The sequence below is a fragment of the Euphorbia lathyris genome, chromosome 3 (assembly GCF_963576675.1).
Source record: "Euphorbia lathyris chromosome 3, ddEupLath1.1, whole genome shotgun sequence".
Classification (NCBI taxonomy): Eukaryota; Viridiplantae; Streptophyta; class Magnoliopsida; order Malpighiales; family Euphorbiaceae; genus Euphorbia; species Euphorbia lathyris.
The window spans coordinates 96,855,929-97,000,107 of NC_088912.1; the positions used below are offsets into that span (position 1 = coordinate 96,855,929).

Here is a 144,179-nt window from a genome sequence, read left to right on the forward strand (position 1 = left end):
TCGAGTACACGTCTTGACTAGCGTATAGCTGACGTGATGGAGACGCATAGGACATTCCACGATATGGAAGATAGGATGGGGTAAGGACGTATGGGATACGTCACGGCCCAAATGGTATGCCTTTTGTCTAACGTATATAACATGGTGAACCAGCACCTGATATGCCCTGACATATGGGGCATGCAACTTATGCCCCTTGCTTGGCGCAAGGAATGAGGCTAAGATGTACATGATGCGTTATGACACACCTGGTACCCCTTCTGACCGATGTGTAATGATGTGGTAGAGGCACAAGGAATGGATCATAATATACGAGGCACAACAGGGAAAATACATGTGGTATACGTCATAGCATAACAGGTACGCCCCTTGATCGGTGTCTGAATGATTAATGGAAAATTCATGGGGGTGCGTTACATCCCCAGGGGTACGACAAAGTAAAAATGTAAGGAATACGTCACCACATGACAGGTGGGACTTCTGACGGGTGGACACGTGATGATACGACGCAGCAAGGATATAGCGGGCACGCCACCAGAGAATGGTACGCCTAATGACAGGGTAAGGATGTATTGGAGGTGTCGTGACATACGGGGTATGCCAAAACAAAGGCGTATGGGACACGCCATGACATAAGGGTTGTACCTTCCGACTAGTGCCTGGGATATGAGAGAAATGTACGAGGTAAGCTACCATACATACAGTATGCTAAGGCAAAGACGGATGGGATACGTCACAACATAATGGACATGCCTCCTAGCTAGCATACAAACGACACGGTGAAGATGCACGAGACGTGCTAAGGACACATAGGATGCATCCCAGCACCTAGGTATGACAAGGCAAAGACGTATAGGATACGTCACGACATAACTAGTATGCCTCCAGAATGACACGCGACGTTGGGGTCGACTCTTTCTCACATTCCTAATAAATATGTCCTAAGTCTATGAAACCTAATATAGCTGCACACAATTTGGTCAGCATGCAACGCTCTATATGGTACGACTGCAATGATTTGTTAAGCATAGGATGCATTATGACTTAAATCTGACTCGATTGATGTACAAACAGATAGAAATCCATACGAACAAACTAGTTAGCGAAAATCGTACATAACGCGTAATTAGATTGCAATAAGAAAACGTTAGATAATAATCACAATCATCACATCATCTCTCTTCCATCCTTATTCCTCCACACACTCACTGGTCCAAGTCTCTTTCCTAGGATTTTGGTATGGGCTCACATCATGGTCCAGAGGACACGTGATACCATCGATTATTGCAAAAAAATAAATCACTCATCAGACAATACAGTTCGTTTTGATGTACCACGTTCAGTGACTAAGAAACCGACCAAGTTGGATTGTTCTTTCGGAATAACTCGTCTTTTGTCCTTTCGTGAGACGCATTAGTTCGGGTTTTGACTCCCTTTGAGCGCATCTCAGTTTTTTAGACGTGGTTCGAGTTATTCTTCTAGTCCAATCGTTCGTTATTATCAATGATTCGTTCCCTTTTGTTCGCGTGGGTTCGTGTCTCGATTTTTGGATTACAACGGGATCTTTTAGATCTATCGAGAGACGTAACCACGTGTTTATTTAGTGATGGAATCACTTTTGGATTTTATTTTAGGGAACGGACTCATTGCGTAACGCGTTTGTTCTTAGCATCGAGGATCCGTTTGCTCATTTTAGCTACGTGAAAAGACGGCGAGTCTTATTTTGAGCGCATGGTAACCTTTCGGCTAGCAACAGTTCGTTGTTCTTCTCAATCCTACGGGATATATCATCTTAGTGTGGTTATAGAAAACCCACCTTTCGTTAAATCGCGTGTTTGTTCGAAGCGAGGATACCACCGTTTTCTTTCCTTTAGGCACGAATTTAAGCAAACACGTATATCGGGCCATATTTCTTGCAGTTTTGGTAACGGTCGAAATGATCGAGTCGTTAGTCAAAACCCGCAGTCTCGTCCATATGGCGCAATTATATGGTTTGGCTTAATTCGGCTTCGAGATTTTAAACGGGGTATACACTCGTTCGAGGCAGGTATTTAACGACATTGATTTATTTTCTTTAACTACCCTCGGGATTGATATATATCGTAGTCTTGGAATGATTTTGGTCGATTAGTTCATTTTTCTTTTCTTTTATTTTCTTAGTCACCTTTGCGGACACATCCATTTCTCTTAAGAACGACACGAGGCATAACGTAAAAGCTCGTCTTTTATTCGGAAGGGACGGACTACTTGTGTGAAACTTTTCACGTTACGACAGGGTCGTTCAAGACAGAAATGTTCTTCATTTTCGTTTCGTCGTGATCTCATTTTATCCCAATTTATCTAAAGAATGTGAATAACGGCTACTGTTAATATAGTCTTTTGTATCGAAATGTAACTATCCTTAACACCGAACCGATTCATACTAATACGTGCTTACGTCATAACGCATTTCCTGAACACGTGCCTTCGTCGGGTCACTGAAAGGGGCAAGGCGGGTCGCACATGTTCATTCATACGAGATAACTAAGTCGTCTTTAGTTCAAATCGTTTCGATGTTTTAGGGTAATTCGTATGTCGATTCATGAGTATATATTAACGCATCGTCTCATTTTCTTTACATACTTTAGGATTAGACACGTATCATGGCGGTTTGAAAACATGAACTGATTCATTTATCACATCAAAAATAGTAACGGGTAATCCTATGGAAACTTCTAAGGCTACTATATGCTGACACGGCTGACCGCGGGACCTCACAGGACCGCACAGATTCGCCCCTAACGAATGGATGGGGACCCTCTGGCGCCTTACTGTAAGGGGGAACTTACACTAGCCTCTTTCGAGCGACGAATGGACTCTCGCTAGAGGTTTCGCGGAAATTACCCAAAGGGTTTGCAATAATGCACATGAATGCATACGAAAAGAAGTAAAACGATCCGTCCCCGTTAAGGGCTTAATACACGCCTTCCAGAATCAAATTTCTCGCTTCCCCAGCAGAGTCGCCACTTATTAGATGAGGTGCCGCGGCCTAATCTCCCGGGCGGACCGGGGGGTGGACAACCTCATGGCGACGTAAGCGGTGATTGGCGCCGAAAGCAACCAATCATGGAATCAAGCTGCTCGGCAGGACCGGAGCTCGGAGATATGGAAGAGTCGCCACCCACGAATGGGAAAATGAACACCGATCCCTTGCGGGAGACCGGTGTGGGTTCGGGAAACTTAGGTACGAGCCGAGAAGGCTAGTTCCTTTCCGGAGAAAGGCTACTAGGCACCCCGACATCGCCCGGTTATGAACCACCGGCCTCCTACTCAGCATGTTAGGCGATAACGGACTAATCGTATACTTCTTTAAGTTTAAAATTCATTTGAAACCATTTTCTTTCTCTTTTTAGAAACCGTTTTGAGCATATGATATTGAAAAGCCACATCAGTAAAGAATCACCCATTTATGTTTATACATACACAGAGAGGGGGAAGAAAGAAGTGGTTTATTTACAACCGTAATAAATATTATGTCGTGTGCTTATTCTACATTAACTTATTTTCCCAAAACGGATTTATTTACATGGTTCGCACCTTAATCGCCGTTTGAACGATTAGGGTGCGTTTCAAAACCCCGTTTGGTGAAGTTCACTCGAATCGCCGTTGGAACGACTCGAACATTTGAAAACGTTTGAGATAAAAACCTTTAATGAGAAAACGTGGTTAAACATACAAGTCACTTTCATTTTGTACAAATCCTTTAAGAAAACGATTCAAAACTCCTTATTTACAACGAAAACGATTTTAATTACAATGATCCTTTAATCCGCCTTTGGAACGGATTAAGGTTTTAAAACGTGGTGTTTTGAAGATGATTTGAAATATTAACAAGAATGACTCTATTTACATTAGAAATCTAAAAAACTCATTAATTTAAATAGTTCAATTGAAAACTCTCTTTTTGTGATTTATTTTCCCCTTTTTATTTAATGTACTCTTTACCCATTGTAATTATAATAATAACCACATTTAAGCCCAAAATTAATTTTTCAAAGTGAAGCCCATTAGAAACATGGACTCATAAATGGCCAAAAGAGATAAAGAGAATAATATAGATATATATTTACACATTTTAGCCCAAAAGACATAAAATAAGAGTAAAAGAAAGTATACTATCTAATACATATATAAGAAAGAGTAATGAAAATAATATATTTATACTTTAAATATATGAAAATAGTAGATGAAATTCATAAATAAGAAAATAGCATTTATCACTCAAAATAACTCTATTTATCAATAATTAACATAACCCAAATATACTCCGAAACTATATATATATACATAACTAATATAATCTTAATGTCAAAAAGACTATATGTTTATCCCCTAATATCTACTAATTGTCTCACAAAATACCCAAGTAAATAACGTTTAAAATAGATTTTAATGTGACTTAAACAAATAATAATAAAAAAAGAGAAGATAATACATACATATATAAAAATAAAATGGAACACCACTCTTCTAAAATAATTATATATGTTAAAATTCTAAAACAATTTGAGAATCATATATTACATAATTATATATATATATATATATATACTAAGGATTAAAAGTCTAAAAGTTAAGAAAAGGGGACTGAAATGGCATTTTTTACATTTTGGCAGATTTACCGACGGAATCCGTCGGTAAACAGCCTTTACTGACAGAATTGGCAAATTACAGCAGCGCTCCAACATTTTCCAGATTTGTTCAAAAGCATTAAATTAAATTTAATTCAATCGTTTTGGACTTCCGAACTACCAAAGATGGATCATAGTCGAAAACGGAAGCTCCTAAAACGATGTTTTTATTTTAAAACGTTATTTGGAAACCTCTTTTAAATAAAAAAACTTATAATTACAACATTTTCGATACCCGAACTACCTTTTTATCGGATCACGGTTCGTATTGGGATATCCAAAACGAGGTTTTTATTTTAAAACAAAACCGAATTTATTTAACACGAAACGAAAATTAAATAAATACGCTAACTAAATAAAACGTGACAAAATAAATAAATGACTAAAGGAATAAAAACTATAGCATAAAAAAATAAATAGAAGGAGAGAAATAAATTAAATAAAATAAAGAGTCCAGTCCTCGGATAATACCTTTGATTCGGTATCTGACAGTCGAAGCCGATTGATTCCACAAACCGCGAGCTCCCGATTTTAATAAAAATTTAGTAAAAATTGAACTTAGGAAATTTGGAATTTTTGAGAAAAAAATATTTTTCTCAAAAAAAATCCACTATCTCTCTCTCTAAAAATGTTTAGAGTGAGAAAGTTTTCCCAAAAAAGGCCCCCCTCCCCTTTTTCACCTTGGGATCCGTGCCCTTATATAGGGAAACGGATCCCGGAACAATGGGCGACGCCCAAAAAAAATTGGGCGTCGCCCATTGTGGTTGGGCGGCCGCCCAACCTAGTGTTGGGCTACCGCCCAACCTTGTTGGGCGGCCGCCCAACAATGTTGGGCGATCGCCCAACTTTCGTTGGGCGAGCGCCCAACGCGAGGTTGGGCGCCCACGCCCAATCCTCGTCGGGCGTCCGCCCGAAGCGTTGGGCGTTCGCCCGACGTGGTTGGGTGCCCGCCCGGCGACCCTCGGGGCATGCCCGCGCCGTCGGACGCGTGCATTCCGTGACCGCCGAGCGCGCGTTCCGCGCAGCCAGACGCTCGCACGTCGCGGCCGCCGAACGCGCGCCTCACGCTGCCAGGCACGTGCGCTCAACGGCCCACGAGGGCGCGCACCGCCAGCGGTCCCAAGCGTTGCTCGGACGTCGAGAGCGTGCCACTCGCGGTGCGTCCGATGGACGCCGCGCGCACGTCTCGAGCCGTCAAGCGGGCGTTCGACCATCGTCGTCCGCGTGCGGGATGCCGTTGCGTGCCCACGTCGTGCCGTTAATTTTCCTCCGCTTTTTATTCTTTATATATTTTTCAAAACTTCCGGAATCAATCGCTTCGACCGTCTTGTTTTCAGGTTTTCGTCACAGGTCCTCCGACTCGGTGTCTACAACATGGAAGCTTGAAAGGAGCGGAAGCTACTCGGTCAGAAGTGGGTATCGTTTCTTACAGTACAGTGAAGTTGGCATTCCAGTGGTTGATATGAATGATGTTTGGAATTATATCTGGAATTCCCATGTCCCCCCTAAAGTTAGACACCTACTATGGAGAGCAACAGCTCGTTGGTTACCAACTCGGGTGGAGTTGTCTAAAAAACATATAGAAACTGATCTGATCTGCCCACGGTGTAATGCTGACGAAGAAACTATTTTTTATGCTCTGGTGGTATGCCCAGAAGCTCGACAGGTATGGAATTTTTTAGATCATGGTGTCCTGTGCAGTAACACAACTAATATAAACGAGTTCTGGTGTTTCATCAAGAAAAGCTTTGATAAAAACACACTTGAGCTCGCTGCGATGGTGTGCTGGGCGATATGGAATGATAGGAATTCTATTGTTTGGGAAGGAAAAAGAAAGCCGCCGGCTATTACCTTCAGTAGCGCAGCAGCCTTCTTGTCGAAATGGCAGATCGCACAAACTGCAGCAAAAACCGGCTCTACGATGGATGCAAGACAGGTCTGGATATGTCCGGCACAAGGTAGTGTAAAGCTGAATGTGGATGCAGCGTTATTCTCAGCATCAGGGAAAGCATGATATGGCTTCGTATTAAGAAATGAAGGGGGCGAATTCATTGCAGCAAGTAATGGACAGCTCGGTATCTGCCATGACCCGCTGATTGCGAAGGGAATGAGCTGACAGGAAGCGCTCAGCTGGTTGAAGAAGGAAGTGATGCAAAATGTTCATCTGGAAACAGATTCACAGCTCCTGGTAATGGCTATCTCTGGAACCAACGAGATTATTTCCCTTTTTGACATTATCATTGACGATTGTAAAGCTCTAATTAACGAGCTAAATGTTTTATCGATTTCTTTTGTGAGGAGGTCAGCGAATAAGGTAGCTCACTTGTTAGTCAGAGCTTCGGATTCCGAGTCTGATACTGGGATATGGAAACATAATCCCCCTGAGTTTATCTGTAATGCTTTAATTTCTGATATTCAATAAAGAGGCTTACTTTTGATGTCCAAAAAAAAAAAATTCCAACGGTTTAGTGTGCAAACTCATAAAATATAATTTTATTATTTATTAAAATATTAATAACAACATAAAAATTTAATTATATTCTTTTTTTTGATGGAAATATCAAAAAATCTTATTAAGCGCAAAAAAACTTTTACAATGACCAAAGGACAACTCATACATCTAGGTCCACCTGTTCCACAACAAGCTGGAAGATTGAGATTTACATAATCTCATTTTTACATTTAAAGACACTTGCCTAACAATTTGATCCTTACAAAAAAGACCATTATCAAAAGCATTTCTATTCCTAGTCAACCACACCCAATACAGAGTTGCTGCAAAAGCGACTCTTCTAATAGACGATTTAAGAGATTTTCCTGCAGCATTCCTTGACAACCAACTTATAAGCCTTCTCCATGGTAGATTATTTGGTACATCACACTTACCACTAATCTCAATCCAAACACCCCCACTAACGGAACAATAAAAAAATAGATGGGGCACTGTCTCCTCCTCCTAACCGCATAAACAACACAATTGATTTGTCAAGTTTGCCCAGACAGCAATCCGAGTTTTAATGTTCAACCGATTTTTTAGCGCGAGCCATAAGATGAAACTGTGTCTTGGGATATATTGATGTCCCCAAACAACCTTCCACCAACCCACAATACCTTGAGTAGGCATTAAAGCCTTATACGCATTAGCCACAGTAAAATGGCCCTTGTTATTACCCTTCCAGACAATCCTATCCCTCTCATTAGGATAAATTTGTATTTGTTTCACCACATGCCAAGCTTGCTCAGTGAGTTCATCACTTGGGTCTGGTAGACGCCACCCTTGCCTCCCAACAAGATCAGCAACCTTTATATCTCTAGCAACATCTGTATCAGAAATATCCAATCTAGGAAAAAGCTCCCTTAAACTCTTATTATTAATCCAAGGATCATCCCAAAAATTAAAACTCTTCCCATCCCCCAATTTATAAGAAAAGAAAGGCTTAAAGATATGTTTAATTTTGTGCATACCTGTCCAACTCCAACTTGCATCAAATGGCCTAACAATTCCCTAGAAACTAAGTTTCTTCAATTTATTAGCATGAATCCACACAGCCCAAAGAGAACTTTTTTGAGACAACAACTCCCAAATGAGCTTCCCAACTGCAGAATAATTCCAAACATTCAAATCTCTAATTCCCAGGCCCCCACATCTTTTCGGAGAACAAACATCAGCCCACGCCACTAAAGCCCCAACATGATTATCACTTTTTCCTTTCCAAAGAAAATTCCTACATTTATTATCAATGCTACGAATCACTGACTTTGGGAGCAAAAACACAGAACACCAATAAACCTGTATGCTACGAAGGACAGATAAAATAAGTTGAAGACGGCCAGCATAAGATAAAAAACGAGAATTCCAGCCATCAATGCGGGCTGTGATTCTATTTACCAAGGAAAGACAGTGCTGCTTAGAAAGTTTGGAAGAGATTAGTGGTAACCCCAAATACTTAACTGGAAGTTGCCCCTCAGAAAAAGGAATTCTGCTTAAAATATCACTTTTAACTTCATTAATCATGCCGCTAAAAAAGATAGCACTTTTTTGAAAATTGACTCTCAATCCTGAATAATCCCCAAATTTTGTCAAAATAGCACATAACTCCATAATCGAAGCAAGGCGCCCCTTACAAAATAGGAACAAATCATCAATAAAACACAGATGAGTAAGCTTTAAAGCCTTACATCCCCAATGAAACTGAAAGTGATCCGACAGTCGAGAATGAAACATCCGTGATAGGTAGTCCATAATTAACACAAACAACAAGGGGGACATTGGGTCTCCTTGTCTTAATCCATTCTTCCCCTCAAAATAACCATGAATACCTCCATTAATAGACAACACAAACCGAGAAGACCGCACACAAACCATGATCCAATTAACAAATGTTAAAGGAAATCTTAGCCCCAGTAAAACTTCCTCAAGAAAATCCCATTGGACACTATCATACGCCTTCCTCAAATCAATTTTAATAGCACAACTAGATTTTGCCTAACCACGATGATAGTTTCTCACCAACTCATGAGCAAGGAGAACATTTTCAATAATATGTCGTCCAGCAATAAAAGCAGATTGATCCAGAGCAATCAAACCCGGTAAAACCCGACTAAGCCTGGCTGAGATGATCTTTGTAATTACTTTATACATAACAGTACAGCAAGAGATAGGTCTATAGTCATTTAATCCATCGGGGGCCTGATTCTTAGGTATAACAACCAGAACTGTAACATTCAATTGCTTAAGTAATTTACCAGTAAGAAAAGACTCCTGAACAACCTTAGTAAAATCAGCACCAATTATATGCCAGCAAAACTTAAAAAACTTACTGTTAAAACCATCAATCCCTGGGGCCTTACCCTCATCAATAGACCACATTGCCTTTTTTACTTCTTCCTCAGTTACCCTAGCAATAAGACTGTCTCCCTCAGCAGAGGAGACTAACTTGCCAGCCGAAAAAACACTTGGATCACAATGGGTTCTAGCTCGACCCGCCCCTCCCAACATATCTCTAAAAAAAATTGACCATAGCCTCACAAATAGCCCCCTGATCAGTAATACACAACCCATCCTCCATCTTGAGACTAACAATTCTATTCGCCACTCTTCTATTCTTAACATGACTATGGAAAAAGGTTGTATTCATATCCCCTAATTGAACCCACAAAATCCTCGATTTGTGCAAGTGTATCGCTAATTAGTGAATTATCTTATAAACCACACATCATTTGTGCAGGTGTATCGCTATTTAGTGAATTATCTTATACTAATTCTTAAACAAAATAATAAATTTGAAAGAATTTAATAGGCTTTTATGTATTTAAAAAATAACAAATCATCTATAACTTGAATATATATTCATATTGTTTTTCTAAACTATAATAGAAAAACATAGAAGCAAACAATTATGAGCTTTCCACACCATTTTTATTTATGATGCTTCCACAGAAATAAATAATCAGGTACAAACCATTCATAAATTTATTTTTCCTACTTGGTTGGCAATGAATTCTTAAAAAAAAAAAAATCAATTTCCATGAACACGATATGCAATTCCTAAACATGTGTATCTATAATTAAATTCAATAAAAAAAAGATAGGGCATCCTGGAAATATGAATGTATAGTTTAGTCCATTACACTGTAATGAACAATTAATAAAACTTTGCAAAACTCTAAAGAACAAAAGCATTAGAGAATAAAATGAAAAAAAAGGAACTGAACCAATAAAGATACAACAGGAAATAAGGAAACCTGGAAAAATAGGAAATTCAATAATATCATCTATCTTTTCTTTATAAAAATACTGTCTTTACTTAGATTTGAGTTGCAATCGATTTATATCCGAAGATGCAGAGTTTAGCTGGTGATAATGCAAGCACATTAACTTGATCCGCTGTAACTTGTAAGTAGTACTGGTCTACCTGAAGAACAAACTTTCCTAAAAGATATTTTCATCCATTATATGTTATTAAAACCGTATAATATGACACTAATGTTTCAATCTAAACATAAGACCTAATTTGTTATAAAGAAGCAATTTTGTCATCCAACTGTCAACATGGAAACAAATTATAGCCAGCAAGAAAATTGTAGTTACTCTAGCTAAATAATAGAACTTCATTTTTTGGAATCATCACCAGACAAGTATTGTTACCTAATCACTTTTTTCACTGCAGCAACTAAAATGAGCAACACATAAAAGCTACCAAATAACATAATAAACAAAAAAAATCAATTCAAAATCGAGAACGGTTAGGATAACATCTAATTTATTAACATAGTAAGAAAAAGATCAAACAAACATAGTAATAACAATGAATGAAAGCATCAAATAAGAAACTCTACCATAATAAGTGAAATTAAGAAGACACTTATAAACCCCATCCAAAAATAAAATAAAACCTAAAGAGCAAACTTGGGATATCCATTGATGAACTGAAGCTCGTAAATGGTTAAGTAAATCAGTTTCAATACTCATCTTATGTCTGCGTTCTTATCCAACCTTACATGTCAAATCATTCATAGTTCCCCTCAAAAATTAATTCTCCAAATAGTGGTTTTGTATGCAGGCAAAAAGAAAAAAAAAGAGCTGCCCATTCTTACTTTTCCAAGTGAAGGCTTATCTCCATTCCAAAAAATATAAGTCTGAAAATTGAATGTTAGTCAAAAGAAGTGTATATTTACTTTAAAGTTTGGACTTATTATCTCTATAATTCAGAAACCAACTGAAAATGGAGGTTTATCTTATTAAAGATTCATTACCAATTTCTGCAACCCCTCTGCAATGGAAAGAAAATTAACTAAGATAGAGCAACATATAAATTTTTTCAAAATCTAACATAGATGAGCAGTGGTTCTTTAAATACCCAAAGCAACATACAATGACAGAGACTTTGTAAATGGAAATGACGTTAGATAGAAGAAATTAGATTTGAGATGAAGTAACCTGCCCAAACCACTTGTTCAAGACGCTATATGTAATCTGCCCAAACCACCGTGTAGACGTTAAAGACTAGAGAGTTAAGAAAACAGATTATATCAAATTAAGCAATTCTAATTGACCTGCAAATCCTTTCAACAATCAGATATATGAGAAGTTGTTACCTTTATATTGGTTGGAATATTCATGTCGAACCCACAGTTGAGGAAGACAATTTTTGTAATTTGCACAATTTCCCAATTGGTAAATGTTGAGATCTGAACATGCAATTGGGAATTAGAAAACCCGTTGTGAAAAATCAAGCTATTGTAAATGCCATGGTAACTGTAAATCCTCTAAATAATAATATGAATACCTGTAAAAAGCATGATACAGATGGGTAGAACAACGGAGAGACTGAAGGAGGTGTTCCTGATGATCTCCAGTGTGGGATTTGTTTGGGGCGTTGCAGAACGAAATCAGATAAAAGAGGCCACGAACAGTTGAGAGAGGAATCATAGTTAAGATTAAGATTAAGAAGATCTTCAGTGTGGGATTTGTTTGGACGCGTTGAGGGAGTGAGAGTAAAATTAGAAGAAAAATAAATTCTAAAATTTTCCTCAAAATGACACATCAGCTTATTGTCTATAAAAATGACACATCAGCTTATTGTCTATGGATTTAGTATATAGTATAGATAGATAGATAGGTTGTCCCTGAATTTAGGAGGTAAAAAAAAAAAAACAAGTTCTGAGGACTGGCATATGTATTAAGCTCATATAAATTGATATAATATGATTAGTAATGTTTTGCCAATTAGTAAACGGCATAGTTTTAGCGCTACCAGTTGTGGAAACTGGAACCCCTACCTTTCAGTCTTTCCATGAATCTCTCTTCCCTCGTTAGGGTTTTGCTTGCTTCTTCATAGTTTTCTGAATTTCTCTGCTGCAATTCAGATTTTTCTTTCGCCTCTTTAGCATCAGTTATCATGCTTCGTTTTATCTGTAAAACTCTTCTCCATCCTAGAAATGGGCACAATTTTACATCTCATAACCCATCAATGGTGGTTTCGTTACTTTTCAAGTGATGCGGATAGTCCACACTCTTTTACTGTTTCTTACCTCACAAAAACATGTCGATTATCTCCTGAATCGGCGTTATCAGCTTCCAAAAGTGTCCAATTTGAATCCCCTGAGCAGCAGCCAGATTCGGTCCTATCTTCTTTCCAAAACTTTGGATTCTTGGCCGGAGTGTTAAGTTCGTGCCTAAGGCGATTGATGGAATTGGTTGCAAATGAGCCGATTTTGGATAATCTTGGAGATGAGAACTGAATGTGGTTGCAGGTAAGGAACCAAATAGTGCCAGGCTGGGGCGGAGACAGGGGCCTGGGGTCTTTTGAGGGTCGAAGGAACCAAATCCAAAGCTCCTAACGAATTCAATCCATCCGAAGTAAACAAAGAAAGATCTCTGAGAAGCTAATGCCGTCCTATCATGGTGGCTCCGTTATCACTTAGACACTTTTCAAGCCTGGCTGATAATCCATCCTTTTTCACTGTCTCTTACCTCACAAAAAGTGTCCAATTTGAATCTTCTGAGCAGCCTGATTCAGTCTTATCCTGTTTCCAAAAGTTTGGATTTTCAAAAACCCAAATCTCTGAAATGATCAATAAGTTCCCTAAAATGCTACATTGTGATCCGGAGAAGACTATTTCCGCCAAAGTTGAGTTCTTTCTCTCTATAGGAGCTTCAACCCCTGAACTTATAAGAATCTTCACCAACAACCCCCAGATCTTGAAAAGGAGCTTGGAAAATCAATTGGTTTGAACTTTTAAGATAAGATAACGGCTGCAATGGATTTTTATGTCAACAAACTGGGTGTAGAGCCTGCAGTCATCGTGAATTGCCCACTATTACTCGGATTTAGCTTGAAGAAGAGACTCATTCCAAGAGGCGCAGTTATTGAATTTCTGGCATCCAAGGGTCTGTTTAAATTGGATTCAAGCCTAACTACTCTATTCATATGTCCGGAGATGCGGTTCTTGGAAAAATATGTGAAATGTCATGAGGTAGCTCCTCATTTGATTAATTTGTATAACAGGAAGTTAAATCTTTCTGATAAAAGGAAATTTGGAAAAGATGAAGAACGGCAAGTAGATGCATTAGTTAACCTGTATTCGCTCTCGCTGAAGACAACAACTAAAATGTAATTTCAATTATTTATGCCATATGTATCTAATAAAGCTAGCAGATGTTGTGTTGAATGTTAGTGTATAACAGGAAGTTAATTACATTTTTTGTTTTGTTGATCCCATGCATTTTACAGCCTCTGGCTCCGCAACCTATTTTTGTAAATGAATGTTACTATGCATAGGCATATTGCTTCAACTCAAGCTTAATTGAATGCGGATCACAACTTTTGCAAAATCAAGATGCTATGCTGCATACACTAGATTTCTTCTTCCATATCATTTAGTTTATATTTCTATAATTTAATTGTATCAGTTATTCAATGGATTCAGTTTACTACTGTAAGCCTAGTTCAAGAAACACCAAGAAAGATGTTGCAGCTGCTACTGGTGAGTTCTCTTTCTCTCTAAAGTGTTGATTCAAAAGATTGTGCTTAGGACTCTTTGTAAAGGGAACCACTTAATATGTTGATGTTAGGTTGAAAATTACTCTACACTATCTCAACAAACCTTCCTATTTAAGGATTCTTGTTGAAAATTACTCTACACTATCTCAACAAACCTTCCATAAGCTGATGTAGAAATGGGAGATACTGTTAAGATTCTAAACTTTCTAGTTACTGACATCATTGATCTGAAACTAAGTGATTGAATAGTTGGTGTTTCATTGATTATATATGTTTTAGATTTTGCACAATGAACGAATATTATGCACTTTTATATGTTTTCTATTGTATTCATGGACCTTGAAATTGAGCTGAGGATCCATTTCGCTTGTCAAATTCAACACAACATGTACATGATTGATAGAGTCGAAGGTCGAATGAGAATAATAAGCCTCGGGACCTTGACAATGATGGCTGAATCAATCAGGTAAGTTGTTGATTTTCTTTGCAAAAGTAGAGGAGATGGGAAAAATGACGGAGAAAACGTTCTTCAGGTCACCAAATCTTATTACATTTTTGGAGTTTTTTGTTAGCTAATAAATCATATTACAGACTGGGTTGTTGATTACCTAACAACAGAGAAAGACGTTCTTCAGGTTGACTTTTTGCTATTACTTGGTTATTTATCAGCACATTGGCAGTTGGCGGAGCTGATATGATAATGATAGATGCAGATGATATCTGCAGATATGCTGATTCTCTAAGAGCAGACATAGCATTTCTCCATGTCTCCTCAATCATTGGACGACTAGGTTTGTCAAATGCTAGAACCGCGGAGTGGTTTGTCAAATGCTATGGTCCAAGGTATGACACTCTTTCTATACTATAAATTATATTGTTGCCTATGTTCATCAATGACAACTTTACTGTCATGTTTTCTCAGGTGAACCTTTTTGTTTGCCTATATTCTCAAGTAATTGGCCTAGAATGCCTGTGGAGATGCAACTTCGGTAAAAATAAGTCTTCTTTCCGCGGTTCACCATATTTGCTGATTTAACTTGTTAGTTCTGTAGCATACTGTTTTATATGTGATGCATAAGCTAAGATTGCTATGTGTGTTATATTGCTGTGTGAAATTGCCTAGCAAATTTTCGCTATGATAACGTGTGCTTGGTGCTGTGATACTTTGATGTTGAGTGATATCATAAAGTATGAATACAATATGTTGTATTTCTTCATAAGTAATATAGAGCAGTAGTTTAAGCTTATCAAGCATCTATGATAGGGCCATCTAGACTCAGCTTTTTTTGGTATTTGATATTTGAGCTGAGTTGAGGGTCGAATATCTTTGATAATGATTTTTCTTATTGATTTTATGAATTTTTTTATTAGATATTTGAGCCCCAGCTCATTTGTGCTTCTGGTTCCGCCAGTGATAACAAGATTCTTAGGATTGTGGAATGGGTTCGTCATAGGAAGATAACCCTTGGGACCTTGAAAATGATGGCTGAATCAATCTCGTAAATTTTTTGATTTTTGCAAAACTAGAGGAGATGGGAAGTTCAGGTCAGCAAGATGAAGCAAATTTGATATATTTCAGAAAGTGATCAACATTTTTTTTATTGAATTTGGCATATCAGTGAGTGATGGATTATTATGAACATCATTATTGAATTTGGAATGTGGCACATCATTGATATTGATGGATATATCTTTAAGAAGTCATTTTTAAATTTAATTTTCAATTTTCAATTTTGTGAAGGAATTCAATTTAATTCTTTTTTCCTAATTCTCGTTGTTTTTTTTTTTTTGTCGTTGCGGTTCGTAAATGAGCAAACCAACGAGGGATAAAAAGGTTGAGGCTTATAAGAGGTGGGGTTGGTCTGATAAAGATATTACTACAGCCTTCAAGAAGTACCCGCAGTGTATGACATTTTAAGAGGATAATATAATGGCTAAAATGGACTTTTATGTTAATAAATTGGGTTTAGATTCTGCGGTCATTCTGAATCGCCCTAAGCTACTTGGATATAGCTTGAAGAAGAGGCTCATTCCAAGAGCTGCAGTTATTCGGTATCTGTGCTCCAAAGGTCTAGTTAAATGGGATTCAAGAATAACTAACATTTTGGAGCGTACAGAGAATTATTTCTTGGAGAAGTATGTGAATTGTTTGAAGGAAGAAGCCCCTCATTTAATTGAGCTGTACAAGGAGAAGTTAGACGAGGCAATGAGTAAAGGGAAGGGAAACTAAAGTCACCAGGAAGACATTTTTTTTGTTATCTTGTGTTAATTTTTCAGTTTGTTGATCATCAATGGAAGAAGGTGGATGTGCATATGTCTGTTCTTTTATTGTGAATTGAGAACTTGTATTTGAATAAAATTTAATCAGAGATTGCTTTGGGGGAAATTGTTTCACCAAATATTTATATTGAATTATTCATTCCAATTGATTTGATAATTTTTTGTTTAGTTTAGACGAATTGTGTCGAATACTCTTTGAGTTCGAGGAAATAATAGATTTTAGATTGTTCCATATCATCTGTTTTGAAAATGTGAAATTCTGCTTAAGATTATATTAGTCTTTGTCAATTCATTTGAAAATTTGGAATACTATTTCATATGAATTTATATTATCTTTAGAAGTTGTATGAGATATAAATTATATGTTTTGAACCAACAAGTGTTCAATATTATCTATATTTCTTCTTGTATATGTTTTGCATGTTGTATTTGTTGGTCCCTTGTAAGGTTGCAAATATAGTTCCAAGGGGGGTTAGGAACTATTTTACCTTTTTTAAAATAATTTGGGCAGATTTCTTTTCTTTAAGAAAAGTTTATATAACAGCGGCGCTTAGCAGTCAGCAAGACACTGACTTAGTCAACTAGTGACTAGGACAGCTTCGTTGCTTAGGTCAGGAAATAGCACTTAGAGTCTATTCCTGAACCTGCTCGTTGGTAGCGCACAACTCAGCTTGACCTCTTTTACTTAATCAGTTTTAGTTTGTTTTAAGCAAGCAATATAAATAAGGAGTTAAGGTTTAGAAATACTTCACTCAGCATATTTATCCAGGTTCGGCTTCTTCTAAGCCTACGTCCTGTCCCCGGAACACTTCCGAGATTTCAAATCCTCTACTGAGCTCTTTAAAGGTAGAGCCTCAAACCTTTTACAAAATCAGAAGCTGAGTATAACAAGAGTACCTTCCTCTATACCTCTACTCACTTCTATTCTAATTCACCAAGTACTAAAACCGAGTACTCAGCTTCTCCTTTCTACTTCTAGAAATGATAAAGATTTTGTCCTAAACAACAATTGCTAGAACACCTTAGATGATTGAAAAACAATCACTCTAGACTTTTACACAAATGAATAGACTTTGTAGTGTAAGAATTTGCTTTGCTTTTGATGGAGAACTTTTGTATACGTTTGGTCAGCGTAACGGCTTTTGCTCAAAGTTCTGTGTTGAATGTGGATTCTGAATGCTCTATTTATAGAGAGCTGTGAGAGCTTCTGGTTATTTCGAATTTCGAAATAACCGTTGGAGGAAAACGGCTACAGGTCGTTTTCACTCAGTCTGCCAGCAGTTCTCTTAGCCAGTCAGATTCCAGCATCTTCTGTTCTTCGGTCAGTGTGACAGTATGTTCCTCCATTTTGGGTAACGTCAACCAGACAGCTTGCTGTGTCTTCTGATCTTTACTCAAAGAGGAAATACTTTGTCTGGAAGCTGTCTTGTGGTCAGCGGCTGTCTTGTACGTTTTGTCGAGACAGCTCAGCAGCTTCATACCGAAGTTGTCTACGTGGATCTTCTCGATCCTTCTTTGCTCAGCATGCGTTTCATTACTTCAACGGCAGCGTTTTGGAGATACGCGGGCTGAGCAATCTTGGGCTTGTTTGACTTGGGCCTTGACTTCCTTATAGGGCTTGAGACTTATGATCTTTATGTCTTATAACAATTATAAACTCAACATTGAACAAGCACATTAGTAACAATAAATCAAAGCATTTAAACTTAATGTGTTATAGAATATTTAATTTCACTTAATTAATTTTGTCAAATCAAAATCCTGTGGAAATGTGTTTCAACAAACTCCCCCATTTTGATGTTGGCAAAACTAATCAGCAAGGAACTCAGCTTTGAGCTCCCCCATGATAGTTGACCTTTTTAATTAAGTGAACTCTCCCGTAAGGGCTGAACTACTGACTTAGTTTTATTCTAAACATTTTAAGGTTTAACTGAATAAGTCTAAGATCAGTTTTCAGGTATAGGTCAGTTTGTGGGACATATTCTATTTTACTCAGTATTCAGCGGAAGTAATGTATAGTGACAGAGCGCTGAGTAATTTATTTGTTCAATGGTTTATATTTGACAAGTTCAAACATTTATACGCAGCATGCATTTCATATAATACTTAGCATTTGAAGGATGGATAACTAATAGTAATGCAAGTATTCCAAAAGTAACAGAAGTTAGGCATATTGAATTTTTAAAAACAAAACAAAGGATAAGGACAAGGCATAAAAAATTCTTCTTCCTAACTTCTAACTCTCTAGTTTCTAACTTAGAGTTCCTTCTCCTTAGTTGCCACTTTTCTCCCCCGTTTTGCCAGCATCAGCAGTAGGCAAATTGACGGTAGGGGCAGGAGACTTGGCTTGTTCTTGCAGCAGACGAATTTGACCCTCCAATGAATTCATGTGATTGACCATAGTCAACATGAGTGCGGTCATCTTGGACATCTGAGCTTGTGTTGGTTGCTGCGTCTGAACCGAAGAGAAGTGGTTGATCAAGTCATGGATTTCACGCAGAATTTGGTGAGTTACAGGTGGATGAGAGGACTGGTCATGGTTTGGTGGAGGATTAGCTTGTTCTTGAAGCAGATTGTTAGCTGAGGCAATGACATGCCGTCCTGATTCAGTAGCACCTAGGTGTGCAAATTTGGCAGGAGTGGGCTCGCACTGAGTGCCTTGAGTAGCACCAGGACTACGGGGTGTGTTGACTTCAGGTGCTGAGTTGTTATGAGGTGGGAGTTGAGCTTCTTTTGGACTAGCAAGGGTTTTGGCTTGTTTCTCACTTTGAGGAACAGAGGCTTGTTTTTGTGAAGACTTCCCTTGAGTAATGTTGGGCTCAGCGACAGTTTCGTCTTCTGTTCTCATTTTCTTCTGAGCTGACTCAGCTAGGTCCTGATCAGCTTTCTTCTTGTTTCTTTCCATTAGCCTTACCTTTCGTGGGACAGTACGAATATCCTTCGAGCAGGTTCCCTTTTTCTTCTTCTTCTCAGTTTGAGGTTCATCTGTTGGTTCTGTGCCCTCATTAGTTTGAGCAGTTTCAGCCATAACATGAGCTATAGCATCATCCAGATCTGTTAGATTTTCCATTTCTCCAATGGGTTGCTCAGTCTCAGTCATAATATCCTCCTTCTCAGTGCTTCCATTTCCGTCATATCCTTTCAGGGGTTGACTATGTGATAGTCCATTCAGCAGACCTGCAGTAATAACACTTCCTGATGAACTTATTTCACCTACAGTCTCTATATTCTTGTCCTGTATTATCTTGGTGATGAGAGAACCCAAACGGAGCTTCCTTCCACTTCGTTGAAAAGCTCCGACCAAAAAGACAGGAAGATTGAATGGAGTGCTGGTCAGCATGTGCCAGATGAAGCATTGTTCAAAGTTGGAGGCGGATGAGGGTGAGCTGAGTTTAGGAAAGATGAAGTTGGTCAGCATGAAGTGGACCATCTTCTGATTTTTGCCCATGCAGGTGCTGGGTACTTCTCTTTTGTAGTTTCTGGGTTTACAGAACCCCTTCATCTTTTCTGTGATGGCTTTTGGTATTGGCTCCTTTGTTGTCCTGAACTGGATCCCTGTATTTGGTATATCTAGCAGTGTTGCTAGATATTCAGGAGTTATCACTATCTTTTGACCTTTAACTGTGGTCTCTAAGTAGTCAGAGTCATCTGCATCAACGTGCAGGTTGGAGTAGAACTCTCTCACTATCATGGGATAGGTTTGTCCGGAAAGAGAGAAGAGACCTTTCCATTTGTTCTTGTTGATCCATTCACTGAATGGTTTCTCAGAAGAGACGAAGCTAGAAGGAAAGTATCGGCTCCTTAGTACTTCTTGACTCTTGGCCCAAGAGTGTACTTTGATCATCCTTCTTACCATGCTAGTTGAAGGACCAGCCTGATCAGTGGATTTGAGGGTTGGAGAGAAAGTACTTTTGTTTAAGGACATTTTTTGAAGTTCTGAAGCTCTTAAGTGCTAAAGGAAAAATTCTGAAGCTTTCTTAAAGTTCAGTGCGCATGTAAAGAGGGTAGTGGGTTAGTATCCACTATTTATGGATTTTTAGTTTAGGGTGCCGTTTGAATTTAAGCCGGTTTTGCCCTTGGGTTGTCCAATCGGCAGAAACCCTGACACTTATGACGCTTTTAAGACGTATTCACCGCATGCGCAGTACAGGTGTCATTTCGCGTGTGGTGGCATTAAATGCTAATAAGTGCTTTTACTCAGCGTTTGTTGATATAAACGTTTCATATTCTGAGTAGTCAGTTTTGGTTCAATGGATAGTTTTAAGTTCAAGTTCTAAACTAATTTACTCAGTGTGCAAGATTACTCAGTATTGTATATTCAGTCAGTTTCAATGACATACTCAGCAAACAATAAATCATTCAGCATGTAATTCACTCAGCATTCAATATTCATTTAGCGCAGAAGTTTACTGAAGAGGATTAAACATACCGATTGCTTCTCTCAGTATGCTAAATTGCTCTCGTGCTAGAGGCTTTGTAAAGATATCAGCAAGCTGCTCATCTGTTGGCACATGAGTCAGCTTAATTTCTTTCTTGAGTACATGATCTCTGATGAAGTGATGTCTTATGCTGACATGCTTCATCCTGCTGTGCTGGATTGGGTTCTTTGAAAGGTCAATTGCACTTTTGTTGTCGCATTTGACTTCAATTGTCTTTGTTTGAACACCATAATCTTCAAGCTGTTGCTTAATCCATAGGACTTGAGCAACACAGTTTCCAGCAGCAATGTACTCAGCTTCAGTTGTGGACAGGGCTACCGACGCCTGCTTCTTGCTGAACCAAGATACAAGACAGCTTCCTAGGAAATGGCATCCTCCAGAGGTGCTTTTTCTTTCCAGCTTGTCTCGGCCATAGTCAGCGTCAGTGTATCTAATGAGTGTAAAGTCATGAGTATTTGGATACCACAAACCTGCATTTACTGAGCTTTGCAAATATCTAAGGATCCTTTTTACAGCTATGTAATGGGATTCCTTAGGGTTAGCTTGATATCTAGCGCAATAACATACTGAGAACTGAATGTCTGGCCTACTTGCTGTTAAGTAAAGTAAAGAGCCAATCATACCTCGGTATAACTTGCTGTCTACTGACTTACCATTTTCGTCAGCACAAAGGACAGTGTCAGTGCCCATAGGAGTGGATATTGGCTTACAATGTTCTAGTTCATATTTCTTCAATATCTCCTTGGCATATTTAGCTTGACTGATGAATATGCCATTCTTTCCTTGCTTAATTTGAAGTCCGAGGAAGAAGTTGAGTTCTCCCATCATTGACATTTCGAATTCAGTCTGCATTTGTTTGCTAAATTCCTTGCACATAGATTCATTAGTAGCACCAAATATAATGTCATCTACATATATTTGTGCCAGCAGGGTATCTTTACCCTTTCTCTTAATGAATAAGGTTGTATCAGCTTGACCCCTGACGTAATCTCTAGTCAGTAAGAAATTGGTCAGCCTCTCATACCAAGCACGTGGTGCTTGCTTGAGGCCATACAGAGCCTTTTTGAGTTTGTAAACGTGGTTTGGGAACTTAGAATCCTCAAACCCTGGAGGCTGATTGACGTAGACCTCCTAGTTTATTACTCCATTAAGAAATGCACTTTTAACATCCATTTGAAACAGTTTAAAGTTCATATATGATGCATATGCGCATAAAATCCTAATTGCTTCTAGCCTTGCCACTGGGGCAAAGGTCTCACCGTAGTCAATACCTTCTTGCTGACTGTAGCCCTGAGCTACAAGTCTTGCCTTATTTCTGACTACGTTTCCTTGCTCATCTAGCTTGTTCCTGAAGACCCATCTCGTTCCAATGGTCTTTTGGCTCCTAGGATGTGGCACTAGCTCCCATACATTATTCCTCCTGAACTGATTGAGTTCCTCTTGCATGGCATTCATCCAGAATTCGTCATCCTCAGCTTCGGCAAAGTTCTTCGGCTCCAGTACTGAGACAAAAGCTACATTGCCGAGATACTTCCTTAGTTGATTTCTTGTCATCAGCGTATTTCCAACTGAGTCAAGAATTGCATTTTCTGAATGCCCTCTTGGGACTCTTATCTCCTTTGGTAGATTTATGTCTTGTTCTATCTGTGTTTCAACATTCTCTGCAGAAGTAGATGGGTCAGTGAAAGTAATTTTAGGTTCACTCTTACTCTTGGTCAGCCGTTTTATGAAGGACTCAGTAGCTGGTTCTTGATCAGCAGGTGCTGAGTTTGGTTCATCTTCTGTCAGCGGCTGGTATCTTCCTGCAGGGTTAGTTTCATCGAATTGCACATGTATAGATTCTCCTAATACTTGAGTTCTCTTATTAAAAACTCTGTATGCTTTGCTGTTTGTTGAGTAGCCTAGAAAGATAGCCTCATCAGCTTTTGAATCAAATTTGGCTAAGCTATCTTTGGTATTTAAAATAAAACACCTACAGCCAAAGGCACGAAAGTATCCAATGTTGGGCTTTCGTCCTTTCCAAAGTTCATATGGGGTTTTCTTAAGTATAGGTCTAACTAGAGCCCTATTCAGAATATAGCATGCTGTGTTGACAGCTTCTCCCCAAAAATACTTTGGAAGCCTATGCTCATCCAGCATTGTCCTGGCAATCTCAACCAGAGTTCTGTTCTTCCTTTCAACAACCCCATTTTGCTGAGGCGTTCTAGGAGCAGAGAAATTATGGTCAATGCCGCTGGCTTCACAGAATTCAACAAACTTTTGGTTCTTGAATTCTCCACCGTTATCACTACGGATATGAGCTAATTTTAGGTCTTTCTCATTTTCAATTTTTCTAACCAAGTTTGAAAATGTCTCAAAGGTCTCATCCTTACTGGTCAGCAGGATAACCCATGTGTACCGAGAGAAATCATCTACAATAACCAAGGAAAACCTTCTTCCACCCAGACTTAGCGGCTGGACTGGACCAAAGAGATCGAAGTGTAGCATTTCTAACGGACGCTTAGTTGAGACAATGTTTTTACTTTGAAAAGATTGCTTGGTTTGTTTTCCAGCTTGGCAGGCATGGCATAATTGATCTTTTTGAAATTTAAGTTCAGGCAGTCCCTCAACCAATTGCTTTCTTGCTAATTTGGCCAGGAGGTCCATGCTTACATGACCAAGTCTCCTGTGCCATAGCCAGGAATTTTCTTCCTTTGTGACTAAGCATACAGTTTTTGAAAACTTCTTTTCTAGGTTTAGCATGAAGACATTGTCTATCCGAGGGGCAGTTAAGATTAACGCATTTGTTTTTCCCTCATATATTTTACATCCAGTATCGTCAAATATAACTTTTCTCCCATTATCACATAGCTGAGCTACGCTGAGTAAGTTATATTTGAGTCTGCTGACTAGGGAGACATATTCAATAGTGGGATTACCTCCAACGGTGCCTGATCCTACTATCTTACCCTTTTTGTTGTCTCCAAAACTTACGCTTCCTCCTCGTTTACGTTCAAACGTGATGAATTGAGTTTCATCACCCGTCATATGCCTTGAGCATGCGCTGTCAATATACCACATTTTTTACTTCTCGGCACATCTCAGGCTTACCTGCATTGTGATCAGTTTCCTTTAGGTACCCAATTCTTTTTGGGTCCTGACTTGTTAGGTTCAACAGGTAAAGCATCATATTTTATTTTGTGGCGGCATATATTAACAATATGGCCACTTTTTCCACAGAAGTCACAACTGACTTTCTGTTTAGGACTCTTTACTGACTTGTCAGCACCCCAGTGCTGAGCGTGCCAGCACACCTTAGTGGTGTGTCCTAACTTCCCACAAAAGTCACACTGGACTCTTCGCTGGGGATTTCATCTCTGCTGAGTACCTTGATACTGAGTTCTCAGAGGAAAATTGTTTTTGTTTGGAACCTTTAGTTGGTTTTGAATGGTTGTGACATCCTTCCTCAGTTTCTTGGAAACTGACTGGACTTCAACGACAGACTCATGAATGGTTTTCATATTTTCATGCAAAACTGAGTTGTCTTGAAGAAGGTATCTGAGGTCACTTAGTTTGGCCTCTTCCACCTCATCACAACGCCGGCTGAGTGTTTTAATCTTTTTGTTACACTTTTTGACAAGTGTATAAAGATCACTCAGGGCATTAGCCATTTCATTTCTGAGTTGAGAGAGTGACATTACCTCATTTGATTGCTCTTCATTATCTGTCTCATCAGATTGGTCAGCATGTTCGGAAATGCATGGCTCAGCAAGTTCGTCAGCCATGAAACATATCTTTGCTGACTCTGTGGCATCAGCTTCAGTTGATGAAGAATCATCGATGTCACTCCATGTCGCCACCATTGCCTTCTTTTTGTCTTTCCTCAAAGTTGGGCAGCTTGACTTGATGTGTCCGGTTTGATGGCACTCAAAGCATGTAATGGGCTTCGAGTTGTCCTTCTTGAATTTGCTGTCACTTGAGTCAGCCTTATATTTGTCAAATTTTCTATAAGGCTTTTTGGAGTATTTGTCATTCTTTTTGAACAGCCTCTTCATTTTCCTCGTGAACATTGCCATCTCCTCATCGTCAGTTGAGCCATCATCAGTTGAGTCGGCTTTCATGACAAGTGATTTTTGCTTCTTGTCTTTGGATTTTTCCTTCACCTCGAAATTCTTCATGGATATCTCATGGGTCAGCAGTGAGCCGATGAGTTCATCATATTTATAGGTGGTTAAATCCTGAGCTTCTTCAACGGCTGTCTTCTTGGCTTGCCAGTCCTTAGGAAGACTTCTGAGTATCTTCTTGACTTGTTCTTCCTCAGTGAAGATTTTTCCAAGTCTTTTGAGCTCATTTATAATGTTGGTGAATCTTGCATTCATCTCAGAGATCCCCTCATCATTGTTCATTTCGAACAGCTCATACAATCTCATTTGCTGGTTGACCTTGGACTCCTTCACCTTGTTGGTTCCTTCGTAGGTCACCTCCAGCTTCTTCCAGATCTCCTGTGCGGATTCACAACCTGATATTTTGTTGTATTCTGCAGCATCCAGCGCACAGTGAAGCATATTTATAGCCGAAGCATGGTTTTGTAGCTTCTTGAGATCATCCTCTGTCCATTCAACCTCAGCTTTAACAACTGACTGGTCAGCAACAACTTTCACAAGTACAAACGGGCCTTGGACTATAGATAGCCAGGCACTCATGTTTGTAGCTTGAATGAAGTTCTTCATCCTATTCTTCCAAAAGGTATAGTTTGACCCGAAGAATAGGGGAGGCCTGGTAATGGACAGCCCCTCAGGTAATATCTGAGTTGTTTGGTTTCCAGGGAGAAACCGAGTGCTGTTTTCACCCATGGTATGGATCAACTCAAGGTTGTTAGACCTTTAGTAATGAGCTATTAAGCTCTGATACCACTTGTTGGTCCCTTGTAAGGTTGCAAATATAGTTCCAAGGGGGGGTTAGGAACTATTTTACCTTTTTTAAAATAATTTGGGCAGATTTCTTTTCTTTAAGAAAAGTTTATATAACAGCGGCGCTTAGCACTCAGCAAGACACTGACTTAGTCAACTAGTGACCAGGACAGCTTCGTTGCTTAGGCCAGGAAATAGCACTTAGAGTCTATTCCTGAACCTGCTCGTTGGTAGCGCACAACTCAGCTTGACCTCTTTTACTTGGTCAGTTTTAGTTTGTTTTAAGCAAGCAATATAAATAAGGAGTTAAGGTTTAGAAATACTTCACTCAGCAGATTTATCCAGGTTCGGCTTCTTCTAAGCCTACGTCCTGTCCCCGGAACACTTCCGAGATTTCAAATCCTCTACTGAGCTCTTTAAAGGTAGAGCCTCAAACCTTTTACAAAATCAGAAGCTGAGTATAACAAGAGTACCTTCCTCTATACCTCTACTCACTTCTATTCTAATTCACCAAGTACTAAAACCGAGTACTCAGCTTCTCCTTTCTACTTCTAGAAATGATAAAGATTTTGTCCTAAACAACAATTGCTAGAACACCTTAGATGATTGAAAAACAATCACTCTAGACTTTTACACAAATGAATAGACTTTGTAGTGTAAGAATTTGCTTTGCTTTTGATGGAGAACTTTTGTATACGTTTGGTCAGCGTAACGGCTTTTGCTCAAAGTTCTGTGTTGAATGTGGATTCTGAATGCTCTATTTATAGAGAGCTGTGAGAGCTTCTGGTTATTTCGAATTTCGAAATAACCGTTGGAGGGAAACGGCTACAGGTCGTTTTCACTCAGTCTGCCAGCAGTTCTCTTAGCCAGTCAGATTCCAGCATCTTCTGTTCTTCGGTCAGTGTGACAGTATGTTCCTCCATTTTGGGTAACGTCAACCAGACAGCTTGCTGTGTCTTCTGATCTTTACTCAAAGAGAAAATACTTTGTCTGGAAGTTGTCTTGTGGTCAGCGGCTGTCTTGTACGTTTTGTCGAGACAGCTCAGCAGCTTCATACCGAAGTTGTCTACGTGGATCTTCTCGATCCTTCTTTGCTCAGCATGCGTTTCATTACTTCAACGGCAGCGTTTTGGAGATACGCGGGCTGAGCAATCTTGGGCTTGTTTGACTTGGGCCTTGACTTCCTTATAGGGCTTGAGCCTTATGATCTTTATGTCTTATAACAATTATAAACTCAACATTGAACAAGCACATTAGTAACAATAAATCAAAGCATTTAAACTTAATGTGTTATAGAATATTTAATTTCACTTAATTAATTTTGTCAAATCAAAATCCTGTGGAAAGGTGTTTCAACAGTATTTGCATCAGAATCATATCCAAATTATAACTAATCGAAATACTTTCCTCGGGCTGACATCTTATCGGCATCAGTCAGTAGCCGACCAACTTATAAACAGTAGTGTGGATGTTCAATGCTGATATGCTAGGCATCTTTTCTTCAATGTGGGTATGCTAGGCATCTTTCATTCGACACAATCTATATTAGATATTAAAATGTAATTGAATTCGAATTCAATGATCAAGTTTTGGATTGTAACTGAATATTGGAGTATTTTAGTATCTGCATAAATTTTTAGCTCATTATATTCATTTTACAATCTCTGGAAATGGAGCTGGAACAGAGTTCTAGTTAAGGTGAACTTTCTCCTCTTTTTAACACAGTGCTGGTTCATTTGGACTTCAGCGATGTTGAGCGGGCTGAGGCTCAAGCAATCTGTTTAGGGTTGGAATTTGCAGCTGGATACGAGTTTAACTGTCGAATCTGATTCAAATGCCAAGTTAATCAACGGGTGGTAACTCCGTTGCTCATGCGGTATCAAAAATTGCTCTCTCTATGTCTGAGGAGTCTATTGTCATGGAAGATTTTCCTGATAATGTGTCTAATCAAATATGCTGCACTATGTTCTCTTAAATTCAGCATTGCTGTTATTCCCAAGTGGAAGAATGAAATGAAGTTGATTTTACTCAAACTATACACTAAATCACTGCATTATTCAATTAACTACTATAATATAATATAATTCTCCTACCAATTATATAGTTATACATTTCTTTATTAAACACAATAAAAGGGCGGCCCGGTCGCACTACGCGTCCCCGCTAAGCGAGGGTCCGGGGAGGGGTCCCACCACAAGGGTGTACTGGGGGCAAGCCTTCCCTTGCCAATTTATTTGGCAAGAGGCCGCTCCTAAAACTCGAACCCGTGACCTCTTGGTCACACGACAACAACGTTTACCATTTCTTTATTAAACACAATAATAAAAAATAAATCTTGTGATTTGATCGATTTGTAAAGATAGTCTCCGTGGTTTAAAAGTTTGTAAATAAGGTTCTGTGCTTTGTGCATTTTACAAACTCAGTCATTCTCTTAAAAGATTATTATCGTATCTATTTACTTCAAAAGATTATGAATCATCATATCGATTGAGCAATATGGAATTAAGGATCAATTTGGTATCTGAAGTTGGTTAGTATAATAAATTCAGTCCAAAATCAAGTTTGGGTGTAATTTGGCCATTTAACTTGAGATAGGTATAAGGTGATGACACACGTAAAATACATGCCATGCCAATGATATGCTGACATGTGTCATTTTGAATTGATTCGATACTAATACCAAGTTGAAAGGTTAAATCAATATCTAAACTTTAATATTGGACTAATTTGATCCTACTAGCTAATTGAAAGGTCAAATTAATCATTGATTCAAGCAATAAGTCGGCTTATCTAGATTCGAGACGTTCTTTGACTTTGGGATGGATATACCAATAAAAAAGAAGTTAACAAAATACGAGAAGTTGGTTTAAAGTGTCAAGTTCTGTTATTCAATATTAAATTAGTATAATTTCATAAACATTGAAATTAAAATAATGATATTTATTCGTTGGACTTAAATTGACACTTCCTTAAGACTTCACGCCTAGAGAGAGAAGGTCCACCTTCTCTCTAGGTCTCCTCCTCTTGCCGCTCATCTTCTCCCCTCTCCCTTCTGCTTTCTTCTTTCCTCGTTCTTTTTTCTTTTCTCTTCTAGACGTGATTTTTGAAGCTTTAGGCTTAGAACAAAGGAACCATATCTAGTTGGAGGAGGGAGAAGGTTGTCTTCCTTCTCCCTCCTCCCATCTGTGGATTTACTTTCGATTTTCTAGTTTTTTTAGTGTTTTCCTTTTGTTTCAGTTGAAATCCATACCTTTCATTGGATTTTCTCCATCTGATTCGCACATGTTAGCTATAACCTGTCGTTTACGCTTTTTCCGGGTTTAGCAAGAGTGGAAAATATTATTTTATACGTAGATCTACAGATCTACGGGGTTGCACCAGTAAAAAAGATTCAGATCCTGTTAGCCGGAATGGACTAAATGATGACGATTAGTTTGTAGTTGCCTTCATACAGAGTTGGATTCGTGAGAAGTATGAATTTTGTCGTTTTATTGTTTTAGTTGCACCTTTTATGGTTATTTTTGCTCATTGTAGCTTTTTTATTTCTTTTATGAACGTTGTATTAGGCATGAGTCTGTACTTGTATAAGGTTCTCTTACTTTTTTCATGATGTACTTGTACTCTTTTATCTAATGAAATGATTGAGCATTATTATATAAAAAAAATGACACTTCCTTAGAAATTTTGTGGTCATTTTATACCTTATCCATGTATATCACTTTATAGTATAAAGTTGGATCTCAAATTCTACGGTGCAATTGAGAATTGCAATTAACTCTCATTTACTAGATTTCTTTGCAATTTTGCTGCATCCTTTATTTTTCAGGATAAAATGCAAAAATATCTCTAACGTTGATAGACAAGAGTAATTTTATCTCTAATTATAAAATGATGTAATTTTATCCATAATGTTAGTAGTTAAAAGCAAATTTGCCCTTATCGTTTAGAAATATGATTACTTTGAAAAACAACTCATTAAACTGTCTTCACATCCATAAATTTTATTATTTTTATCTACGTTATTTTATCACTAATTGGTCACAGCTATATAACCATAAAAAAATTAATTTTTTTTATTATATTCGGTACAAATTGGACAAAAAAAAATTAAAAATTCAAATATTTTCTAAAATTTAAAAGTATTAATCTCCAATTAATTCTCTCATAAAGATTTAATGAGAAAATTAAAACAAAATATGAATTTTAATTAAACAAAAAAAGTATAAATCTCCAATTAATTCTATTAAAATATTTTTCACATTATCCCTACTTTTACTAATTACAGTTGAGCCTGCCTTTTACTGTCATTCAATCTCGGCTAAACGACGTAGTTTAACTCTCTCTGAATTTTACACAGAATATTGAAAGAGTTTTTGGTGAAATGTTTCTGAATTAGAGAGAGAAAGTTATATAATGAAGAGAGAGTTTTTAACGTTATCATCTTAGATTTGTGGTGCAGTATTAATTTCAATTAAGAAATATTAATGAGAGAGAATAAATGTTAAATTAGTAATCTTAAATTGTATTAATTATGTTTCTTAATCTACGTGCAAAACCCTAAAATGACTTATATTATGAGGTCAGATGAGTAATATAAAACTAAAAATGGTAAATGAAAAATGATAATAGAAAATACGTTTAAATAGGTATTGATATCTATTATAATAGTAAAGATTAGATATGTGTATCTGTTAGGATTTAAATATACAAATATTTAGTGAATGAATAGGAAAGATTAGATGCACGTATCTGTTATACAAAATTATAAATATAATAGAAAATTGGTTTAAATACATGAATATTTAGTGAATGAATAGGAAAGATTAGATATACATATCTCTTATACAAAATTATGAATATAACAGAAAATCGGGTTAAATACATAAATATTTGGTGTATGTTTATTTTCATTTTTAAGAAATGTTAACAGTATAAATAGAGGACGAAAAGTGTTCGGTAAAAATTACAAATCACTTTTAACACAAAAATCAAATAAGTTCTTTAGTCTCTTGGAGATACCAGCAAAACGACATGGTTTCACTCACTCTTCTCTTCACAGGGTTTTGGTTTCTTTGTTCATAGTTTCTGAACTGATGGAATTGGAATTGTAGATATCAATTTCAGCTTTTTCCATCGCTTAGATCAGTTTCACTTCTCATGTTTCTGAACTGATAAAAATGCTTCTCCGTTCTACAATTGGGTACGGTGTCATAGCTCTTAACCCATCAATGGTGGTTTCGTTCTCAGTGATGCCGAGAATTCTACACTCTTTTACTCTTTCTTACCTCATAAAAACATTTGCCCAATCTTCAGAATTGCTCTTTCTCCTTCTAAAAATGTCCAATTCGAATCCTCTTTCTTACCTCATAAAGGGTTTGTTTTGACTGTTAAGAGTAGGTAAGCCCTCTGGTTCTTGGGAAGTTTCCGATACTACTCGGTTAACCGAATGCACTCATGGATATTTTCCGGGGAGACAAAATCAGCAGCAACTTTTGTGCAGGACTGATTGAGGCCAAAAAGAAGAAAGAAAGCTTTAGATCTATGGGATCAAAACGGTGTTGGTGGTGGTGTATGAATAATCATGTTATTGGAAATTGATAGCCTAATAAAGCGTGTCTATGTCGAAAGGTACCTTGAGATTTATAACTTGGTGTGGGCAACCTGCAGGAATAAATACTGCCTCTCCAACATTTTGCTCAAAGGTCCAAGCTTCAACTCCTAAGTGTGACAATATTCAATTGAATGAATCAAAGGTGGTAATTTGTAATGAAAGAAAATGAAAATGAAAAATAAAAACTCAGGTCTGATAAAGATATTACTACTGTATTCAAGAAGCATCCATTGTGTATGCAATCTTAGACGATAAGATAATTTGGGTTAATAAATTGGGTTTAGATTCTTCGATAATTGTGAATCCCCCTGTGCTACTTTGATACAGCTTGAAGAAGAGACTGAGACTGATTCCAAGAGGTGCAGTTACTGAATTTCTGTCATCTAAGGGTAACTAGTGTGTTCAGATGTATAGACAAGTGTTTCTTGGAAAAATATGTGAAAGGGCAAGAGGAAGCTCCTCATTTGATTAATTTGTATAACCAGAAGTTAAATCTTTCTGATAAAAGATGAAGAATGCCTTAGTTAAGCTGTATTCTCTCTTGTTGAATGTAATAAATAAAATGTAATTTCAATTTTTTATGTATCAAATAAAGCTAGCAGATGTTATATTGAATGTGAGTGTGATCTGGATTACATGTTTTTTTACTCTGCAACCTATTTTTGTAAAAGAATGTTACTATGCATACACATATTTTTTATGCCTAAAATTCCTTCGACTCAAGCTTAATTGATTGTGGAACATAACTTTTACACAAGCTTTCTTTTTCCATATCACTTAGTTTATCGTTATTTCTATTTCTACCATATAATTGTATCAGTTATTCAATGGATTCAGTTTAGTCTAAGCCTGTACATAGGACTCTTTATTTTTTTTTATTTTTGTTTTGTCTTAAAATTGTGCATAGGACTTTTTGAAATGGGAACCACTTAATATGTTGATGTTAGGTTGAAAATTACTGTACATTATCTCAACAAACGTTCCTATTTGGGGATCATGTTTGTTGGTGGAGAATGATTCTTGTTAGAAAGGTTGGTCTGTGAACAAAGCTGATGTAGTAGAAATGGGAGATACTGTTAAGATTCTAAACTTTCTAGTTTCTGAGATCATTGATCTGAGACTAAGTGATTGAATAGTTGGTGTTTCATTGATTATATATGTTTTAGATTTTACACAATGAACGAAAATTATGCACTTTTATATGGAAAAATATGTGAAAGGGCAAGAGGAAGCTCCTCATTTGATTAATTTGTATAACCAGAAGTTAAATCTTTCTGATAAAAGATGAAGAATGCCTTAGTTAAGCTGTATTCTCTCTTGTTCAATGTAATAACTAAAATGTTATTTCAATTGTTTTATGCCATATGTATCAAATAAAGCTAGCAGATGTTATATTGAATGTGAGTGTGATCTGGATTACATGTTTTGTTTTGTGATCTGCATTTTACAGCCTCTGACTCTGCAACCTATTTTTGATTAAAATGAATGTTTTTTATGCCTAAACTTCCTTCGACTCAAGCTTAATTGATTGTGGAACATATCGTTGTTTCTATTTCTATAATTTAATTGTATCAGTTATTCAATGGATTCAGTTTACTACTGTAAGCCTAGTTCAAGAAACACCAAGAAAGATGTTGCAGCTGCTACTGGTGCGTTCTCTTTCTCTCTAAAGTATTGATTGAGCAGCTGTCTAGTATCAGATTCAAAAGATAAACATTTTCTTCATAGATTCTATGTATGGATAGTTCACTTGCTAAAAATTATAACAGTATGCCTACTGGATTTTTCATGCTAAATAAATATATATTTTTTATATTGTTTTGTCTAAAAATTGTGCTTAGGACTCTTTGTAAAGGGAACCACTTAATATGTTGATGTTAGGTTGAAAATTACTGTACACTATCTCAACAAACATTCCAATTTAGGGATTGATGTAGAAATGAATGAAAATTGTGAAACTAAGTGATTGATTATATATGTTTTAGATTTTGGACAATGAACGAAAATTATGCACTTTTATATGTTTTCTATTGCATTCATGGACCTTGAAATTGAGCTGAGGATCCAATTTCGCTTGTCAGATTCAACACAACACGTACATGATTGATAGAATGAGAATAATAAGCCTCAGGACCTTGACAATGATGGCTGAATCAATAATGTAAGTTGTTGATTTTCTTTGCAAAAGTAGAGGAGATGGGAAGAATGACGGAGAAAGACGTTCTTCAGGTCACCAAATCTTATTACATTTCTGCAGTTTTTGGTTAGTTAATAAATCATATTACAGACTGAGTTGTTGGTTAGCTAATAACAGAGAAAGACGTTCTTCATGTTGATTTTTTGCTATTATTTGGTTACTGGTCAGCACATTGGCAGTTGGCAGAGCAGATATGATAGATGCGGAGATGCTGATTCTGTAAGAGCAGACGTAATCGCAAAGATCATTGGACACCTAGGTCTTGAGAAAACCATGTTCGAGTCATCGAGTGCTAGAACCGCGGAGTGGTTTGTCAAATGCTATGGTCCAAGGTATAACACTCTTTCTATACTACAAATTATATCATTGCCTATGTTCATCAATGACAGCTTAATGTCATGTTTTCTCATCAGGTGAACCTTTTTGTTGGTCATTCTCAAGTAATTGGCCTAGAATGCCTGCGGGGATGCAACTTCGGTAAAAATAAATCTTCTTTCCACGGTTCACCATATTTGCTGATTTAACTTGTTAGTTCTGTAGCATACTGTTTTATATGTGATGCATAAGCTAAGATTGCTATGTGTGTTATATTGCTTAGCAAATTTTCGCTATGATAACGTGTGCTTGGTGCTGTGATACTTTGATGTTGAGTGATATCATAAAGTGTGAATACAATATGTTGTATTTCTTCATAAGTAATATAGAGCAGTAGTTTAAGCTTATCAATCGTCTATGGCAGGGAAATCTAGACTCTGCATTTTTGGGTATTTGATATACTTTATGGACCTTGTAATTGTATCGGGTCATACATTACAATTGTATCGGGTCATACCATTACAATTGATATACTTCATGGACCTTGCAATTGAGTTGAGGGTCGAATTTGGCTTGTCAGATTGATAGAGTGAACAGTCCAATAAGAATAAGAACAAAGTTGTTAGCTTTGGCTGTTGTTATTTGTTGTATTGCATTATTTGGAGGAACTGAATTGGGTTGATAGTTGTTATCTTTATGTTACATTGGGTTGATGTTTGTCAGATATTAATATAAGATCTATGATTGGGTCTTAATTATCAGTTCGAGCTTTTAGTTCAATCGGTTCCATGACATGGTATCTTAGTCTCTAGGACCAAACGGTCGAGGGTTCGAGTCTTGGCAACCTCATTAATTTGTGGAATTAAAAACACATGGCAGGACCTTGAATTGTAATTTCCTGTCGTGTTTGTGCAAAATTCTATTGTGGATTTCTGTTGTTTGTTATCTAGATGATTTTATCTTCCATTCTTTTTTTCTTCTTCATCTCTTAATGTACAAATCAACAGGACCCATAATATGGCAGTCGATATGGACAAGGATCTACGTAAGGTAATCTCAATGTACACTTGTAAATTTGTGTTTATATTCTACCTTATATCATGAAATAATTAATTAGTCGATAAGCTAATGGTTGTGATGGATTTTTATGTTAACAAACTGGGTTTAGATTCTTCCGACATTGTGAATTGCCCTGTGCTACTTGCATATAGCTTGAAGAAAAGGCTCATTTCCAAGAGCTGCAGTTATTATATTTCTGTCTACCAAGGGTCTAGTTAAATTGGATTCAAGTATATTTGGCCTATCAAATTATTATACAATATTATCAATTCCAGACGTATAACTTAAAATTTTTGTTTCATAAGAATAAGTATTACCCTTCATTGGTTGTTGAAATAGCACTTTCGGATGGTATTGAAATAACAGTTTGTTCTAGAGTCCAGTAGCTTATAAAATTTAGGCATGAGATCATATGGCCAGAATTTCTATTATGAGAAATATCAAGGTAATTTAATTGCTTCAACTTGCAAAGTTCAATTGCAATTTCTCCTTGAAAAACACAAGTCGAGACATATTTCCTATGCACTTTGGTGTTCTTCCAGATATATTGTTATGACTGATATCCAAAATTTATAAGCCAGTGATGTTACATAGGCTATCCGGAATGCTGCCCTTAAACTCATTTCTAGACATACATAATGATCCCACTTTTGGAAAGCATAAGAGATATAGCCATTGAAACAAGGGACAATTACAAAACTAGCACCTTTTTGGGGGTTAGTTTTCATTTCCAACACACTTTCAAAATCTCACCAAAACTAACACATTTCATTAACTAATTTCCAACCTTACCCTCATCTCTAACCTTTTAATAACGTTGTCTTCCCCCCATTTTTCTCTTTTCGTCCCGCGCGCTCTCTCTGTCTCTCTGTCTCTCTCTCTCTCTAAAGAACGGGATCAATTTACAGCTAACGATCAACAATCAATCCAACCCATAGTGTGTGCTTCAAGATTTTATACACAATCATGTAAGTTTTTCATGAATTTACAATATTTAAAGCTTCGTCCTATTCATTGTTGATGTATCGGTTTGTTTCTTTGAAACCCAATGTATATCGTTGTTGTCGTCTATTCATGCTATTACTGTTCGTGCGAAACCCTAAAATCAGTGACATCAATGTAAGATGCATTTGATTTGGAACTTCAATCTGCGATTTTCGCGACAGGGTCGATTATTGTCGATACTGTCGATAATGTCGATATGAATGTCAATACAAGATTCATATCGACATACAGGACTGTGTGATTTTCCATTCTAAATCATAAAATTCAAACACAAAGCACATAAAACATAAAGATAATTTTTATATTATATATATATTAAAAAGAAAGAAAGAAATACATAAAACATTAAAAAACGAAAAAACAAAAAAAAAACAAAAAAAAACACAATTATTGGTACTCAGGACCCATTAACACCTCAGCGTAGTCCTTTTTGGCCTTCGCCAAGTCCCGCTTGAGGCGCCTTACTGTCCTCCTGAACCGCCTGTTTTGGGCCATGACTGACTCCAGAAGGTCAGAGGTCTCTTCTGCAGCCCAAGACATGGTTTGTGCCATGCCCCTCATGAACCTGACGATTTCGTCCGTGTCTCCATCACGGAAGGAGAGGACGAAAGAAGCCATGAGTTCTTCGAACTCAGGCATAGGATGAGGTGGTGGCGGTGGTGGTGGTGGCGACTGTGGTGATCCCGGTGGTGACGCTGCCATTGTTTACAGATAAACTTGAGAACTGAAGAGTTTACTAGAATGAATAATAAAGTATGAACAGGTAATGAGTCTATTTATAGATGAAGGAATTGTAATATGCATGGGGAATCTCAACAGACTATAAAGTGATATTCGAATAAGAGTGACATTCGAAGAAGAGTGAAAGTCAAATTAATCATTACCTGCATTTAATGCTCACTAATAGAGTATTCCAGAAAAACGTCTATTCATATTCCGTCGATATATGTCGATATATAAGCTGTATCAACATTCATATCGACAATACTTTACAGATACGTGCCGATAGGTGTCGAAATCTCTTTTGTATCGGCATATATCGACGTATTTAATGCTTAGCCTGATAGTCAAAGTCATCATTACATGCATTTAAGGCACCGCTTAACAGATCATTCTAGAAAAACGGCTATTCATATTCCGTCGATATACGTCGATATATGAGCCATATCGACGTATATGCGCCGATATGTGTCTTTATGCAAGTTGCATCGACATATATCGGCATATCTCATAGTTTGAAGTGTGAATACCAATACTTATTTCGTTAACTTTCTTCGTTTAGTTACAATAATATACTAATATTATTTACTTATGTATTTATGGTAATGCAGAAATATGTCCACCCCGAATATTTGTCTGTGTATGGTTTCGTGGGATGGAGAATGGAAAAAAGAGGGGCCAATGTACACTATGATATACGTTGGTGGTCAATCTAAGGTGCTCCATTTTTCAACCCCAACTGATTACCAAACTTTGAGAGATAGAATTCACGCTTCCCTGAATGTTGATGCAACCTGTTTTGACATACAAATGGCAATGCACACAACATACGGTCCAAATAAACTTTTTGGACGATTAGCACAAATTGTGGATGACAGTGATATAGCTGGTTTCGTTGAGTTTTGTAGATGGAATAAACCCGATGTGATGCCATTATATGTGACTATGACTTCTCGAATCCGTGTTGCGGAAGTAAGGCGACCAATGGTTGCTGAAGTGAGGCGTCAAAACGTTGCGGAAGTAAAACGACCAATTGGTGCAGAAGTAAGACGACCAACTGTTGGTGAATTCACTCCACAAAATGTTGCTGAAGCAGAGGCAACCAGAATAAGTTATTGTGTGCCTAACATAGAAATTGAGACTCGTGGTCCGGCAAAACATGTCATGAATCCATATACCCAATCTCCTCTTGGGCTAGACGATATTACATTGGATCAAGGATATGGTAATGGATGTGATAACGATGACCATGGATACGATAACGACTACAATGGATTTGACAATGATGATCACGTATATGATAACGATCATCGCCAAAGATCCGTTTCAGAACCATCGATTGATAATGTTCAACCAAGTTTGCATGAGATTGCTGATGATGCAAGAATGAGAAGTAGAACGGATCCATTTCGTTTTGTTCCACAAGTACTAGAGGATGTAGACATTCCGATCAAATGTACAGGATCTTCCGGGGGTGATGGGTTGAAGGCGCATGATATGTTCAAAAGCAAACGAGAACTGCAAGATGCACTTGAGAGATATTCAATTGATAATATGTTCGAATGGAAGGTGCACAGATCAACTAAGTCCTTGTTTGAGGTTCGATGTAAGCATGTTGACACATGCAAGTGGCGGGCTAGAGGTGGAGTCATACTCGGTTCAGATATGTTCATACTTCGGAGAATTGACAGTATGGACAGTCACACTTGTGATAGGGGTGGACAACTATTGCCACATCATAAGCAAGCGGGGAAACGAGTAGCAGGTATCATACTTAGTGAGAAGTTAGACATGGAGAATCGGGTGTACCGTCCAAGTCACATCATTTGGGAGATTGAAAAATTATTTTCAATCAATCTATCTTACATGCAAGCTTGGAGAGCAAGATGTTGGGCGGTAGATAGCACGAGTGGTACACCTGAAGAATCGTACATGTTGTTACCTGATTATTGTGAGACACTGAAATTTGTTAATCCAGGTACGGTGACACATATTGAAACGGACGATGAAGATAATTTCAAATTCTTCTTCATAGCCATTGGTGCTTCAATCCGGGGTTTTAAGGCACATATTCGCCCCGTTATATGTGTAGATGGTACACACTTAAAGGTTAAGTATGGCGGGGTACTATATGTTGCGGTTGGAAAGGATGGTAATAATCAAATTTACCCTCTTGCATTCGGAATTGGGCCAAATGAATGTAATGAATCATGGGCTTATTTCTTCACCAGGTTGAAAGAATGTATTGGTGAAGTTGAAGACCTCGTCATAATATCAGATAGGAACAAGAGCATTGATTATGCAGTCAATATGGTGTATCCAAATGCGGTACATGGAAGTTGTGCTCAGCATTTGAAACAGAATGTGAAGGCTAAGTTTGGGGGCGGGAAAAAGTTAGACATAGCGTATTGGCAAGTTGTAAAAGCATGGCGGACCTCTGATTTCCAGGAAAGATTCGCCAGACTTCGTAGTATAAGTCGGGGGGCAGCGGACTATCTAGAGGAAGCTCGTCGAGAGAAATGGACACGTGCGTACTTCTGCGCACGTCGGTATAACATTATGACGACAAACATATCAGAATCATTCAACGCAAGAATGGGAGATGGTAGACGTCTACCGATCACATTGTTGGTTGAGTATATAAGGACAATCCTCCAAGCATGGTTTCATGAGAGGCGCACAAAAGCAGGTATGATATTTGGACCTCGTCCATGATATAATAGTAATAGTTCTTATGTACTCACATATTCAAAATGTTTTTGCAGGGGAACGGGAGACATATTTGTCCACATTTTATAACGAGAAGATGCATAAACATGTAAATAAGTCCGTTCAGTGTTCATATAAGCCCATTGATGCACACAATTTTGAAATCGGCGATCGAGGTAAGGGTGGGATAGTGAATCTGCGCGCGGGAACATGCACGTGTAGGAAATGGCAATTGTCACAATTTCCATGCAGACATGTATGTAAGATTGCATCCATGCATCGATTAGAGAATGCATATGCGTGGGTGCATCGATACTACAAAAATGAGACTGTACAATTATCGTACCATGAACCCATACATCCACTAGGCCACCAGTCTGAATGGAAAGTTTGTGATCCTCCTAGGCGGGTGCTTCCTCCTAAAAAGGCTGCGCCTAGAGTTGGACGTCCGAGAAATCAAAGCCGAATACCGTCAAGGGGCGAGGAGGTAACTCCGACAAGGTGCACCAGATGCGAGCAAACTGGTCATAATCGAGCGACTTGTACTAGTATGTTACGAGTTCCATCTCGGCTTCCACCAACAATATCGAGTGAAGCAAGCTGTTCTAAAAACTCTGCTGGCAAATAGTATACTATATCTTATGTATTGTTACTTTGTATTCATCATTTGTGTATTGATAATAAGTATTGATAAATTGTGTACTTTTTTCCATATCGGCTATGTCCACGCCTTCAATGATCCCATATGTCCCTACGTAATCACCGATATGTTTCCATATCGACATTGTACACGCCGATATGTTTCCATATCGGCTAAGGCCACGCCTTCAATGATCCCATATGTCCCTACGTAATCGCCGATATGTTTCCATATCGACCTTGTACACGCCGATATGTTTCCATATCGACATTGTACACGCCGATATGTTTCCATATCGGCTAAGGCCACGCCTTCAATGATCCCATATGTCCCTACGTAATCGCCGATATGTTTCCATATCGACATTGTACACGCCGATATGTTTCCATATCGTCTAAGGCCACGCCTTCAATGATCCCATATGTCCCTACGTAATCGCCGATATGTTTCCATATCGACCTTGTACAACAAGAAGATGTCACGCATAATATACATTTATAAGTTACCAACAAACGTTTACATGTTAAAATAGATTACAAGCCAAACAAATTAGGCATTGGAATAAGATCATTCTGGTTCAACAATCTTTGGTTGAAGAGTTCCAAGCACACCCGCAACCTATAGAAACGTCCATCAAACCCAGAGAATCCATAATCCGTACATAATGGCCCTTTTTCAACATAATGCTGAGCAAACAAACATAGGAAGACACCACAATCATTGGATTTGCGCAGCTGTTGTGGGCACCCTCGAGCCCTCTGCCACTTTATCAATTGATTGTCGTTGTCAGGCCGCCCACTTTTCTTCCAAAACTCGGCCTCTTCCATTGCTCTTGTCATGATACGAAACCGGGGTTCAAGCCATTTGTCTATTGATTCGTTGGATGCATTTGACTCCAAACTATCATAGAACTCCATCCTCATTTCTTCCACATAGAACACACCGAGTAACCAGTGTTCTCCTTTATAGTTGATGGGTATTAGCACATGTTTAACATCATACCAGCGCCGACTTTGAAACTCTTTCATCCCAGTGATTCGTTGCACAAACATCTTGGATTGTCCCCATTTGCCGGGTTTGTCATAACTCTGGGTCATATTTGCAAACTCCATAAAGCCAAAGAAATTTGAGTCGATGGCAGTCCAATCCTGACTTTGATTGACGTATTTACCGTTTAATAACCACAAAAATGCATTTACAAGCTGCAACACACATGCACAAACAAGTTCAAACACAACACATACAAAGTGAAGAATATAAACCAATAACTTGGAATGTGACCAATATCTTACTTGACTGTCTATATACTTTCCAGTTATCTCTGCCTCTTCAAACCATGATACAGTCTGACCCCAATCGGTTCCACCTAACGTCCTCAGCTGATCGCGGGGGGTACTCCTCTTCCAGTCGTCATATGATTCTAGAAGGTGTCCTTTTATACGATCGCGACCATCGTGTTGTTCCACGGGGTACTTTGCATCATCATCATCATCAAAGTGATGTCCCATCCGAGGATCAGTGAATGGTGTCTGAACGTCTTTCCCACGTTTCTTTTGTCGCTGGGGTCTTGGTTTCACCTCTTCCTCCTTGATGTTTACATCCCTTCCTCTACCTCTCCCTCTTCCTCCCACTCCATCCCTTCCTCCTGCATCCCTTACCCCCCCCCCCCCCCTCCTCTCCCTCTCCTCCTCTTCCACCTCCTCTTCCTCCTCCTCTTCCTCCTCCTCTTCCACCTCCTCCTCCTCCTCTCATCCTGTTAAAACACCAAATACAGACACAGATTATGTCATTGTGAATTCAGTTAAAAGCACCACCTTAAACGTTAAAAACAAACTTACATCAATCATTATAACAATTTCCCTTTCCTCCTGCTGCTTCTTCTCCCTTTCCTCCTGTTCTTTAGCCCTCTCCTCCTGCTTTTTCTTCTCCATCTCCTCCTGCTGCTTCTTCTCCCTTTCCTCCTGTTCTTTTTTAGCCCTCTCCTCCTGATCTTTATTCTCTTTCTCCTCCTGCTTTTTCTTCTCCATCTCCTCATGCTGCTTCTTCTCCCTTTCCTCCTGTTCTTTTTTAGCCCTTTCCTCTTGATCTTTATTCTCTTTCTCCTCCTGCTTTTTCTTCTCCATCTCCTCCTGCTGCTTCTTCTCCCTTTCCTCCTGTTCTTTTTTAGCCCTCTCCTCCTGATCTTTATTCTCCTTCTCCTCCTGCTTTTTATTCTCCATCTCCTCCTGCCGATTCTTCTCCTTTTCCATCTGTTCTTTCTTAGCCCTCTCCTCCTGCTATTTCTTCTCCTTCTCCTCCTGATCTTTCTTCTCCTTCTCCTCCTGGTCTAACTTCTCCTCATTTTCTCTATTCTCCCTCTCCTCCTGAATAGTTTGGTCATCCAGACCTTGTCCTCCAATCCCCATATCATACATATCAACGTCGCGTTGTGACTTCAGTTCCTGCACATCACGTTCTACAACGGACAATCTATTTACAAGGGCATTCAGTTTCCTATCTTGCTGACCAACGTGTTCAGTTATCATCTTCTCCTGCTCAGCAAACTTGGCATTCATCTTCTTCTCGTGCTCATCAAACATCCTCCTCAGTACTCGTTCAATACTAGAGTGTTTCTTCTTCTGGACAAGTACTCTAGGTGAGACAATGAAGGCATTTTCATCATTATCAGTATCAGATTCACTGCCATCCTCTACATCAACATATCCGCCTTCATATGTACCCAATCCCTCATGTTCCTCCTTTTCCATACCTTCATCCTCTTGTTCCTTTTTCCCCTCTTCTTCCACCTCCTTCCCCTCTTCTTCCACCTCCTTCCCCTTTGCAACCTCTTGCCCTTTTTCCTCCTCTTGCACCTTTTCCAAATCGGCAAAGACATGGTCATAATTACAATGCAGACAATCCACATGGTTTACTAGATGATCATACCATGAGCTTTCTTTCTCGGTGTCTTCAGCTGTAAGTTTTGTGGCATTTGGTTTTACACCCGACTAAAAATACAATACAAATGTACAAATAAACAAACCAGTCAAATGTATAACACAATAGTGACACATGTAGGCACAATGCTTGGTCAACTTACTTCAAAAATGGTTAGGACTTTGGGCAATTGAGCGATAGCGGTCTTTTTCCATCGTAGCCATCGTGGGATGCGATTGCCTTTCTTCTCATACCATATCCGGGTGGCATCCCATACTTCCAACAACCAAGCCTGCAACAAAGGTCCAATTCATTATTTATGCCTATGACCAACATTTCTAGTATAAAGAATATACACACATCATACCTGAAATACGTATGCAAAACCATATAGGTTGTATGAGACACGGTTAATCCTTAAATTCTGCCTATAAGCGATCAATTGATCAATTCGGTCTTTTCCACCATCTATTCCATTAACAAGAGACCTGTAGGTCACATCCCAGCCACAAACACCCCACGAGAACTCGTTAAACAATCTTGGAAATTCAGCAAGTTCCAACACCCAACGAAGAACTTTTTTTTCGCGAGTGTTATCCAACACACAGCAAAATACAACATAGCAAATGAAACTGCATCCTGGTCAGACTGATCCTTCCAAACAGTTTGCAGCATAATTGTTTCCACGTCTTTATAGGATGGTGTAGGGATGCCTGGAAAAAACTTATTCCTAAATCTATATGGCTTCTTTATCCCACTGAACCTTTCCAGAAATGCTTCCATGTCCCCAAACCGTAACCCACGTAGGAGTCCAAACTCCCAATCCCCAAATCTTAACTCAACACCTCTAACTCTGAAGCAAAGCTCCCTGGGTTTGATGTCTTCACGTATGATCTCCCTTGTTAAAACGGTGTGGCATAGGACTCCTGCAAATACTGTATTGGTCATTTCCAAATACTGGCCGAAGCAACTCTTCCTAAAGAGATTTAGTTGGTCTGATGTTAACAAGCCCTTTATCTGTTCTGCTGCTTTTAGGTTACACCTAACCGTGATGACGCTTTCCGTTCCAAATGTTTTTTTGTATTTATATGCAGGTTTCTTCTTGGCTTTCTTCTTCGACGGAGAGGCATGCTCATCTCTCTTCCTCTTGTCTACACGATCATGCTGAAAAATGTTGTAGACATATCATCAGGGAACATAAAATCAAGCTAATTATAACGTGGACCTAGGATGAGCTAGGTCGATATGAATGTTCTATCGGCAATATAACGTCGATATGAATGCTCTATCGGCAATATAACGTCGATATGAAATGTTCTATCGGCAATATACTGTCGATATGAATGTTCTATCGACAAACTGATCGACGATATCAATGTTCTATCGGCAAACTGATCGACGATATTAATGTTATATCGGCAGTATATCGTCGTTATGGATGTTCTATCGGCCATTAGGCTGTCTATGAATATGTACTATCTACAATTAGGTTGCCGATGAACATACACATCGACGAATTTCAACCAAACTGAATGACTTCCTAACAACAGACGAACCCAGGAAAAACCCTAACACCAGAAGCAGTAAACGAAACGAACCGAAACGAAATGTTCGTTCTCAAACACAACAAATGTACGTGCAATAGAAGAGAGAAACGCAAATGTAAAGTCAAGTTATTTACCCTCTTTTTCGTTCTTCCTTCTGAGTTCGATTCGTTGTCTGAGCTTTGTGTTCTCGCCATGTCAACTCCAAGTAACAGAGATTCGCCGGATGAAATGTACAGAATCGGCCAATGAATCGCCGGAAAGTTAGAGAGATGAATAGAGGGGTGTTAGGTTAGAGTTATGGAAGTTCGAATATTGAAGAGCGGGAGCGGACTGTTAGAGATGAGGGTAAGGTTGGAAATTAGTTAATGAAATGTGTTAGTTTTGGTGAGATTTTGAAAGTGTGTTAGAAATGAAAACTAACCCCCAAAAAGGTGCTAGTTTTGTAATTGTCCCTTGAAACAATTATCAGAAATGTCCAAATCGAATTTGGCAAGTTGAAGCAATTAAGTTACCTTGATATTTCTCACAATAGAATTTTTGGTCATATGACCTCATATCTAAATTTTACAAGCTATGGACTCTAGAAAAAGCTGTTATTCCAATACCATCAAAATGTGATATTTCAATAACCTTGAGTTTATAGTGAAGGATAATACGTAGAAGCAAAAATTCAGAGTCATATGTTTCGAATTGATCTATCGTATAATGATTTCTAAGGCCAGATTCCTCTTCAAGTGATGTTCAGAGAAACGTTTCTTGGAAAAGTATGCTGAAGCTCCTCATTTGAAAAAGTTGTACAAGCAGAAGTTGGAGCTGTCCCGATACAAAACAATCTCAAATGTTGAAGACTGATATGAAGATTCATTGATATTGATTTGTTAATTAGTAATTACTGACTTTGATATGTTGTTTATTAAATTAATTGCAAAATTAACATGTGTTTTTTTGGTCATTCTTGAATGAAGTTTGATCAGTACGCAAGTATAATAGAATCTGCATAACTTGTTCATTTTAAATCTCTGATTTTTGTTATTTGATATGTGAAGTTCACTAATTTAGTGAGTCATGTATAATTAAGACAAATTTTTATTCATGAACTTCTCGCAAACTTGTGGGATCAATTTGGCCAAAAAAGATGTTTAGGTATTAATTTCAGTCCATAACTTCATATTTTTTTGTTAGATTACACCAAAAGTGGTACGTGTTAGCATACAAATGGTGATTTTTTAATGTGTCAATTTCTTATGTTGACACATGTCTGATTTGAAAATTGGGAGTTAATGTTTTGTTATTTTGTGTTCATTTTGCATTTTGATCATCATCTGTTTTAGGTTGGAAATTGCAGCTGGATACAGGTTGAACTGTCGAATCTTATTCCGAATGCCTAATTAACCATCTCAAATTTTCCTCTGATGATATTCAAGCACAAGCCAAACCATGCTCTAAAAAAAAAAAAAAGATGTTTCCTGATAATGTGTCTAATTTGTTTAACTTGGATTTTTATGCTGTTGTTTGATATTTTCCTTTATAATAGTAATTATATATCTAACAAAGCAAACAGATGTTTTGTTGAATGTGAATATGATTACGGTATGTGGATAACTCTATAACTTGTTTGCTTTTATTCATTCCAATCATTTTTTAGTTAAGCTGTCCAAAGACAAGTTAGATCTTTTTTATACTTTGCAATCTACAAAAGTTGAAGCTATTGAATTAATTAATTGGATGATATTTTATTTGGTAACTAGTGACTTGAATTTGGTCTAGTTGAAGTTATCTAATTAATTGCTATTGCCTATATGTTTAAATCACTAATTGGTCCCTGATCTATTATTTGGTATCATTTGGCATCCGATTTATCATAAATTGTGAAATTTGACCTAATTTTGATGGAGAATTAACATAAATATTATCCTAACGACATGTGACTATATTTTGACACTTAGACTTGATAAATTTAGTTTTAGAATTTATTTTGATTTAATTTAATTAATTTTTTTCACAAGAAAATTTATATGGAAAATAAATTTTAAGATGTACGATATGTCACGACCATGTATCAAAATATCACCATATCAAGGGATAACAATTTTGTCAAATCTCCATCTAAATTGGATGAAATTATACCCATTAAGATAGTTTAGAACCAAATGTGAATAATAGATAAAAATCAAATGATAAAATTGTGAATAAATCAGAGACTAAATGGTACTTTAATAAAAAAATTCATCTATAGATATAAAAATAACAAACTAGTTACTAAATTGATCCTAAAGTGAAAATGCAAAAGGCAATTTAATTTATTTATGAAATTTCAATCATTATCAGTAAAATAGCCAAAGTTTTATTTTGTGTCATAAATAAATCCAAATCAATATTTTGGCATCGAAATTGCTAGAAAAATTCCCAAACAACTTTAATAAAATAACAATGAAACTTAATTAATTTAAGCATTAAATATTTCCAAATTAAAACTTCAAAATTAATTAAGACCCAAACTATCAAAATCATTAATCAGGTCTTGAATTATTATAATAAAAAAACTGTGACTATTCGATATAAATTGTAATAATCTTCGTGTTGGTTCAAAATGAGTTTATGGAAGATGATCTAATACTTTTGTTTAGAATATGATTTAATTGATGATTGTTGCTTAGTTTAGAGAGTTAGTTGATGATCTTAAGATCCTAATTGACTTTGAAACCTTAGTTTAGGGAGCCAAATGAGTATTATCCATTAATTTAGTAAATTGCTCAATACCGCCCTCAAATTACTGTTACCGCCTTCATTTGGACTTTTTTGCCCTTCTCATAATTTTGATAAAAAAAACTAAAATTTTTTTCTCTAAAATCACAAACTCGAACCATAATAATTGAAATTATGAAAATAATTTATATGCAACAATTCGAATCTCGAAAATGGATGATTATGAGTCGGAAACAATAAAATTTACATTTTTTTTCTCAAAAACATCATGAACATAATGCATATTTTTTTGTGACGATTAGCATTTTTCGTCACAAACAATTAGAGAAATTTCTATTTTCCATCGCTAAAAAGTATATGATTGTGCCTAGGCCCAATTTTGATCTAGGTGGGTGCTAGACCCGCCCAGCCAATGGTTTGGACAGATATACCACCTGCCCAAGCCTTTTGCTGGGCGAATGCGGGATCCGCCCAGACTACTGGCTGGGCGGGTGCTGGATCCGTCCAGCCCATTGGCTGGGCGGATCTAGCACCCACCTAGACCAAAATTAGCGTTTTTTTTTCAAAAATTAATCTTTTTTATTTTTCAAAAGGGTAAAATTGTCCAAATGGATGCGGTATAAAGTAATTTGGGGGGCGATAAGAAGCAACACCCATTATGAGCAAAAATGGACATTAAAACAGTAAACGACGTAGTTCTACTTTGCCTATATCATTTTAGACGCTCTCACTCTTTCGCTGAATCTATATTCTTCTCGTTAGGGTTTTGGTGGCTTGTTCGTAGTATTTGAATTCCATCTTCTGGAATTGCATCGCCTCCAATCAAATTAGAGATTTCTCTCGATTTAAGGTCAGATTTTCTTTCATATCTTCATTGTTTTCATGTTTCGATTTCTCTGTACAACTATTAGAAATGGGTACTCTGCCACACCTCATAACCCATCACTGATCAGATACAACTTTTCAAGTGATGCTGATAATCCACACTCTTTTACTCTGTTATATCTCACTAAAACATGTGGATTATCTCCCAAATCGGCGTTATCAGCTTCTAAAATTGTCCAATTTGAATCCCCTGAGCAGCCTGATTCGGTCCTATCCTCTTTCCAAAACTTTGGATTCTCCAAAACCCATATCTCTGAAATGATCAGAAAGTTCCCACAAATTTTACATTGCCATCCCGAGAAGACCATTTCCCCTAAACTTGAGTTCTTTCTCTCAATAGGAGCTTCAACCCCTGACACTGTAAGAATCTTCACTCTTAACCCCTGGATCTTGAGAAGAAGTTTAGAAGATAGAATGATTAGGACTTTTAATATTTTAATTGAGATCTTCCAATCCAAAGACAAAGCCATTGAAGTTATCAAACGAAACGCTAGGGTTCTAAATAAAAATCCTGAAGCTGGTCTCATTCCTAATATCAACACTTTGAGAGAAAATGGAGTGTCTTCATCAAGTATTTTGTGGCTTATTCGTAAACATTGGCTATCCATTGAATTGAATCCAGTCAAATTTGAAAAGATTGTGGAAGAAGTGAAGGAAATGGGATTCAGTCCTTTGAAGATGCAGTTTGTTGTAGCAACATCAATACTCACAGGAATGAGCAAATCAAAGAGGGATAAGAAGGTTGAGGTTTATAAAAGGTGGAGTTGGTCTGATAAAGATATTCTTACAGCCTTCAAAAAGTACCCGTACACAATGGCAATCTCAGAGGATAAGCTAAATGATGTGATGGATTTTTATGTCAACAAATTGGGTTTCGAGTCCTCCGTCTTTGTGAATTACCCCGTGCTACTTTTATTTAGCTTGAAGAAGAGGCTGATTCCAAGAGGTGTAGTCATTTAATTTCTGTCATCCAAGGGTCTGGTTAAATTGGATTCAAGCATAAAGAACATGTTCTTATGTTCAGAGAGGCTCTTCTTGGAAAAATATGTGAAATGTCACGAGGAAGCTCCTCATTTAATTAAGATCTACAATGAGAAGTTAAACAAGGCAATCAGTGAAGGGAATATAAAGTCATGAATATATGGAAATTGGGGAGTTACAAAGCAATCTGCAAATGTGAAAGGTAGACATGAAGATGCATTGATATTGATTTGATGACAGGGAATTTGGTAAGTAATTACAAAATTTGATGTCCTGTAGATGTAAATAGCAACTGATTCAATTTATTAAATTCAGCCGATTGGATGAGAGTCAATACTGATGGTGCTGCTTTGGGTTCCCGGGGCAGCAGAAGGAGCAGGTGGTATTTTTAGGACTTCAGGAGGCTTTCCCCATGGTTGTTTTGCTTTCCCAATCCCGAGCTCTTTGGCTTTCGTCGCGGAATTGATCTGGCCTGGGAGAAAGGTCGGTGGCAGCTCTGGATAGAATGTGATGCTTTAACTGTTGTTAAACTGCTTCAGCAACGTTCGACAGAGGTTCTCTGGCTGCTTAGGCATGAGTTGCTCGCCTGTTTGCATCAAATGGATTCCATGGATATCATTGTTACTCATATCTATCGCGAGGACAATCAGGCTGCTGATGCTCTGGTTAAGTTTGGGGTTTCTGCTTCGTCCATCATTTGGTCGATTTCGGCACCTTCCTTTTGCTCTCATTTTGTTTTAGCTGACTCCTGTAGGAGCAGTTTCGTTTTGTTAATTTTGGTTCTTTCTCTTGTCTTTCTTCTTATTTCGATAGGGCTCCATTAATTGTCCCATTAGATGGATGGCTTCCATAGTTGATCTTCCCGGCATAAAGCCAAACTGGTTTTCCGAGATCTTCACCGTCCTCCTTAGCCTTTGTTCGATCACTCGCTCCCAAAGTTTCATAGTGTGACTCATTAATTTGATTCCCCGATAGTTGGCACAATCTTGGACATCGCCTTTGTTCTTATACAAAGGGATTAAGATACTTTTCCTCCATTCTGATGGCATCTTATTGTTTCTCCAAATTTTGTTGAAGAACGTCGTCAACCATTCGATTCCTCTTTCTCCCAAACATCTCCAAATCTCAATAGGGATGCCATCAGGTCCTACTGCTTTCTTCAACTTCATCTTACTTAATGCCATTTTGACTTCACCCTTTTGAATTCTCCGCAGGCATTCATGATTTATCATATCGTGATGGATACTTATATCTCCAACATCTTGTCTGCGATCTCCATTAAATAAGTCATCAAAATAGGACCTCCATCGTTCTTTGATATCCTTATCTCCAACTAGGACTTTCTGGTCTACATCCTTCACACATTTAACTTTTCCGAGATCTCGCGTCTTCCTATCTCTCATCCGAGCAATTCTATATATGTCTCTTTCCCCTTCTTTCGTATCCAATCTTGTATACAGATCCCGATTCACCTTTGCTCTAGCATCTCGTATGACCTTCTTTACTTCCCTTTTAGCCTCTTTGTATTTTTCGTAGTTCTCGTCACTCCTACATTTCCCCCAATATTTTATAGGATTCTCGCTTACTCTTGTCGTACTTCTTCTGTCCACCAAGATGTGTCCTTACCCGGTGGCATGCTACCTTTAGATTCCCCTAAAACTTCCTTCGCTACTTCCCTTATACTATGCTCCATCTTAGTCCATATCGAATCTATATCTAAATCCATATTACAAGTCCAAACATCTTTTTTGGTCATCTCATCCACAAATTTTTGTTGATTCTCCCCTTGCAATTTCTACCACTTAATCTTAGTCTCTACTTGTGGTGTTTGTTTTCTTATACATTTCCTACTTCGAAAATCAAGCACCACTACTCTATGTTGGGTTGTCGTACTCTCACCAGGGATCACCTTACAATCAATATAACTCTTTCTCCAAGCACTCCTTACTAAGAAGAAGTCAATTTGGCTCGCATTACCGCCACTCCGATAAGTCACTAAGTGGGATGTTCTCTTCATAAACCATGTGTTCATGATACTCAAGTCATAGGCTGATGCAAATTCAAAAATATCATTTCCTGCTTCATTCTTATCTCCAAAACCATACCCTCCATGAACACTCTCAAACCCATCTCGCCTAGAACCCACGTGTCCATTGAGATCACCCCAGTACCATTTTTTCATCCCTAGGAACCTGTTGCACCACTTCCTCTAAGTCCTCCCACAAAGCTTGTCTTATAGAGACATCTAATCCTATTTGTGGCGCATATGCACTAATGACATTCACAACCTCATCCCCTATCACTAGCTTAACACTCATAATTCTATCACTCTTCCTAGGCACCGCTACTACATCATCAATATACTCCCTATCAATAAGAATACCTACTCCATTTCTACCCTTATCCTTTCCTGAGTACCAAAGCTTATAACCCCAAGGAACTATCTCTCTAGCCTTGGCTCCAACCCACTTGGTTTCTTGTAGGCACATTATATTTATTCTCATCATCTTCATAACATCTACAATTTCAGCTAATCTTCCTGTCAAAGAACCTATGTTCCATGTCCCAAAGCGTAACCTACTATCTTTACCCCTACCATTACCGTGGACTATCTTATTTACCCGCAACCCTTGCATATTTGACACCACCCCCGGGTCCTGGGGTGGCACGCCGCTTCGGGGCGACGACCTAGCAACCCTTGCACATTTATCACTACACCCGGGTCTAGGAAGTGCAGCGCGTCGCTGAGTAGGGAACGCCCCAACGGTATTTATACTATGGTTCATGTCATAAGATGTGGCTAAGTTTTACGCTGGCCGTCACAAACCTACCGCAACCCTCCTCCTTTGTCCGGGCTTGGGACCGGCTGTAAAGGCCACCAAGTGACCCTCACATGCGGAGTTCTTTACCATAAAGATAATAAAATTATAATTATTACTTGCAAATATTGATTCAAACCTCCTAAATTGTTATAAACACATTACATGACTCTCTAACATGATATTAGTGAACTTTTCAATGGTTAGTGTTAACATACTAATCTAAAAACGACATAAAATAATTAAAAATAGTACATTATCTTCTTATATTTTTATAAGTTATCATTAATATATATGCATAATAAAATTACATGTAACCTCAAAACATGATACAAAATCGACACTAACCCAAACAGGTTAACACGAGATGACACGAAAGTTTTTGGGTTTGGTTTGGGTTTACTCTTTTTGGCACGAACCCGAAATCACACGACTCGAACACGATAATTGTCAGGTCTAACAAAACCTATTATGGCCTTGTTTGGTAAAATATTAGAGGTTCGATCTACTTTAGAGGTTTTGACTAGTCAAACCTCTAATAATAATGTTTGATGAAAAGAAGTTTGAAATAGTTTATTGGGTCCAAAAATCTAATTTTGAAAAAATTAGTTTTAGGAGTTTTTTCAATTAACTTATTATTCTATATCTTTTGAAGAACATTTTTACCTCTAATTATTACCATTTAACCCCAAATAAAGGTCATATAATGTATTTATTTGCCACGTTACATAAATAGCTAAGTTTTTAGCTAGACTTAATACGCCTAGACGCTAAATAAAAAATATTTTGAAAAAAAAATATTATTATATAAAATTAATTATCATATTGTCCTCTTTATTTTTGGGTTTTGCCCACCATATTATTAGGTAACTTTATTTTATGTATAAATTCATATATTTTGCCTAGTGTTGGCAATTATCATATTAGTGTCACGTTCATATCATATCAATTATCGAATTAGTTTTATTAGTGTCAAACGAGTCAATTCTCGCCCAATAAAAAAAGATTTATATCATAATTGTATCAACTTAATCAGGTTAGTGTTGATTTCATGTCGTGTTTCAGATTATATGTAAATTCGAATCATGATCGTATCAATTTAATCTGATTAGTAAATTGTCATGAGCTACTTTCCCTGAGAATGGAGTGGCTTAGTCCAACTTCCAAGAGATGCACTTCTTAAGTTATGCCAAAGTTCAATCTCCTCGTTTAATAAATCTTTACAGACAAGTCTATCTATACAAACAACCATTAAAGAATGACAAGGGAAACTCCGACAGCCAGACTGTTAGGAAACTGTTGAAGAATGACGAGAGAAACTCCGGCAGACATCTCCTAGATTCCTCCTTGCCCCTCCTCCGCCTGATGGAGGAGGTCAATCAGCAGCGAAAAAGTGATCTAAATTCAAATTAATGTTGTTGTTGAAGTCTTTATAAATGAAAAGATATGTAAATTTGACATCAAACATTATTTGGCTAACGACCTATATGAAAGGAGATCTAAAATTGCTTAAATTAGAAATATCGAATTCTAGTCTTAATGCACATAATATATTTTGATTAAAATAGGAACCACCTAAACGGTGCGAACAACTCGTGTCGAAACTAGTAAAAAATCAGTTTAGAAGTCCAAATAATATGAGACTAAACTTCTAAACTTCAAATATAAAATACTCCATTAAGATTAACCAAAACTAACAAATTATGCAGCAGATTGTATCATACTTACATTCAACAAAACATTTGATTACTTTGTTTGCTAGATATGCCTCAGCAAACATAATTGAAGAATGACAAACAAAACAGATGATGTCATTCAAGAATGGCAAACAAAACATGTTAATATTGCACTTAATTTAAACTCTGTTTTTTATTACTTAATTTCAGTAACAACAAGTTCAGTAATCAGTTTATTTCAGTAATTTATCATTACTTATTATCATTATAATTATTTTTTATAATTATTTTTTTTCATTATTATTATTATCACTATTATTAGAACTATTATTAATTTTATCAAATTTTTATTTTAATTATTACTATTTTTAAAGGATTATATTATTATTTCAGTATAATTCAGTTCAGTTCAGTTTTTTCAGTCATAAAGAAAAGAGTTGTCATCTACAACACATCAAAGTCAGTAAATCGGTTTACAATATCAAGGAAAAGTATATACCCGTCCACACAATGAATTTTAAATCAATTTACAGGTCACCAAATAAGATTGGTCTAAAGTCGCTCAAACTAGACATCTAGAGTTCGAGTCCCTCTAATTGATAGGAGAGCCATCACCTAAAAGTTGTCCAAACAACCTCAAATCAGACTAGAAAAATCGTAACTAATTACAAAAGAAATAAGTTTACAAGTCCAAATAATGGGACACTAAACTTGTAAAAATCATATATCAAATAACAAAAACCATAGACTTCAAAATGAACCGAAGCTAACAATTTGTGCAGATTCTATCATACTTTGCATTAAAAAAAACATCTGCTTCCTTGTGGCTCATCAAAACTGCAATTAATTTAATAAATTTTTTTTTGAGTGAGACGGGAAGCTAGCAAACGAGGTCAGGACGCCCCAACCAGGTTGGCACCCTACCGCCCCTGAAAACCAGGCCCCAAATATATAAAAGAAAGAAAATAGCATATGGTTTTCATTGACTTGGAGAAAGCATATGATAAGGTACCAAGGGAAGTACTTTGGTGGACCTTGATAAGGAAAGGCATTTCGCGGAAATATATTGACATCATAAAGGACATGTATGAGGGAGCATGCACGAGTGTACGTACTAGTGTTGGGAAGACTGAAGAGTTTCCTATTACGATTGGAGTGCATCAAGGTTCCGCACTAAGCCCATTTTTTTTTTGCCATCGTTATGGATGAACTAACAAGTTCACTTCAAGATGGTATACCATGGTGCATGCTGTTTGCAGATGATATTGTGTTGGTTGATGAGACGAAAGGAGTGGAGAGGAAGTTGGAACTATGAAGACAAAAGCTAGAATCTAGAGGCTTTTAAGTTGAGCCGAAGTAAGACAGAATATTTGGAGTGTAAGTTTAGCGGCCATAAGAGAAGGGAGGCAGGGACAATCACACTAGATGGGAGAGTTGTTCAAGCCTCGGATTGCTTCCGGTATTTAGGATCTATTATCCAAACGGATGGAGAAGTAGATGGAGATGTTGCTCATAGGATTAAAGCTGGTTGGTCGAAGTGGAAGAGTGCTACGGGTTTCCTTTGTGACCCTGACATGCCTAATAGATTGAAGGGAAAATTCTACCGGACGGCAATTAGACCAACATTGTTATATGGTACGGAGTGTTGGGCAGTGAAACACTGCCACACCCATAAGATGTCGGTGGCGGAGATGCGTATGCTGAGATGGATGTGTGGTCATACGAGAAAGGATCGGGTGAGTAATGAAATAATTAGGACAAAAGTAGGGGTCACATCTATTGAGAATAAAATGAGAGAAAACCGACTAAGGTGGTTTGGCCATGTGAGACGTAGAGCGCTTGATGCGCCGGTTAGGAGAACCGAAGAGTGGCAAAGGGATGTAGTGGTGAGGGATAGGGGAACACCTAAGCAAACTTGGAGGAGTGCGATCGAGAGTGATATGAGTTTACTGGGAATTGAGGAAAATATGGTAGTGGATAGGACGGAGTGGAGGGAGCGAATTTGTGTCGCTGACACGACTTGATTTGACGGTTTTATATGATGGTTCATGTTAGATGACCCCGAATCATTTCGAGACTAAGGCTTTGTTGTTGTTGTTGTTGTATCTTTATGGTAAAGGCGATGCTTACTTTGTTTTTTACAAAGTAAGCCTTACTTTGTGTGTTTTCACCATTGAATTAATTTTATACTCCATCATTCAATGGTGAAAACACACCAAGTAATGGTACTTTGTCAAAAACAAAGTAACCATAGAAGGCACCTATCTTTATTAATAAAATAATATAAAAAAACACGAGAGAACATAACAATAATTTTCAATATTTGGATAATTTCGTGTCATTTTTCGGGTTCACATGTCAACCATAATCTAACTCAAAAAATTTGCGTATCAGTTTTATGTCAACCCAAAAATAACACATTAGCTACTAAGCTAAACACAAACACTAAAATTGTATATCGATTTCGTATCGTGCAATCGGGTCGTGTATACTTTTGTCATCTCTTGATGAATAAAGTAAATAAAATAGGTAATTATAATAAAAATGTTTTTACTGCTCCCAATGCCTTTTAATGTCAGTGAGTCGTGGTTGTGGGAATCCCCAACAAACGGCGGCCCTGTTTGGGAATTAGTTGTTAGTTGTTAGCAGTTAGTTGATTACATTAGCTGTTAGCTATTAGCTGATTACATTAGCTGATTTGACTAGCTGTTTGTGTAGACATGTTTAGTAAAAATTAGCTGATTGATAATAGCGGTTTGTGCAAAAAGACGAATAAGGGCATTAATTTTGGCGCAGGAGAAGAGGGAGCCTATCTATTAGGGTTAAAGAAGTTCATTAATTTTAATATTGCAAAACGCTAATTGAAAAAGCTTCTAAAATGAGCCTTTTCTAAATTAGCGTTTTCATCCCAAAAGTCTCTCTCAAAACTCTCTCCACCAAACACTCCAATCAGCGGTTTCGGTGGTCAAACCTCTAAAGTTGGTCAAAACCGCTCTTTTTATCCCAAAACGTTGTTTAGCAAACAGGGCCATAGTTTTAATCTCTTCTCTTTATAGGGTTTTCTGGTTGTGGAAATCCCACCATACTCTCTTTTCTTTATATAGGGTTTTGATTTTCTTCTTCGTTACTTTCTCAACGTCATCTGCTCGAATTATAATTGCTGAATTGCATTTATTCGTGGCTTCTCCCGACTCTCAAAAAAGGTGAGCTTTCTCAATTTCACATCTCGATTTTCAGTTATCATGTTTCATTCTATTTGCAAAACGCTTCTTCATTCTAGAAATCATAACCCATCAATGGTGCTTCCATTAATACTCAGATACTTTTCCATTGATGCTGATAATCGACACTCTTTTACTCTTTCTTACCTCACTAAAACATGCGGCCTATCTCCCAAATCTGCTCTTTCTGCTTCTAAAATTGTCCAATTTAAATCCTCCGAGCAGCCTGATTCTGTATTATCCTCCTTCCAAAAGTTTGGATTCTCCAAAATCCAAATATCTGGAATGATCAGAAAGTTTCCAAATATCCTATGTTGTGATCTAGAGAAGACCATTTCCCCCAAATTTGAGTTCTTCCTCTCTAGAGGAGCTTCAACCCCTGAACTTGTAAAAATCTTCACTGCCAACCCCTGGATCTTGAAAAGCAGCTTAGAAAATCAATTGGTTCATACTTTTAATATTTTAATTGAGTTGTTCCAATCCGAAGACAAAGCCATTGAAGCCGTGAAACAGAATCCTATGGCTCTATGTCTTAATCCTGAAACACGTCTGATACCTAATATCAACACTTTAAGAGAAAATGGAGTGCCTGAATCATATATATTGTGGCTAATTAGTAAACAATGGCAATGCATTGGAGAAATTCCAGTCAAATTCGAAAAGATTGTGGAAGAAGTGAAGGAAATGGGATTCAGTCCTTTGAAGTCGCATTTTGTTGAAGCAATCGTGGTACTGATAAGAGTGAGCAAATCAAAGAGAGATGGCAGGGTTGAGGTTTATAAGAGGTGGGGATGGTCGGATAAAGATATCACTATTGCTTTCAAAAAGTTTCCACGGTGTATGGCAATCTCAGACCATAACATAATGGATACAATGGATTTTTATGTCAACAAATTGAAATTAGAGTCTTCAGTCATTGTGAATTGTCCTAGTCTACTTGGATATAGCTTGAAGAAGAGGCTCATTCCAAGAGGGACAGTTCTTCAGTTTATGTCATCCAAGGGCCTGGTTAAATTAGATTCAAGGGTGAGTAATATGTTCATATGTTCAGAGAGGTGTTTCTTGGAAAAATATGTGAAATGTCACGAGGAAGCTCCTCATTTGATTAAGCTGTACAATCATAACTTAAGTCTTTCTGATACAAGAAAATCTGGAAAAGATGAAGAATAACATGGATATGTTGTTATCAAGCTGTATTCTCTCTCTCTCTCTCTCTCTCTCTCTCTCTATCGATCGAATGTGAGTGTGATCCGCAATACATGTTTCCTTTTTGCATTACATGTTTCCTTTTTGTTATCCCATGCATGTTACGGCCTCTGCCTCTGGAACCTATTTTCGTCAATGAATGTTCCTATGCATGCAGATATTTAATTGTATCAGTTGTTTAATGGATTCAAGTTACTGTAAGCCTAGTTTGGAATAAAGTATCTAACTAGTACAAATCTAGGATCATCCTCGACTCCAAAAACACCAAGAAAGATGTTGCAGCTGAAATGCTAGAATGATAGATTTCTTCTGTTTTGTTTTCTTCATGGCCAGTATCAAAGGCATCTTCTATTGCAGACGATGTGCATAGATATCAAAATGTGATTGATTTCAAATGCTCACATGTGATTGAGTTGTCATATGTCATCTTTTATTGCACAAGTTTTTTACTTTGGCTCATTGAGTCGTCCTGTGCTACTTGGACTGAGCTTGAAGAAGAAGTTGATTTTTGGACTAAGCTTGAAGAAGAGGTGCAGTTATTCAGTATCCATTATCTAAAGGCTTGGTTAAATTGGATTCAAGAATGACTAGATGTTGTACGGAAAAGTGTTGGTTGGAAAGGTTTGAGAATTGTTTCAAGGAAGAAGCCCCTCATTCAATTAATCTGTACAGTCAGAAGTTAAATGAGGCAATGAGTGAAAGGGAAAGTAAAGTCATGAAGCTATGGAAATTGGGAGTTAAAGGATTTGTCTTTGTGCTTAATTCAGTATATGTCATCCAAAGGGTCTTTTATTGTGTAAAGAGATGTGGTTCTTTGGAAAAGTATGCTGAATCTCCTCATTTGAAAAAGCTGTACAAGGAAAAGTTAGAGCTTTCTAATGCAATGCTGAAAATATTGAAGAATTGCATGAAGATGCATTAATATTGATTTGAAGAAAATGAATTTGGTACGTAATTACATACTTTGATGTGCTTTAAATGATGATAGCAACTGATTCAAGTTATTACGTTAATTGTAACATTAACATGTGTTTTTTTTGAGGAGCCATATTTGCACAACTTGTTAATTAGCTTTGGTTCATCTTGTTCATTTCTCTGGTTTATGTTGTTTGATGGGTAGATGACATTCATGCTCCTTGAACTATAACACTATTTGTGCCCTTGAACTTCATTTGTTGACATATTCCGGTAGATACTTATTTTACCTTTATATATAAAAAGATTCAAGGAAAAAGAGAAGAAGAAAAAGTGTAAGTAAGAAATTATATGAGGGTAAAATAGGTTTCGATCATAATTTATGATGACTTGTATTTAAAAAAGTCAATAATGTAGTGTGGTTAAACTTGTCCAGATCATTATTTTGTTAATTTTTTAATGGATTTTTGTTGATTTGGACTTTAATGTTACAATAATACAAAGCTTAAGAAATTTAATGTCAAGAAATGAAGTTCAAAAACCACAAGATTAATAATGTTATAATTTAGGGACCATTGATGTATTTTACCTGTTTTTAATAGGTTAATTATCCTAATATGCGGATTGTGGCGTTTGTAAACTGATTCAAGTTTATGGCTTAATATCCCATTATGTAACATGAATTACTTTACAAATTTAATATCAATGTTTGCTGTTTAGTGGACATGAGACCCATTTTATAGCTGAAAGACACTTATTCTTTTCTTCATGATTTACATTTAAAAGATTTGGAATGAAAAGTTATAGCATAATTGACCAGGTTAGATACTATGTAGATATTATTTGCTTTGCCCAAGTCTCTTCCTTGGGCTCACGGCTTTAAAACGCCCAATCACTTCATCTCCATTTCCAATGTAAGATCAATAGGCTATTTAGATAAGCTGAATCTTATCTTTTGTGTAAATGTCAGATTAGATTGAGTGTTAAAAACCAAATATTTGTAAAGGGTTTTTGTTTAGTTTGTTGTTTCGTTATTAATTCTTAATAAAGTCAGTATTTTCAGCAAAAAAAATAAAAGAAAAAGTTTGATGAGCAATTTATTATGTATCTAATAAAGGTAGCAGATGTTGTGTTAAATATGAGTATAATAGGCATCTTTCATCGCGGAAAATGCGCATAGATATCAAAATATGATTGAATTCATATTGATTGAATGAGATTTGGTATATCACTCGAATGCAATTTATCTAATTAATTGCTATTGCCTATTTGACTATATCTTTTTGGTTATTTGGTATATTTCTATTGAGTTGAACTGAGAAAGTCATGAACCTTTTTATTAGGTTGAGGATCGGATTTGGTGTATCTGTGGTGGATTTTTACATCAACAAACTGGGTTTAGATTCTTAAGTCATTGTGAATTGCCCTTTGCTACTTGGATATAGCTTGTAGAAGAGGCTTATTCCAAGAGGTGCATTTATTATCTTTCTTTCATCCAAGGATCTAGTTAAACTGGATTGAAGTATATATAGCCTGTCAAATCATTATATGATATATCAATTCGCGACATGTAACTCAAAAAAATTTCTTTGTAGGAATATCCCTTCACTGTGAACTTCAAGGTTACTGAAATAGAAGTTTGTTCTAGAGTCCAGCTTGTAAAATTTAGACATGAGATCATATGGTCAAAAATTCTATTGTGAGAAATATCAAGGTAACCTAATTGCTCCAGCTTGCAAAGTTCAATTGGGATTTCCCCTTGCAAATTGTTATAACACAATTTAACAATTTGCAAGAGGAAATCGCAATGGAACTTTGCAAGCTGAAGCAATTAGGTTACCTTGATATTTCTCACAATATGTGGTCATATGATCTCATGTCTAAATTTTGCAAGCTACTGCACTCTAGAACAAACTGTTATTTCAAGAACCTTAGAGTTTACAGTGAAGGGTAATACATATTCCAACGAAACAAAAATTCTGAGTTTATGTCTGGAATTGTTATATCATATAATGATTTGACAGTCCAGATTCCTCTTCAAGTGATGTTCATATGTTTAGAGAGGCGTTTCTTTAAAAAGAATGCTGAAGCTCCTCATTTGAAAAAGTTGTACAAAGAGAAGTTGGAGCTGTCTGATACAAAGCAATCTACAAATGTTGAAGAGTGATATGAGGATTCATTGATATTGATTTGGTAATTATCGACTATGATGTGCTTTTTATTAAATTAATTGCAAAATTAACATGTGTTTTGTTGGCCATTCTTGAATGAAGTTTGATGAGAATGAAAGTATGATAAAATCTGCATAACTTGTTCATTTTAATGTCTTTGGTTCATGTTCTTTGATATGTAAAGTTCCCTAGTTTAGTAAGTTACATACAATTAGGAAATCTTTTGATATGTGAACTTCTCACAAAGGGGTCAAATTGACCCTTAAACTTAAATGTCGGATCAATTTTTTTAGATGTTTTGATATTAATTTTTGTCCATAACTTAGATTAGACCAAAAGCGGTACATGTAAACATATGAATGGTGGTTTTTAATGTGTTAATTTCTTATGTTGACACATGTTTGACTTGAAAATTGGGAGTTATGGATTTGTATTTGCTCTAATTCAATATCTGTTATTGGTTCTTTGAAAAACCTGTACAACGAAAGTTGAAGCTTTCTGATATAACGCCATCTGCAAATGTCATTTCTAAAACATGCCCTTCAAACAAAGATGGACATGGACAAGGAACACAGGCATGCTACTAAAGGCGAGTGTCCGTGCAACATGGATGCCGGGGAACAAAAAACTTAGGATATTGTTGCAAATTCCTCGAACAGTGGAACTGAATACTTGTTTCCTTGCAGATAATATTTTATTTAAGTTCCATTCTCGTTTAGAGTTAGATGTATAATGTTATGAGAAAACTCGTCATTCACGCGCTCTGACTCTGCATCGTATTTCGTCAATAAATGCCTATATGCATAAACATATATCTCACATATTATCCATTGATTAGCTTAATTGATTGTGGATCATAACTTTTGCAAAATCAACATGCTTTGTTGTGTTCTCTTTCTCTGCAACTTAAATTCAGCATTGATGTTTTTACTGCTTGTGCATAGTTTTTGGGTTCGGGAGCTGATACTATTAATGCCCACTTGTTATGCCGAAGTAGAAGAATGAAATGAAGTTAGATTTTACTCAAATTATACAGTAAAATGTTATTGTCGTGACTTAACGATTAAATGGACCGTCTCTTAGCTACTAATTTAAATGTGTTTGGACACGAGAGTGGACTCAATGGTAATGAAACGGAGTTTTTGGCATCTCCACACTGTTGTTTGATTGAGTCCTCATTGATTGAGCAATATGGAATTAAAGATCAATTTGATATCTGAAGTTGGTTAGTATAATAAATTCAGTCCAAAATCAAGTTTGGGTGTTAATTTGGCTATTTAACTTGAGATCAAGTATGATGTAGTGACACACGTAAAATACGTGCCAATGATATGCCGACATGTGTCATTTTTAATTGATTTGATATTAATACCAAATTGAAGGGCTAAATTAATACCTAAAATTTAATATTAGACTAATTTGATCCTACTAACTAACTTGAAAAGCCAAATTAATCATTGATTGAAGCAATAAGTCGGTTTATCTCTAGACTCGAGGCCTTCTTTGATTTTGGGCTGGAGATACCCTTCTATCCCAAAACTTTTTATAATAAAAAAGAAAAAATTAACCAAATAGGAAAAAGTTGGTTTGAGTGATAAGAGTTTCTAATCACTTAAATTAAAAATCTTGAATTTGAATTTTAACACATTATTTAGAGAGTAAGATATCACTTGAATGCGTTCAAACTGATTAGTTATATATATATATATATATATATATATATATATATATATATATATATATATTAGGGATAAGTATCAAAATGATCTCAAGATTTTTGGAAAAGTATCAATTGAGTCTGACTTAAAAAAAATAGTATTATTTTAACCTCAATATTTATAACTTTCGTAGGAATAGAATTTAAGATTTCAAAATTTAAAGAAACTTAGTTTCGTCAAAAAAAAATATGTATATTAAAAAATTAAGGGATCGCAAATATGAAAATAAGAGCTTGTGTTCGTAAAATTTGTAAAAAATGTCGACTGATACGTAGACGGGGACGAATTATAGTAATTTGCTTCAACCCAAGACATAAACAAAGACAAGGATAATCTTTCTAAGCGAGAACACTCTAAAGGATCTGATGAAAAAAAAAGGAATGAGAAAAAAAACTTAGAATGATAATCATGACAAAACATGATTTATAATTGAAATAAATTCCGTTGTAAGTATAATGTTTCATACATCTTTAATTATTTTCTATACGTCTCCTACTTTAATAAACAATATTATGAAAAATTTTAAATTTATTCGTACAAAAAATACATAAAAATAATTCAATCCATATGAGTTAGATAAACCCAAATTAAAAAAAAGGTAGACTTCACCAAGTTTTGAATTTGAAAAATTAATCTAACTGCAATTCAACCTAACAATGGAGTTCATATAAAGCCGAAAATCCAAATTTTAGTTAGAGTTAACAATCGAAACGATTACACCTAACAACTTATACTAAAAAATAATGAAAATATACAAAATCTTTATTTAGTCATTTTGAAAAAAAATAATATAAATATGACAACGAGAGGTGGGGAGCAACAAAATTGAGAATAAAATAACAAATACATATGAAAAAAAATCGAATAATTACCTTTTGAAACATAACGATTTCCTGTCATTTTTGACACATTTTCTTTTCCTGATTTCAGTTGTCTATGCCTCTTCTATTTCCATCGGATTTATTCAATTGGAGATGTCAAAGTCTAAAGTCTCCCAATTCTTGAAAACAATGCTATTAATACAGTTTATCAATGGAAACCGCTCCTAAATAAATCTGAATCTCTTAATGAAGTAAAAACAAATTTATAAGACTGTATTATTTGAAGTAAGAACAAAATTATAAGATTAAGAACAAAACTAAATACATAATCAAAATTAAAGGTCGATGAGGCTTTTGATTTTCGGTGGCCAATGAATATAATGATGAAATACTATATATCATGCTTTATATATCGGTTTATTTGTGATTTTTGGCTTTCCTTCACTTTGTGTTTTTTCATCTTTCTGTAACTCTTATTTTCTTTTATTATTTTAATTAATAGACTAGTAATTGACAAGAAATAATTTGTTAATATAGTACTTATGAGATAGAAATAATTAAAACTCATTAACTCATTTATTATTTTTGCTCCTACGATGCCAACTAAGCCAAAAACCTCTAAAACACTTCTTGTAAATTCTCTCTGCTTCCGCTATTATATATAGTATAGAAGTTGGATCTCAAATTCTACGGTGCAATTGAGAATTGCAATTAACGTCATTTACTAAATTTCTTTGCAATTTTGCTTCATCCCTTATTTTTTGGAATAAAGTGGAAAAATACCCCTAACATTTACAGTCAGGAGTAATTTTACTCATAATATCTATAATGGTGCAATTTTACCCAAAATATTGTCAAGTTCGATCAATTTCAGACATATTATAAAACACATATATTTTGTTCCTTCTTATAAATACGGTGAAATATTTTGAAATATTTTTGTCCAACTCATACAATAGATATTATATTTTTTTTATTTTTTTTAAATTTCATGTTTAATCATATGTTTATGATCTGTTACTAATTATTGATAAAATGACTCACACGTGAAGTGTAAATGACAAGATTCATTACCTAGATGACGCTTTGATGAATTATTTCTCAAATTGATCCAACTTGACAAAGTTAGGAGTAAAATTGCTCGTGGCTGCAAAAGTTATGGATAAAATTGTACAATTTTAGACGTTGAGAATAAAATTGTTCCTAGTTGTAAAGGTTAGAGGTATTTTTTCATCTATCCCTACTTTTGCTGTCAATTTTTTTTATCCTTTTCCCTAACATTACTAAACTAATTTATTATAGCCCAAACTTCTCACAAAAACAACATCGTTTTTTATGGGTAATTTTATCTCATTTAATCAAATCGCTATTTATGAGTCATACTATCTCTCCATGTGGCATTAGTGTTCACATGGACACTAATGATTAAATGAATTTAATCATTTACCGTTAGATCCAGACTGATTAAATATAAGCTTTAGGATGCTTTGAATCTACATCCTAGAGATTTAATCAGTTTGACCTAATGATGAATGATTAAATTCATTTGGTCATCATGGTCCATGTGAATACTACTAGTTTGGTGTGAATTCAATTAATTGTTTTGTTCTTCATGGTCATCCCGTAACTTATTTAAGGTTATTCATTGGTCCTTAAAATTATTTAAAATGACTTAGTAGTCACTAAATTTAGTTAAAATGATACCCTATTACATAATAATAATAATAATAATAATAATAATAATACAAAATTTATCATGTTATATTCATTGTTCGTCACACAGTTTAAATTGGATATTTCAAATTTGAATCTTAATGTATATTGTAAATTTTAATTCGAAAATAAATTGCCTAAAACATTGATCAATCTCAAAAATCGAAACATGACACCATTATGTCAAACTTTCATGTTAACACATTTCATGTTAATTGACCAAAGCTCGTAAACAAATAAACAAGCTGCTCATGAGCAATTCGTTTATCATGTCCATGGACGAGCTCACCTAATAGAATAATACAGTAAAAACCTTACTTAAAATTGTAAAAAATAATAATTTTAAACATATAAAATAAATAACACCTTTATAGTTGAATTTGATGTTCGCAACTAATTAATTTAACAAATAAGAGCTTAATTCGAGTAAAAATAAATGATCAGATGTTTGATATGTTCAAATAAAATATCAATATTTTAATAAACTAAAAAATAAAAGATTAGGACTTCAATATGCTTTTTTCCTACTTTTTATTATATGCTAAAGTATAACAAATAAGTTATTAATCACTTAAGATTGGCTTGATCGGTTGAGGACTTCAAGTCGCTTAGGTTAGATTTTGAGTTCGAGCTGCAGAAAGCTTTGTCTGACAAGTCTCATACAAATTATAATTTTTTTATTAATCAATTGGAACAATATATCTTCTAAAGTCATTTATGCAATTATTGTTTTTCAAAACAGATCCATATTCAAATATTTAATCGAAGTTATTTTGTCATAAAAGATCATTCCAAACATTTTTACTAATCAAATTGATAAAATGTTCTGAATTTCTACATGAATGTTTGTTTGAATAAAGTTCGAATTTTTTTTTAATGAAAATTACTTTAATTGTTCTTTTATAATTAGGAGAAATTACAAAATTGGATCAAATAGGAGATCAATTTACATATGAGATCAATTTACATATTTAACTCATTTACTCAACCTACTATATATGTAGACTATTTTTGTGTGACTTTTCTAAAATACCCTTGATATATAACACTTAGAATTTTTTTAGCATTTCTTCTTTCTCCCTCTCGTCTGACTTCGCAGGTTTCGCAATATGCGAAGTCTGCTAAGATAAAAGACGTGTTTTTAAGCATTTTTTTTATCTTCATAGACTTTGCATATTGTGAAATCTGTGAAGTGGTATATAACAAAAAAGGCATAACAACAAGAGATTCTAAAATTAAAATCATAAGATTATCAAAATTTACAACAAAATTGCCACAATAATTTCCTAACAAATCATTTCAAAGTCAACGTGACCAATCTTGATGGAAATTTATCCGTGTATCAGAAGAGAATCTAGAAAAGTCATCTCCTCTGTATCTCAGTACACCGCCTTCCTGAAAGGGATTTTATGTATTCAACCACTTTCAGAAAAATTTAATCGTGTTAGGAAGAAAAATGACGATTTGGCTTCGCGAAAAGAGGATTTCGCGAAGTCTTCGAGGAGAAATTTGACGATTTTACTTCGTGAAAACAGATTACGCGAAGTCTGCGAAGGTAAAAATCATGAACATTTCTATTCGCAGACTTTGCGTAATCCGTTTTCGCGAAGTAAAATCATCCGTTTCAGACTCTTTCTCATTGCAGACCTTTGCGAAACCAGATTACGCAAAGTGATTTTCTGGAAAAAAAACGAAGAGAAAACAGTAGATACTTACATTTTTCCGCCTTTCACCATTAAAATCGTAAATAACCATATGATAAACGTAGAATAACGATTTCTTCGATCCGCACAAGAAGAAAGAAACCAAGAGACGAGCAAAAAGATGAAGATGAAGAACCATGACTTAGTTTTCTAGCAATAGGAAGATGAAGAATCAAGAGATGAAGAGAGGAAGAAAAAAAGCACATGGTGATGAAGGGAAATGGTGCAGATTTCGCAATATAAAGGAAGAGATGAAGATCAAAAGTTTGAGAATCTTCCGGAGAAGAAAAACCATGCGCTAAAAAAGAGAAAGGGGAAGGGGGAAGATGAAAGGTTAAGGATATTTTAGAAAAATCATACAAAAATAGTCTAGATATATAGTAAGTTGAGTATGTAAATGAGTCTTCCAACCCAATTTTATAATTTTCCTTTAGAATTATTGTTTTACCATGTTATAAAATCATGATTCATTTATGAAGAAATAAAATCGGCATTGAGGATAATTTTGTGGTATAGACATTGAGGATAATTGGCATTTATTCATATAAATTGATATAATAAGATTTAGGGTAAATTCCAAAAAAAACTATGTGGTTTGATGTTGTTCCAAAAAAACCCTTGTGGTTTGTTATTACAAAAAAAAAGGACTGTGGTTTGCGCCGTTACCCGAAAAACGGAAATGGACTTAACACCGTTAATTTGCTGACGTGGCACAGGGATAGAGTTGGAAATTCGAATTTTTTTTATTTTTTTTATTTTTTATTTTTTCTCTCTCCTCTTCTTCTCCCTCCTCCTTCTTCTTCTTCCTTCTCCTCCTCCTCCTTCTTCTCCTCCTTCTTCTTCCTTCTTCCTTCTTCTTCTTCCCCCTCCTTCTTCTTCTTCTTCTTCCTCCTCCTTCTTCTTCTACTTTTTTTTCTTTTTTTTTTAAGTTTCGGAAATTTCCAAATTTCTGGAAATTCCAGATTAAGAATTTACAGAATACCCATCAATGGCTAAGTTTTGAGTGAATGAGTAATAAATTGAAGAAGATGATTTTAAAATTAATAAATCTTCTTTTTGACTAAATTAATGTTTTTACTTTCCTCTTCTCAGAATTCCACCACTTCTAACCCAAAATCCATCTTCTTCTCCACTTCCTCCACTCTCAAGCTGTGTAATTCTCCCTCCGTCTCCCACTGCCAAAAAATGGACCAACAAGCCGCAAATCGTGGCGGACTTGGGTCCACATATTCTCTCCTTCGCCACCCAACCTTAACTACGGCTCTCTCCCTTCCACACCACACGATCTTCTTTGGGGACTGCGCAGATCCCCGATTGGATGGTCTCGATGACGATACTGATGCCCAGACTAACAACAGTACCCGCCGTGGCTATTCCAAGCCCGTTATGGTGCTTGACCTTATATGGAATTTGGCTTTCGTTGTGGTCTCACTTGTCGTGTTATATTCCGCCACTAGAGAAGAAATCTGGAAAATTTCCAGAAATCTGGAATTTTTCCAGATTTCCAGAAATCTGGATTTCCAGAGTTCCGGAAATCTGGATTTCCAGATTTCAGGAGAAATTTGGAAATTTCCGAAATCTGGATTCCATTTTTTATGTATCTAATAAAGCTAGCAGATGTTGTGTTGAATGTGAGTGTGATATGCATTACATTTTTTGTTTTGTTGATCCCATGCATTTTACAGCCTCTGGCTTGGCAACCTATTTTTGTAAATGAATGTTACTATGCTTACGCATATTTTTTATGCCTAAAAATCAATGAAGCTTAATTGAATGTGGATCACAGCTTTTGCAAAATCAAGATGCTATGCTCTATACACAAGTTTTCTTCTTCCGTATATCATTTAGTTTATGGTTGTTTATATTTCTATCAATTGTATCAGTTATTCAATGGATTCAGTTTACTACTGTAAGCCTAGTTTAAGATGAAGTCCAGATCCAGGGTAATTCTCCACTCCAGAAACACCAAGAAAGATGTTGCAGCTGCTACTGGCGAGTTCTCTTTCTCTCTAAAGTATTGATTGAGCAGCTGTCTAGTATCAGATTCAAAAGATAAACATTTTCTGCATAGATTCTATGTATGGATAGTTAACTTTTTGAAAATTATAATAGAATGCCTGTAATTCTTTTCATGCTAAACAAATATATATATTGTTTTGTCTAAAAATTGTGCTTAGGACTCTTTGAAAGGGGAACCACTTAATATGTTGATATTAGGTTGAAAATTACTCTACACTATCTCAACAAACGTTCCTATTTAGGGTCATGTTTGTTCGTGGAGAAGGATTCTTGTTAGAAAGGTTGGTCTGTGAACAAAGCTGATGTAGTAGAAATGGGAGATAGGAGTGTGGAGTAGTTACTGACATCTTTGATCTGAAACTAAGTGATTGAATAGTTGGTGTTTCATTGATTATATAGGTTTTAGATTTTGCACAATGAACGAAAATTATGCACTTTTATATGTTTTCTATTGTATTCATGGACCTTGCAATCGAGTTGAGGATCCAATTTCACTTATCAGATTCAACCCAACACGTACATGATTGATAGAGTGGAAGGTCGAATCAGAATAATAACCCTTGGGACCTTCACAGTGATGGCTGAATATCAGGTAACTTGTTGATTTTCTTTGCAAAAGTAGAGGAGATCGGAAGAATGATGTTCTTTAGGTCACCAAAACTTATTACATTTTTGGAGTTTTTGGTTAGCTAATAACAGAGAAAGACGTTCTTCAGGTTATCTTTCTGTTACATCAGGTTGATTTTTTGCTAGTGTTTGGTTATTGATCAGCACATTGGCAGAGCAGATATGATAATGATAGATGCAGATGATATCTGTAGAGATGCTGATTCTCTAAGAGCAGAGGTAATCGCGAAGTTCATTGGACGACTAGGTCTTGAGAAAACCATGTTCGAGTCATCGAGTGCTAGAACCGCAGAGTGGTTTGTCAAATGCTATGGTCCAAGGTATGACACTCTTTCTATACTACAAATTATATCATTGCCTATGCTCATCAATAATAGCTTATCGCGGTTGCCGGGGATCGAACCCGGGTCACCCGCGTGACAGGCGGGAATACTGACCATTACTTGGATGCAATTGCAATGTACTTTAAAATTGATATCCATTTATTTTAAAAAGATGTGATAAGAGTTGTGTTGTGGTGTTGAAACTTGAAAGGAGGTTTGCCTTATCTTCCTTCCCTCGATGCTAAAACTAAGAAGCGATATAGAGAAGCTATGGCTATGTCACCTGTTAATTTATTCTGTGTATTTGAAGAAATATTAATTGTTTATTTGGATAAATTTAGGTTTAGAATGCAGCTATTACAGATAGATATATAGATCATTTTGGGATTCAAAGAGGATGTTCAATCAGTAGCTGGAATTGAAATTATGTGTTGTTGCTGTGATTGTGTACCGAACACAGTAAAATAATTAATTTTTACATTTTGTACTAATAAAATCACATTGAACATTTTTAGATTAGATCCCCGAATATATTAACTAGGATGTTTAGTCAATTCAACCATGCTACCGTGTATATAATTGACACCTATTTTCTCTTACACAACACAACTGTCTTCTATCTTTTTTATTAGATGTTCTTCGAATCTAGTAACTCCTACACACAAGTGTTTTTTGGAAAAATTTGAATAAAATTACAGACTCGTCTCCTCTAGAGTAAAGGTTAGATCTTTCTTTTGACACTTCAATTCATTTCTCATGTTTTTATTTGTAAAACTCTTCTCCATCCTACAAATGGGTACAGTTTCACAACTCATAACCCTTCAGTGGTGGTATCATTATCACTGATCGAATGATTCTAATCCATACTCTTTTACTGTTTCGTACCTCATCAATTCATGTGGATTGCCTCCTAAATCTGCATCAATAGCTTCTAAATTTGTTCAATTTAATTGCCCAGAAAAACCTGACTTCTATCCTTTTCTGAAGAGCTTGGATTCTCAAAACCCCAAGTCTCTGAACTGATCACCAAGTTCCCAACATTTCTATCATTCAATCCACATAAAATCATTTTCCCCAAGTTGAGTTCTTTCCCTCCAAGGTTGCTTCGACCGCCGACCTTGTAAGAATCTTTACTGCACACCCTTGGATCTTGCCTGTCAGCCTTTAGAAAATCAATTGGTTCCTTCTTTTAATTTATTAATTGGCTTGTTTGAATCCAAAAACAAAACAATTGAATTCATTAAACAAAATCCTCGTGTTCTATCTAGTAATCTTGAAGCTGCTCTAATACCTAATATCAACATTTTGAGAGAATGGAGTGGTTGCATCAAATATTTCATTACTATTTGATATTCATTGGCAATGTATTGGAAGTCCAGTCAAATTTGAAGAGATTGTAGACGAAGTGAAGGATTTAATACTTTGAAGTCACAGTTTGTTAGAGCAATCGCAGTATTGGCATCAATTTTGATAGGTTTTGAGTTCATCGATATTTTGCTAAATGGGTTAGTAACTTATATTTGTGATAGACAAGAGGCTGTGTTATTGAGTGCTTGTTGATGAAAATTGATTCAACACGTACATGATCGATAGAGCGAAATGTCAAATGAGAATAAAAACAAAGGTTTGCTTAGCTTTGGCAGTTGTTATTGGTTGTATTTCTATAGGAACTGTTTCGGCGTATTTTTTGGAGGAACTGAATTGGGTTGATAGTTTTTATCTTTCTGTTACATCAGGAAGATGTTTTGCCATTACTTCGTTATTAATCTGCACATTGGCAGTTGCAAGAGCGTTTATGGATATCAATTGGTTTAATTGGATCAGGTTTTCAAATGTTACTGAATATTTGTGACACTGTTCGAAACGAAGGCCGCCTGGACCGCCTAGGTTCCGTCTAGGCGCTTGAAATCGAGAATTCGTCCCGATTTTCTACAATTAGTCCCTCTAGGCGTTTTATTGACTCCTAGGCGATTTTCAGCCGCTTGGGCTCCGTCTAGTCCGCCTCGACACCGCCTAGACCGCCTAAACGATAATGAACAAAAACATTATTAATTGTGAATTTTTTTTTTTTGCTTTATTATAATTCACTTTTAAGTTGTTTCAATGATATTGTTCTTGAAATGTTGATGTTTGCACAATTTTAAAGATATATGTTATAAATATACGTGTTTTTCTATATTAAATATTTTTATATTATTATTTTTAGATAGTATAATATATATTTTAATTGAATTATCCAATAATTTGTTGATTAATAAATAAAAAATACAAAAATACAAATCCGATTAATCACCGATTAATCTCCGACTAATCCCCGATTAATGCTCGAGGGCTCTGTCCGCCCGACTAGCGCCTAGCGTTTTTTACAACCTTGTTTGTGAGTATGATATTATCTGCATAACTTTTCTAATTTCAGTTCATTGAATTCATTTAGTATAATTTAGTATAATTTTAGTATTTTAGTATAATTTTATAACTTTAGTATAATTTTATAATTTTAGTATAATTTTACAACTTTAGTATAATTTTATAACTTTCAGGGACAAGCAAACGTCCCAAAGGTAGTGAGGACGAGAGCTGGCTAGTTAGTGGACCGGTGGATGGTGGCCCCGTTGATGGTTCCATGATTCCTAGTTTTCTAGGACATGTTGCCTCGCGGATGCTGGGAGGAGAGATTCGGTCGTTTCTGACCTGCTACAACAGATCAACAGCATGCCGAGATTTGTGTCAGTGGTTTTCTGGTGCGTCACCCGAGGTAAGAATAATATAGTTTGTCAACATTTATTGTAATTTATATTTTTAACTATAAACATAAAAAAACATTCAGTAATTGTATAAATTATATATGTGTCATTTTACAGCTGAAGGAAATGATCGAGAAGACTGGTTTGTCTCACCTTCCACATATCATGTTTAAGAACCTCGACACTCCGCTGTTGACTGCGTTCGTGGAGCGGTGGCATCCCGATACGAACTCCTTCCACATGTCGTTCGGGGAGATGACTATCCAGCTGCATGATGTATGGCAGATTCTTCGGATCCCGATCGACGGTCCGATGGTGTCCGAGTCTCCCACTACTGACGGGCTTCAAGCCATGTGCATGCTGATGTTTGGGGTGGATCGGGATCAGCTTCTGTTACTGGGCCTGTAATATCCCGCATTTTTACGTTTAAGATATACGTCTCTAAAAAAATATATATATATTTAAATTTATTATTATATAAATATCTTTGGAAAATGGTAATGATTATCAATCTTTAAAATATTATTAGTTTATAAATATTTATTATTTATGAAAATTGTGACTTTAGAATTTGATTTTTATATATATATATATATATATATATATATATATATATATAATTACGAAAGTGAAAAGTTAGTTAGTAAAGTTATTTTATTGATTTATTTGTATTATATTATATTTATAAAAAGAATCCAACAAATCTTAAATACCTCCTATATTTAAGCATTGGTTTTCTATTATAATTCTTTAAGAAATACGATTTCGTTTCAATTTTATAAAACTATGTTTCATTTAGTACTCTTTTCCATAAATCATATTTAGCAGCCATCATCTGGAAAGAGCTTTCAAATGTGGTATTGAGCTTTCTCACAATTGAAAAAAAAAAGTAATTTACTTATTAATTATTGTTCATATATATATATATTATTTGTTTTTTTTCATGGTGTTAGAAAATTATATTTTCTTTACATATCATGGTTTTCACTAAATCGTATTTTAATACCAATTATTATATTAATTCACTTACTTCGTTTTTCCAATAGTTTATTTTGACTCAATTTTATTTGGGTTGTAGATTTGATTAAGTATGATAGAAAATTTTGGAGTAAAGTGAGATATGTTGATCGAATAGGAATTTGACGACGTTCGAATGGATTGGGAAGATTGATAACTAAGATTTGGTTCTGACTGTTATTCGGAGTTCGAGGTGAGTGGTAATTATGGTTCATGACACTATTTATTTGATTTTGAAATCTCTGGCATGAAATCTGTTTGATAAAAATATTTTGATCCAATTTTTAAATTTATCTCCTATTTTCGTTTCTTGAAGACAGTTCTGATGAACTTTTCCAAAAATGTTATTTGTTCAAAATAGTGCTTAGTTAGATGATAAAACACTTTCTTGAGTTTAAATTTATTTGTCAAATATTCTCTGCATTAGAGCATAGGCTTCTGGGAACAGGCCCTTGGTACATTAGTTTATCTGATATCATGTATCTTATTTGGAAGTAAAAATTCTTTGAGATTATACTTAATTCTGTTAATCGATTGATTTATCTGTTACCATTTGGATTGAAAATCTGAAATTTTATTCGAATTCTGCCGCCTGGATTGAAAATCTGAAATTTTATTCGAATTCTGTCGTCTGGATATTTAAGTTATTCGAAAAATATTATGAGATATAAATTATACACTTTGAAACCGGTACATGTGCTTAGTATTATTTGTATCTGTTTTCATGTCTCACTGACCTTCATATTAGGCTTGCATTATTTGTTATTGTTTTACTTGTGTATGTGTTTGTCTTTGTGTCAGTTGTATTAGAATCATGCATAAGGTCGGTGAAGACATTCTGTATCTGAATCTGGTAGCGCTACCATCTGTGTCTGTTATCTGGCCTTTGGTGATGTGGAATATCATCACTCTGATGTTACTGTACCGTGATTTTGAGAATTTCTGTAATTTATTATTATCATTCGATTTACTTGATTTGAGTAAATATCGCAATATTATTTGATTTCTCTACACCATCATGTTTGATAAATTCTGAAAACAAATTTGAAACTTATCTGCATATCTGCCTGTTCCTTGTCTGTTGTGCTATGATTATCACTCACTAGGATTTTCGCTCGCATAGACGGAAATCTCATACCACGTTGATTTTATTTTTTTCAGATTAAGATCTCTATAGCTGGACAGATATTTGAGGTTCAATATTGAAGGAGGATATTGTTAGTTACCTATTGCTACTGTACTGATCTAGAGCTGTTTGGATAAATTTATGGTATATACTTGTTCACAGTTTAAGTTGTATAATCATGCTAGAAGCCTTTATTAGTTAAACAAATATTAATTTGTACTTTGAATTTGAGGCTAGCATAGGTTAAGGTAGTCTTAATTTATGCGCCGGTCATGGCCAGGTTCGGGTCGTGACAGGGCCGACATTTATGGGGTGGTGGAGGTGTATTTGTTCAGGCTGTACACATGCTTGTCATCCAGGGTAGGGATGACGCTACTCAGGCCACAGCATGGATGTGGCTTATGCTTGGATCCACTTTGTTTGTTGACAAGAGCGGAGATATGATTATGCCGGCCTATCTTGCTGAGGTTTACGGCGGTGTCAGCGGGGCAGCTGGACTTTCATGGGGATCCGCTACACTTGCCACGTTGTACCGGCAGGTGGGGATAGCGAGCAGAGGAGACTGTTCTGGTATATGCGGATGTTTGACCCTACTGCAGACATGAATATATGAGTATTTTCCGGTGTTCTGGCCGCATAGAGGAGCTCACTTGATCCCAGCTGACCATGCCCGTGCACTGAGATGGGAGGTCGGGGTACCAGACAAGATGACCGCCCGACTAGATACCATACGCGGGCAGTTGGACCGTATGACGGCAGCAGAGGTATTTTATAAAATTTTAGAATTAATTTAAGTATTATTTATAGTATATTATTATTTTTTATTGAGTATTATTTTTTTTCAGGTGACGTGGTTGCCTTATGGTCCTGTCCCCGATGATGATCGGCTTCGAGCGTCCTACGCCGGTTGGATACGGTGTAGAGACATCGTCGAGCCGTATATGCCCGATCGAGCGCTGCGACAGGTCGGATATACTCAACCTATCCCAGCTGAGCGTATTAGACCTGATAAAGCAGTACGACCATGGAGATCTTTATCGTATAAGCTCACGCATTTCTCTGTCACAGTTGAGGATACCTGGCGAAGATTTCCATCGGCTCGGGGCATTGATCGGAGGAGATGCCGACTAGTTGGATACGATCCCACTGCCTGTTATCCTGCTTATATGGACTGGTATATGCGATATTCGCATCCCCATCTCCTTCATGCACCACAGGCTGGACCGGTACAGCATGCTCGCGCCAACAGCGAATTTGTAAGTTTATTATTATTTAATATTATTATTTAGTATTAGTTTATATGTGTTTATTTTTTAATATTTATTTTTTTTTTTTGCAGTGGGTTAGCTGGTTGTGGCGTGTCACCTAACTAGCGGCTACCTACCGATCTGACGAGGATGCTCCACGCATTAAGAGGGAGATGGATGAGTTTATGGAGGCGTGACGTCGGGCGAGCTAAATTATTTTTGTAGAACTTCATACATTTTAACACTTTTGATATTATATTTACTCTTTTATGTTTATTAATTTTTATGTTTATTAATTTTTATTTTAATGTTTATGTTTTTAAATTTTATTTGTTAAAGGGTAATACGAGTTAAAATGCCGTAATTTTATTTCTAAACGGATAATTCGAGTTAACCACAATTATGAACAATTTTTTTTTGTGATTTATTCATGCGGGCGTGAGGTAATCACGCCTCACCACAAGTTGTGAGGCTATCACGCCTCACCGTAGGTGCGGACATGATAGTCTCATGCCTCAACCTGTGGTGAGGCGTGATTACCTCATGACTCACCACAGGGTGAGGCGTGATTACCTCACGCCCGCATGTCGGGAGAGGTTTTTTCCCCCAATTTTCCACCTCAAAGCCTCAAAGGGTACTTTCGTCCTTTCACGGGGCTAGAGGTGGGAAATTGGGGTTGGGTTTAACAACACCCTTTTATAATGGCCAATGAATATAGTGGTGGAATACTGTCTATCATGATTTATATAGACGTTTATTTGTGACTTTTGGATTTCCTTTGCTTTGTGTTTTTTTATCTTCCCGTAAATCTTATTTTCTTTGAGCTAGTAATTGTTTAATATATTATAAATATAAATCTATTATTTTTTATTAATTAAATCTTTTTAATCTTGATTTTTTACTACGTTAACAACTCATTAAAAAGACATCTAAAACATTTCTCCTCATTTCTCTTTGCCCGCTATTATATATAGTATAGATAGATATAGATTAATTACATTATATAGTAAATTTTTTAAAATAAATTTAATGAAACAAAAATAGAATTTCAGTTATTTTATTCATATAAATTGATATAATAAGATTTACTAATATTTTGCCAAGGAGTAAACGGCATAGTTTTAGCGCTAGCGGTCGTGGAAACTGAAACCCCTGCGTTTCACTCTTTCCATGAATCTCTCTTCCCTCGTTAGGGTTTTGCTTGCTTCTTCATAGTTTCTGAATTTCTCTGCTGCAATTGGTTTTGTTAGTTCAAATCAGATTATCGACTTCTCTCGTATCTATTAAATGTCAGATTTTTCTTTCGACTCTTTAGCATCAGTTGTCATATTTCGTTTTATCTGTAAAACTCTTCTCCATCCTAGAAATGGGCACAACTTTACATCTCATAACCCATCAATGGTGGTTTCGTTATCACCTAGACACTTTTCAAGTGAGTCTGATAGTCCAGACTCTTTTACTGTTTCTTACCTCAAAAAAACATGTCGATTATCTCCTGAATCGGCGTTATCAGCTTCCAAAAGTGTCCAATTTGAATCCCCGGAGCAGCCAGATTCGGTCCTATCTTCTTTCCAAAACTTTGGATTCTTGGCCGGAGCCTTAAGTTTTTGCCTAAGGCGATTGACGGAATTGGTTGCAAATGAGCCGATTCTGAGAATCTTGGAGATGAGAACTGAATGTGGTTGCAGGTAAGGGTCTTTTTTGAGGGTGCAAGGAACCAAATCTGATAGTGCCAGGCTGGGGTGGAGACAGGGAGCTGGGGTCTTTTGAGGGTCGAAGGAACCAAATCCAAAGCTCCTAACGAATTCAATCCGGTGAAATTCAAATCCGAAATAAACAAAGAAAGATCTCTGAGAAGCCTGATGCCGTCCTATCATGGTGGTTCCGTTATCACTTAGACACTTTTCAAGCCAGGCTGATAATCCACCCTCTTTCACTGTTTCTTACCTCTTAAAAACATGTGGATTATCTCCTGAATCTGTGTTGTCAGCGTCCAATTTGAATCTTCTGAGCAGCCTGATTCAGTCTTATCCCGTTTCCAAAAGTTTGGATTTTCAAAAACCCAAATCTCTGAAATGATCAAGAAGTTCCCTAAAATGCTACATTGTGATCCAGAGAAGACTATTTCCCCCAAAGTTGAGTTCTTTCTCTCTATAGGAGCTTCAACCCCTGAACTTGTAAGAATCTTCACCATCAATCCCTGGATCTTGGGAAGGAGCTTAGAAAGTCAATTGGCTCGAACTTTTAATATTTTAACTGAGGTGCTCCAATCTTATGGCAAAGCCATTGAAGTGATTAAGCGAAATCCTTATGTTCTATATTCAACTCCTGAAGCTGGTCTGGTACCTAATGTCAACACTTGTAGAGAAAACTCAGTGCCTGCATCAAATATTTTGGGGCTAATTAGTAATTATTGGCGATGCCTCATCCATGCAAATCCAGTCAAATTCAGAAAGATTGTGGAGGAAGTGAAGGAAATGGGATTCAATCCTTTGAAGTGTCATTTTGTAGAAGCAATAATGTTATTCACATCAGTGACCAAATCAAAGAGGGATGGAAACGGCTGCAATGGATTTTTATGTCAACAAACTGGGTTTAGAGCCTTCGGTCATTGTGAATTGTCCTACACTACTTGGATATAGCTTGAAGAAGAGGCTCGTTCCAAGAGGTGCAGATCTTCAATTTATGTCATCTAAGGGTCTGGTTAAATTAGATTCAAGGATAACTGATATGTTCATATGTTCAGAGAGGCGGTTCTTGGAAAAATATGTGAAATGTCATGAGGAAGCTCCTCATTTGATTAATTTGTATAACCAGAAGTTAAATATTTCTGATAAAAGAAAATCTGGAAAAGATAAAGAATGACAAGTAGATACATTAGTTAAGCTGTACTTTCAATTTTTTTTATGCCAAATGTATCTAATAAAGCTAGCAGATGTTGTGTTGAATGTTAGTGTGATATGCATTACATTTTTTATTTCGTTGATCCCATGCATTTTACAGCCTCTGGCTCTGCAACTTATTTTTCTAAATGAATGTATACGCATATTTTTTATGCCTAAAATTCCTTCAACTCAAGCTTAATTGGATGTGGATCATAACTTTTGCAAAATCAAGATGCTATGCTGCATACACAAGATTTCTTCTTCCATATATCATTTAGTTTATCATTGTTTATATTTCTATCATTTAATTGTATCAGTTATTCAATGGATTCAGTTTACTGAAACCAGTTTAAGATGAAATACAAATCCAGGATAATTCTCCACTCCAGAAACACCAAGAAAGATGTTGCGGCTGCTACTGGTTAGTTCTCTCTCTCTCTCTATATATATATATATATGACAAATAATCATAGGTTGAGTTATCCCACACAAGGGCGGCCCGGTCGCACTACGCGTCCCCGCTGAGCGAGGGTCCGGGGAGGGGTCCCACCACAAGGGTGTACTGGGGGCAAGCCTTCCCCTGCCAAATTATTTTGGCAAGAGGCCGCTCCTAAGACTCGAACCCGTGACCTCTTGGTCACACGATAACAACGTTTACCGTTGCGCCAAGGCTCGCCCTCAGGAATCAACTTATATAACTGAATAAATCCTTAAAGTATCAGATTCGAAGATAGTAAGTTTTTCTTATGAGGGGACGTTTCCTTCATAGACTCTATAGTCTTTTGTCTAAAAATTGTTACCTTTCTGAAAACTATAACAGAATGCCTACAGTCTTTTGTCTAAAAATTGTGCTTCAGACTCTTATGAGGGGACGTTTCCTTCATAGACTCTACGGTCTTTTGTCTAAAAATAGTTTTTATCCTTCTGTTACATCAGGAAGACGTTTAGCCATTACTTTGTTACTAATCTGCACATTGGCAGTTACTCAATATTTGTGAGTATGATAGTATCTGCGTTAATCGATAGTATCTGCATAACTTTTTTTAACTTGAGTTCATTGAATTCATTTCATAAAGTCTGCTTCATTTTGGTATTTGATATACTTATGTTTAGCTGAATTTAGAAAGTGATGAACTTTGTTATTGAGTTGAGGCTATAATTTGGCATATCAGCTATGGATTATTATGTCAACAGATTGAATTTGGAATTTGGCATGAAGTTGAGTTAGTATTTGTTTTTTATGCAAATTATTGATTTACTGAAACAATACACTTTCTGGTGCATTATAGAGACAGTATTGTAAAACAAGGGGAAAGGATAAAGTAGCAGCAAATGGTGGCTTATTGTTCTTCATAATTGAAGTTGTGGTAGTGGTAAGATGTTTATATATTCTTAAATGATGTATAAAGATCTAATTGTTTGATAGCATTTAGTTGTATACATTTTTTGGCATTTGGTATACTTGTATTGTATTCATGGACCTTGCAGTTAGGGATGGCAGCGGGTATTCTACACGCGGATACCCTACACTATCCGACCCTAATGGGACTACCTGTACCCTCTATAAAAGGGTATGGGATCAAAACCATTACCCATTAGAGTAATGGGACGGGTATGAGAATATCCTCTAGGGTACCCGTTATCCGTCATAAATTTTTATATATTAATAAATATCACTTTTTTTTAGATATAAGACGTGAGATTTGCAACCTTTTGTTTTTCAACTATTAAGTGATGCCACTAAGCTAATTTATTCTTATTAATTAAGGTTCAATTTGTTTAATTTTTAGATAGATGATTTATTAAATTTATACTTTGTTAAATTTGTAATATTTTTGGGCTAAGGTGCAAAAATACCCCTAACGTTTTGGGTTAGGAGCAATTTTACCCCTAACGTCTAAAATGGTGCAATTTTACCCCTAACGTTTGTAGCCAGGAGCAATTTTACCCCTAACGTTGATAAATTGGGTCAATTTCAGAAATAATTCATCAAACTGTCTTCTCGGTCATAAATCTTATCATCTATACTTCACACGTGCGTCATTTTATCAATAACAAATCATAAACATATGTCGGGATGTGAAAAAAAATAAAAAAATAAAAAAAAAATATACTGTCTTTTGTACGAAGTAGACAAAAAAAATTCAAAAAATTCACCGAATTTATAAATATTAATCTCAAATTCTATTATTAAATTACAAAAGAATGAAATCCTTTTTTTTAGAATGAATTGATACGCAATTGGTGCAAAATAATGAACAAAAACATCTGTGTTTTATAATAGTGTCTGAAATTGACCCAAATTACCAACGTTAGGGGTAAAATTACTCTTGGCTACAAACGTTAGGGGCAAAATTGCACCATTTTAAATGTTAGGGGTAAAATTGCTCCTAACCCAAATCGTTAGGGGTATTTTTGCACCTTAACCCAATATTTTTTGTTTTATTTATTGATTCTTAACGGGTAAGGGTGCCTGCGGGTACCCGTGAATTAAATGGGACGGGTATGGGATGAAAAAAGATACTCGTTAGGGTAATGGGACGGGTACGTGTAATTAAAAAATAAAATGGTAAGAGTTTGGGATTGAGATTGGCATTACCGCCGGTACCCTACCCGTTACCATCCCTACTTGCAGTTAGGGGTGTTCAACGGTCGGTTCGGTCTGAAAACTGAGAAATGACCAAAAACCGAATAACTCAAAAAATAGAAATCGAATATAACCGAATAACAATAATAAACCAAACCGAATTGAAAATTTTGGTTTGGTTTGGTCAGTTATTCGGTTTATACACATATTTTTAATACTTTAACATAAAATATAGATAAAAAGAAAGAAGTTTAATCTAAAACATAAAATGCATTAATTTTAGAATCAATAGTAGTGATTTAAATAATTTTAAATAAGAATACAAATAAAAGTTTGCTAATTTATTTTATCAATATAATAAAACTTCTATATAGAAATACTCTATATAAGGATAACCTCTATTTTATTATAAAAAAAATTTGGTTCCAACTTGGATCAGTTATAAATAGGAATAACCTCCCAAACGTTATTTGGTATATATTTTTTAAGTCCCGCTTTTAGAAACTATGTCTCTATATAGTAATATATATATTAAGAATTCAAACTAAATTATAAAATATTAAAAAAAAAACTATTGAAATTATCTATGAGTTGGAAACACAAACTACAACTTGAAATTATAAATATTTAGTATTCTTATTGATGTTTATATTTTTCCCATAAAACTCTTCCAATTATCTATATATTGAAAACTTAAACTCTGAATTTCTAAATATTTAATTTGTTCTATTAATGTATATTGTTATATATTATATATAAACCATGTATGTCTATGATAAAAATTTAAAATTTTATGTGTTTGAGAAATTTTATTATACCAAACTCTATTTAGTAATAACCATTCAATTGTTATATAAATACTTCGGTCCCAAACGTATTCCTATATAGAGGTTTTAATGTTATTAATTCAGTGAAATACTCAATGAAAGTGGAATAGTAATGAGTAAGCTATAAACCATTGCATAGAACAATAACAATTATTATTGAGAAATTTTACGGCTGACACCAATTAAAATTTCATTTTTCCTTTATTGTTGGGTTAATGAGTTGAGAGTAATTAGTTTTATAGTATAAATCTTAATAATAATTTATAGTTATATGCATGTGAGAGGATATTCTTAATATTGTCTTTTATATATATATATATATAATATGTAATTAAACTTTATTTCGGTCTGTTCGATTAATTCGGTCATTTTTTCATAAAAAACCGAACCGACTGAAATTACCGAAATATTACAAAAAAGAGAACCAAAATCGAACCGGTTAACTAAAATTAATTGGTTCGGTCAGTTATTTCGGTCCGGTTCGGTTTTTGAACACCTCTACTCGCAGTTGATAGTTGTTATCTTTCTAAAATTAAAAATATCGCCGTTGCCGAGGATCGAACCCGGGTCACCCGCGTGACAGGCGGGAATACTTACCACTATACTACAACGACTTGGATGCAATTGCATTATAGTTTAAAATAGATACCCATTGTTAATAACTTTGAATCTGTAAATTTGTTATGTGCATTTGAAGAAATATTAATTCTTTATTTTGATAACTTTGAATCTGTTAATTTGTTATGCTCATTCCGTTATATCTTTTCTAAACATTAAACTTATATTGGTACTATTCTGTTCGTATAGCCTAAATTGATACTTTCTCAAAAACCATTTAGCTATTTTGGTACCTTATCCCTTATTTAATTGATCTTTCTATATAATAAAAAAAAAAGGCAAAAGACATTATTAGGTCCCTGACTTTCACTTTTTGGTTCATTAAGCCTTTGATCTTTTATTTTTGGTCTCATTAAGTCCTTTATGATCAAATTAGTAAGTTATGAACATTTAATTCTGTTAATAATATTAACTTCATCTGTATTTGAAATTATTAAAAAAAAATTATTTTTTACAGTTTGAATTAAAGTTTTTACAGTTTCTCTATAATCATATTACACATCCAAAACTGCATTCAAACAGTGAAAAAATACAAATTTCGAATGCAGGTATAATGAATAACATTCTGTTAACTGAATTTTATGTTCAAAATTATTTTTTTGGTCATAAAGGGCTTAATGAGATAAAAAATAAATGATCGGGGACTTAATATATCCAAATAAAAGATCAATGACTTAATGAACCAAAATATGAAAGATCAGGGGTCTAATGATACTTTTTATTTAATCACAAACCTTCACTTGAAGTTAGGATCAATACATTTTCGAGTAATTGTACACCTGATAATTGTGACCGGTCAACATGCCGCATCAATAATTTGACCCATAAAAGTCAAAACTTGATCAGTAATGTAAAGTCAACGCACCACGTCAGCAATTTTGACTTTTATGAAGGTCAAATTACTGATGTGGCGCGTTGACTTCATGTTGATCGGTCACAATTACCGGCTATACACTTTAATGGAAGGTCATCAAAAAGTTGTACACTTTTATGTGCAAAATTGAAGGTTGTAAACCAAAACGTGAAATATGATAAAGATTATACAACACATATGTAATTTATCCATTTTCTTTTGATGAGCTTTTTACAACAAATAAGTTTTTCTTTCTTTACCAACAAATTATATTATTTCCTTAAGTTTTTCAAATGAGAATGTCTTTCTATTTATCTGCAAACAAAGAGTGCTGCTGTAGCATCTTTTCCAGAAACTGAAATGTAATTCGGATTCAAAATTTATCTAGTTTAGGTCCCTGCAAAACTCTGTAATTTAATTTGGTCATATAAGACAAAAATTGTATATTAACCTATGCATTAACTTATGCTTTAGTGTATACTTTAGTTCATACTTTTAACCTATATTGTAGTACAAGTATTAGTATATACATTAGTGCATATACATTAGTACATACATTAGCATATATAATTACTTTCAAAACCAATCAAAGTATTTTATGAGCTATGTTAGATGGCTTGTAAACTGATTTCTTTTGATGAGTTATGTATATATATGTAATAACGGTAGCAGATGTTGTTTTCATATTTATAAAATGAAACTTCAAGTGCTTTGCTTTCTGATATTTATTGCTACGACAATAGTACTGTCCGATAACTAGGTTTTGATTAACAATTTAAAAGATCCACATGTGGTTGAGATTGTAGAATATGTTGTTAACGAACACAAAAAACAAGCTAATACCAATTTAAAATGGGAGAGCATTGAGAAAGGCGAATCACAAGTGGCTATCAGGACGAATTACTAGTTTCTTTTAGTAGTGGAAGAAGTTGCTGCTAAGAACAAGTATGAGGCCATTGTTTGTAAAAAGGCGTGAGAGCATTTCAGGAATCCATTTAAGCTGCATAATCAATTGTGTGTTTTAGTTGATGTTTGTGAGATGTATGATTAATTATTTAGTTTTATTTCCGAAATTAACAATAAACATGAGAATACTTATATGAGTATATGTTTCTGTTGATGTCAGGAGAAATTTTACTGTGGATCGAAATTAGTACGGGTCCATGCACTCAAATGATGCCACATCAATAGTTGAATTGTCGTGCCATCATCTGAGTTGCTGCTAGCTGCTGTTTGCTGGATATAAAATGAAAAGATAAGAATGTTTGGCTACTTGTATATTCTACTTTATCTTTGATCTGGTGCGGAACATGAGATAATTTTTTTAGTTTTTTTTATTATGTTTTCTATGTGTGCATATATTTTTGATTTATTATTGAGCACATATGGCATGACGTACAACTGAAGTTGAGATAATAAATTTCATGAATGCATGGAGTGATCCATTGATAATGATTGAAAATTGGTCTAATTTTCAAGTGTTAGGGTAAAATTGGTTTAACTTGGAAAAGTTAGGGGTATAACTATATAGGGCTGTCAATTAGTTGGGGATTCTCCATCCCCGTTGGAGACCCACTCCGATGGGGATGGGGAATCCCCGTTTGGGATCTCCATGGCGCGGAAATGATTTGTATACTGTCCCCGACAGTCAGAGACAGGGCGTGGATGGTTATAAGTGTCACATCCTCGTCCTCATCTCTGTCCCCGAATGTCTCCAATGAGGATCCCCGACTAAATACCCGAATATAGAAAAAAACTAATATATATATATTATTAATTTATTTTGGACTTGTTTTTATTTTATGCTTTGAATCTTTGTTTGTAATTGTTTAGTTAATTTTCTATGTTTAGTAGTTTATGATTTTATAAGTCTCTGAAAAAAAGTAGTTTATGACTTTAAAAAAAATCATATAATACAAATTGATGTTTTAGAAAAAAAAAAGTAAAAAAACTTAAAAACTTAAATATGGGGATGGGGATTCCCTGCGGGGATGATAGCCAAAATTTTCCCATTTGTAATTCAGGGATGAGGATGGGGAATCCCCGATAGACAAATGGTCAGGATGGTTAATGCAATCCCTGCCCCGCCCTGTTTACAGCCTATAACTATACCATTATGACATTGGGGGTTATAAATTATATCATTTATAACATTATGGGTAAAAGTACTACTTGCCATCTTCGTTTAGTGTGTGTTTGTATTTTATAAAAAAAGTTGTCATACTTGCTCCTATCAGATTATAGAAAGTCCATATTTGCACAAAACGTATTAAATGATGAAATTTTATCCCAACGTTTTCAAACAAAAAATCAATTTTATCCATGTATAACAGAAAATTTAAACAGATTAGTTTACTGTTATTTGACTTATTATCATATTAATACTAAATTATGTTTAAAATATTTATTCTGTTAACATAGTTACGAACAACAAACTAAAATGCTAATATTTGAGTCTTTGGGAATACAAGTTGATCACTTACCCCAAAAAAAAAACTTCCAAATGTTTACCACTTTTAATAGAAATGATATTGCGATATAGTTGTACTGATAAAGTGCAAAGATATCTCTAATAGGCAAGAACAATTTTATATTTAGCGTCTATTTTTTTTTACTCTTACCATTAAGAAGTAATTTAAAAAATAACTCATCAAACTGTCTTTATAATCATAAATTTTATTATTTCAACTACACATATATGTAATTTTATCACTCATTAGTAATAGACAAGACACACATATATATATACACATAAGAAAGTAATTTTTTTATTATATCTCTATTACACAACTTGTCATTTTATCACTAATTACCAATATAACGTTTTATAGAAATTTTAATAGAAATGATTTTGTTATATAGTTTTACTAATTTTTTTAAGACCGGGAGAAACAAAACAGAAAAAAAATCAGACATTAAGTCCGAATCATCCTAGAACTGACCAAACCATAAATGTCAGACTAAATAAATGTTTAGAGAATGCTCCACACACTCGTGAAAACCAAAAAACAATGGTACTACATAATTTACTAATTACTTACTGCTAGTCCAGTTCACGGGTCTGAGTACCCGCCTAGGCCCATCTCTCCTAGATCGGGCTTGGACAAGAAAAATTATCCTTAGACCCAGTTTGGCACAGGCCCGTCTATATTTTGGACGGGCTTGGGATTTATAAAAATAGCATGTGTCGGTCCAAACTGGTCCGCCTATTAATATTAATTAATAAATTTGAATATTTATATATTAATAATTTAGGTGTCTTCTATGTTTACTTTGTTTTTGATAAAGTAAGTTTTACTTTGTTTTTTCTACCATTGGATGAGCTTACTTTATCAAAGTTCATCACCATCCAATGGTAGAAAAAACAAAGTAAGACTTACTTTCTTACTTTATAAAAAACAAAGTAAGCATAGTCTAACCCTAATATTTATTTTTAAGTACAAATGTTATTTTTTATGAGTAAAATTTATACATATATATTTAGATGGACTTATATGGAATGAGTTTAAAATTTGATTTTTAAGTCCGAGCCCGTCTATATTAACAGTGAGTTGGACTGGGCTGAGCTAAACATTTTGAGGAAATTACATAAAAAAACAAGTTTGAATTTTATTTTACACTTAACTATTTATATATTTGTATTTTATCATTTCATGGTTTTTCTTTATAAATATATCAAAATCTTATATTTTTATTTTCAGTTTTATCAAATTCAGTTACTGATTTAAAAAAAAAAAACTAAACAGTTTTTTAAATCCTGACATAATTAGAATTTCTTTTTGAATATTAGAAACTTGTAAATATTTAAGTTATTTAGGATAATAATGTAACTAACCCAAACATTTTTATATAAAAGTCCGTTGGTCTCGACCCGACCCAGGCCAATGAAGAGGTCTACTTACTGCTGCTATCCATGCCTTTTACTCTTACTCAGTCTCGTGGGAATTCCAGCAAAACGACATAGTTTCACTCTCTCTTCTCTCTACAGGGTTTTGCTTTCTTGTTCGTAGTTGCTGGACTTCATCTGCTGGAATTGGAATTCCATTTGGGTAGAGGCTTGTCTCCAAAATCGAGCAAAGGTCAGCTTTTGTCTTTCACCTGTTCAATTTCAGTTCTCATGTTTCATCTTATCTGTAAAACGCTTCTAAATTCAAGAAATGGGTACTGTGTCATAGCTCGTAATCCATCAATGGTGGTTTGCGAAAACTGCAAAGTAAAATCATGTACTGAAAGTATTATACTGGGAAAAACTATAAAATAATAAAAAACGAAATGCCAAGTTCGTAGGAAGAAAGATTTTATAATTAAAAAACGGTTTGACAAGTTCGCAAACTAAGAAAGAGTCGAAGAGAGAAAAAAGAAAGAGGAAGAAATTTCTAAGTGGTTATATATATATGAAGAGTCTAGATAACTAATAAATTGGGTAATTAGTCTAAATATGTAAACGTGTCTTCCATTTGACCCAATTTTATAATTCTCCCTTTAAAAAAAACCTAATACATAATCTGCCCGTGAACTTTCAATGTGTTTAATCGCCCTTGAACAGCGAAGAGAAAAACAAGCTAAAAAAAGGATGATTTTGCTTCGCGGGCTTTGCAAACTGTGAAGCAAAATCATTCTGCGAAGTTATTTTATGGAGAAAATACTACTCCAGAGGATGATTTTGCTTCGCATGCTTCGCAAAATGTGACACAAACTCATTTTGCGAAGCCATTTTCTGGAAAGAGAGGAAGATGAAACAGGAGAAATATAGTACATACTTACCTTATTTCTGCTTTTTGCCATTGAAATCGACAATAAACATATGATAAATGCAGAAGAACGTCGAATAAGAAGAAAGAAACAAAGAGACGAAGAAGAAACAGATGAAGAACCATGCCTTCACAAAAACAGAGAGACAAAGAGAGTAAGAGACAGGATGATGAAAAAAATGGAGGTGATTATATAAAGGAAGCGGAAGATGAAACGATAGACTGGATGGGGGAGATGAAATGATGAAACCGATAGAAAAGAAGGGGAAGATGAAATGTTTGAGGTATTTTGGAAAAGTCACAAATATATAGTCTAGATATATAATGGTTTGAGTAACTCGCCTAAATATATAAATCGACCTCCCACTTGAAAGTCACTTGACCCTTTGCCTTTATCATTTATCTGGCTAGGTTGTTTTTGAAACTTTTTTTTTTTGTTTCTGAAGTTGAAAAAACGAAAAGAAGTTCCAAATAGAGGACACAAAGAAGTATTGGACCAAGGTACTTCTACACTTCTCCAAGTTTCTCAAGTCGATAGGAGAAGCCATGGCCATTGAATGCCTCGTCCTTGGTATTGTTCTTCCCATATTCTTCTATTTGATTACTTTCCATTCCTTACTAACATTCATTAAAGCTTTTTTTTTTTTTAATGAGGAAATTATATATGGTTCATGTTAGCCGACCCCGAATCATTTCGGGACTAAGGCTTTGTTGTTGTTGTTGTTGAGGAAATTATATCCCGTAAAGTTATACCAAGTGTGTTCCTTGCTTAGGTGCTGGACAAGAAGTGGGCAAAAGCTGTGTTGTGGTGTCAATCAATGGTAAACGAATAATGTTTGACTGTGGAATGCATATGGGCCACGATGATCACCGCCGCTATCCCGATTTCTCACTTATCTCTAAATCTTCTGATTTTGATAGTGCCCTTGATTGCATTATCATCACCCACTTGTAAGCATTATCCTTGCCTTATTTTTTTTCTCTTTCTGAAGATCAACGCAATTGATTTTTATTTGATGATGTGAGGTGTTTGGTTACAGTCATTTGGATCATGTAGGTGCTCTTCCTTACTTCACTGAAGTTTGCGGGTATAAAGGACCAGTCTACATGACGGTAATGTCTCTAAGGTGCTTGATAAAAAGTTTGGCTTGTGATTAAGATTAACGATTTAACTTGAGAAAGAATTGTGAAGAGATCATTAAAAAAAAGATGCTGAAATTGTCATGGGTTCTTTAGTTTGCTACTTTAAATGTAGTAAGGTTACTTTTCATTTAGTTCAAGAAGTGACTAAATTTCTTTTTGGAAATGGAATTTTGGGGTTTGGTTTGATCGTTCATATTCCAAGATATCATTTTGCCAAGTTTAGCAACTTAAATGGTCAATTGTCATGTGAAACATAAGAAAACTTAGTTTTGCTCCTACCATGTGTATTGCGTGGGTGAAATCTTATCATGAATTGAAGATCACTGCCCTGAAGAAAAGAAAAGTACCTGCTTCACTTTTCTTCATCCTTTTTCTCTAGATGTTGGATTGATAGAAATTTTGCGTGGATACTAATGTAGTAATTTATGTGCCTTTATGAAGAATACAATTCATCAAGTTTTTTTTTTTTTTGCCTCATTTTATGGGTTCTTTCTTTGGCTGTGTGATATTTGACTATGATGGGAACATAAGATTTGAATTCAATTATTGGAGTCAGAAGTCCATATTATAATTCTCAACAGTTTTGCTGCAGTATCCTACAAAAGCATTGGCTCCTTTGATGTTGGAGGACTATCGGAAAGTAATGGTTGATAGGAGGGGGGAGGAAGAGCAATTTACTACTGATAATATTTCAGAATGTATGAAGAAAGGTACCTGAAATTTATTCTTTCCTTGAAATACTCCTTAACCTGAGTGAATTTTTTGACTTCAGGTAATACATGGTAATTAAAGAGGTCTACCGTAGTCTAATATGACTTTTACAAGCTGTTTTTTTTTTGTCTAGAATGAGATTGATAATCAGTATTGTTTCGATCTGTTCTTAAATTGCTGAAGCCTGATTCTTATTACAGAATTCTTAGGTGTCTGACAGACTGACACTATAGGACATCTATACTGAAGTTAGGGCTAAACTTTTCTGACCATTCGAGCTTAGTGTGAACCTTCTAACCTGTCAAGCATTCCGTAAAATATGCCGTGAAGTCTGATTGATAATGGAATTTTGGAACATGGCTAATAACTAGACTCACATTGCATTCTGTTATGACACTGTATCTTTCAGCAATAACTTTCCTATTATTTAGGCAATAACTTCCCTATTATTTAGGCAAAAAATGTTCTATTATTTGTTTAGGCAGAATATTTTATTTATGTAACAATTACTTTTCTATTTAGGCAATATTTTAGGAAAAGATAGGATCGCAGTTTTTCCCAAGTAAGAACTCCCTATTGTAATGTCTTCTTGTCTCCTATAAGAGGCATCGACTTTTCAGTAAAGGGGAAGGGTTAATCTTGAGTAAAAATTCAGAATTAGGGAGTTAGGGTGGCGAGTCTCAAAGATAGATCCTTCGAAGAACAGGGAACACAAGGAAAATCAAGAGAATTTTCCTGTGAATAGACCTGTGACGAGATCCTATTCGCGTGTCCACAACACATTCATTTTCGAAATCTATTTGGCATTTGGCTGGAAATCACTAGAAACCCTTGCAATCTTTATTGTCCAGGTCAAGAATTGAATTTGTTTGCAAATGATCTTCAGATAGATATGCGAAAATATTGATGGTATCAAAATTTAAATAACTATGATATCTTGATGCTATGAAATTTAGGGTTGGGGGATCTTTTCATGTTACTAAGTAGTTAATATTGCGTTGAAGTTTAAAACTGATTCCTGTAGCCTTGGGATTTAGAATATATTTTTTAAATTTTGTTTCTTCATAGTAGGCAGTTTGCCTAAGATTATTACTCATGCTTTCTAGAAAGGCGGAGAAAAGTACAAAGGCACACATTTGTGCTTCAGATCCTGCATATGCCTCTATTTTTGCTCATTCTGTTAAGCATAGTAAAATGAATACACTCGAGAAAGAGAAGCATATTATTAGAACAGAATTTTAGGATTTAGAGAAGAGTAAGTAGAAGAAGATAGGAAGAAATTAGAGAGGAATAGGAAGAAGGAAAAACTTAGAGAGGAATAGGAAGAAGAGAGGAGAGAAGAAGGAATAAATTTTCATTAAGATTTCTGATGAATGTGTGGTCACACGAGAAAGGACCGGGTGCGTAATGAAATAATTAGGACAAAAGTAGGGGTCACATCTATGGAGAATAAAATGAGAGAAAACCGACTAAGGTGGTTTGGCCATGTGAGACGTAGAGCGCTTGATGCGCCGGTTAGGAGAACCGAAGAGTGGCAAAGGGATGTAGTGGTGAGGGGTAGGGGAAGACCTAAGCAAACTTGGAGGAGGGTGATCGAGAGTGATATGAGTTTATTGGGAATTGAGGAAAATATGGTAGTGGATAGGACGGAGTGGAGGGAGCGAATCTGTGTCGCTGACACGACTTGATTTTCACGGTTTTATATGATGGTTCATGTTAGCCGACCCCGAATCATTTCGGGACTAAGGCTTTGTTGTTGTTGTTGTTGTTGTATTTCTGATTCTCCTTACAAAGGCATGACTCTTAATATAGGAAAAAGGTACTACTGATGTGGCAACAGGTAGAAAACTCACAGTTGTAATACATACAGTTGTTTAACTCATAGTTGTGAAAGTCGAAAGGCGATAAGGGCAAAATATCGCCTCGAGGCGAGGAGACTGCCTCTCGCACGTGAGGCGACACACAAATTAGAAAAACACAGAAAATAAAACCGTAACTCAAATTGACAAGTTTAACTTCCAAAGTTGTAAAACAAAATAAAACTTCTAGTCTAATAATAAGATCCTAATTCCTAATAACATATCAAACATCATCATCATAATTACTAATACTTTCTTGCTTTGACCTTTTGAACATACTTCCAACAAGGATTTGTTCTTGTTGTCGATGTATTAGAATTACTAATACTCATGTCCAAAAGCCTGCAAAATTTGGAAAATAAGACACTAGTAAGCTACTGTTTCATAAAATTTCATACAGTTTCATATTGTTTCACACACTTTCATAAATATGCATGAATTATAACCTTCATAAACTTTCATAAACATAGCATAAGTAATAATAACAGAAAAATAATAGCAGCAGCATCATCAGCATAACTTTCATATATAGTTTCATCATTAACAGTAGCATAATTAACATAACTTTCATAAAAATCCCAAAAATTGGGCAGCATAACAGTAGCGTCAGTCATGATAACAGAAAAATAAAGAAGAAAGTAGAAGAGTAGAAATTTGGGCAGCATAACCGTAGCATCAGCAGGATGAAGAAAATAAAAACAAAAAACAAAGGAGAAGAGTAGAGAAAAATAAAAAAGAACAGTACCTTAGAGTGCAATGAAGTATATCGGTGGTGATGGTTGGACGGCTGAAGAAGATCGGCGGTGGTTGTGGTGAGAGTTTCTATTGAGGAGAAGTTTCTTTCCTTTTTCTTCTTTTCTTTCTATGGTTAACTTACAAATCTGACCTAAAACAACATTATATATTTCTTTTCTATTTTATTTTCCCACTGAACAGAGACAAAAAGAGGACCTACCGCCTTAACTAGAAGAGGCGACTGCCTCTCGCCTCCGACCGCCCCTCGCATGAGTTGGAGAGGCGGTCACCTCTTGTAAATCGCCCGCCTTCCAGCACCAGAGGCGCTGGAAGGATCGCCTCTCGCCTCAGGCGACCCAGGCAAACACCTTTCACAACTCTGGTTTAACTAACTTCTAACAAACTTCCAAAGCAATAAACAGAGCAATTATCAAACTTAAATTCCAAAGCAAATAACAACCTAAATAAGTTCCTTTTTAATCTTAATCTGATACATGACAATACCCCTCCCTCCTCCCTTTTTGAGCATTCTTGTCCTCAAGAATGTACGAAGGCAGTGAACCGTGCTGCCAACGTAGACTGATCCTCCCAAGTGGCATCCAGGGCTGACATTCCCTTCCATTGAATGGATGCATCATAGGTGAAGGCCCAGAAAAGCTTTCAAAATTAATCCCTGCTGCATCAAGAATTTCTTTCATTTCAAACTCAACAGATGAAAGGACAACTGCTGGACTAGGCCAAGTAACTTCTACATTAAAAGAATTGATAATTGTTCCAATAGACGCTGGAAGAATTTCAATGAGATCCCTGATTTGATTTTGCAATTCAATAGTGTTTCAAATTCACTTTTTCCAGAATGTAAAGCGGCATGAGCCTGGAATTCGGTCCACAAGTTGCTTTTGATACATAAACCAGTGGACTTGACAATGGCTTCCCTGCTATTTGTGTCATCAAACTTGAATCTAGAATCAGTGTTAGTTTTCAGATCAGCATATAACGCCCTTATTCAGGTAGGTAGAAGGTTTAGCAACCATTGAAACACCACTGTAAGGCTTGAGCACATCCCACCCACATTTTCCATTGTCTCTTTCATGCGCTGCGATCTGGATTTCAAATGTCTTGTTTGTTTTCAACATCACCAATCAAATTCCTAGCTTTCTGCTCATATAACCCAAGCAACATAGCTAAGGCTATTGTTGACTCTATGAGATCAAATTGGTCTCCCACACATTTCCTTGGCCCACCACCAATAGGTAAGAAAGCAAAGAATGATATAATCTCACTTGGATATAATGCTCTTGGGCTTCGTGACGGATCAAAACCAGCCCATCCTTCAATTTCCTCATCCTTCCTTGGCACTAGGAACCTTTCTGGTTCAGAATCATTGGGCGACTCCCAAAAGTATGGAGATCTATACAGATTGAATACAGAAACAAAGATATCAATTCCTTTAGGAATTACATAACCATCTTTGTCTTCCCTTTATCCTCCTGGTAAAACATTTGATTTGATGGAACGCCTAACTAGTAAAGGAGGTTGAGGATACAAACAAAGTGTCTCTACAACAATAAGTCTTATATATTCTCATTTCTTAACCAATTCAAAAGTTCGCTTCCCTGACCCATGATTGCATCAACTTTTGCTTGAGCCTTTCTCATTTTTGACGGACTCTGCGCAAGAAGGAAAACTACCCATGTGTGAACAACAACTGTCGTTTCATGGCCAACAACAAACATTGTCATCAAATTATCTCTTAGCTGACTGTCACCAACATCAACTCCTCCCATATCGACAAGAAAACACAAAAGACTTGCATCCTTAAGATTTGAGTAGTCTCTTTCCTGCAGCTTCTCAACATTCGTTTCCTTAGATACACCATCAAGATTTTCAGAAACCAGAAAGCAGCCATGGAAGTCCTAAGTTGAAGTTGCTCAAAGAAGAGAACTTGGACAATTATTCTTAGTGGTAGCCTCTCCGCGCGGCATGATTGCAAGCCTCTAAAGACAATTTCTGACAGTCCATCAGCCTACAGAGCTGTTCTTCTCTATCAGATTCTGACAAACACGGTGCGACTCTAGGTAAATGTCTATTGCACGATAAAGTCTATCATCGAGGGGCCTAACATAATTAGGAACAGAAGCAACAAGAGCCTAAAACTTGGGGAGCTTTAAATTCACAGCAGGGGCAACCTCTACAAGGCATCTATCAATCAACTTGGCTACCATTGTGATTGGTGTAAGTGAAGGTGATCCAATCAACTGCCCGTCATCAACTGAACATGGAGAGGCCCCACCAGTGATTTGATCCATGGCAAGGAAGTGTTCAAGAATCCTCCCCATATAGTCGACGTTGTAAAGTGTCTCCATGGAATAAGAGAAACTGGGCATCAAAAGATCTTTCTAGTGTTGCTTTGTCAAGCTGCAACCCAATCCTTTGACAAACAAGAGGCTCTTGCCAATGTTGTCCTAAGTAAACTGTCCATGTAACTATATATCAAATTGATAAGATCCTCTTCTTCCTTCAAATTATGTATCATCCCCTTCCTCCCCTTCTTCCTCCATGTTCATCATGTGAAGCTTCTTTGGGGTACACTGTTGACCCGCAAAATTTTCTCTCCCTACAATTCCAACATGAGCCAGGGATTTTCGTAGTGAAAGTAGGAGGTCTGGAGTTCTGTTTGACCACTGGAGGCAGATTGGTTTCAGGCAGGATTTTAGTTTGTGTTGGGTGTTTTGTGTCTAAGGTATAGTAGTTATTGGATACCTGAAAGTTGGTGTAGGTTTCAGATTGCTTGGGGTGTTTTGGGTCCAAGGTATAGTAGTTATTGGAGATATGAATGTTGGCTTATGTTTCAGATCCTCCATTGGGCAGTAAGATCTCCCAGCAGATCGTAGTTCATGTTTTTGCCCAGTAATGATATAAGACTCGGTACTGGCGGGGTTTACCTTCTCCATTTGAAGCTTAAGGGCTTCAAACTGATTATAGGTCACTACAGTGGTTGTTTGCCTCAACTGGGAACATTGCTCCACCATTTTCTCTGGTTTGCCTTGCAAATAGGGATCTTCCAGCTCTATCTTCCTCTCAGGCACTGCATCAAACAATTGGAAGGAATTTTCTGGGCTGCTCAGATTGCATCTCAAATGGCTATGATTGCCCAAAGAAGGTGGGTTGGATGATGAAGCTCCTTGGATTAACTTAGCTAAGGAGTAGGATTTGTGAATCAGTTCCTCAAGGGACGATGGGAGTTTTGTTGCTCTTTACGAAGCAGTGAATTTTCTCTTGTAAGAGACTCAAAACGTTGATTCCATTCAGAATGAACAAAATGGAAATTTCAAATTCGAGTTTGCATCAACCCAAATTGCCCAGCTGTAGCTTCCATGGCTGCCATCACCTAGGAAGGAGGTCTCTGATACCAATGTCAGAACTAGGATTTTTGACGGTCAGGATTAGAACAGAATTAGGATTTAGAGAAGAGGAGGTAGGAGAAAAATTAGAGACGAATAGGAAGAAGAGAGTAAAGAAGAGAGCAGAGAAGAAGGAATAAATTTTCACTAAGATTTTCTGATGACGGCAAGGATTAGAACAAATAGGATTTAGAGAATAGTAAGTAGAAGAAGACAGGAGAAAATTAGAGACGAATAGGAAGAAGAGAGGAGAGGAGGAATGAAATTTCATTAAGATTTCTGATGATTCTCCTTACAAAGGCATGACACTTAATATAAGAAAAAGGTACTCCCAATGTGGCAGCAGGGACAAAACACACAGCTGTAATACCTACAGCTGTCTAACTAACTTCTAAAGCAATAAACAAAGCAAACAACAGATTGCTAAAGCAACTATAAAACTTCAAATTTAAAGCAAATAACTACCTAACTAATTCCCATTTTATTCTTGCTCCGATACGTGACACCTTACTGTAGGTTGAAACATGTGCATGGCTTCTAGGGATCACTGTGGTTAATAGCAACTGTCCTGATTGTCGTCTGTTAGTAGTAATGAGGTATCATTTTAATGGTTCTTAAAGGATACTGGCCAGGCTCCTTTAACATTTTAGCCCTTGTTTGGAACAAATTCCATGCATGAAAGAACTGAATTTCCTTACCATAATTCAATTCAGTTCATTTACCAAATCATTTCCTATGTTTGGAGAACATTTTTAATAGAGTGGAATTCAATTGCTAATTGAGCTAGTGTTCTCCATAAAGCACTCTCAACTGAATTCTCACAAAATCATGACATACATCACAACCTGCTTTTAAATGTGAGAGGATTCATTTCTTTTAATATTTTTTGCATCAAGGCATGAAATTTCGATAAACAAAGTTCAGTTGAATTGAATTCTATCCACAATGGGGTTTCCAAACACTCTTATTCTTTGCTTAGATTCTCATTTGTCAAAAAAGGAAATATGGCAGTTTATGTGAATGCAAAAATGAATGAGTTGGTGGATAAGTTGAATCTAGTTTATCATGCTTACTGTTTCTTATGTCTTTCCAATTAGGTTGGGATATCTAGTGTACCAGAATGAGTGTAGTTATCAAACATGTTCCAAATTCCACCAAACTAGGACTACAAATTGAAACCTTTTGGCTTATGTCGGAATCCATAAAATCAACTGACTTTTTAGTTTTATGCTGTAGCTGATGTCGGAAGCTTTGAATATTAGTGATCTTTGTCTGTTAAAGATGCCTTGCTTGCTAATTCCACTTTCTATGGATTAAGCTCTGTTGCTTTTATTTTATTTTGCATTTCAGTCATAGCAGTGGACCTGAAGCAGACTGTGCTGGTTGACAAAGATCTTCAAATCCGTGCCTATTATGCTGGTCATGTAAGATGGTTTTAGCTTAATCAGTGGATTTTTTATTGGCATTCTTTTTCGCAGATAAAAGAAGGTGCATCTATTTAATTGGCTTAATACATAAAGAGCTACCTGAACTTGTCCAAAAAAATAGATTGGCCCTCTGAACTTACATAGTGTCTCGTTTACTCCTTGAACGGACCAAAACTTTTTGAGTAATTCAAAATAATTTGAAATCTGAGATTGAAACTATGGTCTGTAATTTCATGGTCTTTTCTTATGTTTATATTTGAATCTTTCTGCACTTTCATTTGTGTTTTCTAGGTTCTTGGAGCTGCAATGTTTTATGCAAAGGTGGGGGACTCTTCTATGGTGTACACAGGAGACTATAATATGACCCCAGATAGACACCTTGGAGCAGCTCAAATCGATCGACTGCAACTGGACCTTCTCATAACAGAGTATGTGATTTTTTTTTTTGTACAAAATAGTCTTATGAAAGCTTCACTATGATCTTACATATATAATCATGTCTGTGTTTCCAAGTTTGGATGTCAAGACAACCAAAAGTCTGATTCAGCCACTAAATAAGACTTGCAATTTCAATCATTTAATTATTGCTGTTGACATTGATTTTTCAGTTGAAATGGTCAAATTTTTTAAAATAATAAAAGAATAAAATGGTATAGTTTTCTTATTCCGTTTACATGGGCTAATTGATTGGATAGATCTTGCTAATCTTGAGTAGTCGATTCCCGCGAAACGCATCATTCAGAAATGATAAATGTTAGAGTTTTTATTTTGTTTAAAGATTAATTCTCCCAAGTCCATGTTCTGGCTTGGCATTTGTTGTGTATTGAGCATAAAAAAATGATGCAGTATTGATTTCATCACCCCTTCTATGCATAAGGTTTATTAACCCTTGCAATGTTTTTTTCCCTTCAGTTTTGAGCTTAGCGAGGTTTGCCTGTTCAGCCACTGTTGTTAGAATCTTATGATTCTCGATTCGAATCTTACGATTCAATTCAGCTTTATTTCGAGCCAAATCTATAGAAGAATCTAAATTATAACAGAATCTTACAATTCCCGATTCGAATCATACGATTCGACTCGATTCAACTCTATCTCGAGCCGGATCTTCATCACCATTCGTCAAAAACTTAAACAACACTAACTACTAAACTCACCCTCCTCTAGTCCGATTGTTATTTATCAAGTTATCAACTCAAACTATCTCCATTCCATCATTATCAAGTTGACAACAAGGAAAAAAACAGAGTCAGAAATTCAAACTCTTCATCTCTACTAAGTTATTAAACAGAATCCTTGTGAATTATTTTTATTAGGTTTGCATTTACATTGGGTTTGAATTTTAAGTACTTGGTTGATATGATTTCCTTTTTTGACATTAAAATTCCATTTCTAGACTAATATTTGATAATATTTTGAGTTCAACATGGTAAATATTCTATTTTTTATAATATTATGAATTTGAACCGAATCTTACGATTCACGAGTCACAATGAGGATTTCAATTCACGAGCCGAATCTTGATTTGACAACTATGGTTCAGCCTCATTGAAAAGGAAATCTTGATTCGGACTGAATGTCCTTTGGTGTTTCTCTGTAGTAGGTGAAATTATTGGTGACATTATATCAGGAAATATGGATTTTTCAAGAGTTTTAACTAGAAAGTTCTCTAAAATTTATATTCATTTTTTGATCTAGTACAAACCGATGATAGATCATGTTCTGCATTAATAGGCATTATATTTGATCTTTACAAAATCATGTTTGTTCTGATGAGGGTTTTATTATCTTATACTTCCGGTAGGTCTACATATGCAACAACTACACGTGACTCCAAATATGCTCGGGAGAGGGAATTCTTGAAAGTTGTATGTAAATTGACCTATCAATCTCAATCATATTGTGTTTTATATTGTTTCCTGTTATTCCTCCCTCTTTTCACTTCTAGTTCTTAATAGGAGGATTTTGTGTCTTTTAGTCACATGTATTTACAGAGTACTATATGATTTCCTATTGCTTTTCTTGCCATTTTCTAATATATGGAATCATACTTTTCTAAAAGATTAGGTATAGTGAATTTACAAATTGTATTTTCCTATCTAATAGGACCTTGGTTTGCCTAGAGGAGTCATTTCACTTAAGTTAAGATAGTAAACTGGTACTAAGCATTATTTCTATTACCTACAAGTTCATATTAGAAATATACCAATGCAGTATATTTTTTTTGGATCAAGGTTTTTGGGGAATTGCCAATTTAGTCCAACATTTGCCAAATGGTGCAATTATAGCCCCGGGTAATGGAACTTGGGGTTAATTTGGTACCATTTCACAAACGTTGAGGAGTAAAGTTCCGTTACCCAGGGCTGTAGTTGCACCATTTCACAAACTTTGAGGCTAAAATGTTTCTATTTTGTACATCGGGGCTAAATTGGCTCTTCCCCAAAAATCTTGAGGCTATTTTGGTACCTTATCCCTTTTCTTTTCTATGCTAAATATTTCTACGTTAGTGTATCACTATTTTGTAAATCTATTTAATGCAGGTTCATAAATGCATTGCTGGTGGTGGAAAGGTTCTTATTCCTACATTTGCGCTTGGAAGAGCTCAGGTATTTTATCGACATATCTCTGAGTTTCTCTTAGACTGTAATTTTGCCAGCATGTAGAGGTTTAACTTTATGCCTTATTGGTAAAAGTTTCAAGGATCGTATTTCTTAACCTAGTTAGCAAATATATATTTGAATCAAACAATTCAATTTTCAAGCCCCAAGTTTTAATCTGGATGATGGATCTTTACATGTTGTTGACCACTGAATTCAAGACCTAATCTATTGCCTTAAATCTCGTTCGGAGAATTTTGCAAATCTGTTATTGGTGGAGATCCCCAACACATTATATGCTGTACTATTATAGAAACATCATCATCTTTCTACTACTTAGTTTTCAGTATTCTCAAGGCAAAAGTAAAATTCATATCAAGCTTCCATTTAAACTTTCAGTGCTTATGCTCGCTTGCATTTCTAACCACCCCCTTCTCTCTCTCTCTCTCTCCCTTTTTCTAAATCCATCTATATAGATGTCCGGGCCTAGCATTTCCTCTTAGTTCAGATATTGAAGTTTTTGATGGGTATGAATAGGATTTGTTATATATTATGGTGAGGAACTTTGAGATCCTTATTAGGTGTCTATAACTTGGGGAATGTTATTGTTGAACTGTTCCCTTGGATATTATGCCAATGTGACAAGGCTTAGACTTTTCTGGAAAAATATTTGATTTATGTTTTTCTTGTTTGGTAATTGCATTCAAGTCGTGTTAGTTCCAATTGGTGGCGATATTTATGGTAGTTTAGGAGAAGAAGAGTAAAAGCAAGAAAAGGATAAAAAACGAAGGAAGAAGCAATAAGTTTAAGTTTTTTTGTTCTGAAAAAAGAATATGTTTTTCTGTTTGTAATAGTTCTATAAACATGCCATTTATGATGGGTGTATCATTTACAGGTAAATGGACTTTTAAAAGGAGTAACTTTGACCAGGAGGTCAAGTGTCATGTTTAGATACATAGATTGTTTTTCTAACTATTAACTTACCTTATCTGGTGCCAAAACCTCGATCCTTTCTCCTTCAATTGTTTTCCTGACAGCCAGTCATAAAGTTGGTGTTAGGTTGTGATTACACATACTTGAATACTTTGGCTTTTACTCTACTGTCTTGTGCTTGAGTTGAGCATGCATTTATGTTTTCATTTATATATTTCTTTATTTGGTTGGCTTGTATATGGATCATTTATAGATCTATTTTGGTTAGAACTCTTAATATTCACGTGTCTTGATTGTGTCAAGTTCTTATGCACTAGTTTGTAACCTTGTTTTAACAATTTTATAAATTTCTATTCAGGAACTTTGTATATTGTTGGATGACTACTGGGAGCGTATGAATCTAAAAGTTCCTATCTACTTCTCAGCAGGTATGCTCTATTCCTGAATTCACTTTTACATATTTAAACACGTCTAATTGGTCAAATACTTTTTCCTGAATCATCAAAATACCTTTCTTTTCATATTTATCCCGTTCCCAAAGTATCTACGTGACATTATAGAATTTCTTCCATTTTCATAATTGTAAACATGGGATAAAGCCAGACGGAATTATAGAATATATGATAAGAAATATTCTTCTAACTATTTGTGTTTCTTGTAAACTCTGGTTGTCGATGTGTGTGTTTTTCAAGCAAGTGTTACAATGTTAAATCTTTTCTGAATCTCATCTAAAGATCTTGCTGCTTCCCAGAATAGAGATTTAGTAGCTTGTTAAGTGTGTTATTCTCTGGTGCAGGATTGTGGTCTTTCCTGTTTCCCTTGCAGATATGGTTTCTGTTAACTTATGGTTGTGATATGGATGCAATTTTGCAGGTTTGACAATTCAGGCTAATATGTATTACAAGATGCTCATTGGCTGGACTAGTCAGAAGGTCAAAGAGTCGTATGCTACCCAGAATGCATTTGATTTTAAAAATGGTACTTCATGCAGATAACACTTGAATGTCACAGAATAATGATGTCTTTGAGTGCATATGATTATTTTGTTTTGACAATTCAATTTAACTATTCTCTGTCTAGAGTGAAATAGATGCTGGCATAGAAATTTCATTTGTTCTATATCCCAGGATTTGGGCATCCTTTAGAAAATTATACCCTAGAATTTCTAAAGCTATGAACTTCAGATGAATGACATTAATATCAAATGCTCATATAAGTTATGCTTTTCATATTACCATCTCTGCAATCATATCTGCCCTTTTTTTTTATTAATGATACCTTGAATTTTAATATGTTAAAATTTCATTGGTTCCTGAAATATTCATTGGGACTTTAAAGTTTGAAGTGAAAACTTATTATAGTTGATTTCCATTACTGAACTGGAATTTCATTTCTGTTTGAAGTTAATCCAGTTAAGCTAAGGTGTCTCAAATGTTTATTGAGCTACCTAATTAGTTGATCTATATTGATTCTACAGTTTGATTTAATCACTTCATAGACATAAACAAATAGATGGTGTTGTCAACACTTACCGAACATGAAGCTGAGTCTGCCAGTACATAAGGCAGCACAATTAATGAAATAATTAGGGTTTCAATGAAGGATATTAAGCGATCTTGAATGTATTGGACAAAACAATTTTCACACTAGCACTGAATGTGTGGGAACTGATTAGAAATTTGTCTGTCTTTTATTTTATCTTTCTTCTAGTTTTTGTCTACTTGTCTTGAATATGATCTCTGTCTTACACATTGGTTTGATGTTGCAGTTCGTGATTTTGACCGTTCTATGATAGATGCTCCTGGACCTTGTGTTCTTTTTGCTACACCTGGAATGATCAGTGGTGGTTTCTCACTAGAGGTCTTTAAGCGTTGGGCACCTTATGAGACGAACCTTGTAACATTGCCCGGGTACAACCATTTCTCTTTCTCCTTTTGGTTTAGATCTCATACAATCCCCTTGTTCAGGACTTGAAATAACACTAACTACAAATACATAGCTCCTTCCTTCTGAAATATTTGTTCTTGTGTCTCTATATAATATCAATCCTTTATTATATAATTATTTATTTCCAAAATTAACTTTAGCTTCTTGTCTCTAGATATTGTGTGGCTGGAACAGTAGGACATAAATTAATGTCCGGCAAACCCACTAAGATCAATTTGGACAAGGACACCCAAATCGATGTGCGATGCCAGGTTCGTTCTCATCTCATGACTTATTTACAAGCGTTCTCAATATTACATTATTACGATTATCATTTTCAAATTGTTTGGACCATCAATTCTCCGCCCAAAGGGGAGAGGTTCTACTTTGTGTGTATGCATAGTTCTCCAACATGCTGTAGGACACCCAAGTGTTCCTACTTTTCTGACATTATGGTATCTTTTTGTTTTTTCAGATTCATCAATTGTCTTTCAGCCCTCACACAGATGCTAAAGGGATTATGGATCTTGTTACATTTCTTACTCCTAAGCATGTGATGTTAGTGCATGGTGAAAAGCCTAAAATGGCTTCTCTTAAAGAAAGAATTCAGTCTGAATTGGATATTCCATGTTACGTTCCTGCGAATTGTGAAACAGTTGGCATTCCTTCCACTCTTTATGTGAAAGCCCATACGACAGACACATTTATCCAGAGTTGTCTGAGTCCTAATTTCAGGTTTTTAAACAAAAATCCAGAAAATACTTCTGATTTAGCTTTAGAAAACGGAAATACCACATCTCGGCTGCAGGTAACTGATGATAGAGTTGGTGATGGGATCTTAGTTATGGAAAAACACAAAATGGCAACCGTCATTCACCAAGATGAACTGCTGCACTTGTTAGGAGACAACCGACACGAGGTTCAGTTTGCTTATTGTTGTCCCTTACAAGTCGATGAGTTATACAAGTCCAGCTCAGCATATGTGGTGGCTGAGTTATTCACAGAACTGTCAAATTATTTACCTGGAAGAAACATTCAAAATTCTGGAGAACATCTTCAAGTGGAGTCATTTCGTGCATCTACATGTTTGAAGGATGAGTGCCCTTACAGAAGAACCAAATCAGCAACTACAATGTACTTTTGCTGCAGTTGGTCTGCGGCTGATGAAAAGTTAGCATGGGAGATAATTTCAACTATGGAAAAATGGCATTTGACCTCGGAGACGTCCAAACCAAGCACACCGAATTACTCTTGATCTAATTACGCTCATCACTTCACTGGCTCCAAGGAACCTGTTTATTTCGAGGACGAACATAAGATGTCGGGGTATTGATATTTTTACTGATTGATGCGATGCAAAATGTGGATTGGAAATGAAATAGAAAGATTTGGTGAGCAAACAAGTTGTTGAAGAAGAGATGTGAGCAAACAGAGGTTGAGTGTATGAGTTTTGAGGATACCAGGATCGGTACTACCTGAACCTTGTATAAAAAATTCGGGGCATGAATGAAATTTAACAGAATATCAGTCGGTTTTGGGACGGGAATGAGAATACTCTAAGGTATCCGTTACCTCTCATCAGTGGTGAATACAAGATTACTCGGTTAGGGGGGCCGATTTTACACGTGAGTTCGGGAAATTTTTTTTTTTTGCTAAATCGAACTTTTTTTTTTTTTTTTTTTTGTATATATGCGTCTTATAATTTGAATGGTCAAGAACCAAATTTAAGTATTAATGTACAATTTTTCAAAATTAAGCTAGATTTCGTTTAATAGTCTTAACATGTAAAAAAATTGGATTTAGTAAGGGCTGACACGTAAAAAAAAAATGATTTTAGATGGCCTACCAGGCCAAAAACATTAATAATTTTGATTTAAGGAGGCCTAAGAGGCAAAAAAAAAAAAATTTAGAGGTCTAATAGGTAAAAAAAAAAATTAGAAATTTGGATTTAGAGAGTGCTTAATAGGTTAAAAATATTGAAATTTTGAATTTTGGACAAGCCTAATACGTAATGGGATATATTTAATAAAAATAAGAAATTAATTTTTTTAATGGGAAAGACATAATAAAAAATGAGTTCAAAAGTGTTATGAAAATAAATAAATTAATTAATAATGCTAATATAGTTTTATAATTATTAAAAAATAAAATTTAAATAAATAAACACTTTCTAAAATAAATTGAGCTCAGTGGGAATTGAACCTAGAACTTTTAAAAATAAGCAAGTGTTTTTAACCATCTCATCTACCTTTAAACAATGAAATATTACTACATGGAGTCTATATAGACTAATATTAGGGGGACTGAAACTACTCGTAACCGTAGTGGTTCCAGCGGCCGGGGGAGCCCGGCCCCTTGGGCCCACCCCTGTCTCTGCCCGTGCCTCTCATGTATGTGCTAATTTGTATTTTCTCTCTCTTGGAAGTTAATAAATGCATATTAAAAAATGAAGTAATTGTATGTCATGTTATTTAGAATTTCAAATATTTAATTATCTTTGCTCATTTTGTTAAATTTGTATATGATTTTGTTAACTGCGTGGAATATTAAGTTTATGCATGTTTTGGCTTCAAGAGAATAGATTTAATGGAATCAGCTAATATTTAAATTTAGGAAGTTTTAGGTTCGAATTTTAGTGAGGCATGAGGTAAAAATTAATTTGGACTCTAGTCCGTCCTACATTAAAAAAAACAAATTTATGCATGTTTTATTAAATTAATTTTTTATTTATTAAGAGGTAGGGGATAAGAAAAGGAAGTCGGGGACATCCCAATTAGATTAGCATCCCAGACAACCACCTCCGAACCCAAATCAATAAACAACAACAACAACAACAAAGTCTTAGTCCCGAAATGATTCGGGGTCGGCTAACATGAACCATCATATAAAACCGTGAAATCAAGTCATGTCAGCGACACAAATTTGCTCCCTCCACTTCGTCCTATCCACTACCATATTTTCCTCAATTCCAAGTAAACTCATATCACTCTCGATCACCCTCCTCCAAGTTTGCTTAGGTCTTCTCCTACCCCTCACCACTATATCCCTTTGCCACTCTTTGGTTCTCCTAACCGGCGCATCAAGCGCTCTACGTCTCACATGCCCAAACCACCTTAGTCGGTTTTCTCTCATTTTATTCTCAATAGATGTGACCCCTACTTTTGTCCTAATTATTTCATTACTCACCCGATCCTTTCTCGTATGACCACACATCCATCTCAACATATGCATCTCCGCCACCGACATCTTATGGATGTGGCAGTGTTTCACTGCCCAACACTCCGTACCATATACCAATGCTGGTCTAATTTCCGTCCGGTAGAATTTTCCCTTCAATCTATTAGGCATGCCGGGGTCACAAAGGAAACCCGTAGCACTCTTCCACTTCGACCAACCAGCTTTAATTCTATGAGCAACATCTCCATCTACTTCTCCATCCGTTTGGATAATAGATCCTAATTACCGGAAGCAATCCGAGGCCTGAACAACTCTCCCGTCTAGGGTGATTGTCCATGCCTCCCTACTCCTATGGCCACTAAACTTACACTCCAAATATTCTGTCTTACTTCGGCTCAACTTAAAGCCTCTAGATTCTAGAGCTTGTCTCCATAGTTCCAACTTCCTCTCCACTCCTTCTTTCGTCTCATCAACCAACACAATATCATCTGCAAACAGCATACACCATGGTATACCATCTTGAAGTGAACTTGTTAGTTCATCCATAACGATGACAAAAAGAAATGGGCTTAGTGCGGAACCTTGATGCACTCCAATCGTAATAGGAAACTCTTCAGTCTTCCCAACACTAGTACGTACACTCGTGCATGCTCCCTCATACATGTCCTTTATGATGTCAATATATTTCCGCGAAATGCCTTTCCTTATCAAGGCCCACCAAAGTACTTCCCTTGGTACCTTATCATATGCTTTCTCCAAGTCAATGAAAACCATATGCAAGTCTTTCTTCTTATTTCGATAGTGCTTCATTAATTGTCTCATTAGATGGATGGCTTCCATAGTTGATCTTCCCGGCATAAAGCTAAACTGGTTTTCCGAGATCTTCACCGTCCTCCTTAGCCTTTGTTCGATCACTCGCTCCTAAAGTTTCATAGTGTTACTCATTAATTTGATTCCCCGATAGTTGGCACAATCTTGGACATCGCCTTTGTTCTTATACAAAGGGATTAAGATACTTTTCCTCCATTCTGATGGCATCTTATTTTTTCTCCAAATTTTGTTGAAGAACGTCGTCAACCATTCGGTTCCTCTTTCTCCCAAACATCTCCAAATCTCAATAGGGATGCCATCAGGTCCTACTGCTTTCTTCAACTTCATCTTACTTAATGCCATTTTGACTTCACCCTTTTGAATTCTCCGCAGGCATTCATGATTTATCATATCGTGATGGATACTTATATCTCCAACATCTTGTCTGCGATCTCCATTAAATAAGTCATCAAAATAGGACCTCCATCGTTCCTTGATATCCTTATCTCCAAATAGGACTTTCTGGTCCACATCCTTCACACATTTAACTTTTCTGAGATCTCGCGTCTTCCTATCTCTCATCCGAGCAATTCTATATATGTCTCTTTCCCCTTCTTTCGTATCCAATCTTGTATACAAATCCCGATTCACCTTTGCTCTAGCATCTCGTATGACCTTCTTTACTTCCCTTTTAGCCTCTTTGTATTTTTCATAGTTCTCGTCACTCCTACATTTCTCCAATATTTTATAGGATTCTCGCTTACTCTTTACTGCTTGTCGTACCTCTTCTGTCCACCAAGATGTGTCCTTACCCGGTGGCATGCTACCTTTAGATTCCCCTAGAACTTTCTTCGCTACTTTCCTTATACTATGCTCCATCTTAGTCCATATCGAATCTATATCTAAATCCATATTACAAGTCCAAACATCCTTTTTGGTCATCTCATCCACAAATTTTTGTTGATTCCCCCCTTGCAATTTCCACCACTTAATCTTAGTCTCTACTTGTGGTGTTTGTTTTCTTATACATTTCCTACTTCGAAAATCAAGCACCACTACTCTATGTTGGGTTGTCGTACTCTCACCAGGGATCACCTTACAATCAATATAACTCTTTCTCCAAGCACTCCTCACTAAGAAAAAGTCAATTTGGCTCGCATTACCACCACTCCGATAAGTCACTAAGTGGGATGTTCTCTTCATAAACCATGTGTTCATGATACTCAAGTCATAGGCTGATGCGAATTCCAAAATATCATTTCCTGCTTCATTCTTATCTCCAAAACCATACCCTCCATGAACACTCTCAAACCCATCTCGCCTAGAACCCACGTGTCCATTGAAATCACCCCCTAGTACCATTTTTTCATCTCTAGGAACCTGTTGCACCACTTCCTCTAGGTCCTCCCAAAAAGCTTGTCTTATAGAGACATCTAATCCTATTTGTGGCGCATATGCACTAATGACATGCACAACCTCATCCACTATCACTAGCTTAACACTCATAATTCTATCGTCCTTCCTAGACACCGCTACTACATCATCAATATACTCTCTATCAATAAGAATACCTACTCCATTTCTACCCTTATCCTTTCCTGAGTACCAAAGCTTATAACCCCAAGGAGCTACCTCTCTAGAGTGAATAGGCAAATCTAAACAAACCGATACAAGTCTCGGTCATTATAATTGTTCCAAATAAACTAGAACAAAATTGAGGATGTAAGTCCCACCAGTGAGGTTCCAAACTGATCCTGCCAAAGTTGGCCATCGCATCTGCAACCTAATTATCTTCCCGAAAAGCCCGTGAAGCAAGGCGCGACACTCCAAAAGCTCCCGATGCTGTTCCTAGGGAGCCAATAAATCCGCATATCAAAGGAGAGATACCACATAGGTCGAGTCACTTTCAAGTAAAAAACGGTGCCAACTCTTATTGTCTGTGAATTATATGGAATGTGAACATGATTAAAATTGTCTATCTATTAGGGTAATAAAACGGAATAGTAATTTAAAATATAAAAAGATAAGGTATGAAAATAACATTATTCGTTCCATCTTTCAGGGCTTAATATATTGTTTGATTTTCTACTTGGAAAAATAGGAAAAAAAATAATGTTATAAAGTTTTATTTCAATAAATGTATCAAATTTGAGTTGAAGCTTAATTAAAAAAAACACTGATGTTGCTACTGGGGTTCGAACCCTAGCAACCTCATTCACACTCCACACTCCTTACCACTGAGCCATTTGCTTTTCTTGTATATTATGTTGCGCACTGCTTAATATACCAATGCCCTTGTAGCTTCTATTGTTTAATATTTGATGCATGCACTTATTAATATTGATTAAATTTGCATAATAATAAATTATTAATAGAAAAAAAGAAATTTGCATAATAATGAATTATTAATAGAAAAAAATGTCCATAATAATGAATTATTAATAGAAAAAAATCCAAAAACATGATCCAATTTCTTATTTATTTAATTCCTTTATATTTTTGTAATTTATGTTATATAAGAAAATATATTTTTTAAAACATACGATAGAACATATATTTTAACTTTTAAAATACGAACTATGAAGTTTAGAACGTACGACATATTTTTTAGAACATACGTTATGTTTTTTAGAACATGTGTTATGTTTTTTCGAACATGAGTTATAAATTATATTATAGAACAAATGAAAAAACGATCCAGATATCTACTGATTTTTTAGAACATTATACTTAATTTTTAGAACACAAACTATATATTTTTTAAAACATACGTTATAACATATATTTTAACTTTTAAAACACGAACTATGAAGTTAGAACGTACGACATATTTTTTAGAACATACGTTATGTTTTTTAGAATACGTGTTATGTTTTTTCGAACATGAGTTATAAATTATATTATAGAACAAGTGAAAAAACGATCCAGATATCTACTGCTTTTTTTAGAAAATTATACTTAATTTTTGGAACACAAACTATAAACTTTAGAACATATGTTATGTTTTTTAGAACATACGTTATGTTATTTAGAATGTGAGTTTTTTTTTTTGAACAAAAAAAATGACCCATATATTTACTATTTTTTTTAAAACATTATCTTAATTTTTAGAACACAAATTATAAAGTTTAGAACATATGTAACAATATTTAGAACATTGTCCTTAACAATTTAAAACATAAATTACAAAAATATAGAGGAATTAAATAAATGAGAAATTAGAGCATGTTCTTAGTTTTTTTCTATTAATAATTAATTATTATGCACATTTGTTTTTTTCTATTAATAATTATTATGTGAATTTAATCAATATTAATAAGTGCATGCATCAAATATTAAACAATAGAAGCTACAAGGGCATTGGTATATTAATCAGCGCGCGGCAAAATACACAAGAGAAAGAAATGGTTCAGTGGTAAGTAGTGTGGAGTGTAAGTGAGGAGGTTAGGATTCGAACCCTAGCAGCAACATCAGTGTTTTTTAATTAATTTTTACACTCAAAACTACGTAGTTTTGAGTGGTTCTCACCTAAGGAGTGTTCTCACCTAAGGGAGGGTTCTCACTTGATCCCTCCCTTATATATATATATATATGGAAGAATTCTCAATGGTGAGTCTCCATCCATGGAGATTATTATATTCTGAATAAATGACATGCTATACCAAGTTACTAAGAGATTAACAGGTCATGTTTTTCAAAAAGGTTTCTCTTTCTATAATAAACTAGCTTTTAAAACCCGTGCAATTCACGGAATGTATGTATTGTAATTTTAATAGATTGTGATTATATAATATTAAAATAAATAATCATTATTTTTTAGTAAAAATTATTTTTAACTCTAGATACATTAATGAACAAATTTAACAATGAATATCACTTTTAACTTTAATGGATAGCAAATTTGATAATGACATCAGTGGTTGATTAAAAAAAGGGTTAATTATAAATACATGCTATGTAGTTTTATGGATTTGCAGATGAATACTTGTGGTATTTATCGTCATAAATGCAACTTTGCGATTTGCAAAATTTTCATTTTTTTTTGACTTCGTCAAATTTGGCCAGTAACGACCTTAAAATGAAAATTTTCAATAGTTAAATGATATTTTAAACAACTTTAATTCTTTTACTTTTTATGTTTGATGTCATTTATGTGTTTTTTATATGAGAGAAAGTTAATGTTTAGAAAGAGAACTCAAAAAATGATGATTTTGAAAAATAAAAAATGTGATTCATAGAAAATATGATACTAAACAACTTTAATTTTTGAAAATTTTCATTTTGATATCGTTATCGGCCAAATTTGGCATATTCAGTAAAAAATGAAAAATTTGCAAAACATAGAGTTGCGTTTGTAACGAAAAATACCGCACATAACCTATTCACAAATCCATGAAAACATATGACATTTATTTGTAATTAACCCTTAAAAAATTAGTGCTAATAAAAATAAATAATAAAAAAATAAAAACATAAATAATGTGCCGATGCTAGAAGTAATATCTATGTTATTTTAACTTAGGTGCTGTTTGATAAAACTGAAAATTAAGTGCTGAAAAAATAAGTACTGAACTGGAAATATTATATGATATAATTGTTATAAAAATATTAGTTGATAATGTTTAACTTAAAATGTTAAGTTAAATATTTTGACTTATCAAAATAAGTACTTTTTAATTTAATTTATTAATTTAAGTGGTGGATAAATAATTGTTATCAAACGCACCTAAATATAAATAAGCGCTTAACATTTTAATTTAAGTCATTAAGTGCATTATCAAACAAGGCTTTACATTTCCTTTCCATTTTATAAAAATTAACTAATTTCTAATAATTTTGCATTTCTTGATAACCTCAAATGTAAAATATTTTACATCAGATTCTATTGTTTGAAAACTAAAAAAGCTTTAATTTTACTGCATAGCAAAACTTTCAAGTGATTTTAGTACTATATTCAGAACCTAATTCTAATAGAGATCACTAAAAACATGTAATCTACTACTTATTATGTATCCATTTCCTATGACCTTAAAGAAAGGTATTTAGTTTGTATATTTTGAAATAGACATGGTTGGTATAAACTATCTATTTTTTAAGTACAACAAAATAAACACCAATGAAGGTAGTTGAGATTTGGAGTTCAAATATTGTTATAAAGAGTATAATTTGAAAAAAATAGTATTTCACAACAAATAAGATGAACCGTTAAGCAATGGAGTAGGCCAATATCTTACATTTCATCCCACTTTTCTTGATTATTAATTTCTCGTCAGTTACATAATTTTTTTTCAATTGATTTAGTAGAATTTTTTAACACCATAACATAAGAAGAAAATTACAAAAGAAATTAAAAAATAACGAAAGAGACAACAAAAATAATAAAAAAAAAAAGAGTATAATTAAGTTCCTGAATTTTACATGTTAATTGCTTGTGTAGTCCCGACATAATATAGCTGATTTACACAAAAATCTGTGTCCATTAGCATATTTAACAGGCAAAAGTATAATTAAGTTCCTGAATTTTACATGTTTTAAGGATCAAACCCCTGATCAATTATTTTTTCACATTGAGTACTTGATCATTGATTTTGTTATGGATTTAACAATTTTTTAACTTTTCCGTCGAGTTTCGAAGGGGAGAAGATCGATTTAACGATTCTAATGCTGAAAATCACAAAATGGGAGAGAAGAAGTCGAGTTTGGAAGATCCTACTGGAAATTAATTTCTATAACAAAAGTTAAAGAAGGGCCAGATCTATAACAAAATCAATGATCTAAGAGCTCAATGTGGAAAAATAATTGATCATTAAAACAGATAAAGTTCAGTTTAGGGGATTAATTATGCTTTTTGGCTATGGAAAAAACTTAAACATAAATATACAACCATCAACCCATATATTAGATAAAGAAAAGCACATAACAATTATTACCAGAATGAAATCTACTATTAAAAAAATGTAAAAGCAAACTGATTACTTGGGTTAACTTGGTATGAAGGATCACATCATAATGCAACAACACCAAATTAGACTAAAAATCAAATCAGAATTCATAAAGTGCAAAAACAAAATTGCAGATAGAGTAAAGGAAATAGTATAATATCCAATTCACAAATTCAAACCTACGTTCTTCAGTTGTGATTTTCCTCTCAAGGTAGAGACAGTTATAAAGCAAGGCAAACGAAACCAATCCAAAAGAAAATCACAATCAGATCCATACATATCTCCTTGCCTATTCCTCAAATTCACAACACAACCACTTCTTAGAGTCTCTATTTTCCAACCCAAAACTTGTACCACACAGAAGGAAAAACCCAAGTTATCCTAAAGTGTTTTGCTTCACTGGATGCTTTAATCATCAATAGCTACAACTTCTTAATTCCTAATCTTATGAAGGAAAAAATATGTAAATAGCATGCCTCAATCAACAAACATTGAATCATGTGAGAAAATAAATAATTGTACAGTTCATACAACATATTTTCTCATAAGATCAATTTATATTGTGACTTGCAAAACAACAAAAGACAAACAAAACATTGCGGCAATCAAAACTTTCTTTTACAAAATCTCATTTAAGATAAAGGGCTTATTTTATCTATCCACGTGTTTTTTTTTTTTTTCTGTAAGCATATCTCAGATTCAAAAGAAAGGGGATAGTTTATATATATCTCTGATCCTACCAATTAATTCTAATTACCTAGAACTAAATGACTACAAATGGCCAATATTCTGTTTACATGTCTAGAAATTCAATAAGACCATATCCAAACATTATCTAAAAGCAAATGTAGTTAGATGGGATCAGATGGTCCTTCGTGTCACCAATTCACAATTACAAAGAGAAGATTGCAAGTTGTCCTACATCATAAGAGGAATCGACCAGAGAACGTTACATGAAAAAACTATTGCAAGTATTTATCCCTACATCGAAATAAGCCAACATGAAAGAAACATAAAATAAAGGGTTAGTACCGCAATTGCAGTTCAACATCTAAATACGCCTCAATTACCTCAATTCTAAATTGCACTGCTGAAAAAGGTTCGAAGAGTGCCTTAAGAATCCATCAAAAGACTGTAGAGAACGGAGACCATAAATAATCTCAGAATTTTCATTTTGAAATCAAAAAAGAAAAATACAATCGAATGTTAGATCAGAGATAAATTTAATCAAATACCTTATTGTTTTGAATAATGGAAGCAAATAAGAAGGATAATAGCATAAATATAGGATAGTGTGGCCTCTGTTGAACCAAATGGAAGAAGACCTCAAGTCCAAATGGAGAAAGCAGTTGAGAGATATGGATTAAAAGGAATAGGCAGTTGAGTTGAGGAAGTGAGAGCGTTTTTGTGGGTAGAGCAATTGAGAGAGCAGTTGAGAGATAACTGTTAGTTTTAAAGTAATGGGAGAACGCCAATAGTTTGAAAAATTAAGAGGGAGGAAAACTATTTTAGTTATTAAAAAATTAAAATTTATAAAATTGACACATCATTCAAACTTTTATTAGCTTGACACATGTCAAGTTAGGTTGCTGCTTTTATGATTGTCCATATTTAAATAATTAGGATTCATCTTGAATCTTTTTTAAATTGTCGAATATCATTTTTTCTTTTCTCCTTACAACTTCTTTTAACTTTTCTCCCTCTTACAATTTTTTTTTTTACTCTTAAGTCAGCGTTTTCTTTAGAGGTTTGCAAATTTTTTCATTTCTCTATATCATTTATAATTCCACTTTTTTTTATGCACCTTTCTCTTTTGAGTTTAATAAAGGGCAAGAGTGTTGAGAATTGTATCATCTATTCCCAAAATACAAGAATAAAGCAATTCATACAATTATGATGGCTTTATTGAATTTTTTTTTTAGAGATAAGTACATAAAAAAATGCATGTGGTTTTTACCTATTTTACAAACGTGAATCTGTGGTTTTTTTTTTTACAAACAGAGGCATGCGTTAAACGCCGTTAGCAAACAAATTAAAAAGAGATGGGGAAGTTGATATTTTTTATTTTTATTTTTGATTTTTGAATTTATTTGTGATAATTAGATAATTAGGAGGTTAATTTATGAAATAAATAAACATAAGGACCAAATTAACTATTTCCTCTTTGAATTTTAACACCGTTAGTCAATTTAGCTTCTGTTTACTAACGGCGTTTAACACATGCCTCTATTTGTAAAAAAAAAAAACCACAGGTTCGCATTTACAAAATAGGTAAACCACATGCTTCTTCTTCTTCTTTTTGTTTTTTTTTTACTTATCCTTTTTTTATGAACTGGAAAATCAATAGAGTCCATAATTAATTAGAAAAAAAAAAGATTATGGAAAAGATTATGTTTTTTTAATGGAATGAATTTTTTTAAAAGATTTTTTTTTTAATGCGAAGATATTGCGCGGTTAGTATTATTTTAGAAGGAATATTTTAATTGAAAAAATCTTTCTATTTATGGAAATGATATTAACAAATAATTCCAAAAGGAATATGTGGATTCCTTGACATATTTATTATGTTTAGAAGTCTTTGACATTTAAAGAATTAATCTCAGTTTTGCGAGACATATGTATATTTTTAACAAAATAATGAGTTATATGTAATTAACCCAATTATTAAAATAGAAAAAATAAGATTCAAAAATCATTAAAAAAATTCAACTTATAATTCTAAGGATATAAAATTGAGCTTATATTTATTACGTTACGTCACGTTAAGTTAACTTGTGTTACGTTACATTACGTCATATTAAGTTATATTACAGTACGTCACATTAAGTTGCGTTACTTTATGTGAGTTGTTGTTTTACAAAAACAAAATCATTAACTTTCACGAAAAATGTTACTTTCATATAAAACCTTTGAACTTATGTAAATCTTCTATTTTTAGACATACATTACGTTACGTTACGTTGCGTTGCATTGCGTTGCGTTATGTTACGTTGCGCTACGTGTTGTGTTACGTTATGTTACATTAAATTACATAACATTGTGTTATGTCACGTTATGTTATGTTATATTACTTTACGTTAGGGATTGTGCGCTCAATGATTGTTTATAAATAAATAAAAGTTTAACAAATAAAAGAAACCTAAGGATTTACAAATTCAGCTTACAATCCTAAGGATTTATAAATTCAGCTTACTATTCTAAGATTTATAAATTGAGCTTATATTTATTACTTTACGTTACTTTACGTTGTATTAGGGATTGTAAGCTCAACGATTGTTTATAAATAATGGAAAGCTTAAAGAAATTTAAAAAATCTAACGATTTACAAATTGAGCTTACAACCCGAAGGAGTTATAAATTAAGCTTATATTTATTACGTTACGTTACGGTATGTTACGTTACATTACATTCGGGATTATAAGCTCAACGATTGTTTATAAATAAATGAAAGTTTAAAGAAATAAAAAAAAAACCTAAGGATTTACAAATTGAGCTTACAATCCTATAGATTGAGCTTACGTTACGTTACGTTACGTTACGTTACGTTACGTTACAGATTGACAGCTCAATGACTATTTATAAATAAATGAAAGCTTAAAGAAATAAAAACCTAAGGATTTTAAATTGATCTTACAATCCTAAGGAATTATAGATTGAGTTTACAATCCTAAAGATTTATAAACTAAGCTTATATTTATTACGTTACGTCACGTTATGTCACATTAAGTTACATTACATATGTTAAGTTACATTACGTCACATTAAGTTACGTTACATTACATTAGGATTGCACCATTTTAAACATTACGGGTAAAATTGCTTCTGTCTATAAATGTTAGGACTATTTTTACACCTTATCCCCTAGTATAAACCAACTGTGAAAATTGGATATACAGTATCATCAAAATATGTGTGATACTTAAAGGATGCAACAAAAAAGAATCTTTATTTACCATGCAATCATAAAACCTAATAGTAATAAATTATAGATTAATTAACATAGAGAAAATAGTATTGGAAATATAATATGCAAGCATCAATTACGTACAATCTATATCATTTGCATTAGATTTATTTATTTTTACAACATTTTCATTAAATTTTTTTTACAATATTTTCGACACTAATTAGTTATTTAATTCTCTAAAATAATACTATCCGTTTTAAAATAACGATGATATTAACAAAATCACACGTATTAAAGAAATACTTGATTTGCATTAAATTTATGGAACATAGACTAATTATCTATCTTTATTAACAATTCTCGTTTTTTGTGCCACTCATTAAATTAATCCACTTTTCATACGTTAAAAACTTAAAAGTGCAATTAATATTAAGCTCATTAATAAAGGTTCATAAAAAAACTCATTAATAAGGGTAAAATAGAAAAAAGTTATCTTAAAAACTAAACAGAGCAAATAATATGAAATAAAAAAAATTAGATCAAATGTGACAATTATTTTGAAATGGAAGGAGTATAAACTATTAGGTAACACAGATTTAGCTATCCAAGAAACCAAGAATTTATAAATTGAGCTTATATTTATTACGTTACATTACGTTATGGATTGTAAACTCAATGATTATTTTTAAATAAAAGAAAGCTTAAAGAAATAAAAAAAAAAAACTAAGAATTTACAAATTCAGCTTCCAATCTTAAAGATTTATAAATTGAGCTTACAAAGTTAAGGATTTATAAATTGAGCTTGTATTTATTAACGTCACGCTAAGTTATATTATGTTAGGTATCGTTAAGTAACTTTACATTACGTTACGTCACGTTAAGTTACGTCACATTAAATTATGTTACTAAAACATTACTGAATTGAAACATCACTAAACTAAAACATCACTGAACTTAAACATTACTAAACTGAAATATTGCTGAACTCAAACATTACTATACTGAAACATTACTGAACTGAAACACCACTTAACTAAAATATTACTGAACTGAAACATTACTAAACTGAAACATTACTGAATTGAAACATCACTGAACTGAAACATTACAAACAGGAACATTACTGAACTGAAACAACACTGAACTGAAACAACACTTAACTGAAACATCACTGAACTGAAACATCACTGAACTGAAATATTACTGAACTGAAACATTACTGAATTGAAACATTACTGAACTGAAACATTATTGAACGGAAACATCACTGAACTGAAACATCACTGAACTGACACATCACTGAACTGACACATTACTAAACTCAAACATCACTCAACTGAAACATCATTGAACTAAAACATTACTAAACTGAAACATCACTGAACTGAAACATTATTGAACGGAAACATCACTGAACTGACACATTACTAAACTGAACTGAAACATCACTCAACTCAAACATCATTGAACTGAAACATTACTAAACTGAAATATTACCGAACTGAAACATCACTGAACTGAAACATTACTGAACTGAAACACTGTTGAACTGAAACATTACTGAACTGAAATATTACTAAACTGAAATATTATTAAATTGAAACATCGCTGAACTGAAACATCACTCAACCGAAACATTACTGAACTGAAACATCACTGAACTGAAATATTACTAAACTGAAACATTATTGAACTGAAACATCGCTGAACTGAAACATCACTCAACCGAAATATTACTGAACTGAAACATCACTGAACTAAACATTACTGAACTGAAATATTACAAAACTGAAATATTACTGAACTGAAATATCACTGAACTGAAATATTACTAGATTGAAACATTACCAAACTGAAACGTTACTGAGTTCAAACATTACCAAACTGAAATATTACTAAACTCAAACATTACTGAACTCAAACATTACTAAACTGAAACATCACTGAACTGAAACATTACACAACTGAAACCTTACTAAACTGAAAGAATCACTGAATTGAAACATTACTAACTGAAACATTACTGAACTGAAATATTACAGAACTGAAACATTATGAAACTGAAACATCACTGAACTGAAATATTAATACTGAACTGAAACATTACTAAACTGAAACATCACTGAACTGAAAATTACTAAACTGAAACATTACTAAATTGAAACATAACATAACGCAACGTAACATGATGTAACATAACATATATAACGTAACGTAATGTTACCTAATTACATAACCCAAGGGACACGGGCCTAGGCGGACCAGGCGGGTACCCTAATATGTGGACATGTTCCCAAACTTACCTAAGGTTATTCATCGGTTCTTAAATTTATTTAAAATGACATATTAGTGTTAAAACACAATTTTCATAGTGGTTTGGATTCTGGCAAAAATAATAATTATGGAATTAAATCCCTAAAATATTGGGTAAATTACATACATGGTGTACAACGTTTGCCCTGTTTCACACTTTGGTGTACAACTTTCAATTTTGCACACAAAAGTATACAACCTTTTGGTGACTTCACACTAAAGTGTACAACCGGTAATTGTGACCGGTCAACCCAAAGTCAACACGCCACATCATCATTTTTTATCCTATTAATTTCACAAATGGGACCCACTCTTTACTTAATTACTAAAATACCATTATTCATTATATAATTACTAAATTACTCTTATATTCTTCCCTCATTTTGTGCAATTTCTCTCTCTCATCCTCTCTCTCTTCTGCAACTTCTTTTTGTTAAAAGCATACTAATTTAATTTAATTAGGTAGTTTTATTTTGAAATTAATGTTTCCCTTCATGAAATAGTACTGCTTCTACCATTGTTTCTGGTAAATCGGGAAATAGGAAGAACATTTTCTGGATTTTCTAGAAAAAAGAATCTTTAGCTTGCTTTTCATCATTTTTATGCCTTCAAATAATCAGATTTCAATAGGAACTATTTATCCCCAGAATCGGTAATGGGCGCAACCTATCTTTTAAATAATGATATTTCAATTGAATTTTATTGTGATTGAAAATTAAAAATTGAAATAAAAATTACAGTAAGAAGTCGATTAGTGCTAAGTGGAAGGAGAAGTCGTTAAATAAAGAGGGTTCACGAGCAACAACAAAATCAACATTGATCCACTACCCATCACATAATTAAGTGGTTAACCTCGTCAGAACAAATCCAGATCCAAAAATAAAAGTTCAATTTCATTCAATCAAAATGGAAATCAATTTTCTAGTACGCTTCAGTGTGTAATAATCAGATCATGAACAAATGAATTTTATAAAATAATAAAATTATCATCATAAGCCACATCTAAGATTGAACAACAAAAAGAAGGAAAGAGCAATACAAAGAGAAGAAATGTAGTCAAGAGTTAATCTTCCATTTTTGGAAAGAAGAGTCTCAGATCAGAAACTCTAGTCCACAAATAATTGCTTCATCACAACCCTATAGCTTTAAACATGGTTTATCTTGATTTTTGGCTTTCCTTATGCTAACTTATGCCTTGAGCTAGAGAGAGAAAGACAAAATTAGAGAGAGAGAGCAAAGTTAGAAAGAGAAAGGGAGAATTAGAGAGAGAGAGAGGAGAGTTAGAGAGAGAAAGGGATAATTAGAGAGAGAAGAGTTAGAGAGAGAAGTGAACTTATAAAAGAAAAAGGGAGGAGAAAGAAAATGAAAATATGAGGTTAAAGAAGATGGTGGATCCTACTTTTTATTAAAAATTAAGTGAAGAAGACAAGGGCAATTTAGTAATTATATAAGAAATAATGGTATTTTAGTAATTAAGTAAAGAGTGGATCCCATTTTTGAAATTAATAGGATAAAAAATGATGATGTGGCGTGTTGACTTTGGGTTGATCAGTCACAGTTACCGGCTGTACACTTTAGTGTGAGGTCACTAAAAGGTTGTACACTTTTGTGTGCAAAATTGAAAGTTGTATACCAAAGTGTGAAACAGGACAAACGTTGTACACCACGTATATAATTTACCCCTAAAATATTTAATTAAAAAATTAAATTAAGTTATTTTTATACTAATATGATTGTTAAGTGTGCTTATAAGTTGAATCATAAATTGAAAACAACTAAAACAGCCTCAAATAAATTAAAGGCTCAAATCCTTGTATTTGGCCCATAATCCGAAAGCCCAGAACATAAAAGCAATAGCCGATGAGGTGTTGACATTCTAACAAAATCAAGTCATTCCCAAAATGGCATAAAGAACAGATGCCAGAAATCCTATCCCCCAACAACTCTCTATTTGTTACCAGAAATGGAAAGATTGCAGAAGCTACAAGTTTGCCATTTATACTGATTTCTTGCTCTCGTACAGAATTGAGGCTGTAATCTCATACTGAAACAGTTGACCGCTCTCCATTTCTAAAGACTTTCATTCTCTCATAATTTCAAATCTCTCAAAAATTTGGATACCACGGGAAATTATTAGAAGCATCTGGTTCTCTATATCAAATTGAGGATCTTCCATACATATTTAGTAACGTATAACATGGACCTACATATATTATAAGTGGTCTTATTATTTTAATTATTACATAGGGTTATAATACACGTGTCCAAATGAAAATTAGGATCCTTGATAGAAAAACTCCTATTTATAGGGAAAAAAACGAACTTGCCATTTTCTTTCACCTTCTTATTGTTCATGGTGGTATAGCTGCTTATTGGCTAAGTTCAGAGGTTAGTGATACGGCTACTTATTGGCCAAGTTTGTGAAGTGTTACCTTTGGTCACCTAGAGTTTGATTGCTGAATGGGCCTCATGTGTGGGCCCGCTGGAATTTGAGATTAATTAGGCCCAATTCGGTATTTAATTTATTGGGCTATTTAGGTTGAGTTTGATCCGTTTGCTAGGATCTGACCCGTTTTTCACGTGGATCCTAACCCGAATGAAAATGGTTTTGGTCTATAATTAATTTTGTTTTGGTTAACGGGCTTTGACCCAAATCAAAATTGTTGACTATTCGTTGAAACTTTCGAATTCAATCTGAGCTTTGACTCGACTTTTCGAAAGTAGTAAGCATCGGTTATGTCGCTTTGATCTTAGATTACTTTGTCGCCTCTTTTTGTGTTGTTTTTTTTGTTGTCTTTCTGTTATATTCAATTGTCCCTCGGTTGTTTTTGTTGCCTTGGTTAGTTTTTATTGCCTTTATAGTGAGGGATTTCAAATCTCCAACAGTAAACGACTTGTCAATATCAGGCACAACCAACATTTTCATTTCCCTGAAATACAAAAATATGTAACATTTGTAAATATTATTATTATTTTTTTGGTAGGAAAGGGAAAGAAAAAAAAAACAAACAAAAACTGCCGCCTAACCCGGGATTAGCCTAGGGAAGCTAACTCCCACCCAGTCATCAGACAGAATCGAACAAAGGAAGTTCGGAGGAGAAGAAAGGGTTGAAATTCCCGGCATCAAATTATGGCCCTCCCCAGCAAGACGATCGGCCACTCTATTTTGCTCCCTATACACATGACAAAAGGAGATGGCATCGAAAGAAGAACACAGACTGCTGATCTCTTTAACCAGGTTCTGGCTACTCAAACACATAGCTTTATTGTTAACAATCACATTAACTGCCTCAAGGTTATCATAATCCACGTGCAGCCTTTTTAGACCCAGGTCAATGGCCAGCCTAAGACCAGAGAAAATACCCTAGAGTTCTGCAGAAAAGGATGAACCAATCCCCATATTTTGAGAAAAGCCAGACACCCAATTACCCCCTGCATCCCTCAGAACCCCTCCAGCCGCGATTCAGCCATCCACAAGACAAGAACCATCGGTATTTAATTTTATGAACCCTTCCCCTGGTCTACTCCAACCCAGAAGATGCTCCATAGGTCCATGGCTATTACTAGCAAGATAATCCCCTGTGAAACTATTGATAATAGTGATAATTTTTTGGAGAAATGGTCAGAAGGATTGGGGATCACTACAGCTTTCCCTCTAACAACCTCAGTATTCCTCCACTGCCAGAGCTGGTGACAAACAATAGCAAAGAGGATATCTCCATGCTCCATCTGAGGCAATAGCAGACCATAAACGCCATTTAACAACCAATCACTCTCAGAATGGGCAAATAAATTAGGAAGCAACTCGCTTGGAATTACTTTCTTCCACACGTTCTTACTCAACGTATAGTCTCTGAGAACATGACAAATAGTTTCAGCCTGAAGCTTGCACCTACAACAAGTATCTGCTCAATCAAATGGCGCCTCTTTCTTTCCACATTAGTAAGCAACATATTCTTAGCACTAAGCCAAAGGAAGCTTCTAATGCGATAAGGAACTTTTAAAGCCCAAATATTCTTCCAGGAGATAGAGAGAGGGGTTCCCAAATTAGGACCAAAAGCTTCAAAAGCAGATTTGCAGGAATATGTACCATTGTTTGTAAAGGACCAACAGTGACTATCCCCATCCTCCTATTTACTACTAACTTTTACTCCACGAATTTTCAGGAGCGTTTCCAGACTGAGGTAAGAATCAAATCTCGACCAAACCCAATCACCCTCAGAATCCACCACATCATCTATACTCCAGTTACAGATCTCCATAGGCAAAGGAGAAGTACAAACTTCAGATAAAGGAAACTTCTCAAGCCAGGTATCATTCCAGAATTTAATAGACCTGCCATTGCCCACAGACCAACCAATACCAGAGCAGAATTCCGAGAAAACAGCGTTCACCCCTTTCCATAAGAAGGAACAATTAAGAGCTCTCTCTTTAGGTCCCCCAAAAATCTTATCCTTTCTGTACTTCCCGCACAATAAACGAACCCAAAGAGCGTCTGGATTCTGCCACATCCTCCAAATAAGCTTCATTAAAAGCACTTTATTATTGTCCTTGGCTTGTCTGATCCCTAACCCACCAATTTTCTTAGATTGGCAAACCTCTTTCCAGGGAACCAGATGGATTTTTTCCCTTCTTCCGAATCCCCCCAAAGGAACCGACGATTGATCTTATCAAGGCCATTCAGAACCGGCTAAGGCAACTGATGCGAACCCACGAGGAACGGTGCCTCGAAAACCCAACAACTAGATTTGATCCCCAAGAAAGCTAACGAATCAGGGTTGGATAGAAAAGAACCTTTGTAAAATGGAGTTACAAAGACCCAATCCCAATCTCCAACAACCAAGAATACGATCCGAATGATAAATTGAGACGGAAGAAAACCCCTGCAAAACGAAGTTGCAAAGACCCAATCCCTAGTCTAACTAACAAGGATTCGATTCCGAATTGTTCAGTTGTAGTGCTCCAAAGAACACAAGAGAAACCCTCTCAAGAGAAGAAATTCCAAACTTTAATTTTGATGATAATCGATGTCTGCCAATTACAATCCAAGAGAAAGCTATAAATACCTAACCTAAATCTTATTAGATATGGACGTAATAGTCCTTACAATAAAATAAAGAATGAAAGAGTAAGTCAATGGCAAATGGGTAATTGCCTAATTAAAATTAGAAAGCTAATAAATAAATAATTGTTGTTGGCGTAGGTGTAGGGGTAAAACCAACTAATTATTGTAGTGGTAGGATATAAGGCTACGCATGACACTTTATATGAATTCCACCATCAGTTGTAGAATTAGGCAGAAGCCAAAATCGTCTAAGCCGTGCCCACGTCAATTTCCAGGCCACTTTTGTTATGGAGAAACAGAGGCCAAAGTTGTCTAAGCCGTGCCCACGCCTTAGGAAAACTTTTGAAATTGTTGTTAAATCCTTGAGAACAAAGCCAATCAATCTTGAACATTCTCATGTGAATCCGAATGCTCCCATTGACCTCCGTATTCACATTCCATGCAATTTGAAAGAGATCCCAAGTTTGAACTCTGATTCCCGTTTTCATCATTCCCTCTCTCCTCAGGAGGATTCGACCTCGAATCAATATTGTTATGTTGTTGACGGCTCGATAATCAACACACATTCTCCAGCTCCCGTCTTTCTTAGGCACAAGAAGCACAAGAACATCACATGGACTCGTAGACTCTCTCACGTATCCCTTAACAAGAAACTCTTCCACTTGTCGTTGTAATTCCTTAGTCTCATTAGGATTACTCTGGTAAGCTGAACGGTTAGGGATAACTGCTCTAGGTACTAAGTCGATCTGGTGTTCGTTGCCTCGAATAGGTGGCAACCTCTCAAGCAAGTCTTCAGGAATCATATCTTGATACTCCTTGCATTTCACGAGACATCGAGTGTGGAAAATATTTTCCCGTTGTTTCTTATCCTCGGCAATCTTCATCTGAGCACTCAATAGTCGTAAGGTGACTAGTGATTCTCCTATTTCGGCTTTAGTGTAGTCGTCCGCCTCATCAGAATCAAACTCCCCTTCATCTTCATCTACCTCACACTCACTCTCACTCTCACTATCAGTGACCACTACACCTCCTCTCATCACCATAGCTCTTTTACTTGTGCATTCTGAAGCTATATGCCCGAAGCCTAAGCATTTGAAACATTGAATTTTACTTGCCCTCAGCTTTTCCTCTACCTTCTGCTTGTTCGTATCAGTGGGGTCTGTCTTAGTTGTGGATTTGCTAAACTCGGATGGATTTCTGCTTCCCCTCTCTTGATTTCCCCATCGGTCCTCCCAATTAGAGTGGGTAGATGGAAACCCCCAATTGTAGGTTCTAGCTTCATTCCTCTCCTTAAGTTGGCGTTCAACTGTCTTTGCTGCATGTACCATGTCTTCTAAATGCACACAATGCTGAAACTCGATAATATTGGCTATGTCCCGATTAAGGCCAGCAAAAAATCGAGACTTGGTAGCTCCCTGATCTTCCACTACATCGGCTCTCAACATTTCCATTTCCATCTCCTTGTAGTAAGCATCTATGCTCTTAGAGCCTTGTCGAAGGGATTGCAATTTTCTGTATAAGCCATCATAGTATTCATTAGGAACAAAACGCTTCCTCATAACGGCTTTCATTTCACCCCACGTGTCAATTTGTGGCTCCCTGCTTCTATATCTAGAGGTGACAAGCTGATCCCACCAAACTAGTGCATAGTCTGTGAACTCAATCACTGTTGCCCTCACTTTCTTCTCCTCAGAATAATTATGACAGCCAAATAAGAGTTCAGTTCTTTTCTCCCATTCTAAGTAAGATTCTGGATCATCCTTACCGTTGAATGCGAGAATCTTCAGCTTCACATTTCCAAGACCTCTGTCTTCTCTGCCTTGTCCCTCATATTGCCAAACTCGTCTATTCCGGTTATCACATCGATTTTGTTCTTCGGCGTTGCGTGCTTCTAAAGCAATTCTATGATTCTCTTCCATCACATCCATACGCTTCATCAACCGGTTTAACAAGGTCAATACTTGTTCCTTCGCCATTTTTTTTCTACACAGAAAAAGAAACACAACCAAACAGAACAAACACAAGAAAAGTTAATCCAAGCTCACAACCCTCTCGGTGTTTCGCTCAATTCTTTGGCTTTTCACTCTGATACACTCACCACTCTTTGTCTTTTACCGCTCGATTTCTCTTATTGTGCTCTTTAAAGCACTCAATAGAATAAATTCAGTTTCAAAACCCTGAAAGTTCAAACCGAAATTAAATCCTACAACCTAAGAAGCAAAACGGTAAACAAGAACGGATAGCAGAATAGCAAGTCGATGACCAAAAATAATGTGACGATATGGAAGTATAACACAAAACAAAGATAATCCAAATACGATGACATTATTCAAAATTTGTGCAATCTCCTCTTTTCACTCTAATTGTTAAAAGCACCTAATTTGTGATGTACCTTTGAATCGAAAATGTCAATTCTTAGCACCTAATTTTGTGCTATACTCTGAATTGAAAATATCAATTCTCTATAACTTTTGTTTTTTTTTCGACTTTTTTTCTTAAAATTATGCTGCACTGATACCAAACTGATGCGAACCCACGAGGAACGGTGCCTCGAAAACCCAACAACTAGATTTGATCCCCAAGAAAGCTAACGAATCAGGGTTGGATAGAAAAGAACCTTTGTAAAATGGAGTTACAAAGACCCAATCCCAATCTCCAACAACCAAGAATACGATCCGAATGATAAATTGAGACGGAAGAAAACCCCTGCAAAACGAAGTTGCAAAGACCCAATCCCTAGTCTAACTAACAAGGATTCGATTCCGAATTGTTCAGTTGTAGTGCTCCAAAGAACACAAGAGAAACCCTCTCAAGAGAAGAAATTCCAAACTTTAATTTTGATGATAATCGATGTCTGCCAATTACAATCCAAGAGAAAGCTATAAATACCTAACCTAAATCTTATTAGATATGGACGTAATAGTCCTTACAATAAAATAAAGAATGAAAGAGTAAGTCAATGGCAAATGGGTAATTGCCTAATTAAAATTAGAAAGCTAATAAATAAATAATTGTTGTTGGCGTAGGTGTAGGGGTAAAACCAACTAATTATTGTAGTGGTAGGATATAAGGCTGCGCATGACACTTGATATGAATTCCACCATCAGTTGTAGAATTAGGCAGAAGCCAAAATCGTCTAAGCCGTGCCCACGTCAATTTCCAGGCCACTTTTGTTATGGAGAAACAGAGGCCAAAGTTGTCTAAGCCGTGCCCACGCCTTAGGAAAACTTTTGAAATTGTTGTTAAATCCTTGAGAACAAAGCCAATCAATCTTGAACATTCTCATGTGAATCCGAATGCTCCCATTGACCTCCGTATTCACATTCCATGCAATTTGAAAGAGATCCCAAGTTTGAACTCTGATTCCCGTTTTCATCAGCAACTTGCAAGTTTGCATTAAATGGTTTGGGGCAGCACCGTTTACAGACTGGATCAAAGTAAGGCGACCCGCAAGGGAGAGGGTCTTAGCTTTCCAGTTAGCACAATTCTTATTAGTCCTATCGAGGATGTCTTTAAAAGAGGCTTTTGACACTCTATCACTATGGAGAGGAGTCCCCAGATAGTTGCCAAGAGACTTGGTAAGAGGGATACCTGAAATCTCACTCAACTTCTTACCAATCCTTGGGTTCATATTCTTAGAGCATAACATCCTAGATTTCTGGATATTAATCTTATGGCCTGAAGCGGAACAAAAATTGGTCAGGATATCCATTATCACACCAACTTGCTCCTCATTCCCTTCCACAAAGATCATAACATCGTCAACAAAGAATAAATGGGTGATCGGTGGACATAATCTATTGATGGTAATCGGATGAAGCCTCCCCGAGTCCACAACATCTTGGATGAGATGAGATAACCTCTCCATAGCAATAACAAATAAGAACGGGCTCATAGGGTCCCCTTGATGGATACCCCGGGAGGGAGTAAACTCCTCGGACAAATCCCCATTAATTAAAACTTGGAACACAGGGGAAGAAATACAACCCTCAATCAACCTCCTCCAGGTATCAGGGATCCCGGCTTTATCCAAACTATCCAGAAGAAAACTCCAGTTTAGCCTATCATAGACTTTCTCCAGATCCAGCTTCAGGGCCACAATACCACGCTTCCCCTTTTTGATCTTCATTGAATGGACAAACTCCTGAGTGATAACAATATTGTCCATCATCTGTCTTCCTGGGACAAAGCTTCCTTGATTCTGGCTGATAATATCAGGAAGGATACAATGAATTCTATTGGCCATAATTTTGGTAATCACCTTATACAGAACATTACATAGGCTAATAGGTCTCATTTGCAAGAAGGAAGACGACTTCTCCACTTTAGGAATCAGGACCAGAAGAGTTCTATTTATTAGCCTAATATCCTCCGAACCATTAAACACTCCTTCAACGAAACCATAAATACCCTCTTTTACAGTGTCCCAGTGCTTATGGTAAAAACCGATCGGAAGCCCATCAATCCCCGGAGCTTTTGTAGCTCCAATACTAAACACCGCCTGGCTAATCTCTTTCTGATCAATAGGGTGAAAAACCTCAATAACCTTATCCTCACTGATCAATGGAAAAGTAGACCTAGAAAGAGCCTTATGCAACTCAACCGACTCTTCTTTAAATAAATCTTTATAGTAGTTGATAGCCAACAGACGGATAACATCTTCCTCATAAACCCAATTCCCATTAGGCTCCTTGAAGGCTTCAATACGATTTCTCTGTCTTCTGATAATAGTGGAAAGATGGAAATATCTCGTATTCCGATCCCCATCCTCAATCCAAGCTTTCCTTGATTTCTGAAACCAAAGCAACTCTTCTTGTCTCAGGACCGCTTTCAACTCATTCTGGAGCGATCTGAGAATCATCATCAAAGTTAATATTAACTTTAATATATGATATTAATTTACACAATAATTCACAATTTAGATTAGAGGCGTTTCCAAATATAATTTACGACACATAAATAAAAATTCAGAAATTAATCTGATTTGTTGACTTTCGAACTTTAATTATCAAATCATAACTCAAACTCAGACAAATTCAATTTTATTCAAAATAATAGGAATATATCTCTAATAAAATTCACAATAAGTTAAAATTATATACTAATTCCATTCAATCATATTTCGAATAAAATTCGGCATTTTTACCAGTTTATATTAAAATACGATAAATTAGCTTTAATAGCATCATTTTTTCTTAATGGATTATTTTCGAGATAATACCATATATTTCGAATAACTTACAAATTGTTCAAATCTTGAGTAAACCTTATTAAAAACTTAAAAATTGGTTCATACAAAAATGAGACAAAAATGAGTATCTATAGATCACAGTCGTCGTATCAGATAAATGTCTGTGTCGTAGCCATGAGCTCTTTGAAAGACCTTGGCAGCTTTCGAAATCATTTCTGTTTGAGGGGCTCATAGGAAGTCTTATTTGCCAGTGCATGCACGACCTCTAATTTGATACTCTTGACCTGGAAGGCCATATGGTGGAATCTTGAGAGAAAGTTTCTAAGTGGCTCAGTGGGCTTTTGTTAGAGGCCATTGAGGTCCAAGCAAATTTTCATGACGTTGGCCGCCACAACGAACCTAAACAGGAAGATATACTTCAAAAGATTAAAGGAATTGATTGACTCGGGCACAAGATCACGGTACCATTCCTGAGCGCTACCTGAGAGGGTTGTGGGAAACACTTCACACATGATATCCTCATCATTCGAGTAGAGTTTGATAGTGCTCATGAAGAAAGCCATGTGGTCATTGAGGTCTTCAGTTCCCGAGTAAAAAGGCTAGCTGGGGAGCTTTTCAGTCTCTCAAGAAACGGGTGTCGATGATTCGATGAATCAGGGGTGTTTTGCTGGAGGTGACCTTCCCCCCATTACTCCGTCTAACGCCCGTTTGTAGAGGAACCACTGGATTTTGGATTCCATTAACTCTTCGACTTCTTGGGGTGCCATAATCAAAGTCGTCGGTTCGCCTATGGTGGTTGTCTGAGAAGGGGGGGGGGGGGGATCTGTGAAAGTTTGGAGTGGGGTAAACGGGCGTGCTGAGGAGGGTTCCTCCACGCCCATATAGATTGTGTGAGGGAGTCGTTCCTTCGTTATGGTTTGATTTTTTAAGAACTCGAGATCCTTGTGTTTTTCTCCTGCAGGCTTCGCTGCTGCTCGATTATCTTCATCTATGTTACAGTTTGGGCAGTCTAGGTTGTTTGGAAACTACAGATGACATTGACCAACTACGCGGTAGTGCTGGACTCCTTCTCTTCGGGCTCTACGTCCACGAGCAGTGGGTCGGGTTTAATGCCTCCCGACTAAGGTTGGATATCCCAGTGGGAGTAACGAGCATCTCCTTAATGGGGGTCACTGGTTGTGATCATTCATTCTCGATGGATTTTTTGACTAGGTTGAGAATCGCTTGCTCTCCATATTCACTGTACCAAATAATGGAGATGTGTGGATTCAAGGTGTTCTTCGGAGTCCGTTAAGTACCTGCGCCATGAACAATCACTGGAACACTCCGACGCATAAGTCAGTAAATAAGTGAAGAGAGAGAGAGAGTCTTAATGAAGAGAGACGGAATGATTAGACCTTTATATTGGACATTGATTGTTCCTTTTATAGAGTGGGTGTCACAAAGTCCATCAAACCAAGAGTTCTCGTGGAGAATTGGATAGTTTATCCTACTATATCGTCAATGATCAGTGGCGAGCCCTAATCCAACTGATTATTCATGGGTTGTGGATCTTGGTCAAGACAGCCAAATAAATATCACCAATACCGAATTAATACTAGTAAATAAAAAAGGTAGGTATCAATTTTTTTTTTTAGCCAAATTTGAAACTAATGTTTAGTTAGTTGAAGTGCATATTTAGTTATGAAATAATACAAAGTTAATCCTAATGTTTCCAAGAACATAAGATTAATTTTAGCCACATATTATCTAAAATTCAATAAGATGACCTTTCATTTTTTTTTTTGAATAGTTGACCTTTTATTTTTTAATCACTGAATAGTTGTTTATCCATTTATATTAGCGTTCATCCATAAACCAGTTAGTGGTACAAATAACATAAAGAAATGCAACGAACGTTTATTGGAAAAAGCAACCCCAAAGATTTGAGACCAAAAGCGAATTCAACTTATAAAACTTTGGAACAATTAGAAAATTACAAAAATGAAACCATTAATTGTGAACAATAAAAAACGATTAATCAAAGCCGACAATTGGTTTTCCAGCAAGCCTTACAAAGAGCTCTAGGAACTCTAAATAGTTGTTTGACCAACGAGTTACATTTACATACCATCAATGTTAATCTTGGCATGTTTGGGACGATAAAAGAAATAACTTTTCAGTCCTTTTATTGCTATTGAAGGATTTTAAAAAAAAAAATTAAGAAATACTCATGGTCATATAATTAGGTAATATATTAGTATATCAGCTATAATGGTCATATAAATAGAGTACTGTGGGTTTTGTATTTTCAACACAAAATACATAGTTAATTTAATTATAAAATGAAACTTCAAATGAAATATTTTTTTTTATTTTATAAAAAACAAGGATAATATTTTTATTCTTAATGACATATGCAAATTATTTTATGTTTACAACATTAGATATATTTTTATATCTAATTTTTATTTTTATATATGTTGTACATTTGAAAAATATATTATAGATAAATAAATCAATATAAATAAATTATTTATGTGCTACCCTCCAAATTTTGATGGTGAAAGACATAGAATTTAAGAATCCCACATTAAATTAATCAATCAAAATCAGGAAATATCTCATGAAAAAATTTGAAGATTTATTGTATGTATTTTAATTTTATTGTCATCAAAATTTATTGATTTTGTTCTAAAAGTAACACATCGCATCATATTTATTTATAAAAATCACATGTTTCAAATCAAATAATATAATAGAATAAAAATAATTATTAAATAACAAGTGAATTTGAGAGCACTTATAACATGTCTGATATTTTTACCATAATTACTAAATAAGCATCCACTGGATAAGGTAACTTTAATGCAAATTTGGTGACAAAATTTGGTAAATAAGTGAAGAGAGAGAGTCTTAATGAAGAGAGACTGAATGATCTTTGACGCATAAGTTAGTAAATAGGTGAAGAGAGAGAGAGAGTCTTAATAAAGAGAGACAGAATGATCAGACCTTTCTATTGGGCATAAATCTATCACTACTGCCTACAACAGCCTCGCTGCTAAGCTAATATGAACCCCCCCTCAAGGAGGATTGATTCCTTTGGCAATCGTATTTGTTTTGGAAGATATGCTCTTCAAGCACTTGAACCCGCTTGGATTACATCTAGACAAATAGAAGTGGGGCGACGAGCAAAGACAGGAAATGCACGCCGCGGTGGAAAAATATGAGTGTAATTTCTCAATCCCTTTCCAGTTGTATCTCTTGCTTTATTGTTTCCTTTTATAGAGTGTGTGTGTCATAAAGCCCATCAAACCAACAGTTCTCGTGGAGGATTTGATAGTTTATTATATTACATCGTCAATGATCGGTGGCGGACCCTAGTCGAGCTGATTGTTCATGGGTTATGGATCTTGGTCAAGATAGCCAAATAAATATTACCAATAACGAATTAATACTAGTGAATAAAAAAGGAAAGTGCCAATGTTTTTTGTTAGCTAAATTTGAAACTAATGTTTAGTTAGTTGAAGTGCATATTTAGTTATAAAATAATACAAAGTTAATCCTAATGTTTCCAAAATTATAAGATTAATTTTAGCCACATATTATCTAAAATTCAATGCAAAGATGACCTTTCATTTTTTAATAGTTCAATAGTTGCTTATCCATTTATATTTCAATTATCTTAACGTAAAATTTGGTAACAAAATTTCATATAATTAGGTAATATATTAATATATCAGCTATAATGGGCATATAAATAGAGTAGTTTGTGTTTTATATTTTCAACGCAAAATACATAGTTAATTTAATTATAAAATGAAACTTCAAATGTAATATTTTTTCCTTTTTAAAAAAGTAAGCATAATATTTTTATTCTTAACGACATATGTATATTGTTTTATATTTACAATATTAGATATATTTTTATGTCTAATTTTTATTTTTATATATGTTATACATTTGAAAAATATATTATAGATAAACAAATACATATAAATAAATTACTTATGTGCTACCCTCCAAATTTTAATGGAGACATAGAATTTGAAACTCCCACATTAAATTTATCAACCAATTGGTAAACTCAAAGGAAATTATCCCTTGCTAGTATGCAATTTTTCCTTTAGTCCTTCTAATAATAGCTGTTTGGTTCAATGATTTGATTTATGCTAACATTTGCCTTCTTCCTAATTGTTATGAGCATGCTCATAGATTTCAAACCTATATAGTTTTGTGTTAAATAAATTAAAAATGAAATTGAAACACTATCTTCCACTTTAATTCTTCAGTCATTTGTTCATGAGCTCCTGAGTTTTGCTTGAGTTTGCTTATAAACGTTATTAATGAACTGTTTACGAGCAAAGTTTATAAACAAAATTAACGAATTGCTCACGAGCAAAATTCGCTGCTGGCGAGCAGTGCATAATCAAATAATTAGTGATTAATTCTAGTCTTCCTCATTCTTCAATGAATATAAACAGATGAGAGATAAGAGGAGTGCTGAGAAAACAGAAGCTCAGCTGCTTGACACATTTGACTATGCCTGGAACAAAGGCAGTAATGGTGATAGGCGCCCTAAAGATATCATACAAATACTTGGTGAAATTGCTTCAAGAAGCTCCTTTAAATTTACAACAATCTTCAAAAAGCTTCTGTTTCTACGTCTTGGTCAAGTGGGTATCAAAATTGAAGCAGGCAAGCCACCATTGCCAGAAGAATGTACAGTGGATGGAAAAAGTTTCCTCCATGGAATTTCAAATTTAGCAGGTGGCAGCCTAGATTATTAGTTTCGGAGAAATCTGGCATTGAAGAGAATTCCTCCAACATATGTGGAATCCTCACAAGTGAAGGTATGGTTTAATTTATTACTTGTAGTTGGTTTAAACAAGTGTTTCAAAGTTATCCGAGACCAGTACCCAGACCAAGTCGCCACAATAAAATTCCACTATCAGTCAGGCAGGTAAGATATGACTTCAGTATAACATGATTAACCTTTTTTAGTAAAAATCGGGTAATAGAATACATCTATGGCTCCTAAACTTAGCACAACTAACATTATACTTGCTGCGTTAAATGGAAAATACTGCTGTGATCATTCCATCTAAAAACAAAGTAACCCTCCTCTTGAAACTATTATCCTAAGATTACTACTGACATTCTCATTTGCAATTTTATTTGGATATAAACTGATGGGTCAATTCAATACTCAAAATTAAAGCTTGACATTTTGATGGCATTTAAAAACAAAAAGGTACACATGAACTGAAACATCATGCACTTTCCATACCTCACTGACCCAATATAAATCCTGGAAAAACAAAGACATTAATCTTCAAGATAACGAGTCCTTACCGAGAAGCCAACACCAACACGAAAAGAAGCACCACAGCAGACTGATAGATCGGAGCAGATCTGCAGCCACCAAAGAAGGGAGAAGGTTCAGATTCATACCCAAAAAACTCAGAAATAAATCAAAGAAGGAAGAAGAGAAATTTACCGAAAAAGAACCAAACGGACGGAGAAAGTGAGAAGCAGCAACTGCTAACATCAAATCGCCTTCTTAATCCGTGGGATCTATCCCCTTTCTTAAGGAGAGCTGTCGTGCTTAGGGAAACAACAAGAGAGATGTAGAGAAGAGGGAGGAAGCCATGGAAGGTGTCGTGTTTTCTGAACCGAAGGAAGAATGGAGGAGGAGTCGAACGGCTGGGAATGGGTAAAGAGTAACCCTTGTTTATTATTCCCAACTTACCCCTACAAATTACAGATTAACCTCTCCTGTTTTATCAATCCTTAAATTTGACCCCAACTTTTTTTTAATCTCTTCAATCATGTTCTTCCATATATCAATTTAGACCCAATTGTTTAAATATGTTTCGATTAAACCCCTATGCATTACCATTACCTACTTTAGATCATTGAAACTTCAATTTAACCTTCAAAATATTTTTTTATTATCTATACTTTGTGAAATGGAGTCTTTTTTTTTTATTAATTTTGGTAAATAAATTCAAATTAATTTATGCAAAGCACCATAAAAAAGTAAAAAGAAACATTTCATATAAAAATTTGAAAATTTCTTTTACAAGTTTATATATTAATAAAAAAAATTAATATTTAATATTGTATAACTGTTCCAAAAATTTAATATTATATAATTGTTCTCAAAAATTTATATATATATATATATATATATATAAAATAATAAATTATTTTAATTGCAACATTATATATTTGTTAGTTTTTCTTTATTTTTGTTGCATTGGAAGTCAATGCAACAATTATAATTTTGTTGCTTTCCCGGTTTTACATTATTTTTTGTAACAATTTAAATAAATTGTTGGATTAACTTGCTTAAAAGCAACATGACAAGCAACAATTAATATTTTTGTTGCATAATTTTTTATCATTTTGCTAATTTGAAGATTATTGCAACAAAAGTGCAACATTATTGAAATACAACAAAATAAACTCATTTAATGCATCAATTTTCAAGCAACAAATTCAAATTTGGTTGCATTAGGGGGTTTTATGGTATAGTGTTGGAAAGTTCGTAGTTGTGTATTTTGACAACATTTTGATCCACAGCCAGACCTTGGCGGAACATGAAGAGCACTTGCAGGCAGTGTTTGACCTGTTAAGGAAACACCAACTATACGCCAATACCAAGAAGTGTGACTTTGTCATGGAGAGCTTAGTTTTCCTTGGATTCGTGGTCAGTGGGAATGGAATCCAAGTTGATGGGGAGAAGGTAAGAGCCATCCGAGAATGGCCTACCCCGAGGAACGTGGGGGATATCAGGAGTTTTCATGGGCTAGCAACGTTTTATCGCCGATTCATTAAGAACTTCAGTTCCATAGTGGCCCCGTTGACAGAATGTTTGAAGAAAGGAAGGGGGTTCGAGTGGGCGGACGCCCAAGAAGAGAGCTTCGCCTTGATCAAGGAAAAGCTGAGTACCGCGCCAGTGCTGGCGTATCCCAATTTTGATAAGCTGTTCGAAGTTGAGTGTGATGCCAGTGGAGTTGGGATTGGTGGTGTCTTGATGCAAGAAAAGAGGCCCATTGCATACTTCAGTGAGAAGCTCTGTGAGGCACGGCAAAAGTGGGCAACGTATGATCAAGAGTTTTATGCTGTAGTGAGGGCGCTGAAAGTATGGGAACATTACTTGGTGGGAAAAGAGTTCATCCTCTACACTGACCATCAAGCTCTCAAATACCTGGGAAGTCAGAAGCAGCTTCGAAGCTCCATGCACGCCCGTTGGTCTGCCTTCATAGATAAGTTCCCCTATAAGCTTATCCATAAGGCAGGAAAACAAAACATAGTGGCGGACGCCTTGAGTCGAAGGGTTGCACTAATAAAAGCAGTCAACCTGGAGACCGATTGTTTCGAACACATCAGAGGAGAGTACCTGGCGTATCCTGACTTTGGAAGTATCTGGGAGAAGTGCCAGCGCCAACCTGGGGATGGGGGTATCACTTGATGGATGAGTATCTAATGAGGGGCAACCAACTTTGTTTACCCTGCACTTCTATCCACGAGAAGGTGGTCCGAGATCTACATGGCGGATCCCTGGGGGGACATTTTGGGCGAGACAAGACATATGAAGCAGTGAGTTCCCGTTATTTCTGGCCCAAAATAAGAAGAGATGTGGCGTACCTGGTAGAACGATGCTATATCTGCCAGACCGCCAAGGGACACGCCATAAATGCTGGCTTACAGCTACCCTTGCCTATACCAGAAACCATATGGGAGGATCTGTCCATGGATTTTGTCCTAGGTTTACCCAGAACTCAGAGAGGCATGGATTCCATCTTTGTGGTTGTTGACCGGTTTTCGAAAATGGCACACTTCATACCATGCCGTAAGACTAACGACGCCTCAGCGACTGCCAAGCTATTCTTCAAAGAGGTTGTCAGACTACATGGTGTACCAAAGAGCATTGTCTCAGACCGTGACACAAAGTTCCTGAGTCACTTCTGGCGGACCTTGTGGGCTCTTTTTGATACTTCTCTGAAGTTTAGTACCACCGCCCACCCTCAGACAGACGGACAGACAGAAGTGGTCAATCGGACTTTGGGAAACTTACTACGCAGCAAATGTAAGGATAAGCCCAGGATGTGGGACGTGGTTTTAGCACAAGCTGAGTTCGCCTATAATGGATCTGTACACTCGGGAACTGGGAAGTCACCATTTGAGGTGGTATACACTAAGACTCCGAATCACGTCCTTGATATAGCCCATCTTCCTAAAGGAAACATGACTGCAAACCAGCTAGCCAAAGACTATGTACAGATGCATCAAGAGGTGAAGGAAACTCTTGAGGAGAGAAACCAGAAATTGAAGGCTAAGGCGGATGAGCACCGCAGGGACCTACAGTTCGAAGTTGGAGATGAGGTTATGGTACACTTGGGCAAAGAGAGACTCGCCAATGCCACAAGCAGCAAGCTTCAACCTAGGAAGTACGGGCCATACAAGGTCACCAAGAAGGTCAATGCCAATGCCTATCATATAGCATTGCCGAATTGGCTTGGTAAAATCTCACCGGCGTTCAATATTCGTGACCTTAGCCCATGGAAGTCGGATGGTCCTTTGGAGCACAACACAGACAAGCCAGTGCCGAATTCTTTTAAAGAAGGAGAGAATGATGCGGACATCCTAACTGGGATCAATAATAACACGCGCCTTGGCGGATCTCCTCTCGGCGTTCCCACAGAGGTTGTATCTAAGAGGGCGGATCCCCTGGACACGCGAGTGGGGCGGATCTAGGCGTACGCCATGAGGCATACCAACAACTACACTGGGCGGATCTCAAGTTTACTTCCTGCCGAAGGAATTCACCAAGAACCTCTGACGCTCCGTACCTGCCCCTCTGTACCTGTTGTCTAGGCGCATTACCTATCTTACCCTTTTATTATTAACCGTATTGTAACCCTAGTAGGGGTAGTCCCTGTCCTTTGCTTATCTTTTAGAGGTTGTATTTAAACCCTTATTTTGTAAGGATAAGGCAACTTTTTAATCAATCAAATATCATTTCTCATTGAGATTAAGGTTTATACCTTTGTTTATCGGGATTCACTCCTTCTAGTCTAGCTAGAGAAGAAGATCTTTGTTGGTTTACGATTAAAACCTCCATTTATCGCTTTCAATCTGTATCAACTTAAATCAATTAATTAGAATTCCTAATCTAAAATCTAATCAAGAATTAAGCCTAAAAGACTAAATTAAAGTCTGAAAATAGCAAAGAATACTAAGAACTCTTTTTTGAAAATTAATTTTAACTAACCAAGTGAAATTAATGCTAACCCCTTAAATCGATTTAACTAACTCTATTATGGAGTTAGCAAGGGGAAAAGCGTTAGATTAAAATCACCTCAAATCTGTAACAAGATGACAAACCCGATTACGTTCAGCGTCAGGGGGGGAGATAGGGAGGGGCCAGGCCCCTCCGGCTGCCGGAACCATCACACTATGGATAGGTTCACCCTCCTACGGGAGCTATAACCACATATTAATTATGTCCTCCCCCGACCGCCGAAAACATCCTATTGTGGATGGTTTTGGCTCCCTCTTTCTAATAAATGAAGGTTTGAGTAGTTAATTAGCTTATTAGTTTGTATTTAGTTACAAAATCCAATTTGATTAATATATAATAAAAGATAAATTATACTGAGCTTGTTCAAAATGATCCAATTTTACTTTTAATTTAGATTAATTTTGAGAAGTTTTACGGTGGTATGAAATTTTTTTTCGGAACCACTTAGACGTTAATATATATATATATAAAAGAATAACTTGAGCGAGTTCGATTTAGCAAATTTTTTTACGATTCCATCCAGATATAAATTTGGAACATATCTTGTATTCCCCACTATTCAGAGTTAAGGGTCAAAATTCAATTTTCTAATTTTGCCTCATATGGGGCCACGTATGCATGGTTCTGTAGCAGATCACGACTGTGTATACATGGTACCAATCGGTCTCCTCTTGAGATAAAATATTTAAAATATCATTATATTTTTCTATATATATATATGGGCGAATTCAGGATTTCTCCCCAATGGGGGCAAACAATACGACTAAAATAATTTTTATCCAAAAAATAATAATTATAGAAAACCAGGGATCAAAGCTCAAGTTCAAGTAAAATAGTAGCAGAAATATCAAATCAAAATTTAAGTAGGAGCAAAAAAAATACCAAAGCAGAGAGGCAAAGATAGGAGATGGAGTGCTGGACCAACGATCCAATTACGGAGAGATTGGCTGTCGATTTTGATTTAATCTTACTTAGGATTAGAGATTTCAATTTAAGCTTAAGAAGAAAGAGGAAGAAGAACTAAAGAGATTAAAGAGAGTAAAGAGAGTAAGAGAGACCGATGGTTTGTTTTAGGACCTATTTAGTTTTACATTTAAATATTTACTTTTTATTTTTTTATTATTGTTGTAAATAAAACGACATAGTTCTAATTAAATAAAACGACGTTGTTTTGCTTTAAAACGGAATTAAAAAAATATTAAATTTAAAATCATTCTTGATGCTTAATTATAAAACCAGTAAACCCTAAACCTTCATTGATAAAGGGGGCAAAGCTCTAAAACTTCAAAATTAATACCTAGATTTAAAAAAAAATACAAATGTCAGTGGGGGCACCTGCCCCCACTGCCCCCATGCTGGAATATATAGTAAAATTACATGTGACCCAATTCAGTTAGATTAACACGATTATGACACAAAAGTTTTTTAAATTGGATTAGAGTTAACTTATTTGACACTAATCCAAAAATTGACACAGTACCAACTTGATAATGGACACCTCTAATGCATTTTATCAAAAGCAATGAACAAGTAGAGCTAAAGGCACATGAGCTTTTCTTTATCTATATAAGCACAAATTATTTATTTTCATCACATTACCGAGCTTTATCATAATTAAATATGACGATTTTGAATCTAATTCAATTATTTTTATAAAAAAATGAAAAGAAAATAGCGTTATAAACAAGACAAGCTAAAAAATATATAAATAATCGAGAATCAAACTCGCCATCTATGTTTTTGATAAGAAATTAGAAACAACAACGTTTGTTTAAGCAATGAAAAATCATTTAAACGATGCTATGAGAGAAAAAAGTAGAAGAAAAAGAGCGGACATGAGTTGGTAGCATGTTGTTAGCGCTAATTGAGGTGATCACTTCCTCTTACTGATCTTCATGATAGGTGATTGAAAATTATCTCTGGGTGATTTTTCCACATGCGTCCTAACTGACGTATCAAAACCACCTATCTCCATCAAATACTTAATTTCATGTAGTTGTTTATCAACTTTCTTACCAAATTGACGCATTTCTTTCTCCCTACTTAGTAGCAGTTCTTCGACCTCTTTGATCTTTACCTCCACCATGTCAATCCATTGGCCAATGGCACTACTGTGCCTCATTTTGTCTCCCTTTTCAGCCACTTCCCGCTGCAAATCTATCTTCATAGCTTTAAGTTGGTCTTTATTAACATTTAGGTTGACAACCTTCTCTTCCAGTTTTTCCTTAGTATCCATTCCCAAAAAAATACTACCCAAAAAATCCCTTAACTCTTCAGTTCCACATAGAATAAATGAGAAGCAATCCGCCATTTTATCCTAAAAAAAGAAAAGAAAAAGTTAATCTAATTAATCATAATTGAACAATCCAGCAAAAACAAGCAATTCAAGTTACAATTAGAGCACTCTTCACTCAATCAAAATATAAATTATACAAAATGCACAAACATGGAACATATAAATTATACATTAACCATTTATCTAACCTAAGTAGTAAAATTTTAAGAACAAAGCAAAATCTGATTAATATCATCAGTGAAACCACTATAAGAAATAGGAGACCATTCTATTTTTGGAAAGTATAGAATCACTTTAATACTATTACAAGAGTTTGATACAAATTAGTATGAAAAAAATGAACGAATTACATAAACTACATATCAATATGAAAAACTCTTCGTCAGCAAATTTGAGAAACTCTTATATCGGACAAGCAAAAGACATTTTAAGAACTCTGGATATAGATTAGCCCATCAGCAAATTAATTTGACTACAGACTTGTATGAAAAACTAATCACATTACATAAATTTTTATACCAATAGATTTGAAACCTCTATGTCAGGTAACCCATATTTTTTCAATACATTTGAAAAGTTGTGAAATATATCGATCGATGACATTGACTATCAAAAAATGAACTAAATTGACTACCAAAAACTTTATACTAAACTTCTTCTCCTTTGAAATCATAAAAAAAGAAAAAAGAAATAAGAGGAGTGACATGTGAGCTAGAAAGGAAACTAATAACAATAAATGTGCATAGGAAAAAAGGAAATAAAAAGAAGCTTACCAGAAGGTAAGAGATGTCACCAGTTTAGAGAAGATGAGAGACTGACGACACAAGAGGAAGTCGCTAAACCCCGTTGTTGAGATGAGATGGGGAAATGGTGAATGAGGGAGCTAAAAAATAGAAAGAGAGAAATATCTTATGGTTCTCTGGAATGAAACAAGGTTGTAGTGATTACAGTGTTAGAATTGGGATAAAATAAAATGGGTTAAGAGAGCCAAACTGGAATGAAGGAAGAGAAATTGCCAAAAAAATGAATCGAAGATGAGGGAGAAAATGATAGTGTGAGGGTGGAACAAAATGAAGTGACCCATTTTAATAGTGAGATTTTGGCCAGGCTTTAATTACAACAATTTGGTCAAGATGACAAAGCTTTAATTGTAAGACTTTGGTCAAAGATTTAAAATTGTATCATTAACCTTTTTTTTTATTACTTAAGAGAGGGGTTAGAATCCACAACATGTATTATTAATCTTTAATATACATGACAACTCAGCATTAGTTGTTGAGGTGTCAAAACATTGAAATTTTTTATTAGTAAATTTACTGACACGTCAAACAATCAAATCAATATTTCTATTGATTCTTTTACCGTTAATGTTTCAATTTCTTCAAAATAATTCCCAATTAATTACTCTTTTGTAACACTACTTAACATTATTTGTTGTGGTATCAAAATACTAAAAAATTAGATTAGTAAATTTGCTAGTCAAATTAGCATTTCTATTAATTATTTTACCATTTATCCCATTAAGGTTTCAGTTTCTTTAAATTAATATCCAATTAATTACTATCTTTAATTCATAGTTACCATTTTTACATAATGCTAAAAAAAAAATTTATTAGCAAATTTGCTAACATGTCAAACTATCAAATCAATATTTCTATTAATTCTTTTACAATTTTTCTCATTAACATTTCAATTTTTTCAAACGTTTTAGTTTCTTCAAATTAATATCCAATCAATTACTCTTCCGTTTTAGTTTCTTCAAATTAATTTCCAATCAATTACTCTTTCGTTTTGTTGAGGTGTCAAAACAGTAAAAAATTTGATTGACAAATTTGCTGACATGTCAAACAATCCGATCAATATTTCTATTAATTTTTTAACCATTTCTCTCATTAACGTTTCAGTTTCTTCAAATTAATATCCAATCAATTACTCTTCCATAATGTTTCAGTTTCTTCAAATTAATGTCCAATTAATTACTCTTCCGCTATAATTGTGAGCCAAAAGTTACTATTTAAGCATTTAAATCCAATTACGTTTTTATGGTGTTTGTAATTTATAATTAATATTTTTATAAGCAAACAAAAGGAAGAACAACAATGATAACAACCCAAATTATTCTTGAATAAGGAATAAGGGAAAATTAATAGAAATAATGGCAAACCATTATTCCTTCTAAAAGAGATATTCATGCATGATTAATGTGGAATTAATGATAATTAATGCAGGGGCGAATATGCAAATAATGAGGAAAAGGAAGGAGTCTCTAGCATTATGCCACGCCACGTGGACCATGGCGAGATACGCCATAACGAGATACGCCCGATGAGAGCGAGTAGCGGAGACCCGCCATAGCTCCCAAGGAGAGCGTACATACGCCTTGACGGATCAAAGAATACGAAAAGGTGCCTTTATTACCATCCATGAATGGGAATAAATACAATTAAATGACAATTAATAGCCATTAAAGGGGAATAAAGACTTGACTGTTCGAATACCTCAACTCTGAGGGTTTCAATGCTAAATACTGGGGTTAATGGAGAATTGATAGCAATTAAAGACGAGTAATGACACGACTCTTCACCTGCTTCCCCATTAATGCTGAAGGTTACAGAAACCTATATAAATACCCCAGCTTCCTAGGATCAAAGGTACACTTACTGATTCTCTACTTTTGTGCTTACAGTTTATTCTCAGAAATATTACTGACTTTGGCATCGGAGTGTCCCCGGCCGATCCCAACAGCGCCTCACAGGGAAGTGCTCCGATCAAGGATTTTTCCACAAGTTATC

The 144,179-nt window shown here is 35.4% G+C and overlaps 5 protein-coding genes, 2 long non-coding RNA genes and 1 other non-coding gene across 13 annotated transcripts; 6 read left to right on the forward strand and 2 right to left on the reverse strand.

Annotated features, from left to right (window-relative positions):
- Window positions 1–11,067: 11,067 nt before the first annotated feature.
- LOC136222809 (uncharacterized) lies at window positions 11,068–12,217 on the reverse strand. Its single transcript, XM_066010521.1, has 4 exons — window positions 11,960–12,217; window positions 11,769–11,861; window positions 11,611–11,676; window positions 11,068–11,443 (listed from the first exon to the last, which is right to left on the reverse strand). The coding sequence occupies exons 1-4, from the start codon at window positions 12,215–12,217 to the stop codon at window positions 11,423–11,425; spliced, it is 438 nt and encodes a 145-aa protein (XP_065866593.1). The 3' UTR covers window positions 11,068–11,422.
- Window positions 12,218–12,326: 109 nt separating this feature from the next.
- LOC136224780 (uncharacterized) lies at window positions 12,327–16,552 on the forward strand. The gene is made up of 3 exons (XR_010686611.1): window positions 12,327–13,786; window positions 14,086–15,019; window positions 15,099–16,552. It is a non-coding gene; the product is annotated as an uncharacterized lncRNA (long non-coding RNA).
- Window positions 16,553–32,728: 16,176 nt separating this feature from the next.
- LOC136224069 (uncharacterized) lies at window positions 32,729–35,235 on the forward strand. Its single transcript, XR_010686265.1, has 5 exons — window positions 32,729–33,044; window positions 33,477–33,624; window positions 33,761–33,924; window positions 34,006–34,069; window positions 34,915–35,235. It is a non-coding gene; the product is annotated as an uncharacterized lncRNA (long non-coding RNA).
- A 12,685-nt stretch (window positions 35,236–47,920) lies between these two features.
- On the forward strand, window positions 47,921–50,409 carry LOC136223701 (uncharacterized). 2 transcript variants are annotated; one of them, XM_066011831.1, is made up of 2 exons: window positions 47,921–49,323; window positions 49,391–50,409. In XM_066011831.1, exon 1 carries the CDS (start codon window positions 48,092–48,094, stop codon window positions 49,052–49,054), a length of 963 nt encoding a protein of 320 aa, XP_065867903.1. In that variant the 5' UTR covers window positions 47,921–48,091; the 3' UTR covers window positions 49,055–49,323; window positions 49,391–50,409. The 2 variants fall into 2 exon arrangements, with proteins under 2 accessions (XP_065867903.1, XP_065867904.1); XM_066011832.1 differs by having other exon boundaries at window positions 49,446–50,409.
- A 20-nt stretch (window positions 50,410–50,429) lies between these two features.
- Window positions 50,430–61,172, forward strand: LOC136223700 (uncharacterized). The gene is made up of 2 exons (XM_066011830.1): window positions 50,430–58,944; window positions 60,256–61,172. The coding sequence occupies exon 1, from the start codon at window positions 56,813–56,815 to the stop codon at window positions 57,959–57,961; it is 1,149 nt and encodes a 382-aa protein (XP_065867902.1). The 5' UTR covers window positions 50,430–56,812; the 3' UTR covers window positions 57,962–58,944; window positions 60,256–61,172.
- Window positions 61,173–67,855: 6,683 nt separating this feature from the next.
- Window positions 67,856–76,144, forward strand: LOC136221780 (protein HEAT-STRESS-ASSOCIATED 32-like). Of its 3 annotated transcripts, XM_066009211.1 has the most exons (8): window positions 67,856–69,030; window positions 69,560–69,649; window positions 69,829–70,004; window positions 72,548–72,762; window positions 72,869–73,155; window positions 73,830–73,961; window positions 74,930–75,658; window positions 75,740–76,144. In XM_066009211.1, the coding sequence occupies exons 1-4, from the start codon at window positions 69,013–69,015 to the stop codon at window positions 72,570–72,572; spliced, it is 309 nt and encodes a 102-aa protein (XP_065865283.1). In that variant the 5' UTR covers window positions 67,856–69,012; the 3' UTR covers window positions 72,573–72,762; window positions 72,869–73,155; window positions 73,830–73,961; window positions 74,930–75,658; window positions 75,740–76,144. The 3 variants fall into 3 exon arrangements, 2 of the variants coding, with proteins under 2 accessions (XP_065865283.1, XP_065865282.1); XR_010685302.1 differs by having other exon boundaries at window positions 67,856–70,004; window positions 75,740–75,859; window positions 75,963–76,144; XM_066009210.1 differs by having other exon boundaries at window positions 67,856–70,004.
- Window positions 76,145–87,808: 11,664 nt separating this feature from the next.
- LOC136223926 (cleavage and polyadenylation specificity factor subunit 3-II-like) lies at window positions 87,809–105,117 on the forward strand. Of its 3 annotated transcripts, XM_066012101.1 has the most exons (15): window positions 87,809–87,990; window positions 88,729–88,946; window positions 89,109–89,233; window positions 89,436–89,613; window positions 89,703–89,775; window positions 90,398–90,515; window positions 97,865–97,938; window positions 98,233–98,369; window positions 99,743–99,806; window positions 100,479–100,544; window positions 101,827–101,896; window positions 102,342–102,446; window positions 103,237–103,378; window positions 103,570–103,666; window positions 103,870–105,117. In XM_066012101.1, exons 3-15 carry the CDS (start codon window positions 89,209–89,211, stop codon window positions 104,647–104,649), a joined length of 1,929 nt encoding a protein of 642 aa, XP_065868173.1. In that variant the 5' UTR covers window positions 87,809–87,990; window positions 88,729–88,946; window positions 89,109–89,208; the 3' UTR covers window positions 104,650–105,117. The 3 variants fall into 3 exon arrangements, with proteins under 3 accessions (XP_065868173.1, XP_065868174.1, XP_065868175.1); XM_066012102.1 differs by lacking the exons at window positions 87,809–87,990; window positions 88,729–88,946 and having other exon boundaries at window positions 89,113–89,233; window positions 89,720–89,775; XM_066012103.1 differs by lacking the exons at window positions 87,809–87,990; window positions 88,729–88,946; window positions 89,109–89,233; window positions 89,436–89,613 and having other exon boundaries at window positions 90,387–90,515; window positions 103,870–105,116.
- Window positions 105,118–120,296: 15,179 nt separating this feature from the next.
- Window positions 120,297–120,409, reverse strand: LOC136225296 (small nucleolar RNA Z152/R70/R12). Its single transcript, XR_010687018.1, has one exon. It is a non-coding gene; the product is annotated as a small nucleolar RNA Z152/R70/R12 (small nucleolar RNA).
- Window positions 120,410–144,179: the final 23,770 nt, after the last annotated feature.

Excerpts from the sequence above, each read along its gene's own strand:
- LOC136222809 (XM_066010521.1), bottom strand. The coding sequence starts at position 12,217 with ATGTGTCATTTTGAGGAAAATTTTAGAATTTATTTTTCTTCTAATTTT. Across the intron at positions 11,677-11,768 it reads ATATTCCAACCAATATAAAG|TCTTTAACGTCTACACGGTG; the intron begins GTAACAACTTCT and ends TTAACTCTCTAG. Across the intron at positions 11,444-11,610 it reads TGAACAAGTGGTTTGGGCAG|AGGGGTTGCAGAAATTGGTA; the intron begins GTTACTTCATCT and ends TTTCCATTGCAG.
- LOC136223701 (XM_066011831.1), top strand. The coding sequence starts at position 48,092 with ATGTTTCGATTTCTCTGTACAACTATTAGAAATGGGTACTCTGCCACA.
- LOC136223700 (XM_066011830.1), top strand. The coding sequence starts at position 56,813 with ATGTTTCATTCTATTTGCAAAACGCTTCTTCATTCTAGAAATCATAAC.
- LOC136221780 (XM_066009210.1), top strand. Across the intron at positions 72,763-72,868 it reads TTTCTGGTGCGTCACCCGAG|CTGAAGGAAATGATCGAGAA; the intron begins GTAAGAATAATA and ends GTCATTTTACAG.
- LOC136223926 (XM_066012101.1), top strand. The coding sequence starts at position 89,209 with ATGGCCATTGAATGCCTCGTCCTTG. Across the intron at positions 99,807-100,478 it reads AGAGGGAATTCTTGAAAGTT|GTTCATAAATGCATTGCTGG; the intron begins GTATGTAAATTG and ends TATTTAATGCAG. Across the intron at positions 101,897-102,341 it reads TCCTATCTACTTCTCAGCAG|GTTTGACAATTCAGGCTAAT; the intron begins GTATGCTCTATT and ends GCAATTTTGCAG.